Below are 143,632 nucleotides of genomic sequence, written 5' to 3' on the forward strand. Positions count from 1 at the left end.
GGGCGGAGGTTCACCTTCCAGCAGAGCAATGACCCTAAACATAAAGCCAGGGCAACAATGGAATGGTTTAAAACGAAACATATTCATGTGTTAGAATGGCCCAGTCAAAGTCCAGATCTAAATCCAATCGAGAATCTGTGGCAAAATCTGAAAACTGCTGTTCACAAACGCTGTCCATCTAATCTGACTGAGCTGGAGCTGTTTTGCAAAGAAGAATGGGCAAGGATTTCAGTCTCTAGATGTGCAAAGCTGGTAGAGACATACCCTAAAACAGTGTTTCTCAACATTTTATTGGTATGTACCCTTTTTAAAACCCTGTACTTACCAAGTACCCTCTATTATAGTAAACATTATCACAAGTACCCCTTGACAAATATATATTAAATCATAGTACATGATATTGGGTTCTAAACAATTTCCAAGCATTTGCTATTGCTTTTAATTAGCTAAAACACTAATTTGGTCTTGTTTAAATAAGATTTATAATTTTCTAAAACTCTAAATTTGTTATTCTTGGTTAAGTAATATCAAGCCCGAGTACCCCCTGGAACCATCAGAAGTACCCCCTGGGGTACGCATACCACATGTTGAGAACCTAGGCCCTAAAAGACTGGCAGCTGTAATTGCAGCAAAAGGTGGTTCTACAAAGTATTGACTCAGGGGGCTGAATAATTACGCACACCCCACTTTGCAGTTATTGATTTGTAAAAAATGTTTGGAATCATGTATGATTTTCGTTCCACTTCTCACATGTGCACCACTTTGTATTGGTCTTTCACGTGGAATTCCAATAAAATTGATTCATGTTTGTGGCAGTAATGTGACAAAATGTGGAAAACTTCAAGGGGGCCGAATACTTTTGCAAACCACTGTAAGTGCGGCGTAGGATTTGCCATCAGCGGTCCCCAAAAGATTAAAGGAGTTATGTAGGGGGTAATGAGTTGAACTTACCCGGGGCTTCTAATGGTCCCCCGCAGACGTCCTGTGTCAGTGCAGCTACCGGTGCTCCGGCCCCGCCTCCGGTTCACTTCCAGAATTTTCAGGCACAGTACACTTCCGGTGATGTCAGTGGGAGCGAGTGCGCAGCCGCGCAGGCGCAGTGGTTTTCAGACTTTAAAGTTGCAAATTCCAGCAGTGAACTGGAGGCGGGGCCGGAGCATCGGTGATTGGCTGCGCCAAGACAGGATGTCTGCGGGGGACCATTAGAAGCCATGGGCAAGTTCGACTCTTTTTCCGCCGAACCCCCTACAGTACTCCTTTAAGTTTAGCATACACTATAAAGATGTGGTAATGTTCAATATCTGCCTTAAAACTGACCAGTGACCATGTTGACATAGTGAACCATTCGATCTTGGATGGGATATGCTTCACTCTTATGCTTCTCTTGCCTGTGGTGTGTCTCACTCTCTCAATGCTTCTTTTAAGGAAAAGAGGGGTTAAGTGTTTGGCACCACAAAAGCTTGGAACGTGGATGTATCAGGCGTCCCTGCTGCGTCTGCACGTTTGCCCATTGTAAAATCTTTCCTCTCCCTGATTTACATTCTGAAATGTATCTTTACTTCTGCCAGATGATCTGTGCGGAATGTTTTGTTATGGAGAGCTCTATGCACAGAGGGAGATACTGTTTGATTGGCAGTTGGAAAAAGCAGTTATCTCCCACAAGGCAACAAGGTTCACAGACCGGAAACTGTCAGGACCATGGTCATGACATCACACTATGGGAGGGGTTTCACCACAATATCAGCCACACAGAACTCCCTGATGATCTATTTGAGAAAAGGAATAGATTTCTAATGGGAAAGGGGGTATCGCTACTGATTGGGATGAAGTTCAATTCTTGGTTAAAGTGAACCTCCGGACTAAAAATCGACTCCGCAGCACTGAAAAGGCTTGGTGTTTCCTTTAACAGTTTCACAGCATCAGAACTTTGTTTCTCTTATCCAAGCCTCATTTTTAGCTGCATTTTTATCTAAGCTCCACCCATCAAAGAAAAAAAGCTCGGGCTGTTTTTCCCTGATGCTGTGCAGAGCGTGATGGGATTTCCTATGTTATTCACGTTGCCTAGCAACTGGGAGAGGTGCTCAGGACACAGGACAGTTGGAACTGTGTCTCATGCTCCCTGTCACCTCCTTTCAACCAAAAAGTTGGCTGCCATCATGAAATCAAACATTTGCCTGTTCTTTTAAAACAGGGTGGGTAAGAGATTATATTACCTATCTATTTTAATTAACATAACTAATGTAACTTAATGACAGTATGTTTGTTTAGGCTGGAGTTCCTCTTTAATGAAATGACATTAGAATATGTTGTGTAGAGAGAGAAAGAGAGGAGGGAAGTTGTCCCTCTGCAGCAGTGTATTCTGCAGGTGGGATTCTGTACAACCTCCAATGCGACTGCACCTGCAGCGTAATCACTGCTACAAAGGGAAGGCTTTGATACTCACATTCCCCATTGTATAGGTATGGGGTTCGTGTATATGCCTGAGTCATTGTTGGACTGTTTTCTGGACATGTAGATTGGGACACTTGGGGATCTATATTTGAAACTAATAGAAAATGCTGCCAGGCTATCTAAAGCTACGCTGGGCACAAAGCTGCTGGTGTATCATACCATTACTGCAGGAGAACACCACAAGCCAATCAACTGCATTTGTAGGTGTTTGCTCAGCATTCCAATGCAATCCTATTACAGCGGTTCAGCAGCTGATCAGTTCAGTCTATCAATGCTGAAATGATCACAACAGAATCTAAGATCAGATTTAGGCTCCCCTCTGTGCATAGAACTCTCAGTAACGAACATTCAGTACAGATCACCTGGCAGGACTAAAGAGGTCACCACCAGTGATACATTTCAGAATGTAAATCAGGGAGAGGAAAGATTTTACAATGGGAAAACACTGACTAAATACAGTAATCTATAAATGGATATTGTAAAAAAAAAAAAAAATTCACTACAGTCCCTCTTTAAAGCTGAAATATTGCAAATACTGTACCTTTTGTTTTAAGAAGGGAAAATTATATTTAGCTCTTGAAGTAGGAGGTCTTTTAGCCCCTTACACTTTCCTAGAGGTTCTGGGTCACCATGAGCTTATCTGGGTACTCGTATTTGTGGTCATATTAAGAGTTATGTTCAGGAAAAGCTTCCGGTTATGAGGACAGTCATTGTTTGAGGAGTTAATTGTAAAACTATTTATAGTGGGTGACTCAGTCAGGGCGTTGTGGGGTTATTTATACTTACCTGGGGCTTCCTCCAGCCCCATTAGGTGTGTGGGGGTTTCCACGCCATCCTCTCCATTCTCTAGTAAATCCCCCGGTAGTCCAGCTGCGTGCACACCCGCCATGCTCCCGTGCCTGGGAGAGTCCTGCGCAGTATTACTGTTCAGGTGCAGAACGCTCCGAGGCAGGGGGGCCGTGTGGGACGGACTCCCGGGGAATTTACTAGAGAACGGAGAGGATGGTGAGGAACCCCGCACACCTAATGGGGCTGGAGGAAGCCCAAGGTAAGTATAAATAACCCCTCAACGCCCATCTCAGGTGCACTTTAAAGGGATGTTTGACTAAGGACTGGTTCACACTGCAAGAGCTTTTTCTAAGCGCATGTGATTTTGACATTACCAGGAGTGTATAGCACAAGCCCAGTATGGTCTGTGCATGCCCAGTACGCTCATGGTGACGCCAGCGAGGACATGGCAATGCAGGCGCAGTGGTTTTCCGACTTTAAAGTCTGAAATTCCAGAGGTGAACCAGAGGCAGGACCAGAGCATCGGTGAGCGGCTGCGCGGACACAGGATGTCTGCGGGGGACCGTTAGAAGCCCCGGCTAAGTTCAACTCATTTTCCCTGACACCCCCCTCCCCCCCTACAGTATTCCTTTAACCACTTCGCATCCAGACCTTGTTTTCCCCTTATTGACCAGAGCAGTTTTGACGCTTTAGCGGTGTCCCTTTTTAATCAGCCATAACTTTATCCCTACTCACGACACCTAAATGATCTAGGTATCGTTTTTTTCAGGACAAACTAGACTTTCATTGGCGGGTATTTTGTCCCGATAATTTTTTTTTCTGCGCATTTTAGCGGGAAAAAAAGAGGGGAAAACGTTAATATTGTATTTTTTACTAGAATTGAAGAAAACCTGAGAAATAATGCAAAGTGCTACAGTAGGTAAAAGACATGCCATCAGTATTAAGTCCCCCAAGGATAGATAGCCAGATGTGTGCCCAGTATCAAACCCCCCCAGTATAGCCAGATGTGCCTCCAATATCAGCCCCCCAGTATAGCCAGATATGCCCCTGCATTTGCGACCCCCCCACATATATTTATACAGCTGCGTATCACAAATAAGCACCCCTCATTATAGCCAGATGTGTCCCCAGGATCAGTGTTCCCCATTATAGCCAGATGTGCCCCCAGGATTAGCGCCCCACCCCATTATTGCATATGTGCCCCCCAGCATTAAGTTAAGTCTCTCAGGACCATCAGATGTGCCCCCCATTATAAAATCCCAGACCCCATTACCCTGATGGGCCCCAATAATAATTTCAAACCCCCCCCCCCTTCAGATTTTAAACCCCCACCCTCTGTTATGGGCAGCCTGATGTGCCCCCCCCCCCTTATCACGATGCCCCCCCCCCCAGATTGTAAAAAAACGCCCCTGCAAGATGAATATCTCACCTTACCTGGTTCCTGTGATCATCCTGCAGCTCCAGCCTCCATTCTCCGCTCTTCACTCAGCCCTGTGACGCTGAATATCCGGGTCCCGGCTTGATGACGTCATCAAGCCAGGACCCGGATATTCAGCGTCACAGGGCTGAGTGCACCGCGGAGAATGGAGGCTGGAGCTGCAGGATGATCGCAGGAACCAGTTCAGGTAAGATATTCATCTTGCAGGGGTGTTTTTTTTACGATCTGGCCACGGAGGGGGAAAGATGAATGATCACGCTGTTTGCTACAGCAGTGATCATTCATCCACGGGGGGGGGGGGGGGGTCACTAATTGGCTACAAGGGAACATGTTCCCTTTTGCCAATTAGTAAGGCAGCTGACAGTGCCGGGGGGTGTGCTCTGAAGCGCACCTGTCCCTGCACAACAGCGCTGCAAGCAGGTCAGTATATCTACGTCGCTGTGGCTTGGAGGGTGCCACAGCTGACGTAGCTATATTGTAGTGGAGGGGAAAGTGGTTAATAAAGTTAGTGCCAGGGAACTGGTATTGTTTAAAAGTAAATAAATATGGCAGCCTTCATATCCCTCTTACTTAAACTGTCCTTTGAAACTAGAAGAGAGATCAAGAAATGATTGAGATTCGCCATGTACTATGTTCATATTGTTTGATCCACAATCTGCCTGCAGGTCATCATCAGCTCCAACTGCCACTATCTCTAACCACGCCCCCTAACAATGCGATAGCCAGTGATCTGCAAAATTGGCTCTCCAGCTGTTGAGGAACTACAAGTCCCACAATGCATTGCTGGAGTATGACAGCCACAGTCATGATTCATGAAGGCAAATGCATTGGAGCTAAGTTTGCAGATCACTGCGATAGGCTGTTTTTTTTAATGGATGTACCTATGCACAGAGGGTTACTGCTTGCTTGGCAGTTGAAAACAGCTGTTATTTCCCACAATGCAACAAGGTTCACAGACAGGAAACTGTCAGGACCAGTGTCATGACATCACACTGGGAGGGGTCTCGCCATAATATCAGCCACACAGACCCCACTGATGATCTAGTCAAGAAAAGGAATAGATTTCTCATGGGAAAGGGGGTATCAGTTACTGATTGGGATGAAGTTCAATTCTTGGTTAAAGGTCCTCTTTAAGTAGTGCAGAATCAGAACCACCAGGTTTTGGGTTTTTTTTTAGTGAAGGGCTTAGAGGAACTCAAGTGGCCCCTCTGTGAATACAGAAGCACATATCACCTTTATATAAATCTCTTATAAGTGCGCTGGTGCCCGTTGTTGGTTGATCCTCGCTATGTGCAGTATGTTATTCCTGGACTCTAGTTCCACCTTGAGCTGTTTACCTGTCCCAATCACAGCTGATGCCGTCATACTTTCTACAAGCTGCTCTTTGTGAGCTGCCGCCTTTTCCTGCAGATGTGACCGCACTGCGGATTCTCAACATGTCCTCAGACTAACCCTATGAGCTGACCCTCCAGATCGCCAGCAGCTCCGTGTGTTCCCTATGGGCTATCTATGGGCTGCCTCATGTACAGCTAACGCTTGTGCCATGCCAGTGATTGGCTCGCCAGTGGGGTGCAGGGACTGCCGTCAGAGACGCTCACATCCTGGTATCTGGCATGGCTGGTGTTTTTCTGGGTGCTGCACTCACAGATGAGTTCCAGACTCTCCACAAACATCTCATAATATGACTATAGACCGTCTTTCTTCTGCAGGGGTAAACATGTTTATTTACCAGACCTGGGAGAGGAAATGGAATACGAGATGTTCCAGTAATTGGCTCTGGCCGTTAACACTTTCCTGCAGTGCAGAATCTGCCTATATTCACATCTCATCTGGGGGAATGGTTAGATTTTCAGGACAGTTTAGAGCATGGATGGAAATGTAAGTCCTAAAAGTTTTGTAATATCAAATGAAAAGCAATAGAAAAATGAAGGTGGACATAAGAGAAGTTGCATGCTGGACAGGAGTAGGTAAGTATACCGAGCATGCTGCACAGGAGTAGGCAAGTATACCGAGCATGCTGCACAGGAGTAGGCAAGTATACCGAGCATGCTGCACAGGAGTAGGCAAGTATACCGAGCATGCTGCACAGGAGTAGGCAAGTATACCGAGCATGCTGCACAGGAGTAGGCAAGTATACCGAGCATGCTGCACAGGAGTAGGCAAGTATACCGAGCATGCTGCACAGGAGTAGGCAAGTATACCGAGCATGCTGCACAGGAGTAGGTAAGGAGTTCGCTGGACAGGAGTAGGTAAGAATACAGAGCAAGCTGGACAGGAGTAGGTAAAGAGCATGCAGGACAGGTGTAGGTAAGAATACAGAGCAAGCTGGACAGGAGTAGATAAAGAGCATGCAGGACAGGTGTAGGTAAGTATATGGAGCACACTGGACAGGAGTAGGTAAGTATTCCCAGTTCTCAAACTTTTTTCCAACCTCTGCACTGCTTGGTGAAGCCGCACTTGCTATACAGGCGAGTATAATGTGGTTCTGTATCAGGCCTGGTTCACACCTCAAAACGCAATTGCTACTTCGATTTTTGCAAACAAATTCGTTCATTGAATGGACCACAGGTTTGGGGAGGCTGTGATAAGTCCTGCGCGACTGATGAAAAACCGATGCCTTTTAAATACCTCATCCGTTTCATGGTCCTTTTTCATTCTCCTACCAGTGCGTCGCAAAACTCAAATTCTAAATTATTGCTGTTTGAATCTGGGTCTCCTATTTCGGAAATCCGGATTACATCGCACTACAGACTTCAGGTAGCAGAGAGAGAGTCAGGGGGCGGTCCATGCTGCGCTTCTCGGGTCTCCGATGCTTCCTCCTTCCAGGCAGTCGCCGTGTACCACAAGCATGTCACCTGCCCCTCTCCACTACCTGAGGTTCTGAAGTCTGCAGTGCGAAATATTCCAGCTTTCCGAAGTAGGAAACCCAGATTTCAAACCGCAACACTACTTATTACAATTCAATTTAAAGCAGGATTGTCAGACATGAAATTCAATTCCATTTACCCACTGCTCTGTTTATGATGTAGTCTACATCCTGGCCCTGCATTGCAAGCCTTCCAATATAATCATAAATGTGCCTGCTATCATGAATCTTATCTCAATCAGCCTGGCTGTATTCTGGTACATTGCCGGGGAGAGGGACGTTTATCTCCCCTCCCACATTTCTGCTCCTCACTGAATGGCTGAGGGCCGTTCAGTGTGACAGGAGGCTGAGAAGGGAAATACACCTCACCTCTCAGCAGAAGCTGCTGAAGTACGATCTATGCTGTGCTCACATGTGTTTATAAAGCAAGCTAGATATGACAGTGCAGTTCCTACAGAGATCAGTGGGTAGGAGGGATGGCAATGAATACACCATTTCAGGCAGGAGAAAACAAAGAGTAAGGTAGGAAAATACATCAGGATTGCATTTAATCAGAGGCAGTAAAGATGGAAAATGCCTGGAACAGGTTTCTCTTTATTTACTATACTGCATAAAAGTCACTGAAATCAAAAACGTGGCCAGTACAATACATATGTAAGTAGAACAAGTAGGTACCTATTTATATACGTGTTTTTTTTCGTGGTATAAAATGGCTGCCCCGTTGATTTAAAGGGCACCTGAAGTGAGAAGAATACAGAGGCTGCCATCTTCATTCCCTTATAACCCATGCAAGTTGCCTGGCTTCTGTGCAGAGCTTCGGGCTTTAGTTGTTTTCGAGCCACACACCTGCAACAAGCATTGCAGCCAGCGGAGTCACAGCGTCTGATCTGCACGCTCATTCTGGGCCAGTCACTTGTAGTATTTAGGGATGATCAATGAGATGCAAATACTTCCAAAAATTGTATGCAAATATCTGCAGCTTGAAAAAAGGACCAATCAATTTAAACCTGGGTTTAAATTGATTGGTCCATTTTCAGACGGCATACATTTGCATAAAAATTAGTATCAACTCGGAACGCAAGATGTGAGACCTGCCCTTATATCTTGAGCACAAGCCAAATACAAATACCAAACTCACAGATATATCATCAAATATCAGACCAAATTTTCCTGTGAATCATCCAATGTTGTATACATGATACGTTGCATGAAATGCCCCTCAAGAGGAATCTATATAGGAGAAACAGGACAAAAACTGCACACAAGAATGAACCATCACCGCTTTAAAATTAATGAGGGTAAAATGGACACACCAGTGGCCCAACACTTCTGTGAACCAGGACACAGCATGCAAGATCTAAAAGTACTTATTCTTAAAGAGAACCTGAACTGAAAACAACAAGTCAAAATAACCATACACAGGTCATACTTACCTCCTGTGTAGTCTACTCCTCCATCTCTTTCTCCTCTCCTGCGTTCCATTTGTTCACTGTGATCATTGAAATTCTCCGTCCTCCATTTTGAAAATGGCCATACTCCATAACAGCTTCTGGGTCAGCACTGTTAAACTGTAATATCGGCCACATGAGCCACAGGGAAACATGGACATTACCTTGCACATTCAGTTGTAACTGACAGCTGCTGATATAGAACTGACAGCAACTGGTATACATCAGTTCTGACAAAATATTGCCAGAACTGGAAGGGATCACTGTAAGAAGAAAATGGTGAGCTTCTGAGAGGAACTGAAGGTGAGGTTAGTATGTAATATTCATTTGCAGCTACATCATGTGTTTATTTTAAATAATTGTACTCGCTTCAGGTTCCCTTTAAAGAGAACCTGTACTGAGTAAAAATATTTAAAATAAACACATGAGGTAACTTCAAGTGAACATTACAGAGTTGCCTTGCCATCAATTCCTCTCAAAAGCTCACCATTTTCTTCTGACAATAATCCCATCCAGTTCTGACAATATTTTGTCAGATCTGAAATATATCAGTTGCTGTCAGTAAAATATCAGTTGCTGTCAGTTATAGCTGAGAGGAAAACGGATGTACCAGGTAATGTTCATGTTTCCCTATGGCTCAAGTGGGCGATGTTACAGTTTAACTGTGTGCTGACCAGAAAGCGGTTATGGGGTAATGGCTATTTTCAAAATGGAGGATGGAAAATTCCCTTGATCATAGTGAACAAATAGGACGCGGGAGAGGAGAAAGACACTGAGGAGTAGACTATATGGAAGGTAAGTATGACTTATGTATGCTTATTTTGACTTTTATTTTCAGTTCAGGTTTTCTTTAAGGGTAACTTCAAAAATGAACAAGCAAGAAAGATTTCTGAGTACAATTTTATGAAGATGTTCAAGACATTAACAGAAGGTTTAAATTGTGGAATGGGATTCATGACTCCTTATGTAACATGATTGACTTGGCTTCACTATCTTCAGAAACAGCTATATTTCATGTTTGCTTGCATAAGCTCACTGGCTCCAGCCTGCTGATCACCTGACATCTAACTGCTAAACAGCAACCAACATAACTGCTAAACAGCAACCAGCACAACTGCCATCTTCATGTTTGCTATTTACCTGCATCAGTGTTTTACTACAGCTTACATCTGGAAATATGCCTGAAGAAGGGGACTAGATCCCAGAAAGCTTGCAGTATTTAATGTTATCAGTTAGCCAATAAAAGGTATTATTTTTTACAAGACTTTGTTTTTTTCTACCTACATGAACTCGGAAGAATTTGCATATCTGTGATCTTCCCTAGTAGTATTACACCACAGCAGTCAGGTAACTGGCATTGTTTATTAGAGAATGAAGATAGTCTACCTATCCCTGTCACTTCAGGCACGCTAACATGGCATATCTTGGTATTTGGAGAACACAAGAAAACAGAAGATGTGTAATAAAGTTTGTAATATATTCTGGTTTTCACAAAGCTGTAGTTACACACAAAGCCTCTACTTTTGTTGAGAAATAAGCAATGTCTTCAATTCAGCCTAGGAAAGACGGCAAACATGACTTCAATGTGCTTACCTTGCTTCTAAGCATATAAGCACACAGTCACGCCATAGTGATCCTAACACAGACTGGGGTGAAAGCTGCTGCTGCCAGTCATTCATTTAATGCAGGTGAGAAAAAGAAGGGAACAGCTGTTCCTGCATTGTGCGGCTAATTAGACATGCATGAACGTTGGTGTACACACCGCTCTACCCACCAATCGCTGTACTGTGCAGGATCAGGTCAGCAAAGCCCACAGTATACGTCAAAGGAAGAGGTCCGCACCAGTTCAGGATTCTAGGTGTGTATCTTTATTCAGGACGTATCCAATATAAAATAGACACATGCATCAGATGCTGACATGTTTCGAGCTATCTCAGCTCTTAATCATAGCTGGTTTAAAAAATGGCAACACCCCCTATAAATAGGAGGAAGTCATATATCCACCTTCCAAAGCCCCTCCCCCAAAAGGAAGTGGGAGGAAAGGCAATCTTTCACAATAATAAACAGATACTAAATCCATACCATCTACCACAAAACAGGATGCTGTGTACAGGAAGATAAAATATTGTTTACATATGAAAATACAAAATATAAAAATTGAAGATTAAAATATGACTGGAGCAGCGTGTGAGTCAACTATATATGATTATACCCGGGTATCACCAGCCAGCAATAGGGCTTAAGGGAAGAAGGGAAGGGGGGGGAAGAAAAGGAGAGGAAAAGGAAAAAAAGAGTCACTGAGTGATAAAGGCCAGGTCCCACCTGGCATTAAGACCATGGGGCGACCTAGTCCCCAAACGGTATATCCACATAGCCTCTCTTTTGAGAAGGATCTTATATAGGTCACCCCCTCTTCTTGATGACATGACCTTCTCTACCCCCTGAAACCGGAAACCCGTCATGTCACCCCCATGCACTTCCCTAAAGTGCCTAGCCACGTTCGAAATGTGAGTGGAGGACCACCCTGCCCCTAAATAATGTTCGGCAATTCTCTGTCTCATAGGCCTGGTGGAACACCCAACATATTGGAGGGAACAAAGAGTGCAGTCAAGATTGCCTTTCCTCCCACTTCCTTTTGGGGGAGGGGCTTTGGAAGGCGGATATATGACTTCCTCCTATTTATAGGGGGTGTTGCCATTTTTTAAACCAGCTATGATTAAGAGCTGAGATAGCTCGAAACATGTCAGCATCTGATGCATGTGTCTATCTTTATTCAGGACGTATCCAATATAAAATACACACCTAGAATCCTGAACTGGTGCGGACCTCCTCCTTTGACGTAATAAGACATGCAGGAGGAGCAAAATATCTGAATATCGTCTATGAAGCAAGCAGAATGCAGATTCCAGGCTTGAAAAGAAGAGCGGTTTATGTTTACAATCTGATTGCTGGTAGACCGACAGCAAGAGCAGCAATAATAAATAACAGCAACAAATTGTGCAGCAGTCATATACTGGTTTTTAGCAATAGTGAAACCTCACTATTTAAGTAAATCTGAGAGGTGTATATATGAGAGCTGCCATGGCTACATTTTTCTTTAAAAAGGCCATTGAAGTGAGAGGGATATGGGGGGCTGCCATATTTATTTTCTTTTAAACAATACCAGTTGCCTGGCTGTCTAGCTCATTCTTAAACTCATGCTTATTATGCTTGTAGCCATAGACCCTGAACAAGCATGCAGATCAGATGTTTCTCGCTGAAATCTGACTGGAAAAGCTGCATACTTGTTTCAGGTGTGTGATTCAGACACTACTGCTGGCAGATATCAGCAGGGCTGCTGGGCAACTGGTATTGTTTATAACAGGAGTGTCAAATTCAGATACAAAGTGGGCCGAAATTGAACACTGGGACTAAAGGTCTGATATTTCTGGATGACTAGTCGTTCAAACCGGTCGTTTGAACAATACTTTAGTGTGTGTACGAACGGTCATTAGACTGATCGCAGCAGTTTTGACTGATCCGCTAGGCAGATCCGTGGACTAACTGTCGTTCAAATGACAGTTAGGTCTGTACAAATGACTTGTTTGAAAGTCTATTAAGGGGCCCATACACCTAACTATTTTCCCGCCGATATACAGCAGATTCGATCACTGTGATAGCATTTGCGTGACGATTTCACAGCAGATTCAGACAACACGATCGATTTCCGTCCAAAATCAATCATTCCTGTCGATCCATCGAAGATTTTTCGTCGGGTCGGGAGTGCGTCGATAGCGGCGTTTGAATGCCCAACGACCGATGCAATACAGCGGAGATACATTACCTGTTCCGGCTGGCGCAACTCCCCTGGTCTCCACTGTCTTCTTCTCCGCTCAAGGGCTGCAGCTTCACTGAACTTCCTGTCCCGGCAGGAAGTTTAAACAGTAGAGCGCCCTCTACAGTTTAAAATTTCCCTGGACAGGAAGTTCAGTGAAGCCAAGCCAAGTTCATTGACCAGTCAAACGACAGGCAAATTAGCTGTAATTAGCATTTCAAACATTTTGTTGTCTGTGTACAAGGAGTCTGAATGACTTTTTGTTTGTATGACAAATCGTTCAACTGTCCGGATTGAACGAGAATCGGGCATAATATCAGACATGCGTACGCACCTTAAGTCATGGGCCAACCTCAATGTCTAGTGGCTAACTCCCCTCCGTTATAAAGTTTCCTGGTGTCTAGTACCCCCCTCCCTCCCCTATACAGCTCCCTGGTGTCTAGTGGCCCCCTCCCTCCCCTATTCAGTTCCCTGGTGTCTAGTGGCCCCCTCCCTCCCCAATACAGTTCCCTGATGTCTAGTGCTCCCCCTCCCTCCCCGATACAGTTCCCTGGTGTCTAGCCCTTTCTTCCTCCCTCTCCCATAGAGTGGGCCAAACATAATGCAGAGTGTGGAAATCGCTTGAGGGCCAAATTTGATGGCTCTGGGGGCCAGAGTCTGACATGTATGGTTTATAAGGAAATAAATATGGCAGCCTTCAGGCATCAAGCTCTGAAGCAGTCACTGTGACTCCAGCTAAACATCAGCATGCAGCAAGCAAACGCTGAACTCCTGCACTACTAAACGCTCCCACTTGCCGCTGTGCTTCTACTGGCTGCCGTCAGCCCTGGTACAGCATTGTTTATAAAGCGGCAGTGTGCAGATTAGCCCTCCTCACTCCAGCACCTAGAATGGATACTGAGACACAAACAGTGTGACGCTGAAGATGTGCCGCCCCAGCAGGCCTTGCGACGAGGTTTCTGTCATCTCCACATCCACCTGTATCTCTGCCGGGCCGCTCAGTGCTTTGGTCAGCATCAGCTCGGCCTGCTGCTTGCTCACTTGCCGCACCTCCAGGCCACGCTGGCCTTTGCCCCTGACGATGGAGAAGCGATGGGAGTCTCCAGGAGAACGTGGTGCTGACATGGTGAACAGGACCCTCGGGACCGGAAGCTGAGACTGGAGGGGGATGTAGTAGAAGGAGATGGAGTGAGGGGCTTCCAGGCAGGCGGTGCTGCCCTCTTGGCACGGTGTCCGCTCACACTGACTGCACAGAGACAAAACTGGGTCAGAATGCTGAGCAATACAGTGACTGAGAGATTTATCAGCATGTGTGGCTATCAGATCCTGCCAATGCTACAGTGCATAAGTGTGCAGGGTCGGTTCTAGACTTTCTCCTGCCTGAGGCAAACTTGTGAGGATGTCCCCCCCCCCCCCCCCCCCGACCATTTACAATTCACTCTGCTTCATTTAATGTTCTTACATGACATGCTGCAGCACAACACAATAGCACAACTGGAGAGAACATGAAAGGTCTGGCACTATAGTGTTTAGTTTCATCGAGTGGAAACAATGCAGCGAGCAGCAATGTGCATGAATATCTTGCAATGAACTGACATACAAAGTAGTGGTACCTCAGAAGAAGCCCGGCACTTTGCCCCGCGAAACGGTTGTTAGGCCGTGCACCTTTTGGCGCCCACACCTGCTACCTCCCTACACCCAGGTATAGCCTTTCAGCACTTGCTATTTTTACTTGCATTACCACTACTTTGTATGTCTGTTCATTGCAAGATATTCATGCACATTGCTGCTTGCTGCATTGTTTCCACTTGATGAAAATAAACACTATAGTGCCAGACCTTTCATGTTCTCTCCAGTTGTTTTGCATAGGCTTTGTCTTTCAGTCTTGAGCACATAGTGTACCTGGGTGTTCGTCCATTTTGCTTGCTACATACAGCATAACCCGAGTGCCTGCCAGCTCTCCCATCAACTTTGCTTCAACACAATAGCACACTGGCTGGCTGTGAGTCTGTGACAAACACACTGCTCACCCTCAGCCACTCCATTCATCCCCGTCTGTGTGGGTTTCCTCTGGGAACTCCGGTCTCCTCCCCCATCCCAAAAGCATACAGATAAGTTAATTGGCTTCCCACTAAATTGGCCCCAGACTACGATACATACACTACATGATACATACATAGACATAGGACTGTGGTAGTGATTAGATTGTGAGCCCCTCTGAGGACAGTTAAGGGACAACATACTCTGTACAGCGCTGCGGAAGATGTTGGCGCTTTTTAAATACTAAATAATACTAATAAAGGTCACATGGCCCAGAGTTGGCTGTACTCACTGTGCAGAGGTCTTTATGTAGGTCACATTGTGTTTGGGTTTTGGGCACTCTGGTCGGACACAAGTGACGCCTCCGTACTGATTCACACAGATCTGCCCGCCGGTGCAGGAATTCTGCTCGGCCATGCATTCGTCTACATCTGAGAAGAGAGCTATTCATTAGTGACTGTGGTCATGTGACTTCAGTTTGGTTGCATGCACCCTATGGGAGGCCTTACCTTGACAGATGTTCTGTGCAGCATCGAGTGTGTACCCCGGAGGACAGGCACACTGGTATGCTCCAGGAGTGTTGATGCATTCATGCATGCAGATCTTGGCCCCAGCTTTTCCCTGGAACAAACCACATTCATCGATGTCTGTAGGGGGAGGAGAGTCATTCTAGGACTGTCTAATCAAAGGGAGGAATCTCATGGGAATTGCAGCTACAGATAAGCTTTCAGAACACTCACTATATAAAGTCCATCCCTAGAAGGCCATGCTAGATCTGAAGACCATGTAACTTTGCATGATGGATCATGGACCTTCCCAAGAGCAGCAGGTCCTCTGCTCCCTGGCTTATCTTGGCTTCTAGCACTAGTTAATGAAGCTATAGTGTCTTAACTGCTCGCTCCACTAAGAACTCTGCTAACAATATGCAAACCAGATTTGGATGCCGGGTCATTCCAGGACGCCGGGTCATTGCCCCCCCCCCCCAAGTGTTTTACATCCGCCATAGCGAATATAACCTATGGCGAATATAACCGGGTATGTGTTACTGGTTATTAAACTCCCCAATTTGGATAATAGCAATGTACCGAATTCCATTGATAAAGCATATTTTCCACCATGTCCAATAGGCCGAGGCCTACAGAGACTGAGTGGAATATGCCAGAGCTGCTTCAGCAGGGGCCGGCAGTGGAGAAAAGGGAAGCCGAGGAGAGGAAAGAGTTGCAAAGAAACCAAGAAGAATAAAGAGAGAAAAAGGAAGAAGGGTAAAGGAAGGTATACACCCCCGAGGTTAAGGAAGGTATACACCCCCGAGGTTAAGGAAGGTATACACCCCCGAGGTTTACAGAAAATATAACTTCTATCAGCACTATCACAGCGGGCCAATGTACAATTGCCAAGGGTCCCATATTTTATGAAATCTCGCAACCTTATCTTCTCGCCATTTGTTCCAGCACCATAAAGGCCGCGACCCTGCGCTTCACTTTGGATTTCCTTTTTTTCTTACTGCTCAGGATCCCTTTAAAGAGACTCTGAGATGAAATAAGTGCAAGATTTGATACCCACCCGGGGCTTCCTCCAGCCCCATAAGCAAGGATGCGTCCCTCGCCGTCCTCCCGCGGTTTACCGTTTAGCCGCGATCAGCTCCGGTAACTGGCTCAGTTGGGTCCAGTCTGGGTCTTCTGCGCATGCGCGGACCTCCCATGCATGCGCAGAAGACTTGGACTGATGCGACTGAGCCAGTTACCAGGCCTGATTGCTGCTAAAGGTACTCACACATACTTATGGGGCTGGAGGAAGCCCTAGGTAAGTAAAACAAATCCAGAGGGGCGCTCAGGTGGCCACATTCAGGTATTGCACCTGACGTTTTTAGAATGCTCATCAGGGACTGTTCGGTATCTAAAAAAAATTTTAAGGTTACAGGTGTTCTTTACAGTTCCTCTTAAAGAGAAACCGTGACCAAGAATTGAATTTCATCCCAATCAGTAGCTGATACCCCCTTTTTAGAATCAGATCATCGGGGGACTCTATATGGCTGATATTGTGGTGAAACCCCTCCCACAGTGTGATGTCAGGACCATGGTCCTGGCAGTTTCCTGTCTGTGAATCTCATTGCATCGTGGGAAATAACAACTGCCAAAAAAGCAAGCTGCAGCTACTTCCACTGACATCACCTGCCAGCAGTAAAAATGTCACCATGTGATAAATGTCAGAATGTAAATCAGGGAGAGGAAAGATTTTACAATGGGCAAACACTGACCAAATCATTTATACATAATTGTAAAAATGAAGCACTTTTTTGATAACATTATTTTCACTGGAGTTACTTGGAATAATTTAGGTAAGTGCACCTTGATTGGACTTACCCTGACATACGCCCCCAGGCTGGATCATGTACCCCGGGTCACAGGTACAGTGCTGAGCTCCGGGGAAGGATGAACATTTGGCCGGTCGGAGGAAGGAGGAGTTTGTGGCAGACACAGATTCTGTGGACAGAGGAAGGCACAGTGACATGGGGCAGAGTGACATGATTCAGGTACAGCAATCAATAACAAGCACTGACAACATTGATGGTGCTGAGCTGACCCCTTCCTTCCCCCAGGGTTACTGTACAATGCACGATGCGGACATCCCTAAGACCACAAGACTTTATACAGACTCCCTACAATGCTGACACTACAGAACAGAGGTGGCAATTTCCCATCTTTGTGCCACATCCATGCCAGTGTTTAGGACGTCATGTGACATGCATCAGGCGCTGCAGTGAGATTGACTGCATGGGATGTGTCGCACTGCTGAAATACGGTAATGTATGACCCTCCGCTGCCACACTCTGCACCTAACCAGGAGCGGGCCCCCTAATCCTCCTGCCCCCCCCCCCCCCCCCCACGATCGCTTGCTAGAGTCGCGGGAGCTATTGTTACACCCCTGCCCCCTTTGTTGCCCCCAGTGCCAGCTGATGTGCCCCCACAGAGAAGAGATATCGGAGGATGAAGACGGACACAAGAGGGAAGTTAGCGGCCTACGCTAAGAGTACTCTACAAGGGTCCTTGGGGGAGCAGTATAAATTGGGGGGAGACATAGAGGGACATCACCAGCTCTGGGCCCTGGGCAATAACAGACCACCACGCTTTACAGCAAGATCTTCTGCCTGAACTAACTGATCATTTTGACTGATTTCAATGAAATTGTAGATCATCGGGGGCTCTGTATGGCTGATATTGTGGTGAAACCCCGCCCACAGAATGATGTTAGCACCTTAGGGAGCCTTGTTGCATTGTGGGAAATGAACAGCTGTTTCCAGCTGCCCTACAACCAGTATTTACCTCTATCCATATCTATAAAAAAGAAAAAAAAACAACCTTTTAGCCTATCACACTGTTAGGGGGTGTGGTCATAGATAATTACAGTTGGTGCTCTCTGATTTTTTTCATGTCTGCCAGTAGTAAAGATGATTAGTAGTCAATTTGGGAGAAGCCAAAAAACAAAATAAATCCCTGTAGGTGCACTACAGACACCACAACAAGATCTAGATAATAATCGGGGATATACTGAAGACACAGGAAACCAAACATTTGCAAAAATACTTTTTCTTTTTAAAAATATTCTTGCAAATTTTTGGTTTCCTGTGTCTTTAGTATATCCCTGATTATTATCTAGTAGTAAAGATGATGACCTGCAGGCTGATTGTGGATCAAACAATATCAACAAATTACATGGTGAATATCAATAATATCTTGAGCTCTCTTCAATTTTTGGTATGCTGAGTTTGAAAAAAAGAAAAAAAAAATGTTTAACTTCTCACTTTGCAATGTATTGACTTATGTTTTTTTCCCCTTTTCGCTACAGTTCCGCTTTAAAAGTAAATCTACTAGCATGGCAATATAGTGAAACAATATATATTATTTGCACAGGGCTTTGGAATCGGTACAAAAATCATCCGACTCCTCAGTTTATGAAACCACCGACTCCGACTCCAGGTACCCAAAATTGCTCCGACTCCACAGCCCTGCATTTGCCTGTAAAATAGGGAAAAACTCCAGCCAATACCTTTACAGCTGGCTGCTTGTCCGCTCCAGGTTTGGTTGTTCAGGCAGGTTCTGGTTTCAGTGCCAAGTAGATGGTACCCGAGGTCACACAGGTAATGAATCTCATGTCCGGTTTTCAGCTTTGTACCCAATATCCGACCATGACGAGGGGGCTTCAGTGGTGGGCAGCTGTCTGGGGTAAAAGAAACCAAGGCTAAGTAGAGGAACTGAACATGGATCACCCTATGTGAGAAAGGGGAGGAGAGAGTAGCGGTGGGAAGTGACCATTGATCATGTGACATCATGTGACAATGGCACAATCCAGCAAATGATAAATCACTGCCTGAGTGTTTTGGGAGTAGCCATAGTTTACCAGCGTGCACCACTTGATTTTGGTCAAGCTTCAACAGAAATCTAACCAAGAATCGACTGTATACTGTTCATCCTAACTATGTACTGCTCAGTGCAGTACAATGCTATGCAGGACCTGAGGAAAAAAGTGAGAGGAGAGCAAAGTGAAGAGGTCACCATTGGGGAAAAGCAGCTTATTGTGCTTTGTGAGGAGTCTGACAGTGAGTGAGGAAGAGGGAGGCAGGAGAGCATCATTGTGTCAAGGCACTTTGCTGATTGCCGGTGACCACCTTAAAGAGAATCTGTATTGTTAAAATCGCACAAAAGTAAACATACCAGTGCGTTAGGGGACATCTCCTATTACCCTCTGTCACAATTTCGCCGCTCCCCGCCGCATTAAAAGTGGTTAAAAACAGTTTTAAAAAGTTTGTTTATAAACAAACAAAATGGCCACCAAAACAGGAAGTAAGTTGATGTACAGCATGTCCACACATAGAAAATACATCCATACACAAGCAGGCTGTATACAGCCTTCCTTTTGAATCTCAAGAGATCATTTGTGTGTTTCTTTCCCCCTTCTGCTCTCATGCACTGAAGTTTTAGGCTGCTCTTTTCTTCCTGCAAACAGCTTTGCCCTTGTCTGTAATTCCTCAGTATGTGAAAGCCCAGCCAGCTCAGAGGATGATTTATCCAGCTTGTAAAAGATAAGAGAGAAGAGAGAAGCTGCTCTAATCTAAATAACACACAGGCAGTGTGCAGAGAGGGGCCTGGAAGGGTGAGTTCATAGCAGAACCACAACACTGAAGAACTTGGCAGCCTTCCAGACACAGGCTGACAAGTCTGACAGGGGAAAGATACATTGATTTATTACAGAGACTGTGATAGCAGAAAGTGCTGCAGTAAGCCAGAACACATTAGAATAGCTTTTGGAACTTGTAGGATGATAAAAAACAGGATGCAATTTTTGTTACGGAGTCTCTTTAAGTATAGGGGGCTCACCAGGGGAGGGTAGTGAGGGGGGCCCAGTAGGGTTTCCCCAGTATGGGGCCCAGAAACTTCTGAAGGCAGCCCTGGGTAAGAGGAAGTGGAGTGTGTGTGTGTGTGTGTGTGTGTGTGTGTGTGTGTGTGTGTGTGTACGTGTGTGTACGTGTGTGTACGTGTGTGTACGTGTGTGTACGTGTGTGTACGTGTGTGTACGTGTGTGTACGTGTGTGTACGTGTGTGTACGTGTGTGTACGTGTGTGTACGTGTGTGTACGTGTGTGTACGTGTGTGTACGTGTGTGTGTACGTGTGTGTGTACGTGTGTGTGTGTGTGTGTACGTGTGTGTGTGTGTGTGTACGTGTGTGTGTGTACGTGTGTGTGTGTACGTGTGTGTGTGTACGTGTGTGTGTGTACGTGTGTGTGTACGTGTGTGTGTGTACGTGTGTGTGTGTACGTGTGTGTGTGTACGTGTGTGTGTGTACGTGTGTGTGTGTACGTGTGTGTACGTGTGTGTGTGTACGTGTGTGTGTGTACGTGTGTGTGTGTACGTGTGTGTGTGTACGTGTGTGTGTGTACGTGTGTGTGTGTTAATAGAATAGACTTTTTCACCTTCTGTTTAAAATAACTTTTCAGCACCCTGTAACTGAAAAAGTACCAAAAAGTAGGTGAAAAAGTACTGCCAAAAGTATTTTCTTATTTGCTGGTGGCTTAAAAGCTGTTTTATTGACATGAAGTGAATTGGACCAGGGCCACAGAGAGTTGTCATGGGTGAGGAGGGTGGATGATGAGAGACAGAGTGACAGCCGCACATCCAGTGAATGATGATGTCTGGCACACGCACCTTTCCCCTCTCCTTTCTGCAGCTGGTTCCTCAGCTGGCTGAGCCTCCTGCTCAGGGTCTTCATTCCTCGCAGGTAGGAAGCCTCATGGTCGGTGAGCAGCTTCTGGACCTGGCGCAGAACTCTGAGAGCCTCTCGCTGATCCGAACAGTTCTGAGAATACAAAACTCAATCATCATTTAAATCCCAACCTGGCCAAAATACCACGTGCTGTACGCCTTTTATGGTTTTTCCCGAGTTTCCCCCTTAGCAGGTTCAAAGTAAAAGAAACACCGCTGCACTCACTCTCCTCACGTCCAGGTGCAAGATTCAGACAGCAATGCCAGAGGAAAAAGCAATATCCGCACTCTGACGGGTGGCATCCAAACGATTTTATTGAGCAACCACGAGACAGACGTAAAAGGCTGACATGTTTCGGACAGCAATGTCCTTACTCATAGCCCAAATATACAAACATTTGCTCACACCTTCATAGCTAGAGACACACCCACAACAGGTGTGCCCCTCACAGACCTTACATCGTTTTAAAGAGACTTATCGAAATTGTATCAAAGTTAGTACAAAAAAGTGAATAGATCCTGAGCATTGAAACTAAATTTATTACACATCAATTATTAAAAGGAATTCAATGTGCAGTACTAAAAAAGTCAATAGATCAAATTTAAATCCTACCTAGCATTTAATCCATCTAGTATGCGGGTTTCTAGCTGCATAATCCAGTATGCTTCCCTGAGTAGTAATCTATAGTAAATATTGCCCCATCTGTGTGGGCGTGCAACTTGTTCAATACCCTGATAGGCAAAACTGCGCATGTCACCGCCGTGCACACTGCGAAAGTTTTTCGCAACACTCGTTGGTCCGGAGAGCCTTTGTCTGAGATGCCGAGTGGTACAACCGACATATTGTATAGTACAGAGTGTACAGGTGATCACGTTGCACATGTTTCTCCTAGCAGATAATGTTTCAATTTTTGTTTGAAAATAACTTCAATTGAATAAGTACCTACAAGTAGGTGAAAAGGTATTGCCACAATTATTCCGAGTGTTTTCTTGCTTCCTGGTGACTAAAAAGGCATTTTATTCAGAAGGTGGGAAAATAGAAAAAAAATGGACCTCACTCAACCTTTATTATAAACCAAATATAAACAAGAGGTTTTGAATCAGGAGGATACCATTTATTGGGTAACTTAAAGGATACCCGAGGTGACATGATGAGATAGACATGTGTATGTACAGTGCCAAGCACACAAATAACTATGCTGTGTTCCTTTTTTTCTTTCTCTGCCTGAAAAAGTTAGCATAACCCTCACTGATAAGTAATTACAGCCATAAAACACTTTCCTATAAGTAAATTGCTTCTGAGAGCAGGAAAGAGATAAAAAGGATCAATAATTCATAGATTTGAGCTCTGGCATACTTCAATAAAGGTGTCATTGAGCAGAGACAGTGCAACAGTAAAAAAACTTAAAACTAGATTTAAATACTGTGGGATATCTAAAAAAGTCATTTTTAGGAGAAGGAGGATGGATACATTTTTTTTCTCATCAGTTTATTTTCACTTCGGATGTCCTTTAAAAGTTAGCCAATAAATGGTATCATCCGGATTCAAAACTTCTTGCTTGTACTGAAGGCTAGCACTGTACAATACTCCACTGCTAAGCCTAATATAAAATTCAGAGCCTCTGCTGGGCTTCCTACCCTCCTCCACACAGGGGGTGTAATCTCCCCCCCCCCCTCCCCCAGCAAACACAAGAATTATAGGGCCCCTACATCTCTTCCCTCCACCCCCAGTGCCAATCATGCTCTTCTGACCGCCTCCCACCCATGTTTAATGGTCAGTTATAATCCCCCCAATTCCCTGCCTGGCAGAGTAAGTGCTGCAGAGCTGTTTATTGATATGTACCTGCCCCCGCGCCATGTCTCCTCTTCCTACCGGCAGCCACTCGCTCAGTGCTGTGTGCCCGGCTCATGATGCATGTCATGTGACCTGGAGCCAGAAGAGGGCAGCATAGAGTGTGCGGGTGTCGGGAGGAGGCGGAGACTCAGCACAATGGGAGCGGGTAAGTATTTATACAGCTCCACTGCACTTATTCTGAGAGGGGTGAAATAGAGGGAGTGCGCCTCCACAGCCCTCCACTCTGTGATTTTAGTTTGGGGGGCATTTTAGGAGCAAAACAAATCTTGGTTTATACTTGAGGATACTTTTTATAGGCGACAATTCGTTAAATGGATAGTATTGGTTCTCAAAAATCTGCAGGAATTTGACCAAGCTTGCAACCGGTTGCAATAATTTATATTTATAGCTATCAGAAAAATGCAACCTAACCATTAGTTTCAAAGTATTTTTTTCAGAAAATGCAACCCGACCAAACCCTATTCTCACATAGAACCCTCCTCTACTGGGCAACTAATAACCCCTCCTGGAGGGAGTAAAGAACCCCCCTGGTGGGCAAATAATAACCCCCCCCCCCCCCCTAGAGGCAAGTAATACCCTTCCCCCCACCTTGGTGGGCAACTAATAACCCCCCCCCCCCCCTGGAGGAAAGTAATACCTCCCCCCAAACTTTGGTGAGCAACTAATAGCCCCCCCCCCTCCCCTGGAGGGAACTAAACCCCGGCAGTTGCAAATAATGACAGCCAGGTGTGAAAGAAGGCGGGGCATAGCAGTGATGCGCAGGCCATTGAAGTTGCAAAATATTATAGGTTTTAATATTTTTCATAACACCGGTAACTAAACCATGTAAAGACAATGAAAAGAAACCACTGACTTACCTGTCCACAGCAGCCACACACAAGATAGAGGGAGACAGCGAGCAGCAGAACAGCCTTCAGCATGGTGAGCCGCTACAAAGACAGCAGTAGAGATAGATGGTTTAGTGTGATCTGTAAGCTTGTAAAATATACACAAGATCACAATTCACCTCCCTGGTGTTTAGCCTGTAATGGTGACGGGCAGGAAAAAGATCAAAGCGGTATGCCAGTCACCATTACGGGAATGTTGCCCAGGAGGGTTTCTGACCTATGGATGTCCCCCAGTATAGGTTAGCAAGGTATAAGTACCTCTGTAGTAGTTAGCCAGCAACAGGTACCTTAGTATATGTGTCCCCCACCTCCTGCTCCCCCCCCCCTTCCCACCATCCTATGTTCCCCTGCACACAGAAGCTGTCCTCTGCCAGGAGAGGAACTGTCACTTGCATGCCTTTTTAACCACTTCACCACTGAGGGGTTTTACCCCCTGACCACCAGAGCAATTTTCACCTTTCAGCGCTCCTTCCATTCATTCGTCCATAACTTTATTATTACTTATCCCAATGAAATGAACTATATCTTGTTTTTTTCGCCACCAATTAGGCTTTCTTTAGGTGGGACATTATGCCAAGAATTATTTTATTCTAAATGTGTTTTAATGGGGAAATAGGAAAAAATTATTATTTTTCAGTTTTCGGCCATTATAGTTTTTAAATAAAGCATGCTACTGTAATTAAAACCCATGAAATGTATTAACCCATTTGCCCCGGTTATAAAACCATTTAAATTATGTCCCTATCACAATGTTTGGCGACAATATTTTATTTGGAAATAAAGGTGCATTTTTTTCAGTTTTGCATCCATCCCTAATTACAAGCCCATAGTTTATAAAGTAACAGTGTTGTACCCTCCTGATATAAATATGTAAAAAGTTCAGTCCCTAAGGTAACTATTTATGTTTGTTTTTTTTATTGTATTTTTTTTTTTTTTAATTACAAAAAAAAAATAAAAATTGGGGAGTGTGGGAGGTAATGAGTTAATTTATTGTGTAAATGTAATGTTTGTATATGTAAAATGCTTTTAGGGTGTAGTTTACTATTTGGCCACAGACGCGCGTGGGGCAGGGCTGCGGCGGTTAGCCCTGCCCCAATGCGGAAGCGCTCCCCCGCATTACGGAGGGGATTTGGGGGGGACAGGGACCCTCGTGCAGCCGCGGGATAGCGGCGTTTTAGCAGGGGCACAAATGCCCCTGCTATTTAGGAGGTCTGAAGCGAGATTTATTCTCGCTTCAGACTCTCTTTAAGGGGCCCATACACCTAACAATTTTCCTGCCGATATACAGCCGTTTCGATCACAGTGATCGAATTGGCTGTGAAATCGCCGCGCACACCGCTGGCAGAACGATCGATTTCCGTCCGAAATCGATCGTTCCCGTCGATTCGTCCGTGCGGGAGATTTTTCGCGATCGCCGCCGGGTCGGGAGTGTGTCGATAGCGGCGTTCGAAGCCTGATGACCGACGCAATACAGCGGGTATACATTACCTGCTCTGGCCGGCGCGAGTCCCTGCTGTCACTGCTGTCTTCTCCGCTCTGGTCTGGTCTCCGGCATGCTTCACTTCTTCCTGCCTGCTCTAGGGCGCTCTACTGTTTAAACTTCCTGCCGGGCAGGAAGAAGTAAAGCATGCTGGACCTGGAGACCAGAGCGGAGACGGAGCAGCGGTGACCTGGGGACTGGAGTCACGCCGGCGGAGCAGGTAATGTATGCGGGCAGGGGGGAGCGGCAGCAGCACCACCACAGATTGTGAACGGTTTCATGCTGAAATCGGTTCACAATCTGTTTGCAGTAAAGGTAGCCATACGGTCCCTCTCTGATCAGATTCAATCAGAGAGGGATCTATCTGTTGGTCGAATCTGATGGCAAATCGACCAGTGTATGGCCACCTTTACAAGGACTTGCAATTCCCATTATGGGCTGTGGGTGGTTCAGGAGCACTTGTTGCAGAAGCACACTACCAGTTGCTTCCTGTCACTAATTACTTGGACTAAAGGAAACATCAGGGAAAACTAACAAAATGAGCTTTACTTACCTGGATCTTCCTCCAGCCCCTGGCAGCCGTTATGTCCGTCGCCGCAGGCACAGAACTACTGCCTCTGTCTTTGGACATCCCGGTTCTTTTTTCCTTGTCCTGAAACCTGCCTTTGTCTCCCTGTTGCCAAACTCTGTTTATCCTGTCAGAGACCTTGCTTTTTGCCTAATCCTTGGTACCGTGCTTATCCGATTTCCTGCTACCGACCCTGCTCACCTGTTGAGTCTGATACTGTCCTGCTCCTTTGCTACTGCGTATGATTGTATGTACTGTACTTGCATGTTATTTGTATACAGTATATCCTCTGTAAATAGTGTTGTGCACTTAGCTAGATTAGTCAGGGAGTTATTTACAGTATATATTTGTGTGTTCAGTGTTTGCCTGTCTGTATATAGCGTGCTGTGCATATGGTTGCATTAAAGTTGCATTATCAGTTTGTATGCACGATTTGGTTATAATAAACTATTATTGCACTTTATACTGAGCTACAGTGTCTGTATCGCTGCACACTGTGGTCATTTACTGTTACAAACCTCAACGGAGGAACAGGAGAACACACATGGACCCCCAACACCCTACCACCACCCCCTACCCCTGCCCCCAACATCTCTCCCCTTCCCCACAGTCCCCGTTCACACTTTCCCAGTATGGTGAAAATTGTTATTCTGCTCCAACACTATGGAACTCCCTACCTCCCCCCATTACAGTTCCCCCCCCCCTCATTTAACATCTTCAAGAAGGCCCTCAAAACTCACCTTTTCACTCTGGCCTACTACCCCTCACTGGAGCTCTAAACCCACAGCTGAACTCTGGTCCCCTACCTCTCGTGTCCCTAACTTTCCCTCTAGATTGTAAGCCTTTGGGCAGGGGCCTCCTCCTTTTGTGTCCTACCTGATCATGCACCTCCATTACTGTGCACCCATGCTATGCATCTGAGTGAATCTAACTTGCCTAATCTCCATGCTCCCATCCAGTGACTGACTAAGCATTACCTTGTACTCATACTGTGCTGTGTGATCTCCATGCTCCATCCAGTGACTAAGCATTACATTGTACTCATACTGTGCTGTGTGATCTCCATGCTCCATCCAGTGACTAAGCATTACCTTGTACTCATACTGTGCTGTGTGATCTGGTTTTCTTTTATTCCTGTATTGTCATTTTGCTGCATGTCACCTCTAAATATTGTCTGTAACCTAAACTAATGTCCAGCGCTGCGTAATGTTGGCACCTTATCAATACAATAAATAAAATTAATGCTTCTGCTTTGCAAAGGTTCCTTTTTCTTGCTAACATGTTGACCCCCCCCCCCCCCCCCCCCGTATTGGGAATATGTGCTCGATGTGTGACATTGTATTCTCGGTTTAATATTTCTTAACCTCCTGAGCGGTATGGACGAGCTCAGCTCGTCCATCACCGCCGGAGGCTGCCGCTCAGGCCCTGCTGGGCCGATTTTCATGAAATAAAAAGCAGCACACGCAGCCGGCACTTTGCCAGCCGCGTGTGCTGCCTGATCGCCGCCGCTAGCAGCGGCGAAAGAGGGTCCCCCCAGCCGCCTGAGCCCAGCGTAGCCGGAACAAAAAGTTCCGGCCAGCGCTAAGGGCTGGATCGGAGGCGGCTGACGTCAGGACGTCGGCTGACGTCCATGACGTCACTCCGCTCGTCGCTATGGCGACGATCTAAGCAAAACAAGGAAGGCCGCTCATTGCGGCCTTCCTTGTTTATTCTGGGCGCCGGAGGCGATCGGAAGAACGCCTCCGGAGCGCCCTCTAGTGGGCTTTCATGCAGCCAACTTTCAGTTGGCTGCATGAAATAGTTTTTTTTTAATTAAAAAAAAACCCTCCCGCAGCCTCCCTGGCGATCTCAATAGAACGCCGGGGAGGTTAATAAACACCCTTGAAACTAAATTTTATTCTCCTGTTTTTGTAAGTGAACCTCAGAGTTAATCAAATAATATGTGTAAATATATTCAAAGTCAATAGAATGATTTTGCAAATTAATTTTTCAGCCAAGAACTGTACAAAGCACAAGTTGTACAGGGAGGGCAGATGACACTCTGTGGAATGCCCAACACAGAATGAGGTACTGACAGGAAAATGAAAACGTGAATATAGATCCGGGCTGAAAGGGTTTCCTTAATACTTAAAGTGAACCTCCGGACTAAAAATCGACTCAGCAGCACTGAAAAGATTTTGTGTTTCTTTAACAGTTTCACAGCATCAGAACTTTGCTTCTCTTATACAAGCCTCATTTTTAACTGCACAGAAGAAAACTGCCCGGGCTTTTTTCCCCTGATGCTGTGCAAAGCATGATGGGATTTCTGATTTTGTTGTTCTCGTTCTGCTGTTTTGGTGCAATTTTTTTTTTTTACATTTTGAATTTGACATTTGAAGCCTAGCGTGTGCAGCTGGGAGGGGTAATCAGGACACAGGACAGTTGGAACTGTGTCTCCTGCTCCTTGTCACCTCCTTTCAACCAAAAAGATGGCTGCCCCCATGACAAAGATGGCAGCCCCCATGAATCACAAACATTTGCCTGTTCTTTTAAAACGGGGTGGGTAAGAGATTATATTACCTATCTATTCTAATTAACATAACTAATGTAACTTGATGACAGTATGTTTGTTTAGGCTGAAGTTCCCCTTTAAGGCCCGTTCAGATCACAAATGCGGATGGCCACGCGTGCGGACCGCGAAGCGTACGAACGCACGCCATCCGCGTTTGTGTGCGTTGCGTGGCTGATCCCATCACTGAAAAGTGAATGGGACAGCCGCGCGTTTTGACAAAACTGCGTGCAGCATGCGTTCCCGGACCTCACAGGACCTGTCCGGAACGCATGCAGTGTGAACATCAGACAGTGCACTCTAGGTTTCCAAAACGCGGCTGGAAACGCGTGCAGTCTGAACGGGCCCTAAGCAGATCCCACAGCTGCCACCAACAATATGGAATATTCTCCTCCAGAACCGATCGGATGGGTTTGGTGAAGTCAAGAGTAACCAAGCAGCTCAAGGTGACCCAAACCACTAGTCAAGAAGGATTCTAAGGTGTCCACAGGAAACATGTTAAATTGTACCTGAATTTCAAATATCTTTTATTTTATTAACCACCAGCCTTCAGGGTTGTGGTCACTTTATGATAACAAGCAATTTTCACATTTAAAAGACATCTGAGGTGAAAATAAACCCATGAGAAAAACAATTGTATCTATCCTCAGTCTCTTAAAAATGACTTTTTTTTAGATATCCCGCAGATTTATATTATACCTACATCTAGTTTTTAAGTTTTTACTGTTTCATTGTCTCTGCTCAATGACTGCTTCATTGAAATATACCAGAGCACAAATCTATGAATTATTGTTCCTTTTTATCTCTTTCCTGCTCTCAGAAGCCATTTACTGACAGGAAAGTGTTTTATGGTTGTAATTACTTATCAGTGAGGGTTATGCTATAGTCTGACTCAATCTGACCCCGTCCCGACCTCGACCGAAACTGTCACTTCCATACCTGATGTTTACATTTTTTCAGGCAGATAAAGAACACAGCACAGATATTTGTGTGCTAGGCGCTGTACATACACATGTCTATCTCATGTCACATTTCCGCTCTGTTGTTCTTTAAGCGCTCATCCCATTCATTCACCAATAACTTTATCACTACTCATCACATCTAAATGATCTATACCTAGTTATTTTGTTTTCTATGCATTTTAAAAGGGAAAAAAAGAGAGAAAAATTAAAATACACACTATTTTCGTTTCTATCCACCATAGTTTTAAAATAAAACAATAATACCATAGATAAGACCCACTCATTTTATTGGCCTATTTATCCTGGTAGTCCCAACATTTAAATTATGTCCCAAGTGCAATGTATGGGGATAATATATTATTTTGAAATAAAATGTGTAGTTTTCTATACTGTGTTTTTGCAGGGCTGTGGAGCAATTTTGGGTACCTGGAGTCTGAGTTGTAAATAAAAAAAAAAGAAGAAAAAAAAAAGGATAAGTTTAATCTGTAATTAAAAAAAGATATTGTTTTCAAACTCCCTTTGCTCATCAAATCAATTTAATATGCTATTAAATTTGGGGTCTGTTACTACAAACTAAAGTGACACTAAAGCGCTAAAAAAACCCTTATGATATAATCAATTGTATGTGTAGTACGGATAATTCATAGAACATGTAAGGAAAAGAGTATATTATTTTTATTTTCAGTTATATAGCTTTTTTTATTTATAACATTGCATCATTCTCTAATATTTGCAGTTTAAAAACTATACTCTGCATGTTAAACTATGAAACAGAGCAAAGCTAATGACCCTTTGAACTTTCCTGCAGGAAAATAACCTTCAACAAACAAGAAACAGATTGAGATAAGTGCTTCAGTAAACAGAACGGTAGCTGACCAAGCTTGGTCTGAGAGCCCGGATAAGCTCCTTTGCATAGATAACAACTGAAGTTTCTGTAAGGTAGCCATACATTAAGGCGAATACACACGCCATAATTCTGCAAACGACGGGTCCGCCAGACTCTCCCGCTGGGCGGGCGTTCTGCCGACAGTAGCACGCGTGTATGAGCCCTTAGGCAACTTGCCGGCCAATAGACCATACGATCGGATGAAATTCGGTGCAGCCAAGTGCATACCCGACCGACAATGTGACCAATTTCAGGAAAAAATTGGTCACATAAGTTGATCGTGCATGCTGCAAGATTTTGGACCGACTTGCTCAATTGGGTGAGCGGCAGTAACGGCGTGCAATTTCTAGACGATTGATCGATTGATCGATCAACGAACATGATGAAACCCCCAGAGCTGCCCCCCCCTAATGTTGAGTGTCCCCCCGGTTCCCAGTGCATGTTATACATTACCTGCCGCTGCCTCCGCTTGTCCCCGCACACGCACCCCACGTGGTTGCCTAGAAAGGAGCGCGCGTATGATGTCAGGTATCATACACGTGGCCACGTTACTAGGCAACCACATGGTGCACGTGTATGCAGAACAGAGTGCACCTGGAGCCTGTGGGGACAAGCGGAGGCCACAGACAAGTGATATATAACATGCACTGGGCAATGGGGGGTGGACACTTAACATTAGAGGGAATGCTATGCGGCGGCGAGGCGGTCGGACGCGGCGTCACAAGGTGGATTCCGGATCGGTTTTAGCATGAAATCGATCGAGAATCGGCCTTCTGTGAATGGGCAGAAGACAGATCTCTCTCTAATCAGATTAGATCAGAGAGAGATTTGTCTCTTGGTCGAATCTGCCCATTATCGCTAGATGTATGGCTAGCTTAACTCTTCCTGTACTGGAACACAAAATGAGACTCTTTCCTTCACTCTTACATGTACTCAGTTACATTGCCTAGGGCCTGATCCATGCTCAGATAGTGCATGAAGAATGTGTAATAGAGGAAGACTCTCCTTATTCCCCTGCAGAGTACCTGCACATCACTCTTACATGTACTCACAGTTACATTGCCTAGGGCCTGATCCATGTTCAGATTGTGCATGAAGAATGTGTAATAGAGGAAGAATCCCCTCATTCCCCTGCAGGGTACCTGCACATCATTCTTACATGTACCCACAGTTACATTGCCTAGGGCCTGATCCATGTTCAGATTGTGCATGAAGAATGTGTAATAGAGGAAGAATCTCCTCATTCCCCTGCAGAGTACCTGCACATCACTCTTACATGTACTCACAGTTACATTGCCTAGGGCCTGATCCATATTCAGATTGTGCATGAAGAATGTGTAATAGAGGAAGACTCTCCTTATTCCCCTGCAGAGTACCTGCACATCACTCTTACATGTACTCACAGTTACATTGCCTAGGGCCTGATCCATGTTCAGATTGTGCATGAAGAATGTGTAATAGAGGAAGAATCTCCTCATTCCCCTGCAGAGTACCTGCACATCACTCTTACATGTACCCACAGTTACATTGCCTAGGGCCTGATCCATGTTCAGATTGTGCATGAAGAATGTGTAATAGAGGAAGAATCTCCTCATTCCCCTGCAGAGTACCTGCACATCACTCTTACATGTACCCACAGTTACATTGCCTAGGGCCTGATCCATGTTCAGATTGTGCATGAAGAATGTGTAATAGAGGAAGAATTCCCTCATTATCCTGCAGAGTACCTGCACACCACTCTTACATGTACCCACAGTTACATTGCCTAGGGCCTGATAGATGTTCTTTGTTCCTGGCTGCAACCACTTCAAGTACTCTTACCAAGAACTAGTTTTAATTTTTTTTCAACAGCTACCCCACAGCTATATCCTAAGTTTAGTTACAATGTATCTCTGGTGTACATAAAAAACAAAAACAACAACAAAACAAAAAACACACACAGAGGTACACAAAGGCTTAAAAGTTAAAATGTCCCAACACGTTGTCTGTTTAATAAGAGTCACTGGAATCCCCGTATCAGCTGGGTTTCGGTGCGTAGATTTGCCTCCTTGCAGAAAATGGCCCTAGCCACCATATCATATATCATATCACTTATAGAAAAGAATAAACAGGAAAATGTATTTAAAAAAATATAAACAAATATTTATAAAAAATAAATAAACATTGAGGGAGAGATCATTGCCCACCAACAGAGAGCTCTGTTGGTGGGCAGAAAAGGGGGGGGGGGAATCCCTTGTGTGCTGACATGTGCGACCCTGCAGCGAGGCCTTAAAGCTTTAAGGTTTAACAGAGCGGTCCTTAACCACTTTATCCTCATTGACTTATAAAAAAGTCAAGGAGGACATGCGCGCTCCCGCGGCCGATCGCGCGCGTGCACGCGCACTCCCGGCCACGGATTCGGTAGCCCAGGCATCAATGAATCGGGCTATGGTGCCCGTTCACCGATTCCTCTCCCCCGCAGAAAAAGCGACAGCTTCTCTCGGAAGCTTCGCTTTTTCTGAGTCCATGTCCCTCTAAGCGTACATTGTACGCTTAGAGTGACGTCATGTAAACAAACTCAAGGTTGCCATCTTGTGGCCAAAGAGTAAAACTACACATAAAAGTAAAAAAAAATTACATTACACAAATTTTTCCCTAAATAAAACACTATTTACTTCCCACCCTCCCAAAAATACCCACATAAAATGTTTAATAAAAAAAAACAAAAACATTACAAAAAAACAAACAAACAAAAAAAAACACAAATATTTACCTAAGGGTCTACTCTAAACTATTTAAATATCTATGAAATATTTCTATATTAATTTTTTTTATAAGCTTGTAAATAGTGATGGATGCAAAACAGGAAAAATGCTCTTTTATTTCCAAATAAAATATTGTCGCCATACATTGTGATAAGGACATAATTTAAACTGTGAAATAACTGGGACAAATAGGCAAACACAATACGTGGGTTTTAATTATGGAGGCATGTATTTTAAAACTATAATGGCCGAAAACTGAGAAATAATGAATTTTTTCCGTTTTTTTCTTATTCTTCCTGTTAAAATGCATTTACAGTAAAGTGGCTCTTAGCAAAATGTACCACCCAAAGAAAGCCTAATTGGTGGCGGAAAAAACAAGATATAGATCAGTTCATTGTGATAAGTAGTGATAAAGTTATAGGCGAATGAATGGGAGGTGAACATTGCTCGGATGCATAAAGTGAAACCGTCGTCTGAGAGCTTAAGTGGTTAAAAGGAAATAAATATGTCTTCATATTCTTCTCACTTTAGTTATCCTTTAAACCCGTGAGAAAAAAAAATGCATAAGTTACATACTTACCTCAGTAGAGCAAAGTCTCAGTCCAGTAAAAATAAGTAGAAAGTGCCGGCTGCTTACCTGGTAGCAGTGTTCCGGCGAGTCCTCCAGGACGGCCCCTCCTGAGATTGTGTAAGTCCCCCCTCCCAAATCGGAAACACCTTAAGAGAATTAAAATAATTAATTGATGCAGTATAAATCCCACCTCCTCACAATCTCCCACAGTTTATGCAAAGAGAAGAATAACGAACCACACTCCCCTTATAAATAAAAGGTAAAAGTCAGGGTTGGGAACTAGGCGGCCGTCCTGGAGGACTCGCCGGAACACTGCTACCAGGTAAGCAGCCGGCACTTCCTCCCTTCGTCCTCCAGGACGGCCCCTCCTGAGATTTAGCGAGAAATTTACCCTAGGGTGGGATGACTGCTTGCAGAACTTTACAACCAAAAGATTGGTCTTGAATGGAGAGGAGTTTAACTCCGTAATGCTTAACGAATGTCAAATGCCTGGACCATGTCGCAGCCAGACAATCTGTTCCAAAGAGACTCCCGACCTTTCTGCCCATGATGTCGATAAAGATCTGGTCGAGTGTGCTGTAATATGAGCAGGTGCTATTACCTGAGCTTCTGAGTAAGCAAGAGTAATAACCTCCCTAATCCATCTAGACACCGTAGCTATAGAAACCTGAACTCCTGTTCTAGAACCTCCGAAAGCTATCAGAAGGTTAGCTGAATTTCTTCAGTCCTTGGTTCTTCCCAATGGGACATGAAGTCTAAGATGCAATATAAGTACCACCTCATTCTACCTATCCTGAGTGCATTGAATATTACCTTGAATCAGTAGGAGATTTAGCAATGGATTTAGGTGGGTATATCCATTTGTTGTAGAGGCTACGTGGAAAACTAATTACCGGTAACCATACTTTTTGGCTTCTGCTTGCCTCCACCATAGGTGACCAATGAGAGTTAGAATATAACCTCTTCTCAGGATAGGACCACTCCAAGGATTGATTTCTTGGTAGATCCAAAACGATAGAGCTTTATGAATGTGACAAAAGAGGCCCATGCGGTAGCTTCACCCTCATATCCAGTGAGCTTAATTTACCTCTTTTTTAATTGAGAAATTAGCACATAAAGATAAAGATTCCCTGATCCTTGTGGAAATCAGACCTAAGTTTCGTAGAAATAAGAGCGGTAACCTGAAATCAATTCTATTTTTCAGGACAGACATGGATGGTGGTTAAATGTATAGGGCCTGTATTTCTCCAATACACCTAGCCACCGCTGTCACCACCAACAAACATCTAAGTCTGTATAGTGATAGTCTTACTAATTCAGACGAATGGCAGCCTCACTTTAAGATGAGCAGACTGTTGGAATGTAAGTATACTTGAATTCTCGTCTCAGGTACTGAAGTCTAGTAAAGACTTGAGATACAGGGTCTCTTTAAGCAGAGTTTCTCGGAGAGAAATGATACAGTCATGTACCAGGAACAGGTCCCTCTTGGAAGGCCACATAATGGGTTATCAGGTCTAACTGCCCCCGACAGTTAGACGACGGACACCGTAAACAAAGCCGATATTTACAAAACATTGCATTCTTTGTAACTAGGTTATAAAGCAATGGCTTATTAATTAATGAGGTGGGTCACATGCCCATGCCAACACAAGAATGCTTAATAAAGCCCTTTGAAAGGTGAAGAAGGCTGTCTCCGCTCTATCCCCTGTATGCTGATGAGTTTCTGGTGCCGGAGCAAAAGGTGTGTGGTGCTGTTGCCAATGGCAACCAGCATATAAAATTCTTACACAGACCATGCCTTCAGATATCGAGAGGCCACTATAAAATGGCCTGACCCTGCTTCACAAAGATCATCCAAGATCTGCAAGAACAATAGCACCTTTACCAAAGGTAGGGCTACAGCAGATGCCAAACCTGTTTTGGTCAGTCTGACGCAAAAAGAATACCTGTGGTCTGATCCTACATCCCTTTTCGAAGTACCCTTTAAGGGGGAAAAAACGTATGCTCCCCCCTGTGCCGCAAAAAAAAAAGTGTTCACACTCTCTGGAGAAAAAACGAACAACATTGTTCCAAGCAGAAACCAGGTAGCTGCAAATTGTCAAACATATTTGTTTGGACACCAGTTCTGAGATGGTTGTTTGCAACTCAACCTACATGCTAGAATAATATCCCTTCCTTTGAGATAAGCTGATCTCAAGGAAGCACCTTGTTCACTGCCCAGCAGAATGTCTGAGCATAGGAAGTTTAAGATTATGGGTGGACTATAAGTCCCACTTGTTAGTTTAAATTGAGTCACAAGTGTAATTCCCAGTGTGAAGATTCACGAATCTGTTTTCCAACCGATTCTCTCATTTCTGGAGAGTACTCCAGACTGCCAGTAGATTAAAGAGAATATTTTCTCCAGTGAAGCACACCTGTCATGCATTTAATTGAGATTCCGATGCCCTGTACAACTCCATAGTCTTGCATCTGTCGTAATAACGAATGGATTTTATAATCCATTCGATTGCAGATTTGGTTGAGAAGTCCATTTTTAGGGAGAGTGTCACTGGATCTGACATCCAGATCGATTTCTCTATCCAACCACTGACATAGAATTGCTGTTTGAAATATTTTGTAGACAGCTTGTGCATAAGCAACAACTGGAATACAGGCAAAATGAAAGACATAGCTTGTCTGTGACCGCCTTTGCTCTGAAAAACTATCAGAGTGTTTTTGATCCAATCCTTTCTGCAGATCCATCCTAAATACTCTACAGTTGTAAAACAACCTGCATATTATCTTAGTTCTTCCTTCATTTTCACAGCTAGGTAAAGCTAGAAAATATCTTCTGTATACTCAGATTGCTGCTATTAAAATCATGTTCTTTCATAAAGATCCTGGGAACACTTGTAACCCATCAAGGAAGTACTCAGGACTGCAATGAAAAAGACTTGGGATTGAATCCTGAATTGCTGCCTCAGCATTTATGTTGCGCTTCTGTCCCGACGGACGGAAGGCGTCTGAGCTGCAGCCATTAAGGTACGCTCAGTAGGCAGTAGCATTTTCAAAGAGCCTCGCCCAAGGACTCCTTACCGAACAGGTGTAGGCTTTCTGAACAGGGAGAGCTAAGGTACTAATCCCAGTCCCCAGTGTCAGAGGTTTTTTTTTTTTTTTGTTTTTTTTTTTTCAAACAAACTTGCCATCAGAATAACTTATGCATCAACCTTGCATCTATTTATATGCAAAAAACAGTGTTGCAATTCAAATGTCTATGTGCAGAATCCCTGCACATAAGTAAAAACACATCTGCTAATAGCTTGACTCCTGTGCATATTCCCTGCACAAAATTATCTTCTGAAAGCACACCTGCTACCAGCATCATTATCTGAAAAGAGCACTTGCTATTGCAAACAGAATGTCTGTGTATAAATATTACACACCATTGTTATCTGAAAATTAGCTTTGCAAACTGAAGGTTTCTGTGCATATTTTTTGCATGTAATTCTGCATTGCATTCAGAACATGTGCCAATCCCTGAACATAACTCCTATCTGAAATGCACCATTGCATTCAGAATATCCATGTGCTAAACCCTGCACATAATTCTTATCTGATAAGTAGCATTGCATTCAGGATCTGTAAAGCACACCTGCTGGCAGATAAACTAAGCATGCATATAATTGTCTGAAAATGTATGCACACAAATCATTAACAGAAAATCCAAACTTGTTATAACATTTGTGCACAAATCATTACATGAAAGTATAACTGCTTTCAGAATAATATGGCCAACCAAAATATGTATGCATGTATTTGCATAATCCGCACCACAGCCATTCATTGTAATCAGCCATGCTTCAATTAAAATGCACAATCCCTGATTGTGGAAAAATCTACTTTGAGACCCAGATTTAAATGATTCCAACAATCAAGCAATTGATTATGTATATGGCTGCTCCCCTGTGGTATGAACGCTTGAATTTGAGGGAATTGCCAGAACAAAAAGGTGTAGCCTGCATAGGGCAAGAGGGTAAAGCTGCCCCGAAAGCTGAGAAAGTTGTAGCCATTTCCTGTTTCATGGGTTTCATCAGGTCAAATAAAGCTACTGTGGTACTTTCAGGTCTAGGAGCATAAGACTTAGACTTGATATAACAGACCAAACAAAGTCTTAGAGGTTCCTTCAGGCAACTTGCAACCACATTTAGTACATCAGCTAGACTTTGAAGTGCTTTTGAGTTTCTGTAGTACAAAACAACTCAAACACCAAGAGTCTTACTAACATGTACCCATTAACAATATGACAGGAGTCTGCAATAAACACTGAAATGTGTTTGCTTACCGGTGGATGTGACCTGACTGCTCAGTCTCACCAGTTGCAGCACTCTCCTGAGCTTCTGTGGTGGGCCCACTTGACTGCACCATGACCCCCTCAGAGCTGTAGCGTCTGCGTGTATAGCATGGCCATGGCGGTTTACAAAACTCGCACTTTCAGCCGCCTAACACGATCAGTACGCATGACGTTTTATGCATGACGCAGTACGCACCACGCGCTCACGCGTATCCAATGATGCATACATGCGACCTATCATGCAAACTTGCGTCATATTCGGGCATGCGGAAAATCCGGCATCTCTGCTTACCGCCGCCATGCCCGCAGAAAGTATAATGAAGAGAGGGAACCTCTCCAGTCCCCTTCATTCAAAATAGGAAAAAAAAAACAGGTAACCTCCTGCTTAGCTTCCAATTCTAGGCCGCACACCAGTAACAAGCCTAAATTATACTTTACAAAAAAAATAAAAAAAAACAAAGAAAAAACAATAAAAATGGTGCAGCAGGTGCCAACAGGCTCCCCTACTGAAAGGAACAACCTTCCCTGGTGCTTCCGTGGTGAGGTCTGGGAAACAAACAAAAAACTGTGGGAGATTGTGAGGAGGTGGGATTTATACTGCATCAATTAATTATTTTAATTCTCTTAAGGTGTTTCCGATTTGGGAGGGGGGACTTACACAATCTCAGGAGGGGCCGTCCTGGAGGACGAAGGGAGGAACAAAAAAGTACACTGGATAAAACACAAAAGTTCTTTCAACCCTCGCAACATATAAGATGCATCGCTCCAGTCTGTCAGTAGCAGGTTCTCAATGCTGGGAAAGGAGTGATCAGACACTGGAGATGATGCCTAGGCAAAATACTGCAATTATAAAACAACTGGATAACTGTCTTTCAAGCTGGTCACTCCAAAGAGAATTCACAAGCACTAATAAATATAAATGAATGGCTATGTGGCTACAGGCTCATACACACGTCAGACCATAGTCTTTGGAAAATGAAAGATCACAGACCAATCTTACCACCCTTCCTGTAGTATAAGAGCCATACTCTACACAGTCTATTCTATGGAGCTGAACTCCCTATCAGACAGAGATCTTACCCCCTTCCATGTAGTATGAGAGCCACACCTACACAGTCTATTCTATGGAGCTGCACTCCCCATCAGACAGAAATCTTACCCCCTTCCATGTAGTATAAGAGCCATACTCTACACAGTCTATTCTATGGAGCTGCACTCCCCATCAGACAGAAATCTTACCCCTTCCATGTAGTATGAGAGCCACACCTACACAGTCTATTCTATGGAGCTGCACTCCCCATCAGACAGAAATCTTATCCCCTTCCATGTAGTATGAGAGCCACACCTACACAGTCTATTCTATGGAGCTGCACTCCCCATCAGACAGAAATCTTATCCCCTTCCATGTAGTATGAGAGCCACACCTACACAGTCTATTCTATGGAGCTGCACTCCCCATCAGATAGAAATCTTACCCCCTTCCATGTAGTATGAGAGCCATACCTACACAGTCTATTCTATGGAGCTGCACTCCCCATCAGACAGAAATCTTACCCCCTTCCATGTAGTATAAGAGCCATACTCTACACAGTCTATTCTATGGAGCTGCACTCCCCATCAGACAGAGATCTTACCCCCTTCCATGTAGTATAAGAGCCATACTCTACACAGTCTATTCTATGGAGCTGCACTCCCCATCAGACAGAGATCTTACCCCCTTCCATGTAGTATGAGAGCCACACCTACACAGTCTATTCTATGGAGCTGCACTCCCCATCAGACAGAAATCTTACCCCCTTCCATGTAGTATGAGAGCCACACCTACACAGTCTATTCTATGGAGCTGCACTCCCCATCAGATAGAAATCTTACCCCCTTCCATGTAGTATGAGAGCCATACCTACACAGTCTATTCTATGGAGCTGCACTCCCCATCAGACAGAAATCTTACCCCCTTCCATGTAGTATAAGAGCCATACTCTACACAGTCTATTCTATGGAGCTGCACTCCCCATCAGACAGAGATCTTACCCCCTTCCATGTAGTATAAGAGCCATACTCTACACAGTCTATTCTATGGAGCTGCACTCCCCATCAGACAGAGATCTTACCCCCTTCCATGTAGTATGAGAGCCACACCTACACAGTCTATTCTATGGAGCTGCACTCCCCATCAGACAGAAATCTTACCCCCTTCCATGTAGTATGAGAGCCATACTCTACACAGTCTATTCTATGGAGCTGCACTCCCCATCAGACAGAAATCTTACACCCTTCCATGTAGTATGTGAGCCACACCTACACAGTCTATTCTATGGAGCTGCACTCCCCATCAGACAGAAATCTTACCCCCTTCCATGTAGTATGAGAGCCATACCTACACAGTCTATTCTATGGAGCTGCACTCCCCATCAGACAGAAATCTTACCCCCTTCCATGTAGTATGAGAGCCACACCTACACAGTCTATTCTATGGAGCTGCACTCCCCATCAGACAGAAATCTTACCCCCTTCCATGTAGTATGAGAGCCACACCTACACACTCTATTCTATGGAGCTGCACTCCCCATCAGACAGAAATCTTACCCCCTTCCATGTAGTATGAGAGCCACACCTACACAGTCTATTCTATGGAGCTGCACTCCCCATCAGACAGAAATCTTACCCCCTTCCATGTAGTATGAGAGCCACACCTACACAGTCTATTCTATGGAGCTGCACTCCCCATCAGACAGAAATCTTACCCCCTTCCATGTAGTATGAGAGCCACACCTACACAGTCTATTCTATGGAGCTGCACTCCCCATCAGAGAGAAATCTTACCCCCTTCCATGTAGTATAAGAGCAACACCTACACAGTCTATTCTATGGAGCTGCGCTCCCCATCAGACAGAAATCTTACCCCCTTCCATGTAGTATGAGAGCCACACCTACACAGTCTATTCTATGGAGCTGCACTCCACATCAGAGAGAAATCTTACCCCCTTCCATGTAGTATGAGAGCCACACCTACACAGTCTATTCTATGGAGCTGCACTCCCCATCAGACAGAAATCTTACCCCCTTCCATGTAGTATGAGAGCCACACCTACACAGTCTATTCTATGGAGCTGAACTCCCCATCAGACAGAAATCTTTGCAAGATGCTGCACACAAAGATGCTGTACACATGCAACAGATCAGTATCTGCAACAGATCAGTTCCTGCAAAATGCATTCATAGTCTGAGATCTGCAGATCCACATACACACCTTGTTTAACAGACATTCATCTGCAGATCAGATTCACCAGGATGGATTTTCAGATCTGCAGATGAATGTCAGTTAAACAAGGTGTGTATGATGATCTCATAGTCGACTATGAATGCAATTTGCAGGAACAGATCTTTTGCAGATACTGATCTTTTGTGTCTGTACAGCATCTGTGTGTGCAGCATCTTGCAAAGATTTCTGTCTGATGGGGAGTTCAGCTCCATAGAATAGACTGTGTAGGTATGGCTCTCATACTACATGGAAGGGGGTAAGATTTCTGTCTGATGGGGAGTGCAGCTCCATAGAATAGACTGTGTAGGTGTGGCTCTCATACTACATGGAAGGGGGTAAGATTTCTGTCTGATGGGGAGTGCAGCTCCATAGAATAGACTGTGTAGGTATGGCTCTCATACTACATGGAAGGGGGTAAGATCTCTATCTGATGGGGAGTGCAGCTCCATAGAATAGACTGTGTAGGTGTGGCTCTCATACTACATGGGAGGGGGTAAGATTTCTGTCTGATGGGGAGTGCAGCTCCATAGAATAGACTGTGTAGAGTATGGCTCTCATACTACATGGAAGGGGGTAAGATCTCTGTCTGATGGGGAGTGCAGCTCCATAGAATAGACTGTGTAGGTGTGGCTCTCATACTACATGGAAGGGGGTAAGATTTCTGTCTGATGGGGAGTGCAGCTCCATAGAATAGACTGTGTAGGTGTGGCTCTCATACTACATGGAAGGGGGTAAGATTTCTGTCTGATGGGGAGTGCAGCTCCATAGAATAGACTGTGTAGAGTATGGCTCTCATACTACATGGAAGGGGGTAAGATCTCTGTCTGATGGGGAGTGCAGCTCCATAGAATAGACTGTGTAGGTGTGGCTCTCATACTACATGGAGGGGGGTAAGATTTCTGTCTGATGGGGAGTTCAGCTCCATAGAATAGACTGTGTAGGTGTGGCTCTCATACTACATGGAAGGGGGTAAGATTTCTGCCTGATGGGGAGTGCAGCTCCATAGAATAGACTGTGTAGAGTATGGCTCTCATACTACATGGAAGGGGGTAAGATTTCTGTCTGATGGGGAGTGCAGCTCCATAGAATAGACTGTGTAGGTGTGGCTCTCATACTACATGGAAGGGGGTAAGATTTCTGTCTGATGGGGAGTGCAGCTCCATAGAATAGACTGTGTAGAGTATGGCTCTCATACTACATGGAAGGGGGTAAGATCTCTGTCTGATGGGGAGTGCAGCTCCATAGAATAGACTGTGTAGGTGTGGCTCTCATACTACATGGAGGGGGGTAAGATTTCTGTCTGATGGGGAGTTCAGCTCCATAGAATAGACTGTGTAGGTGTGGCTCTCATACTACATGGAAGGGGGTAAGATTTCTGCCTGATGGGGAGTGCAGCTCCATAGAATAGACTGTGTAGAGTATGGCTCTCATACTACATGGAAGGGGGTAAGATTTCTGTCTGATGGGGAGTGCAGCTCCATACAATAGACTGTGTAGGTGTGGCTCTCATACTACATGGAAGGGGGTAAGATTTCTGTCTGATGGGGAGTGCAGCTCCATAGAATAGACTGTGTAGAGTATGGCTCTCATACTACATGGAAGGGGGTAAGATCTCTGTCTGATGGGGAGTGCAGCTCCATAGAATAGACTGTGTAGGTGTGGCTCTCATACTACATGGAGGGGGGTAAGATTTCTGTCTGATGGGGAGTTCAGCTCCATAGAATAGACTGTGTAGGTGTGGCTCTCATACTACATGGAAGGGGGTAAGATTTCTGCCTGATGGGGAGTGCAGCTCCATAGAATAGACTGTGTAGAGTATGGCTCTCATACTACATGGAAGGGGGTAAGATTTCTGTCTGATGGGGAGTGCAGCTCCATAGAATAGACTGTGTAGGTGTGGCTCTCATACTACATGGAAGGGGGTAAGATTTCTGTCTGATGGGGAGTGCAGCTCCATAGAATAGACTGTGTAGGTATGGCTCTCATATTATTATTATTATTATTATTATTATTTTTTAGTATTTATATAGCGCCGACATTACGCAGCGCTGTACAGTATATATATATATATATATATATATATATATATATATATATATATATATATATCTTGTCACTAACTGTCCCTCAAAGGAGCTCACAATCTAATCCCTACCATTGCCATATGTGTATATAATGTAGTGTAAGTACTGTAGTCTAGGGCCAATTTTTTAGAGGGAGCCAATTAACTTATCAGTATGTTTTTGGAATGTGGGAGGAAACCAGAGTGCCCGGAGGAAACCCATACAGACACGAAGAGAACATACAAACTCTTTGCAGATAGTGCCCTGGCTGGGATTTGAACCAGGGACCCAGCGCTGCAAGGCGAGAGAGCTAACCACTACGCCACCATGCTGTCCATACTACATGGAAGGGGGTAAGATTGGTCTGTGATCTTTCATTTTCCAAAAACTATAGTCTGATGTGTGTATGCACCTTAAGGCAGAGGATCAGGACAGCCAGGCAACTAGTATTGCTTAAAAGGAAATCAATACGGCAGCCAACATATCCCTCTCTTCAAGCGTCTTTTATATGCAACTTCATAAAATATGACACATAAAGATGCCTATGCATTACTTGATTTCCTATCTAGAGACTAGCTAGCTAGCTATAGACTATGTGAGATCGGAAACCGTGTGGTCCGTCCAAAGTGGATCAACTCCCACACACTGCAATCGAGATCCAGGCGATTCTCCTCGACTAATCGATCTGAAAGATGTTGTGCCTCCACGCTCTGAACCCAAAAATCCACGGTCTAAATCATGTGAACATTAGCCGATTCCATAACGATCAACCAACATTTTCAATCCTGCTCGATCGAGTACGTTGGTCTATTAGAGCAGATATTGGCAAATTTCCATCAATTGAGCAGAATGGAACATAATCGATTCAGTGCCGATCCGATAAAATAATTGAATGGAACGGTTGGTTGTAAAGGAAAATCAAATAATGTATGGCCACTTTAAGAGATGGCTAAGTTGATGAAGGTCTAAAGGTGCGTACACACATGCGACTATAGTCGTTTGAAACGATCGTTCCAAACGACGATCGTTTAAAAAAAGCAACCAACGATGATTAAGTCTAACGACGGACGAGCTAGATCGTTAAAACCGAACGATCTAGCTTGGCGGATTTTTTCCAACGACGATCGTTTGCAAAAGTAGTACATCGCTGGAAACGGTCGTTCGTACTAGGCTTGACATGCGCATTTCGCTATTTCTCTGTGAAACTTCTCATTTTTATGCGCCAGCGCAATAGTTGCTTTACGTGATGTAACGTTCGTTCTAACGATCAGATCGTTACACACATTTAAAAACTAACTTTACTCAGGTCGTTCTTTCATCAATTAAAAGTTCGTTCGTCGTTCACAACGAACGATCGTTGTCGCATGTGTGTACGTAGCTTTAGTCTATCTGGCCGTGCAGATATAAGTGGATCTATCAGTTAATAAAAGGTTGATTTCCTCATATAACAGAAGACACCTGTGGAGATCACAGTTTTGCCTCTACACTATAAGCACACTGACCTGATCTCTGTCCCAGTATGTGCAGCAGCTTCTGCTGTGCCCCCAACACTCACCATGTGGATGTTGTCCCTCTGCTGTGCCTGCTGTGTGATGGGAAGGATGAGGAGAGCTCAGAGTGTACAGCAGAGCTTATTACCCTCCACATTCCTCTCTGGCCAGAGAAGCTGCCAGTCACCTCCCTGTACAGCAGCAGCAACAACAACAAGTCCTGTTTGTGAAAGATCCAGAGCTGCACCTGCAGAGCATTACACCACCCCGCAGAGCATCACAGCTGAAAAACACACCGCCACAGCGCCCCCCCCCCCCCCCCCCCCCCATGCTGAACCCAACACACCCCACTGGCTCACATCCCAATAACACCAGCCAATGTAACAGCAAGTTTCCCAATAACACCAGCCAATGTAACAGCAAGCTCCCGGGTCTGGCTACCGGTGGGATGGATGCATGCAGAATACTTTACAGGCATGGATGATTTTGTGACACAACTAAGCAAGAAACTTTGGCCCTGATGCACAAAACTTCTCTAATGGACTACGCCCCCCCATGGAAACAGAAATATTGTTAACATCCTGTGCTTTCAAATGGGCTTATCTGCCATCTCTGCCACAGGCAGTCATGTGACACAGGGGAGATCAAATTACATCTAGTGATTAGACACAAATGAGGGGGAATTAAACAGGCTAAACTCTTTAAATACATACAGGGCGCATTTCTGTTATGTTTTCCTTGTGTCATGTGCAAGAGTTCAGGTCCACTTTAAAGTGGTATTAGGACAACTATCGCTAAAAATTGGACTTTTAAACTACATACATATAAAATGTCCAATTCTCTGAGAGTAAAATGCACTATAAAGGACTTGCTCCCTATGTTGCTGTCACTTACAGTAGGTAATGTGAAAAGCTGACAGATCTGAAAGGATCTATACAAAGATGTCAGTCAGCCTTCCCTACTCCTTTGTACACTATTTTGGCATTTTGGACTTAACAACTGCTGTTCAATAAGTGCTTCTGAATATAAAGAAATACCCTTGAATCCCTTGTGACAGACAAACGCAGGGGGGGATTACAGCTGCCCAGAATCCCCCCCTCAGACCAGGGCCGGTGCAGTGTCTGGGGACAGGCACAAGTTGAGACACCAGAATATCTGCAGGCGTCCTGCAGCTCACAGCACCGCCCCCTTTCTTTCCCTACTACAGTTGACTTTAAATGCAGCAGCAGCGCGTGTACAGAGCATGGAGCAGCAGCGTGTGTACAGAGCATGGAGCAGCAGCGTGTGTACAGAGCATGGAGCAGCAGCGTGTGTACAGAGCATGGAGCAGCAGCGTGTGTACAGAGCACGGAGCAGCAGCGCGTGTGCAGAGCACGGAGCAGCAGCGCGTGTGCAGAGCACGGAGCAGCAGCGTGTGTACAGAGCATGGAGCAGCAGTGCGTGTACAGAGCATGGAGCAGCAGCGTGTGTACAGAGCATGGAGCAGAAGTGTGTGTACAGAGCATGGAGCAGAAGTGCGTGTACAGAGCATGGAGCAGAAGTGCGTGTACAGAGCATGGAGCAGCAGTGTTTGTACAGAGCATGGAGCAGCAGCATGTGTAGTGTACAGAGCACAGAGCAGCAGCGTGTGTACAGAGCATGAAGGAGCAGCGTGTGGTACAGAGCATGGAGCAGCAGTGTGTGGTACAGAGCATAGAGCAGCAGTGTGTGTACAGAGCATAGAGCAGCAGGTTGTGTACAGAGCATAGAGCAGCAGGTTGTGTACAGAGCATAGAGCAGCAGGTTGTGTACAGAGCATAGAGCAGCAGGTTGTGTACAGAGCATAGAGCAGCAGCGTGTGTACAGAGCATGGAGCAGAAGCGTGTGTACAGAGCATGGAGCAGAAGCGTGTGTACAGAGCATAGAGCAGCAGGTTGTGTACAGAACATGGAGCAGCAGTGTGTACAGAACTTGGAGCAGCAGTGTGTACAGAACATGGAGCAGCAGTGTGTACAGAGCATGGAGCAGAAGCGTGTGTACAGAGCATGGAGCAGCAGTGTGTGTACAGAGCATAGAGCAGCAGGTTGTGTACAGAGCATGGAGCAGGCGTGTGTACAGAGCATGGAGCAGAAGCGTGTGTACAGAGCATGGAGCAGCAGCGTGTGTACAGAGCATGGAGCAGCAGCGTGTGTACAGAGCATGGAGCAGCAGCGTGTGTACAGAGCATGGAGCAGCAGCGTGTGTACAGAGCATGGAGCAGCAGTGTGTGTACAGAGCATGGAGCAGCTGTGTGTGTACAGAGCATGGAGCAGCTGTGTGTGTACAGAGCATGGAGCAGCTGTGTGTGTACAGAGCATGGAGCAGCAGTGTGTGTACAGAGCATGGAGCAGCAGTGTGAGTACAGAGCATGGAGCAGCAGCGTGGGTACAGAGCATGGAGCAGCTCTGGGGAACTTAGAGCCAGGAAAAAGCACAGCCCTGTGCCCTGCTGTGTGAATGCTTCTCTTTCCCCTTCATTACCAATGTCGCCTGTCCTCATTATTATCTGTATTCAAACTGCTCCTGATCGATCCCGTTGTCGGTCGGGAAATTGGGGGTGGAGCTGCAGGGACAGACAGATACTTCTGTGGCAGCAGCAATAAGATGGGGTGGAGCTGCAGAGACTGACTGCTAGGTCTGTGGCAGCAGCAATAGGAAGGGATGGAGCTGCAGGGACGCTGTAATGTAGGTTTACAATAACATGGATTAGAAATATTTTTTTTTTTTTCAAATTCTTTATTTATTCACAGTGAAAAAAAGATTCATGTACAAAAAATTCCCATACATTCTAAAATGAGCAATATAAATCCATCAATCATCTCTTAAGCTCAGTCAATACACATAATCAATCCTCCTAACAGTATACCTTCATTATACAATATACAATATACATATCTACTCTCATCTCTAAATTCCATCAACTAATCTAAATTCCAATAAAACAAAGCGTTTCCATCCCATAGATATAGATTCTCTAATTTACAGAGAGACAAAAGAGAAAAAGCAGACTACCACACCTACCCTATCATTCACATCACACTTCCATCTCCATTCCCATTTATTCCCTCACACTTCACGACCCGGGTCCAGTTCCCCTTTTTCTCAACATGCTGTTATATTTCTACATTTGTATCCCTCCCTCTTGCCTGTGGTCACAGGGCCCCCATTATCCATTTGTATTCATCTAGTTTAATAAATTCTTCCCATTTATCCCATATAGCTTTAAACTGTTGTTCTTTACCTCTCAACATATAAGTCAATCCTTCCATGCGTTGTATATGGAGAATCTCTTGGAACCATTCAGTTAAAGAGGGTGCTAGATGTGACTTCCAGTTTCTCCCAATCAATATTCTTGCTGCATTAATCATATGACAGTTTAAAGTTTTCCTATATTTATTCACACTGTACTCGTTATGATGTATTAAAAAAGTGGCTGGTTCGTCTATTATTGTTGTGTCTGTTATCTTAATTATATACTCTTTAACAGCCTTCCAGAAGCCTCTTATCCTTGAACAGTCCCAAAAGATATGGAAGAAAGTACCCTCCTCCTCCCCACACCTCCAACAAATCCTATCCACATCCCCATATATCTTATTCAGTTTAGTTGGTGTCATATACCATCTAGAGAGTACCTTATAACCGGATTCCTGTATCCTTGCTGAGATTGAAGTTCTATATGATAATTCTATTATTTTCCTCCACTGCTCATCTGAAAAAGAGCAATTCAGGTCTGTTTGCCATTTTTGTCTCAATTGGATCGTCTGATCTTCTTTATCCAATAATTCTCTATAAATTTTTGTCATCACCTTTTTAACTCTCTGCGTTGATCCACACATCTGTTCCATTTTTGTTAGATTTCTGGAGAACTCACCCTTCTTCCCCTTTGACACCACAAAATGGTGGAACTGCATCAATTTCCACCAGCTTAAATTAAGGGATGGGAATTCCTCCCCCACCTCTGTTAATGTTTTCCAATCCTCTCCTTTCAGTAATGCTCCCGCTCTAATTCCAAGTCTATCCCCCCCTTCTATTCCCCCTGTCTTATCACATCCTAACTTAAAGTCCGGGTTATCTATAATTGGCATAAGTGGGGAAGGGGTGGGGGCTAAAAGATTTTTATCTCTAAACTTGTTGAATGTTTTTATTGTATGGTTCACCAGTAAACTCGCCGGATGCTGACTCTCATATGAAGAGGTGTACCATAATATATTATATAGTGGGAATTCTACCATATTTTGTTCAATATCTATCCATCTCCTCTCCTCAGGGTTCCCATGCCAATCAACTGCTCTTGCCAAGACCGCTGCATTGTAGTATAGATATGGATCTGGGACCGCCAGGCCTCCCTTGTTCTTAGGTTGAGTTATTCTAGTGAATTTTTGTCTTGGTGGTTTATCCATCCAAATAAATCTTGTAAATTCCCTTCTCATATCTGCAAAATACTTCATGGGTATAGGGATGGGTAGTGTTTGAAACACATATAGGAGTCTTGGCATAACGTTCATCTTTAATATATTAATTCTTCCAAGCATTGATAGTTTAATCTTTCTCCATCTTAACAGATCTTTTCTTATATCGGTCAGCAAAGAGCAGTAGTTTAGCTGGTATATTTTTTGGATCTCACCCGAAATTTTTACTCCTAGATATGTAAATGCCTCCCCCACCCATTTAAATGGAAAATTTACTTTTATATTATCAATTTCTGTCATTAGTAAATTGATCCCCATAGCCTGGCATTTTTCCCAATTTATTCTAAAGTTTGAGATCTCCCCATATCTCCCAAACTCTAACATTAGATTTGGAAGCGAGATGTGTGGATTTCGTAAATAAAATAATAAATCATCCGCATAAGCCGCCACCTGATGTTCTTTTTCTCCCACCTTTACCCCCATTATATCCCTATTGTTCCTAATTGAATTCAAAAATGGCTCCAAGACAATTGCGAAAATCATTGGTGACAGTGGGCATCCCTGGCGTGTCCCATTATGGATCGTTAAGGGTTCCGAGAGGACCCCATTAACCCTCACCCTAGCTGACAGTCCCCCATACAGGGCAAGGATCCAAGTCCTCATGCTCTCCCCCAGGCCAATATGTATCAATGTCGCTTTCAGAAACTCCCAGCTGACCCTGTCAAATGCCTTTTCTGCATCTGTTGACAACAACATGACAGGGTCAGCTGAGGTCCCAACCCACTGCACAAGATCCAACGTTCTAATGGTATTGTCACGCGCCTCTCTATTTGGCACAAACCCTACCTGGTCCGCATGTATAATCCCTTGCAGCCAGGGAGACATTCTATTTGCCAGTATCTTAGCATATATCTTTAAGTCCACGTTTAGCAAAGATATTGGCCTGAAGCTAGAACACGAGGAGGGATCCTTACCCTGCTTATGTATCACCGCTATATGCGATTCCAGCGAATCTCTACCCCACTTACTCTGTCTCCCTCCCTGCTCAACCAGTGAGTTTAAAGCTCTTAACCAGTGAGGTTCTAATTCCTTGCCAAACTGTTTATAGTATTCCAAGCAAAAACCATCTGGCCCAGGAGCTTTACCATTCGCCATACTCTGTATGGCCATTCTTAATTCCCTAGCCGTAATGGGCGCCTCCATTTTATCTATCTCACTTTGATCTATTTTTTTCAAGCCTGAGCTTTCTAAATACCGCGTTATTTCTTCCTCACTAGGTTTCTTTGTTTTTAAATTGTATAATTTTTCATAGAATCGCCTGAATACTTCAGCCTGGGCTTCACTACTGTGATGTTTTATTCCCTTAGGATCACATATATATGGGACATAGCTTGCTGTCTGTTGATCTTTTAAGGCTCTAGCCAACATCTTACCCGCTTTATCTCCATGTTCATAAAAGTGTCTTCTACATCTCTGCGCTGCATAGCGTGCTCTTACGAACATCATTGATCTCAGTTTCTCTCTTTCCGCCGTCAGATTGCCCAGAGTCTCAGGAGTCTGCATATTTTTATGCTCACCCTCTAGAATAGTTATTTTATGTATACTTTCCAACATATCTCTCTCCCGTTCCCTCTTTACTCTACTACCCTCTTGAATTAATATCCCACGAATCACACACTTATGTGCCTCCCATATTACTGTGGGGGAGGAATCTTCCACATTATTAAAACCAAAATACTCCTCTATTTCTCTTGTTATTTTTTTAGCTGTTTCCTCCCTTCCCAGCAAGGATACATTAAGTCTCCAGCTACTGCCTCTTTTTTTCCCACCTGTGTTTCCCATTTCAAGAAACACCGGGGCATGGTCCGCCAAGGTAGTTACTCCTATTGCCGAGTCTATTCTTTCAGAGAGCAAATTATGTGAGACCAAGAAATAGTCCAATCGTGAGTAAGTACCATGTGGGTTCGAGTAGAAGGTGTAGTCTCTCTCTTTTGGGTGCTGAACACGCCAAATATCTATCAGCTGGGATTTAATCAGTCTCTGCCTTCCCCTGCGCACAGCCGCCAAAGAGAGACTAGACCTTCCAGTGGACGTATCAACCCCAGGGTCGAGAGTAAAGTTAAGATCCCCTGCTATAATCTTAGAGCCCTCTGCAAACCCATCCAATGCTTCCAGAGCTCTGTCCATGAATGATATTTGAGCCATATTTGGGGCATAGATATTCCCCAATGTTAATTTCTGGGAGTTAAAACTTCCCTTAATATATAATATTCTGCCCTCCCCATCCACATAGCTTTCAATGTTTTCAATTCTTACTGATTTAGCAATCAAAATTGCTACTCCCTTCGTCTTAGAGTCCTGGGAGTTACTATAATAGATGTATGGGTATCTTTTATCAGTCAATCTAGGGTGCACCTGGCCCCTTAAATGTGTCTCCTGAATAAATGCAATATGTATGTGGGCTTTATGGAGATATTGCATCAGCATCGTTCTCTTTTCGGGAACGTTTAGGCCACAGACATTTAGGGATACCATCTTAAGTTGGCTCATTTATCGCACCATGGATCATCAGAGATAATGCAAGCATGGGGGGCTGGATCCCATTAGTCGTATACACATACCAAAACATAACCCCACCCCATTCACCCCACTTCGCATTCATTTCAAGTATTGGCAAAAGCCAAACAACCATTCCAAGTGGATCACATCCACTCTGTCCCCTATGGGGACACTCGAGACCATATCTCTCCATAGGAGGACCTCCATATCCTCCCACAAGACCCATTTTCATGGTTTCTGAGGGTAGAAGTGTACCCATGATTCGGCCACCCGCTCACCCTACCAGACCCGCTCCTCCAACTCACCCCCCGCTATTTCTCATCTCCCCCCCCCCGCCCCCAGCGCCAGGGGGCGGCAGCAGACCCCCGGCGGCGTGCGCCCGACCCGCGCCGGGACAATTCTCCCGCGCGCGCGTCGCCCGCAAGGCCCCCCGGGGGGCCGCCCCGCCGCCCCCCGGCGCCAGGGGAGGGGGGGGGGAGGCCCAACAGGCCCCCCCCCCCACCATCCCCCAGGGGAGAGGGACCACGGGAAGCGGGGGGGGGGGGGGCCGCCCGATATTCAGGCGGCCCCCGGGGGGGCCCCAGGGGAAGCCCACCCCCCCCACCGGAGATCATCATCTCACATATCCCTCCAAATTATAAATATACTATTGTCCATTAACCATACATGTGGAAGAGAGAGAAGAAAAAAAAAAAAAAAAAAAAATTCTTATTAACACTTAACATATACGTGCATATATTATCGCGTCTAGTTAAAAATGGCGCCAGACATCGTTTTTATATAAATGGCGCCTCATAGGAAATCATTGCAGAATGCTTTTTATCGTTTTTGACTATTAAAAAATGGCGCCGATGTCCTAAACGATATTTTTCGTTTTTGTGTCTCTGTTTTGTACCTTTCTAAACGATATTTTTCCCTTTCCCTTTATTTTATATTTATTTTATATTTCATAAAAACGTTAATTTTCGATCATTAATTCTTTTAACCTTGTTTCTTTCAGTGAATACTTTGATTTTATGTTTAATTCAGCACTCATGTGTATGTGAAAAATTTTTTTTAAAATAATTAGGGAATATAATTATAAATATATAGATCCATGAAAAAAACTTTTTTTATCTTGAAAATATTATTTTATTTGTTTAAAATAAAAGATATATTTTTCACTTCCAATGAGACTCGAACCTGCAAATGTAAAAGTGTTAGAACATAAGCCATCTGACTTACCCACTGCTCTACGTCTTTTTTTTTTTTTTAAACTTTTCATTTCCAGTACTTGTCTTCATAGTTATTATCCCAGAAATAGCACCATCTAGTGTTCAAATGAAATATCGTCCTAAATAGCATTGTATTGTTCCAAATAAATGTAGTATTCCCTGAATCCCTAACAGTGTCAACTAAAATGTCTAATGAAATTTATTTATGTATTTTTATTTTATTAATATGATAAAAAAATCCATCTTCTACAGTAACAAGAGGGATCATTAATCATGTTATCATTTATCATTATTTTTTAAATATGGGTCAGTACTTATGCATATGTTTCATTAATTATTTTATATCTGTTCTGATAATAAATTTGTAATCTATCAATATACATGAAGTAAGTGTACTATATGTGTAAAGTATCAATTGTCGTTCTAAAATTAAAAGGTATAATTTTTACTACCACTTAGATTTGAACTGGAAAATGTAAGAGTCTTTTCACATCAGCCCTCTGACCTAACCACTATACTACAGCCTTTTTGTCTATTATACCAGTTCATGTCTAATACTTGTTTTCATATTTTCTTCCCCTATAAATAGCACCCTCTACACTTTAAATTAAATACTGACCTAAATTGTATTATTTATTTCCACATGAATTGAGTATTGGACCAAAAATTGTAATAAAAATGTGTAATGAACACCTATTTTTATTTATTAGATAAATTAATATGTTCAGAAATTTCAAAAAATTGTAATGTTGCCAATAGGGCTAATGATCATAACTTACTAATATAGCAATATAATTGATGCTTCCTGACCTGCTGTTCCAACTGATTGATGTCCCACCAGGTCCGGCTGCACCCACCGTAGTCTTCAACAAGCACAGTGATCTGCTCCCCTCCATCCCTCTTATCGCCCACAGCACCCCTCAGACCTGTTTGCACCCAATTACCCATCAATCACTCATCAATCACTCCCTGTCACTAGCTGTCCATGCTATTCTTTAGATTAGTCCCATAACTGCCCCCTGGTGGCTCCTTATCACCCCCACACACCGTCACATCCTCCCTAGACCACCCCCCAACACAAACACCCCCCTCCCCCCACCCTGTGTACTGTACACATCTATCCTTCCCTATAATCACCTGTCAATAACTTATCAATCACCCGTCAATCAACTATCAATCTACCCCTGTCACCACCTGTCATGGCTATCCATCTGATCATACCCTAACCTGCCCCCTGCTGGCGTCTGATCAACCATGCACACCCTCAGATATCCCGCAGACCCGCTGTCAGATCCCCGCACAAGTACATTGTTTACCTCTGTTCTCTCCTCTACACACCCAGTAATCACCCATCAATTACTCATCATCAATGACACCTTCACCACCTGTAACTGCTACTCATCAGATCAGACCCTAATCTGCCCCTTCAGTGCACTCACTCACCCGCCACACCCTCAAATAGTCCCCCAGACCCCCTTATCAACTTGCCAGTGCACTGCTTGCATATATTCTCAATTCTAATCACCTATTGATCACCTATAAATCACCCCGCTCCCCCTGTTACCACATGTCACTACTACCCTTTGGATTGTACAATAATCTGCCCTTTGTGGGTACTAAATCAGCCGCCACACCCTGCTCACTCGGCCACACCCTCACATCCCCCCCTAGATCCCCTTCCGATAACCTCCCTAGTATATTGATTGTATCTATTCTCCCCTCTAATCACCTACTAAGACATCCTTGAAGAGGGCCGTTTCTTGGGCAGTGCGGGCATGGTGACCACCCTGGCCGGAGACCGGTAAGTTTAAGAAAGGGTGCGCAGGCAGAAGTAGAAAACTGCTATGGAGTTGTTGAAGGTCGGTGCAGCAAAATGCAAGAATATTACAAGCTCAATCACCTACCTTCACTCTTCCTAGTCTGCCTGTGTTCAACGTCAAGTCATCATCACTTCACCACCGTGTGATGATACCTTATTTCCTGTAGCGGTACTGCAGGCAGTCAGTGCTTGGCGCCCATGGAGGAGTCTGTTTTTCTGTGCTCTCTTCATCATTGTGTTTTCCTGCTCCCTGCTTGCTCCTGTATGAGCGGCTGGTCACTAGTAAGTAGGCAGATGTACTTGTGACTTGTACCTGTGTGACTATCCATAAAGAGTAAGGGTTCTCAAGTCCACGGGGGATGGGGGGGGATGGTTGAAGTGCATAAATTTTACGGCCTCGTCCTGGGTGCTATTTGGGATAGCAGCTGTCCGGCCCATCAATCACCTCCTGTCACCACCTGTCACCCCCTATCACTCCTTTTCATTCAGATCATGCTCTAATCTTCCCCCCTGCGGGCTTGTGTTTACCTGTCTATCACCTGTCTAAACCCTCACCCTCCCCATTGTTGTGAGTTAATTTATTTTTATGATCACTGCCAGTACTTACTTAATTGTTGTGAGATCCACCGTTATACCACTCAGTACGTAACCGCCAATCCAATAACCTACTATTACTAGTACCCTTTCGGTTGTAAGCCAGTCCAAGATTCACAAAGTAACATTTGTTGTTGCCTTCTCCTTAACATGGGTCTATTGAAAAATAATTTATTGCGGTATTATTGGTAGAGATGGGCCGAACAGTTCGCCGGCGAACGGTTCCCCGCGAACTTCAGCGGTTCGCGTTCGCGAACTTTTGCGGAAGGTCGGTTCGCCCCATAATGCACCCTGAGGTGTCAACTTTGACCCTCTACATCACAGTCAGCAGGCCCAGTGTAGCCAATTAGGCTACACTAGCCCCTGGAGCCACTCCCCCCCTAATAAAAGGCAGGCAGCGGCCATTACGCTCACTCGTGTGCCTGCGTTAGTGAGAGTAGGGCGAGCTGCTGCAGACTGTCTCTCATAGGGAAAGATTAGTTAGGCTTAGCTTGTTCCTGGCTGCATACCTGTTCTGTGAACCCACCACTGCATACCTGTTCTGTGAACCCACCACTGCATACCTGTTCAGTGAACCCACCACTGCATACCTGTTCAGTGAACCCACCACTGCATACCTGTACTGTGAATCCACCACTGCATACCTGTTCTGTGAACCCACCACTGCATACCTGTACTGTTCAGTGAACCCGCCACTGCATACCTGTTCTGTTCAGTGAACCCGCCACTGCATACCTGTTCTGTTCAGTGAACCCGCCACTGCATACCTGTTCTGTGAAGAGATGTATGTGAGGAGTGATCAGCAGTCTGTGGAGGAAGGTGACATGAGGACAAGTAAAGAGGAAGAAGAGGAGACATATGTGAGGAGGAGTGATCAGCAGTCTGTGGAGGAGGGTGACATGATGAGGACAAATAAAGAGGAGGAAACTGTTACAGAGAGCAAAACAGGGTGGAGTCCCGGCATCAGGAACCTCTCAGAGACTCGTCTCTCTGTATCCACAGACTGTACAACGGATGATGATGTCATTGGACAAGAGTCTCCTGCAGATATCCTGGTTACCCCAAATATTCTCCCAGACTCCCCTCACCTGTCTAACCCTGAAGGGCCCCATACCCAGCACAGCTCTCCCCCTGCTGGAGGGTCTCATTCCTGTTCCACATGTGGGAAATGTTTTGTATGGAAATCACATCTTGTCAGGCATGAGAGATCTCACACTGGTGAAAAGCCATTTTCGTGTGCTGAGTGTGGGAAATGTTTTGGAGAGAAAGGAAACCTTATCAGACATGAGAGATCTCACACTGGTGAGAACTGAAGCCATATTCATGTGCTGAGTGTGGGAAATGTTTTGGAGAGAAAGGAAACCTTATCAGACATGAGAGATCTCACACTGGTGAGAAGCCGTATGCATGTGCTGAGTGTGGGAAATGTTTTGGAGAGAAAGGAAACCTTATCAGACATGAGAGATCTCACACTGGTGAGAAGCCGTATTCATGTGCTGAGTGTGGGAAATGTTTTGGAGAGAAAGGAAACCTTATCAGACATGAGAGATCTCACACTGGTGAGAAGCCGTATTCATGTGCTGAGTGTGGGAAATGTTTTGAACAGTGGCGGGTTCACTGAACAGAACAGGTATGCAGTGGCGGGTTCACTGAACAGTACACGTATTCAGTGGCAGGTTCACTGAACAGGTATGCAGTGGTGGGTTCACTGAACAGGTACGCAGTGGTGGGTTCACAGAACAGGTACGCAGTGGTGGGTTCACAGAACAGGTACGCAGTGGTGGGTTCACAGAACAGGTACGCAGTGGTGGGTTCACAGAACAGGTACGCAGTGGTGGGTTCACAGAACAGGTATGCAGTGGCGGGTTCACTGAACAGGTATGCAGTGGTGGGTTCACAGTACAGGTATGCAGTGGTGGGTTCACAGAACAGGTATGCAGCCAGGAACAAGCTAAGCCTAACTAATCTTTCCCTATGAGAGACAGTCTGCAGCAGCTCGCCCTACTCTCACTAACACAGGCACACGAGTGAGCGTAATGGCCGCTGCCTGCCTTTTATTAGGGGGGGGAGTGGCTCCAGGGGCTAGTGTAGCCTAATTGGCTACACTGGGCCTGCTGACTGTGATGTAGAGGGTCAAAGTTGACACCTCAGGGTGCATTATGGGGCGAACCAAACTTCCGCAAAAGTTCGCGAAAGTTCGCGAATGCGAACCGCTGAAGTTTGCGGGGAACCGTTCGCTGGCGAACTGTTCGGCCCATCTCTACCTATTAGGTTCGCGGATTGGAGTTTGCGTATTTGAAGGCATAACGGTTGGTCTCGGCACAAGTAAGTCGTTACGGCACTGAGCAGGAATAAAAAAAAAATGAGGTTGGGAAGGTGATGGTTTGGACAGGTGGTCAACACGCAGGGGGGGGGGGGGGGGACAGGGCCTGATCTGATGGATATGAGGGCTAAGGTGTGACAGGAGGTGATGGGATGGGTGTGCCAGTGGGTGATTAGAGGGGATAATAAATGTAATCAATGCACTGGGAAATTGATTGAAAGGAGGATCTCAGGATTTTGCTGAGTGAACAGTAGTACACACGGGGCAAATTATGGACTGATTTGATGGTTAAGTGTGCTAGGGGGTGAAAGGAGGTGATTGATGGTTCTGTCAGGGTGTTAGTAAAGGTGTCAATAGATGAAATAAATGCACTGGTAATATAATCGCAGGCTATGTGAGGGTGTGGGCAGGTGATTGTGTGGCCGCATGGGGCAGATTAGTGTGTAATGTGAGGGGTAGTAGTGACGGGTAGTGACAGGGGTGATTGATAGGTGATCAATAGGGGATTAGAAGGTACAATATGTGCAAACATGGGACTAGTGAGTTGATCAGAGGGGGTCTGGGGGGTCTTTGAGGTTGTGGCGGCTGATTGGGTGACCGCAAGGGGCAGATTAGAGTCTGCTCTGATGGGTACCACTTACAAGTGGTGACAGGGGTAGATTGATGGCTGATTGACGGGTAATTGACAGGTGATTATATGGAAGGATAGATGTATACGGTACACGGGGGGGGGGGGGGGGCTGTGAAGAATCAGAGGGTGTGGGGGGTGATCAGGAGCCACCAGGGGGCCGTTAAGGGCCTAATGTAAAGAATAGCTTTGACAGATAGTGATAGGGAGTGATTAATGGGTGATTAGGGAGTGATTGGGTGAAAACAGGGGTCTGAAGGGGTGGGCAGGGGGGGGGGGGGGGGGTTGAGGGGTGCTTTGGGCGATCTGAGGGAAGGGGGTGGCAGGATCAGTTTGTTTGGTGCAGACTAGGGTGGCTGCAGCCTGCCCAGGTGGTCCCTCGATCACTGGGACCACCAGGGCAGGTGGCAACCTGTATGATACACGTATTATACATTAGAAGGCGTATTATACGCATTACATGCCGCGATCCAAGGTTTAACAACCCGCCGGCGCTTAAAAACAGCCAGCGGGTTGACGTTGCGGATGGGCGGAAGCTATTGCCGGCGGATGCGCGCAAATCACACCGCACAAACAACGGCAAAACCGTGTCCCAGGACCCAACGCTACTTGGCGTAACGTGGTCCTGAGGCTGACACTTTTGCGCCGCCAATGTACAGTAGGCGGTAGGCGAGTGGATCAACACATTTGTTTATGACAACATGCACTTTTAATTAAAAAAAAAATTATTGTTGACATACACTGTGATAGGGACATAAATTCATAGTGTTAGACAATTAGCTAGTTAGCATGGTACTGATTTAAAGAAGGAGTATTGGAGTTTGCAAGAGAAAAATATATGGTTGGTAATGTAACTGTTAAGTGTGGTGGAGACTTAGTACTAAGGTGAAAATTTTGAAATAGGCTTAGTTGCCGGTTCGAATCCAGTAAATGCTCTTTTTTTATATAGGGATTTATTTATAGATGCACTGATATGTATACATTACAAAAACAGAAATTTAATAAGACATTTTTTAATGAGGTTTAATTTTTTAATTTTTTATATCCCAGCTGCATAACGAATATAACAATGTACGTGTAAAAGAAAGTGGGATGACAGAATAAACATGAGAGACAAGCTATTACTGGCTAAAAAAATGAAGAAAAATAGCTGTAGTGAAAAGTAAAAAACATTGTAATTCATGAAGAAATTATTTTTGAAATAATCTATAATTGATGAAAAAATAGTTAATTAATGTAAAAATAGAAGCAGTATCTATATATATATTCAGGTAAAATAAATTATGAGGTTCAGAAGATTCGAACCTGTAAAATGTTGAACAAAGACCAGCACTTTACCACTGTGCTACAGCTGCTTTGCTCAAAATTGAAGAACATTATTTTAATAACCTTATGCGTAACAACAGTATGTTACACAGCGCCATCTACTGTTCGAATATTTTAAAGCAAACCACGCCACCGAAGGCACTGAGGCATCATGATTCTCAATCGTGCCGTCTAATAAATGCAGGCAGCAGAAGAGAATAGAAGAGAGCTTCACACTACGGATTATTCAAAACGCGGTCAATTAAAGCAAGTGACAGTAATTGAATTTGAAAACCCTATTTCACCTTATTTAAATGTAACGCTCATTACATATAAACGAAAAATACCATAAAAAAATGTTAAAAGAATAAGCATAAAACGAAAAAAAAATATAACAATATAAAAACGAAAAAAAAAAACCAAAACGATATTTTTCGTTTATATGACGTTATCGATCGCTATCTGGCGCCATTATTTGGCCGGCGCCATTTTTCACGGACCCCTATATTATCATATCATCTTCCCCCTCGCCTCTTTCCCAACCTATCCCTCCATCTTCCCCTCCCCTCCCCCCCCCCCATCTAAGTGCACTTATTTTATACCTATATGATATTTTTATCTGTGTTCATTTATTAATAATTGCAATTCACCCTGCAGTATTCTTCTCTTCATACCTTATTTTCATCCTAATTCTGTGTATATAATATATTCGATTTAACTCCCATTAATGACCATATCATACACCAAGTGCACCCCTATTCATCTACAACCTATTCATCTACAACCTATTCATCTTAGTGCACTTATTTTATATCTCTACATCATTTCTATCCATATTCACTTAGTAAAATTATGCTATCAATTCACCATACAGTGTTCCTCTCTTAATACCACATATTCATCATATTTCCGTGCACATAGTGACTGTACATTACATACAAAAATAAAAGAAAGAAAGAGGGATAAAGGAAAAGAAAAGGAGAGAAACCCCCTTAAGAATCTCCGGGTGTCCCCCCCCCCTCCTATCTAAGAATATATCCTCCGGGTTCCAATCGGGCAGTTCTATTGCTGGCAACTCCATTGTCCTAATCATCTCTGGCAAATCAGATGGACGTTTTAAAGTAAAAGTCACCGGTCCCTTACGTGTTATCAATGAAAAGGGAAACCCCCACCTATATGTCACTTCAGCTTTTTGCAGTGCCTGTAAAAGCGGGCGCAATGCCCTTCTCTGCCTCAGCGTGATTGGGGACAAGTCCTGGAACAGAAGTAATGCTTTACCATTATACAGGAACTGTATCTGTTTGCGTGATGCAGCCATAATGCTTTCCTTATCTGAGTAATAGTGCAGGCGGCATATCACATCTCTCGGTTGGTCAGCGTTCCTAGATGGCGGTTTTAATGCTCTGTGTACTCTGTCCATCAAAACTTGCTGCTCAGGTCCCCTTCCTAGGGCACTATTAATTACTTTCTGTAGCGTGTCAGCCAATAAGTCGGGTCCCACCGACTCAGTTAGTCCCCTGACTCTAATATTATTTCTTCGGGATCTGTTTTGTAAGTCCTCCACCTGCGTGCACAATGTCCCTGTTAGCATTTGTTGCTTCACTCTTTCCCTCCGGATATCCGCAACCTCTTCCTGCATCTTTTTAAAGTCCTTTTCCATTTGTGTCGCCTTGGTCTTAATCTCCTCCACCTCTACTCTGATAGCCTGGACCTCCTGCGTGGTAGCCACGAGTATCCTGTCCATTTGTTCTGTTAGGTCCTGCTTTGTGGGAAGATTTTTTAGATACATCCACACCTCTTCTAAGCTGTGCCCCTCTCTGTCTGCCGCTGCAATTCTTGGAGAGCCCCCCGCCTGCTGGGTCTTTTTCTCTGACATTTTGGCTGGATTGACTGCTGGGCCTGGGGAGAAGAACTCAGCTGCTGAGCGCTGCGTACCTTTTGCTGTATTCGCTGTGCTCGCCGTCTGCTGAGGTGAGGCCGGTGCAGTGTTCTCCACGCCCTTCTTCCTGTTCTTTCCTGCCATCAGTCTCTCGATTCCTCCTCCGGAAACGAGGGCATCGGCAGCACCAGCGGCTAGTCGCCCAGGGAGTCCACCTCACAAACACCGGATCCAGGGGGCACAAGCAGCGGATGCAGAGGATGCAGAGAACAGAGGCATCGGCAGTGCAGGCCGTAGGCCGTCCAGGGATCCACCTCACGCCAGCATTACCACGCTACATCGGAGGGGTCGGAGGACGCGGGTCAGCGGGTACGTGCACGAGCGCGCCTACGTCATGACGCACCTCCCTCCTAGTTCACTCCGGATTAGAAATATTTATCCACAATGTTGATTTTTAGTGTATTGGAAAATAATTGATCATAATATTGAACAAAATCAAAAATATATAAGTGAAAAATTGAATAGCGTATGGCCAGCTTGGTATACAAAAAATATTGGATCAGGGAACCAGCAACCAATCCATAAAACAATCTCGTGACTGATCAGGAGCAGAACAGATATGATGGAAAATATTGATCGAAATACTGGCAATCATTCCGTGTTTATGTCCCTCCAAATTTATTTTCGTTCGCTATCCAACTGGATAAATTATCGGAAATTTAATTTTTATTTTTTTTTAATCTCATACCCATGTACGATGTCAGATCTGAATAGCGATCTGATCACGCGCTCAAATAGGATCGCAAGAGGAATTGCATGATGCATACCAGGCTTGTTGGGCTCCTACACACTACAAACACATGCACGAATGCAATTTTGTGCATACGTTCCCTGTACACGACATGTGCATTGCGTTACAGCGTGGATGTGGGCGGCTGCAGCAAACACATGCATCGCCCCATAAAAATTTCCCAGCCGCATTACGTTGAAACGCACAGCAGCAGTGTGAATGATAACACAGTCTATGGACTTTCATGTTACCATGGAGATCGCACAGTATGCGCAGAGCACCATGTTACCATGGAGATCGCACAGTATGCGCAGAGCACCTTGTTACCATGGAGATCGCACAGTATGCGCAGAGCACCTTGTTACCATGGAGATCGCACAGTATGCGCAGAGCATCATGACAGACCGCACCGCACAGTGTGAAAGGGCCCATAGTTCCATCGTATACAAGGTGAAAGGACAGGATGATAATTATGGTTTTCACACATCAGAATACAAATGCTAGTAAGTTGCTGAGCTGGATCATCCACAAGGCAATTCTAAGCAGTTGCCTAGGGCCTGGAGAGAGTCTAGGGGCCCAGTGGATTCTAGACCCCACCAAATCTTTCCAAAAAGAAGAAAAAAACAGCTGTCTTGCCTAGGGTTTCAGTTCACCTTAAAGGATACCCGAAGTGATGTGACATGATGAGATAGACATGTGTATGTACAGTGCCTAGCACACAAATAACTATGCTGTGTTCCTTTTTTTCTTTCTCTGCCTGAAAGAGTTAAAGATCAGGTACAGTGGCTTGCAAAAGTATTCGGCCCCCTTGAAGTTTTCCACATTTTGGCACATTACTGCCACAAACATGAATCAATTTTATTGGAATTCCACGTGAAAGACCAATACAAAGTGGTTTACATGTGAGAAGTGGAACGAAAATTATGCATGATTCCAAACATTTTTACAAATAAATAACTGCAAAGTGGGGTGTGCGTAAATATTCAGCCCCCTTTGGTCTGAGTGAAGTCAGTTGCCCATAGACATTGCCTGATGAGTGCTAATGACTAAATAGAGTGCACCTGTGTTTAATCTAATGTCAGTACAAATACAGCTGCTCTGTGAGGGCCTCAGAGGTTGTCTAAGAGAATATTGGGAGCAACAACACCGTGAAGTCCAAAGAACACACCAGACAGGTCAGGGATCAAGTTATTGAGCCACAAGCAAACGTTTTTTTACACTTGCGCTCAACAGTATAGTGTTGGCCCTTTAAATGTACCCTCGGTGCAGCTCTCTTGTGCTGGATGGGGCCAGTCACTGGTAAAAACAGAAGGGTAAGGGGAGACAGAGAGCGCTCCGATGGTGCATTACCACAAATATATGTATTAAGCACGCAACAATATATGCACTTACAATATGTAAAATAATACTGCGCCTTGTATAGCCCGTCAGTCGGTCGCCTCAGTACATTCCAGCCTGGCCAGGGCTGGAGGTGTGGATGGAATCACACAGGAGCGTCCTTCTGCGGGGAACCAGGTTCCCCGCAGAAGGACGCTCCTGTGTGATTCCATCCACACCTCCAGCCCTGGCCAGGCTGGAATGTACTGAGGCGACCGACTGACGGGCTATACATGGCGCAGTATTATTTTACATATTGTAAGTGCATATATTGTTGCGTGCCTAATACATATATTTGTGGTAATGCACCATCGGAGCGCTCTCTGTCTCCCCTTACCCATCAAGTTATTGAGAAATGTAAAGCAGGCTTAAGCTACAAAAAGATTTCCAAAGCTTTGAACATCCCACGGAGCACTGTTCAATCGATCATTCAGAAATGGAAGGAGTATGGCACAACCGTACAACTACCAAGACAAGGCCATCCACCTAAACTCACAGGCCGAACAGGGAGAGCGTTGATCAGAAATGCAGTCAAGAGGCCCATGGTGACTCTGGACCAGCTGCAGAGATCTACAGCTCAGGTGGGGGTATCTGTCCATAGGATAACTATTAGTCATGCACTGTACAAAGTTGGCCTTTATGGAAGAGTGGCAAGAAGAAAGCCATTGTTAACAGAAAAGCATAAGAAGTCCCATTTGCAGTTTGCCACAAGCCACGTGGGGGACACAGCAAACATGTGGAAGAAGGTGCTGTGGTCGGATGAGACCAAACGAACTTTTTGGCCAAAATGCAAAACGCTATGTGTGGAGGAAAACTAACACTGCACATCACTCTGAACACACCATCCCCACTGTCAAAAATGGTGGTGGCAGCATCATGCTCGGGGGGTGCTTCTCTTCAGCAGGGACAGGGAAGCTGGTCAGAGTTGATGGGAAGATGGATGGAGCCAAATACAGGGCAATCTTGGAAGAAAACCTCTTGGAGTCTGCAAAAGACTTGAGACTGGGGCGGAGGTTCACCTTCCAGCAGGACAACAACCCTTAACATAAAGCCAGGGCAACAATGGAATGGTTTAAAACAAAACATATCCATGTGTTAGAATGGCCCAGTCAAAGTCCAGATCTAAATCCAATCGAGAATCTGTGGCAAGATCTGAAAACTGCTGTTCACAAACGCTGTCCCTCTTATCTGACTGAGCTGGAGCTGTTTTGCAAAGAAGAATGGGCAAGGATTTCAGTCTCTAGATGTGAAAAGCTGGTAGAGACATACCCTAAACGACTGGCAGCTGTAATTGCAGCAAAAGGTGGTTCTACAAAGTATTGACTCAGGGGGCTGAATAATTACGCACACCCCACTTTGCAGTTATTGATTTGTAAAAAATGCTTGGAATCATGTATGATTTCCGTTCCACTTCTCACGTGTACACCACTTTGTATTGGTCTTTCACGTGGCATTCCAATAAAATTGATTCATGTTTGTGGCAGTAATGTGACAAAATGTGGAAAACTTCAAGGGGGCCAAATACTTTTGCAAGCCACTGCATGTAAGTGGCTGACTCAGTCCTGACTCACACAGGAAGTGACTACAGTGTGACCCTCGCTGATAAGAAATTCCAACTATAAAACACTTACCTAGCAGAAAATGGCTTCTGAGAGCAAGAAAGAGGTAAAAAAAAAGGGGAATTTCTTATCAGTGAGGGTCACACTGTAGTCACTTCCTGTCTGAGACAGGACTGAGTCAGCCACTTACATACCTGATATTTAATTATTTCAGGCAGAGAAAGAAAAAAAGGAACACAGCCTAGTTATTTGTGTGCTAGGCACTGTACGTACACATGTCTATCTCATCATGTCACCTTGGGTATCCTTTAAAGAGAACCCGAGGTGGGTTTCTAACATGAATATTAGGACAGAGAGGCTGGTTCTGCATACAATCACCAGCCTCTGTGTCCGTATAGTGCGCCCCCCCCCCCCCCCCGGTGCTCTGTTGTCCCCCAAAATAAAAACCGCCACACTAGCGACATGCAGCTTGTCGCTAGCTGGCTGTTTACCTTTGTGCTGTCACTTACCTCCGCTCCCCTGCCTCCTGCAAATCGCCGATTTCCGCCTCTGTCCCTTCCCGCTTCCGTAAGCTTCCTCCAATTGGCTTACAAAGGCCTCTGTGTCCTAATATTCATGTCAGAAACCCACCTCGGGTTCTCTTTAAAGTGGAACCTGAGACGAGGGGAAACAAAAGTTTTACACCTGGGGCTTCCTCCAGCCCCCTCAGTGCAGATCGCTCCCTCGCCGTGGCCTAAAGCCTCCTAGATACTTCCGTAGCCGCCCCGTTCTCCGCAGCCAGTCGGGGCAGTGTAGCCAATCGTGCTCACCCGTCTCGCTCCCATGGCTGAGAGTGTTCTGCGCAGTAGTACTGTGCAAGCGTAGAACACTCCCGACAATGGGAGCACGGCAGGGCCGCGCATGCGCAGTACGCCCAATTGGCTGCTATGGGAGGATCTATAAACTAAGACCGTGCGGAGGGAGTGTTCTGCGCGGAGGGGGCAGGAGCAGGGCCGGGCCGAGGCATAGGCTGGAGAGGCTCCAGCCTCAGGGCGCAGTGTAGGAGGGGGCGCACAATTCATTCAGCTGTCATTCCTAATTGTGTATTAAGCAGAAAAAAATAAAAAAAAGGGGATACATGGCAGAGACTGCAAGCCAGATATCTAGATATTAAGGTGTTGGGGAGGTTGTGGGCCCTGTGGCACCTCTTAGTCTAATAGTAATCAGTGTGTGATGGCCGGGGTGGGAGGGATGGAGGGGCGCACTTTGGTGTCTCAGCCTTGGGTGCTGGAGGACCTTGTCCCGGCTCTGGGCAGGAGGAAGCCCCAGGTACAGTGGCGTAGCTACAGCTCATGCGGCCCCATAGCCAAACTTTCATGTAGGCACTTTTAAGCAATGTGACCTGCCCCTACCCCAGGATATGTGTTTACTGGGCAATTTACATTCTCATGCAGTCAACACTGTATATAGTTTGTGGGCACTGAGACAATGTTTGAGGGTGAAGGAACACAAGAAAGTTGGTGAATGCATTAACCCTTTGGGGACCAGCTGCCTAACGCCCCGTAAGGACCAGGTGATTTTGCATGTGGGGGGGGGGGGGGGGGGGGGAGGTCAGACAGTCAGATCCCCAGTGTGGCTGGGTAGGTATGTGGTCCCCTGTGTAGCCAGGTGTCCCCCCTGTAGGCAGCAGCTTTAACTCACCTCTCAGGCTCCAGTGATGAGCAACTGTGGACCCCTCCGCTCTGGCTGGCATCCCCGCTCGTACTGCCGCTCAGTTCAGGGTCGTGGCTTGATGACGTCATCAAGCCGGGACCCGGCACTGACATCAGAGAGCGGGGATGCCGGCCAGAGCGCCGGGGAGCCGATCGCTGTGGGAACAGCAGGAAGGAGAGTGGATCCTCTTCTCCCCCCCCCCCCCCCCACATCACTAAACAGTAATCAATACGATACGCCGGCGATAATAGTGATCACGTAATTAGAAAGTCATACGCGATGGCTTCTGATCACTGAGAGGAGATGTCAGCTGTCATATGACAGCTTAACTACTTAAAGAGAACCTGAACTGAAAATAAAAAGTCAAAATAACCATACACAGGTCATACTTACCTACTGTGTGGTCTACTTCTCAATCTTTCTCCTCTCCTGCGTCCCATTTGTCCTCTATGATCAATAGAATTCTCTGTCCTCCATCTTAAAAATGGCCATTACCCCCTAACAGCTTCCTGGTCAGCACACTGTTAAACTGCAATATCACCCACTTGAGCCATAGGGAAACATGGACATTACCTTGCACATTCAGTTGTAACTGACAGCTGCTGATATATAACTGACAGCAACTGATATATTTCAATTCTGACAAAATATTGTCAGAACTGGAAGGGATCACTGTAAGAAGAAAATGGTGAGCTTCTGAGAGGAACTGACGGTGAGGTTAGTATGTAATATTCATTTGCAGCTACGTCATGTGTTTATTTTAAATAATTTTACTCGCTTCAGGTTCCCTTTAAGGACCGCGGTGATTAAAATCTACGCCTTGTTTTGGTGGGCTCCGGGCTGGCAGGGCGTAGATTTCAATCACCGCATCCGCTGTTTCCGTCGCTCCCCGCCGATGACACTGCTTAAATTCCACGTCTCTCACCGCAGCTCACTAGCTCTGCCTGTGCATATATTTGAAATCGCCGTCGGGAGACTTGGGCGCAGGATACAGCCGGTATATGGCTGATCCTGCTGCTGCACAAGTCCGGGCCGTGTTAATTACTATTCCCCCTCCAGGCCGCCATGCATAGTGGGGGAATGATGTAATTTTGCTTCCAGCGATTGCTGGAGGCCGAATTATGGTTTTTAAGCTGTCTTCTGACAGCGCTGACGCTACTCACTGAGCGCCACTATAAATGTGATTCCTATTATAGTCTATGGTGGCGCCGGCTGCGCCCAAATCCAGCAGCGCTGAAAAGCACTGCTCCACTGCCCGTCTCTATGACGACAGAGCCATGTGAGCCGGTCAGGAGCTGTTTCCTTTGGCTTACGTTGATAGACACGCTCAGGAGCCAATGAAAGCGGCTCCTGACCGGCTCACATGACTGTCGTTATAGAGACGGCAGAGTGGCTGTCAGCAGTATCCCGGCATGCGGTGGTGACGGCGATTGCAGCAGGTATGTGCGGCGATTTGTCAGGATTCCGTTGGTATTGTACGAGAGGTCTCTGGTCCTTAACCACCCTGGCGTTCTGATTAAATCGCCAGGGTGGCTGCGGGAGGGTTTTTTTTAAATAAAAAAAAAAACTATTTCATGCAGCCAACTGAAAGTTGGCTGCATGAAAGCCCACTAGAGGGCGCTCCGGAGGCGATCTTCCGATCGCCTCCGGCGCCCAGAATAAACAAGGAAGGCCGCAATGAGCGGCCTTCCTTGTTTTGCTTATATCGTCGCCATAGCGACGAGCGGAGTGACGTCATCGACGTCAGCCGACGTCCTGACGTCAGCCGCCTCCGATCCAGCCCTTAGTGCTGGCCGGAACTTTTTGTTCCGGCTGCGCAGGGCTCAGGCGGCTAGGGGGGCCCTCTTTCGCCGCTGCTCGCGGCGAATCGCCGCAGAGCGGCGGCGATCAGGCAGCACACGCGGCTGGCAAAGTGCCGGCTGCGTGTGCTGCACTTTATTTGATAAAAATCGGCCCAGCAGGGCCTGAGCGGCAGCCTCCGGCGGTGATGGACGAGCTGAGCTCGTCCAGACCGCTTAGGAGGTTAAGGGAGCAGAGACCGCTGGTACTTAACCACTTTACCCCCGGCGGTACGAATTTCTCCGTCCCTTTTTCCATCCTTTAACCCCCAGGGACGGAGAAATCCGTACCTTCCGCGCTACCGCCGCTGTCCGCGCTCCCGCCGCTCGTGCGCGTGCACCCGCCGCTCGTGCATGCCGCCGCCCGCCCGGGGATCAATGAACGGGAAAATCCATTCCCGTTTGTTGATCTAAGCCTCCGCAATGATCCGCTGCTTCTATTAGAAACAGCGCGATCATTGTGATTCTCCCAGCCTCCTACTGAAGGACGCTTACAGGTCGCATGTAAACAGACTCACTGTGGCCATCTTGTGGCCATATAGTAAACTACACCCTAAAGTATTTTACACATACAAATAAATTAACTCATTACCTCCCACACTCCCCAATTTTTTTTTTTTTTTTTTTTTTTTTGTAATTTAAAAAAAAAAAAAAAAAATACAATAAAAAAAAAAAAAATACATAAATAGTTACCTTAGGGACTGAACTTTTAAAATATTTATGTCAAGAGGGTATAACACTGTTACTTTATAAACTATGAGCTTGTAATTAGGGATGGATGCAAAACTGAAAAAATGCACCTTTATTTCCAAATAAAATATTGGCGCCAAACATTGTGATAGGGACATAATTTAAACGGTTTTATAACCGGACCGGGACAAAAGGGCAAATACATTTCATGGGTTTTAATTACAGTAGCATGCATTATTTAAAAACTATAATGGCCGAAAACTGAAAAATAATATTTTTTTCCCACATTTTTTCCTATTTTCCGATTAAAACACATTTAGAATAAAATAATTCTTGGCATAATGTCCCACCTAAAGAAAGCCTAATTGGTGGCGAAAAAAACAAGATATTGTCCATTTCATTGTGGTTACCACCCTTCACCCACATGGCCCAGTTTACGGGCCAAAGGGCCTGTACACACTGAAAAACGCAAGCAAAATCGCAAAAAACACCTGATCTGCTGCAAGGCATGCATGCTCTGGGTCTATGGCTAAAAGCATTATCAGCAGAGACACCCAGGCAACTGGTTTAGAAAAATAAATAAATATGGCAGCCATAATATACCACTTGCTTCAGGTTCCCTTTAAGAGTTCACACACTTATCCAATCGCTCCAAAAGTTGCGGAAGCTCACTGGAATTCTTCACAACACATTTTTAGCTAATTTAAAAGCGGAGGCCTGGGGCCCCGACGCAGCGGACCGCGGGTCCGGTCCTGCAAGGGGCCCCGACGCAGCGGAGTTCTGTTCTGTTCTGTTCTGTTCTGTTCTGTTCTGTTCTGTTCTGTTCTGTTCTGTTCTGTTCTGTTCTGTTCTGTTCTGTTCTGTTCTGTTCTGTTCTGTTCTGTTCTGTTCTGTTCTGTTCTGTTCTGTTCTGTTCTGTTCTGTTCTGTTCTGTTCTGTTCTGTTCTGTTCTGTTCTGTTCTGTTCTGTTCTGTTCTGTTCTGTTCTGTTCTGTTCTGTTCTGTTCTGTTCTGTTCTGTTCTGTTCTGTTCTGTTCTGTTCTGTTCTGTTCTGTTCTGTTCTGTTCTGTTCTGTTCTGTTCTGTTCTGTTCTGTTCTGTTCTGTTCTGTTCTGTTCTGTTCTGTTCTGTTCTGTTCTGTTCTGTTCTGTTCTGTTCTGTTCTGTTCTGTTCTGTTCTGTTCTGTTCTGTTCTGTTCTGTTCTGTTCTGTTCTGTTCTGTTCTGTTCTGTTCTGTTCTGTTCTGTTCTGTTCTGTTCTGTTCTGTTCTGTTCTGTTCTGTTCTGTTCTGTTCTGTTCTGTTCTGTTCTGTTCTGTTCTGTTCTGTTCTGTTCTGTTCTGTTCTGTTCTGTTCTGTTCTGTTCTGTTCTGTTCTGTTCTGTTCTGTTCTGTTCTGTTCTGTTCTGTTCAAAATTTATGCTAACATTTTTATAAATCCAAGTAGCATTTTTGTTTCATCATTTAAAATAATGCAAACAGACGAGAAATCTTCAAGGATTTTATGGGTGAACACCCTTCGCCTTCAAAACAGCAATTATTTTAGGTACACTTGCAGTTTTTGAAGGATCTCACCTGGTAGGTTGTTCCAATCATCAATGGAGAATTAACCTTCAGATCTTCTGTAGATGTGAAGATGTAGGCTTCCTCACAACCTTCTGTCTCCATGTAATCCCAGACACACTCCATGTGGAGATCAGGTCTCTGTGGGGGCCAAACCATCACTTCCAAACACTTCTTTATGCTAAACATGGTTCCTAATCACTTTGGCTGTATTTGTGGGCTTATTTTCCTGCTGCAGAATAAATGTTGGGCCAATCATACGCCTCTCTAATGAATAACAACAACAGCATACAGTATACCCACATATATGCTTTTCACCTTCGTTTCATAAATATCACACATGGAAAAAAAAAAAAAAAAAGTTAATTTGGCATCTTGTTAAACGGGTGGTCGAAGTGACAGCCAGTAACTAGTGATATCACGAACCTCCAATTTTCGGTTCGCAACCTTCCGCGGAAGGTTTGAATCGCATAAAAGTTCGCGAACCGCAATAGACTTCAATGGGGAGGCGGACTTTGAAAAATAGAAAAAAAAAATTATGGTGCCTACTAAAGTGATGGCAAACATGTTTCAAGGGGTCTAACACCTGGAGGGGGGCATGGCGGAGTGGGATACACGCCAAAAGTCCCGGGGAAAATCTGGCTTTGACGCAAAGCAGCGTTTTAAGGGCAGAAATCACATTGAATGCGAAATTGCAGGCCTAAAGTGCGTTCAAACATCTTGCATGTGTATACATCAATCAGGTAGTGTAATTAGAGTACTGCTTCACACTGACACACCAAACTCACCGTGTAACGCACCGCAAACAGCTGTTTGTGTAGTGACGGCCGTGCTGGACTGGTGCGCACCATGGCCAGAGTGCAGGCCGTGGCGGGTTTCCAGGCCATATTGTCGTCGGGCTGTGGCTAGCTAATCAAATTTGGTCTGACTACAATGAAGCTATGACATTATTATCTTTGGTGTGCCACCCCCACCCGAGACACTCATATATCGCCGGCGGTCATTGCTTCATTGTGATACGCAAGCCCATTCACCGCAGCAAGGTAATGTTGCAGCCGCCCGCAGTGCAGTCAGAAAAATTAGGCAGGCATGTACACACACCATAAAAATTATTATAGCAGCGGCCTTAAAAATTCAGGAATCCGCCTAGAGTCCTCGACCCTGGTGGTGGTGGCGGTGAAGGCAAGCAGCCTGTAGGCAGAGATGTTGTGTGTGGGGACTGACTTAGTCTTCGGTCGTGCAGTAGCCCTCCAGGATCCATGCCTCATTCATTTTGATAAATGTCAGGTACTGAACACGGTCGTGACTTAGGCGACTTCTCTTCTCAGTGACAATGCCTCCAGCTGCCCTGAAGGTCCTTTCTGACAAGATGCTTGCGGCAGGGCAAGAGAGAAGTTGGATGGCAAATTGGGACAGCTCTGGCCACAGGTCAAGCCTGTGCAACCAGTAGTTCAAGGGTTCATCGTCGCTGCTCGCAGTGTCTACATCCACACTCAAGGCCAGGTAGTCGGCTACCTGCCGGTCCAGGTGTTGGTGGAGGGTGGATCCGGAAGGGCTATGGCGAGGCGTTGGACTAAAGAATGTCTGCATTTCCGACATCACCCTGAGATTGCTGGAGTGTTCTGTCCTTGCCTGCGTGGACTTGGGAGGAGGAGGATTACTACCAGTGGTACCTTGATTGCGTTGTGCGGTCACATCACCCTTAAAACGCATTGTAAAGCATAATTGACAGCTTGTTCTGCAAGTGCTGCATCCTTTCCGCCTTCTGTTGAGTTGTTAACAGGTCTGCCACTTTGTGCCTGTACCGAGGGTCTAGTAGCGTGGCCACCCAGTACACGCCACTCCCCTTGAGTTTTTTGATACGGGGATCCCTCAACAGGCTGGACAACATGAAAGAGGCAATCTGCACAAAGCTGGATGCAGACGTACTCTCCATCTCCTCTTGCTCTTCCTGAGTGACATCACGCAAGTCCTCTTCCTCCCCCCAGGCCCAGCCACGAACAATACCACGGGAACATGGAGCAGCAGAAGCCCCCTGTGACGGCTGCTGCGGTTGTTCTTCTGTCGCCGCCTCTTCCTCCTCCACAGAAACACCATCATCATCATCATCATCACTCCTCTCCTTCCCCACACGACTCCTCTTCTTCCTCCTCCTCCCCCCTCTGTGCTGCCGCAGGTGTTGAGGAAACATCTGGTTCGGATGAAAATTGATCCCACGACTCCTCCTGCCATAACTGTTCTCGTTGACGCTCCTCCACAGCTTTATCCACCCCTCTACGCATGGCACGCTCCAGGAAGTAAGCGTAGGAGGATCAAGTCGCTGATGGTGCCCTCATCGCGACTCACCAGTTTGGTCACCTCCTCAGAGGGCTCCATGACCCTGCATGCATTTCGCATCAGTGTCCAGTTGTTGGGCCACAACATCCCCATCCTCCCAGATTGTGTCCTTGTACTGTAATTGTACAGGTAGTGGGTGACGGCTTTCTCCTGGTCTAGCAGGCGAGAGAACATGAGCAGGGTAGAATTTCAGCGAGTTGGGCTATCGCATATCAAGCGGCTCTCCAGCAAGTTGCGTCTCCGCTGAATTTCCGCAAAGCGTGCCATGGCCGTGTAAGACCGCCTGAAATGCCCACACAACTTCCTGGCCTGCTTCAGGACGTCCTTTAAGCCTGGGTACTTGGACACAAATCTTTGCACGACCAGATTCAGCACATGTGCTATGCAGGGTACATGTATCAGCTTTCCCAAATTCAACGCGGAAATGAGATTGCTGCCGTTGTCACACACCACGTTGCCGGTGTCCAGCTGGTGCATGGTCAGCCATTGCTCCACCTGTTTGTTAAGAGCAGCCAGGAGAGCTGCTCCAGTGTGACTCTCCGCTTTGAGGCAAGACATGTCTAAGATGGCGTGACACTGTCGCACCTGGCATGCAGCATAGGCCCTGGGGTGCGGGGGCTGTGTAGCTGAAGAGGAGATCGCGGCACCAGCCGAGGAGGAGGAGGACGACGACGACGACAGCGAAGAGTATGTAGCAGGCCGAGAGGAGGTGGCAGGAGGCCTGCCTGCAAGCCGTGGAGGTGTCACAAGTTGATCCGCTGCGAAGCCACGTACTCCCTGCTTGCTGCCATTGGTCACCAGGTTGACCCAATGGGCTGTGCACGTAATGCAGCGGCCCTGCCCGTGCTTGGCAGACCAGGCATCCGTGGTCAGGTGGACCCTTGACCCAACGCAATAGATGACACCACTTGCCTCTCAACTGCACGGTAAAATTTGGGTATGGCCTTTTTTGAAAAATAATTTCAGCCTGGTATCTTCCACTGCGGTGTCCCAATGGCCACAAATTTACGGAAAGCCTCTGACTCCACCAGCTTGTATAGTAATAGCTGGCGAGCTAATAGTTCCGCCACGCCAGCTGTCAGACGCCGGGCAAGAGGGTGACTGGCAGAAATTTGCTTCTTATGCTCAAATACTTCCTTCACGGACACCTGGCTACTGCTGTGGGCAGAGGAGAAGGAACCGCTCAAGGGCAGAGGCGGTGTGGAGGAGGGTGGCTGTGAAGGTGCAAGGGAGAAAGCAGCTGAAGAAGATGATGCACCTGAAGGAGGAAGAGGAGAAGGAGGGTGGCTTGTCTTTTGGGTGCTGTTTTTCCTCAGGTGTTCTTGCCATAGCTGTTTGTGCCTTTTCTCCATGCGCCTTCGTAAGGCACTTGTCCCTGCGTGAGAGTTGGCCTTTCCACGGCTCAATTTTTGCTGGCAGAGACAACAGATGGCTTTGCTCCGATCTGAGACACACGTTAAAAAAATTTCCAAACCACTGAGCCCCCCTGGGGTGATGGCGCTACGGTGGCATCAGCAGCTGAAGTTGAAGGGCATATTGGCTGGCTGACCATAGCTGGCGATACATGGCGCTAGACACTGCCCCCAGCTGTTTCTGAGGACGAGCTCCCTCTGCCTCTTTCATGGACTCGTCTCCTCCTACTCCTCTCTGACTCCCCCTCTGAACTGTCCCCCTGGTCATCTCCTCTATTGGGAGCACACTTTGCATCCGTATAATCGTCATCATAATCCTCCTGCCCAGCTTCGCTTTCCTCAGACACCTCCACAACGGCACCAACATCAGGTGGTTCATCATCCCCCTCCTCACACGTTACGTCCATACTATCCCCACCTAACTCAGACATATGAGGTGGTGTACCTGCGCCTTCATCTTTGTTGTTGCAGTAGTGGATGTGAATCAGTGATTTCCACACCAAATAACTCCTGCAAAATGTCAAATGCAGCGGATGTGGTGCTGGTGGCTGCGGGAGATGGTGTTCTGTGTTAAATACTCAACCACGTCCTCACAATTTTTGGAAGTGATGGCACGTGCCTTCTTCTGAGCACTTTACTTTGGGCCAGGTTCGCACGAAATCACAGCAACACCACCTCACACAAACCTGCCGGTGCCAGGTGGCCTTCCTCTGGGTGTGCCTCTACCTCTTCCTCTACCTGCTTTGTCCATCTCGGGGGGATGCTAGTTAGATGCACTGCAGTGAGGTGGGTTCACTCAACACAAAGCTAGGTATATGCAGTGATGAGGTGGGTTAATTAAACACAACAGGTACTGGGTATATGCAGTACTGGGTAGTACAATGTGCAGCTCCCTGTCACACACAGGTAGTCACTAAATGTGCTGGGCTGCTGGCAGTGGCACACACAGTATGAATTAGCAAGGCAGTGTATGCAACAAAAGTGTCAGTTTGACACACAGAAAAAAAAATAAATTCAAAGAACAGGATTAGCTCTGAAAAGAGCTGTTGAGGGGTGCTATTAAAGAAATAATAATCAGCCAGGAGCAAGCTAGGAAGCCAAGAGCCTAACTAATCTGTCCCTAGGAGAACAATTCTTCTGCAGCTCGCCCTAGTCTGTCTAATAGCAGGCAGACGAGTGAGTGCAATGGCCGCCAGAGCCTGCCTTATATAAGGGGGGATTGGGGCTCCAGGGCTGAGTGTAGCCTGATTGGCTACAATGTGCCTGCTGACTGTGATGCAGAGGGTCAAAGTTGACCCTCAGTGCATTATGGGGCGCATCGAACTTCTGCAAAAGTTCGCCAAAACCACCCAAAGTTCGCCTGGAATCGTTCGCTACATCTCTACCAGTAACCGTGCCAAATTTTGCCAGGAAGAGTGAAGTGGGCGTCGTGTTGAACAAACCCAAAAGCCAATGAAAAGAGATCCCACCACAGGCAAATATACACAGCAGTGGAGAGAGGGATTAGTCAGTACATCTTGTGTTCTACAGTGGGAGGCCAAAGTTTGGGCAACCTTGTTAATAGTCATGATTTTCCTGTATAAATTGTTGGTTGTAACGATAAAAAAAAAAAAAAAGTCAGTTCAATATATCATATAGGACACACGCACACACACACGTTTAAAATTAGGCAGGTGCACACATGTGGGCATACATTTAAAAGTTGTTTTGAGACCCCCATGTTTCTATTCTTCGGAGAAAGAATTTTTTATTTTTTTTATTTTAAAGAGGGAAACTTACAATTACCCCCTAAATTCTCTTTCTCATAATTGGATTCACCTGTGTATGTAGATCAGGGGTCACTGAGCTTACCAAGCCAATTTGAGTTCCAATAATTAGATCTAAACGTTTGCCCAAACAGTGCCCAAATGTATGCACCTGCCTAATTTTAAACGTGTGTGCGTGTGTCCTAGATGATATATTTAACTGACTTTTTTTATCGTAACAACCAACGATTTATACAGGAAAATCATGACGATTAACAAGATTGCCCAAATTTTCGCATCCCACTGTATGCGAGTGGAGGTAGACAGAGCCAGTCAGAGAACTGTATTGTGTCAGGGAGAGATTACAACATAGTAAAGGTGCCCATACATTACACGACTTGGCAACTATCGACCATCCAGTTCCATAATTATCAAATCAGAAAAACATTTTAAAAAAAATTCCCGCCAACTGCATGCCCAATTGAACATGCTGCAAGATGCCAGGCTGAAATGGTCAATCGGGTGCACGGCCGTAACAGCGAGTGATATTGAGATAAGCAACGAACAACAAAACCAACGGCGCTATTCCCCAATGTACATTTATACATGATCTGTGCTGTGTCGCCCACCGCATAGTGCCAGTCATCAGAATACACGGCTTTTCCATTCATGCCAACACACACCACATGCCATGCACCGGTGGCATGTAGGGAAGAGCAGCACATCCCGAAGATGGAAGGGCACCTGACATGTATAAATGCACACACAGGGGGTACATTTATACACTGGGAACGGCAGCGGACAATTCCAGAGAGATTTTATGCTGAAATGGATTGGGAATCCGCCTGCGATGTGTGGGCAGCCAACAGATCTCTCTCTAAGATTCAATCAGAGATTTGTTTCTTGGTGGAATCTGCTCATCACTAAATGTCTGGCTACAGTGTTCTGACCACAGATCTGCCCAGCATAATTATCTGTGTGCAAGGCACTGTACATACCCTTTTCTATCTCATCATCTCACATGTCACTTCGGGTATCCTTTAAAGGGCAACTGAAATATGAAGGATATGGGGGCTGCCATATGCATTTCCTTTTATACAATACCAGTTGCCTGGCTGTCCTGCTGACCCTCTGACTCTAATACTTTTAACCATAGACTCTGAACAAGCATGCAGCAGATTAGAGGTTTCAGACATTGTCAGATCTGACAAGATTAACGGCATGCTTGTTCCTGGTGTTATTCAGACACCACTGCAGCCAAATAGATCAGTAAGGCTACCAAGAAACTGGCATTGGCCTCCATATCCTTCTTACTTCAGTTGCCCTTTAAGACTCGCATTGTGTATCCGGTTAAAACCAGGGCTGTGGAGTTGGAGTATTTTTGGGTGTCTGGAGGCGGAGTCAGGAAGATGCACCGACTCCTAATGAATTTAAACTGTAATTAAAATAGAAAATATGATAAATATTCTATCAGATAATAGTCCTCTTAAATAATTTATATATACTGAAATAGCTGTGTTCAGGGGCGTAACTAGAAATCACTGGGCCCCCCTGCGAATATTTGGATGCCCCCCCCCCCCCCATAGGTGCCAAATAATCGTAATGGGGCAGCGTTTCACTGTAAAGTAATTGTAAAGTGGGCAGCATTTTACCAGACAATCGTAATGTGGGCCAGAAAATCGTAATGTGGGCAGAGTTCACCAGAAAATCGTAATGTGGGCCTTTAGAAAATCATAATGTGGGCAGAGTTCACCAGAAAATCGTAATGTGGGCAGCGTTCACCAGAAAATCATAATGTGGGCAGAGTTCACCAGAAAATCGTAATGTGGGCACCAGTCACCAGAAAATCGTAACGTGAGCAGCAGTCACCAGAAAATTGTAACGTGGACAGCATTCACCAGACAATCGTAACGTGGGCAGCGTTCACCAGACAATCGTAATGTGGGCAGAATTCACCAGAAAATCGCAATGTGGGCAGCAGTCACCAGAAAATCGCCATGTGGGCAGCAGTCACCAGAAAATCGCCATGTGGGCAGCAGTCACCAGAAAATCGCCATGTGGGCAGCAGTCACCAGAAAATCGCCATGTGGGCAGCAGTCACCAGAAAATCCTAATGTGGGCAGCAGTCACCAGAATATCGTAATGTGGGCAGCAGTCACCAGAATATCGTAATGTGGGCAGCAGTCACCAGAATATCGTAATGTGGGCAGCAGTCAGTCACCAGAATATCATAATGTGGGCAGCACACACCAGAAAATACTAATGTGGGCAGCAGTCACCAGAAAATTGCAATGTGGGCAGCAGTCACCAGAAAATCGCAATGTGGGCAGCAGACACCAGAAAATCGCAATGTGGGCAGCAGTCACCAGAAAATCGCAATGTGGGCAACAGTCACCAGAAAATCGCAATGTGGGCAACAGTCACCAGAAAATCCTAATGTGGGCAGCAGACACCAGAAAATCGTAATGTGGGCAGCAGACACCAGAAAATCGTAATGTGGGCAGCAGACACCTGAAAATCGTAATGTGGGCAGCAGTCACCAGAAAATCGCAATGTGGGCAGCAGACACCAGAAAATGGTAATGTGGGCAGCAGGCACCTGAAAATCGTAATGTGGGCAGCAGACACCTGAAAATCACAATGTGGGCAGCAGTGACCAGAAAATCGTAATGTGGGCAGCAGGCACCTGAAAATCGTAATGTGGGCGGCAGGCACCTGAAAATACCCCTGCAGAATTTCAGAGCGCCCCCCCCCCGGGGCCCGCTCGTGGCCGTTTTTGGGGGGCTGGAGGGGTGGCAGCATGAGGGGAAAGCCTTGCCCACAGTCGGCGGGGAGAGGGGAAGTTCCCCCCTCTCCCTCACCTCGGGGCTCTCCCCTCTGCGCCCCCCTCCAGCTAGTGAATGTGTGTGGGCAGCAGCGGCGGCGGCGGGGGATACATACCTTCTTCCTTGCGTTCCATCGCCGCCTTCTCGCTCTAGCGGCTGACGTCACTTCCGCTTCCGGTATATATGATGTGTACACAGGAATCTTATATATACTAAATAACATCTATGCTGTAAGAATAAAGCCTGATGTGTAGCTGTGTCACTAATAGAGATGGTCAATGAGATGGAAATAATTCTGCGCCAATGCCGATTTATGAAAATGTACGCATTCCTTTTGCTCATGAAATCAAATATTTTGATGTTAAAATTTGGTTTGGGGACTACGAATTAAATGGTACCTGAGAAGGATGAAAAGAAAAGTTTTACACATACCTGGGGCTTTCTCCAGCCCCCTTCAGGCCAATCAGTCCCTCGCTGTCCTCCACCACCTGGATCTTCTGCTATGAGTCCTGGTAATTCAGCCAGTCAGTGCAGTCTGGCCACGTGCCGCTCCCACAGCCAGGAACATTCTGCACCTGCACAATAGTGCTGCACAGGTGTAATATGCTCCTGGCGGCGGAGTGTGTGCATGCGCACTACGCCCGACTGGCTCAAGTACCTGGACTCATAGCAGAAGATCCGGGTGGCAGAGGAGGACAGTGAGGGACTGATTAGCCTGAAGGGGGCTGGAGGAAGCCCCAGGTATGTATAAAACTTTATTTTCATCTGTCTCAGGTTTACTTTGTTACACAGTAGTACTATACTCTACATATGCACTACCCACAAAGCTGCAGGGAATCCACTGAGAATGTTGTGCACATTGAACACAGAGGTGTTGTCTATCACCCATAAACCTGGTTCAGATAGTGCATGAAGAATGTGTAATAGAGGAAGAATCTCCTCATTCCCCTGCAGAGTACCTGCACATCATTCTTACATGTACCCACACTTACATTGCCTAGGGCCTGATAGATGTTCTTTGTTCTGGTCTGTACCTTTTACAAGTACTAGTTTTAGTCTATGACTAAAGGGAATACATATAGCAGTCTACATATCCTTCAAACTTCAGCTGTCTTTTAAAATTCCAAAGTGTTGGTAGTTAATGGACTAATTTCATGTTACATACTTTCAATCAGCAAGATTGTAATATGCAAATTAGAGGAGTCGGAGTCGAGGAGTCAGAAGAATCCTAAACTGAGGAGTCGGAGTATTTTTGTACCGACTTCACAGTCCTGGTTAAAACATACCACCAATTGAGGGAAAGCTCCATTGCACATTACATGCGGTGTGACATTCAATTTGATGCAGTTAAAAGTATGCTTCAGTGCATCTGTAAGGGCAGGTTCACATTGGAGCGCATCCACTCCGGCGCTGCCGTTCCGTTAGCGGAGCGGGAACGCAAGGTCCCAACATGTCAGGAACGTCCGCTCCGATGAGCGGAACGCAGGGAACGGAACAGGAGCGGACTGGAGCAATGTGAACTTTCCCATTGGGAAAGTATTGCTGCCGCTGCTGCTCATCGGAGCGGAATGTAACTGAATGTGAACCGAGCCTAAATGTATGTCACAATGCCTTAGTGTGAGTAGCCTTGAGGCAGGGGACACAACTGTTTTCAAGCAGGTTTTCTGAATGAGTTCTGAGGAACTTGTTAATCAATGGCTAGTACACAATGCGATTTTCGCGCGCAAAAAAAAAAAAAAAAAAAAAAAAAAAAAAAAAAAATCTGCAGGATGATTCTGCTGTTTTCTTTAACAGTTACATTAGCGGCTGTAGGGAGGAGAAAGAAAACCAAAACAAAAAAAAAAAAAAAACTTTTTCCTGCATACAAACACACATGGAATGCAGAAAAACATGATCAGAAAACTAAAAGACAAGTGTGTCCCTTTCCTTAAAGTGTACCAGAGACTAACAAATAGAACAAATCTATACTTACCCTGGGCTTCCCCCAGCCCCATAAACACATCTGAGTCTCTCGCCGTCCTCCTGCAGTCTGCCATTCAGCCCCGGTAACTGGCTCAGTCAGGTCCAGTCTGGGTCTTCCACACATGTGCAATAGATCCGGACTGACGACTGATTGCGGCTGAACAGCAGACTGCGGGGAGGACAGCAAGGGACTCACATGTGCTTAAGGGGTTGGAGGAAGTCCCGGGCAAGTATCAATTCCCTCTATTTGTTAGTCTTTGGTTTACTTTAAGGACCAATGTCAATAACAAATGTGTGCCAAGTAGTGATGTTTACTGCTGATGAAGGTTCAGTGCAAGTCACCAGGATTTATTTATTTTTAAACTTGTGGTGTAGAAAATAACCTTCATGAAATCAATCCTGTGCCTGTTCTGGCGTTGGGATGCACTACTGCTGAGTAGGGGGAGCATAGCCAGCCTCTCACCCAGCTGACTCACTTAGGAGTCTCCAAGCACAGCGCTTGGTTAAAGGGGAACTGAAGTAAGAGGTATACAGAGGCTGCCATATTTATTTCCTTTTAATCAATACCAGTTGCCTGGCAGCCCTGCTGGTCTATTTCTCTGCAGTAGTATCTGAATAACACCAGAAACAAGCATGCAGCTAGTCTTGTCAGATCTGACTTTAAGGCCCCGTTCACATCACAAACGCGGATGGCCATGCGTGCGGAACGCACGCCATCCGCGTTTGTATGCGTTGCGTGGCTGATCCCATCACTGAAAAGTGAATGGGACAGCCACGTGTTTTTGCAAAAAATGCGTGCAGCATGCTTTCCCGGACCGCACAGGTCTGGAACGCATGCAGTGTGAACATCAGACAGTGCACTCTATGCAATGTCTGATGTCGTGCATGTCGGCCACCTGCACGCGTTTCCAAAACGCGGCTGGAAACGCGTGCAGTGTGAATGGGGCCTAAAGTCTGAAACACCTGCATGCTTGTTCAGGGGCTATGGCTAAAAGTATTAGAGGCAGAGGATCAGCAGGGCTGCCAGGCAACTGGTATTGCTTAAAAGGAAATAAACATGGCAGCCTCCATATACTGCTCTTTTCAGTTCCCCTTTAAGAACGGTCTATGTAGGCTGGGGGAGCATACATGAGTCAGCTGGGTAATTATGCTACCCTACACAGCAGTAGTGCACCCCAACACCAGTACAGGCACAGGATTGATTTCAGGAAGTTTATACATTTTCTGTCCACAAATGAAAAATTCCTGGTGAATTGCGCTCTTGTACTTCACTGCTTGACAGTATTGTTTGTGACGCTGGGCCTTTAAAGTTACATTGAATCTACACATTCACTACTACATAGAATCAGATTAAGATGTACCACCTTGCCTAGGGCCCCATTACATTTAGCACCCCCTTGTGGCCTTTATGATAAGCTGTAGTGGAGAGAGAGAGGGGGGAGTGAGGTGGTGGCAGGTGGACTCCTTAACACACATACTGTATAAATTAAGCCAGCAGGTAATTTGGGTGCAGGGTAAAGAAACTGCTCAACCGCCTACTGCAAACATTCTGGCGCATTATCATTCCCCCTCCAGGTCGCCGTGGACACTGGGGAAATACGCAACCCGGCTGCAAGCTACTGCTGACAGCCACATTTTATTACACGGTTATCTAAGTCATTTGGCCTGCGTCTTGACAGCACCCAAATTACTGTCTGAGTACCGCTTTATCTGTAATTCCTGTTACGGCCTATGGCAACGCCAAAACCTCAGGCACCATTTGTACTTGCCTTACCCCTTAAAGGACAACCAAGGTGACATGTCACATGATGAGATGAACATGTGTATGTACAGTGCCAAGTACACAAATAACTAGGCTGTGTTCCTTTTTTTCCTCCTCTGCCTGAAAGAGTTAAACATCAGGTATGCAAGTGACACTTTCTGTCCAGGTCGGGACCGGGTCAGACTGGCTCAGACTATAGCATAACCCACACTGATAGGAAAGTGTTTTATGGCTGTAATTTCTTGTCAGTAAATGGCTTCCCGGAGCAGGAAAGAGTTAAAAAAAAAAAAGTCAATAATTCATAGATTTGAGCTGTAGCATACTTCAATGAAGGTGCCATTGAGCAGAGACAATGAAACGTAAAAACCTAAAAACTAGATTTAAAATATAAAATAAAAAACTGTGGGATAACAAAAAAACAAACAGCAAAAAAAACAAAAACACTTTTAGTAGAAGGGGGATAGATACAATTGTTTTTCTCATCAGTTTATTTTTACCTTGGATGTCCTTTAACCACTTGCCCACCGCCCACGGCCGATGGGCGGTGGCAAGGGCTGGGCCCAAACGACCACAATACGCCCATGGGCGGCGGACGTGGTTATGCGGCGATCGCGTCATGCGTGGCGCGATCATCCGCCGGCGACAGGCTCCGCCCCCCTTGCGCAGTAACCCGCCGGCTGTTCGGAAGCTCCAGCGGGTTACTAGCTGCCCGAGGGAGGGACCACCAGGGCAGGATGCAGCCACCAAGGTAAGCACCCAAGCACACTGGTATGCCCCCCCCCCTCTGATCACCCACAGCACCCCTCAGACCCCTCCCCCCCTGCCCACCCCTCAGACCCCTGTTTGCACCCAATCAGCCCCCTAATCACCCATCAATCACTCCCTGTCACTATCTGTCAACACTATTTTTATGATTAGGTCCTAAACTGCCCTCTGGGGGCTCCTGATCACCCCCCACACTCAGAATCTTCCCCAGACCCCCCCAGTGTACTGTATACATCTATCCTCCCCTATAATCACCCGTCAATCACCACCTGTCACTGCCACCTATCAGATCAGACCCTAACCTGCCTCTTACGGGAATCTGGTCACCCACCCACACCATCAGATCGCCCGCAGACCCACCCTCAGATCACCTTCAAAGTGCATTGTTTACATCTGTTCTGCCATCTAGTCACCCACTGATCACCCATCAATCACCCCCTGTCACTGCTACCCATCAGATCAGACCCTAATCTGCCCCTTGGGCACCCAATCACTCGCCCACACCCACAGTACGCCCTCAGACCCCAGCCCTGATCACCTTGGCAGTGCATTGCTTGCATCTATTCCCCCCTCTAATCACACCTTGAGACACCCATCAATCAACTCCTGTCACCCTCTAGCACACCTACCCATCACATCAGGCCCTAATTTGCCCCATGTGGGCTCCTGATCACTCGGCCAAACCCTCAGATCCCCCTCAGACCCCCTTCCGATCACCTCCCCAGTGCATTGATTGCATCTATTTTCCCCTCTAATCACCCCCTGAGACACCCATCAATCACATGCCCATGTTCTCTGCTGCCATGTCCAGGTCACGATTTGAGAACATCCTGCGCTTCCTGCACTTCAGTGCCAATACAACCTGTCATCTAAGAGGCCACCCTGCTTATGACCGGTTCCTCAAAATTCGCCCCCTCATAGACCACCTGTCATCAAAGTTTGCAGATGCTTATACCCCTAAACAGTCATTTTGAGGCATTTGGTTTCCAGACTACTCCTCATGGTTTTGGGCCCCTAAAATGCCAGGGCAGTATATAGTATATAACCCCACAAGTGACCCCATTTTAGAAAAAAAAAAAAAAAAAAAGGATACCCCAAGGTATTTCGTTAGGTGTATGATGAGTTCATAGAAGATTTTATTTTTTGTCAAAAGTTAGTGGAAATTGATTTGAATTGTTTTTTTCACAAAGTGTCATTTTCCACTAACTTGTGACAAAAAATAAAATCTTCTATGAACTCACCATACTCCTAACGGAATACCTTGGGGTGTTGTCTTTGTAAAATGGGGTCACTTGTGGGGTTCCTATACTGCCCTGGCATTTTAGGGGCCCTAAACCGTGAGGAGTAGTCTTGAAACCAAATGTCTCAAAATGACCTGTGAAATCCTAAAGGTACTCATTGGACTTTGGGCCCCTTAGCGCAGTTAGGGTGTAAAAAAGTGCCACACGTGGTATCGCTGTACTCAGGAGAAGTAGTATAATGTGTTTTGGGGTGTATTTTTTACACATACCCATGCTGGGTGGGAGAAATCTCTGTAAAATGGACAATTGTGTGTGTAAAAAAAAAAAAAAAAAAAAAAAATTCAAAACATTGTCATTTACAGAGATATTTCCCCCACCCAGCATGGGTATGTGTAAAAAATACACCCCAAAACACATTATACTACTTATCCTGAGTACGGCGATACCACATGTGTGGCACTTTTTTGCAGCCTAACTGCGCTAAGGGGCCCAAAGTCCAATGAGCACCTTTAGGCTTTACAGGGGTGCTTACAATTTAGCACCCCCCCCAAAATGCCAGGACAGTAAACACACCCCACAAATGACCCCATTTTGAAAAGTAGACACTTCAAGGTGTTCAGAGAGGGGCATGGTGAGTCCGTGGCAGATTTCATTTTTTGTCACAAGTTAGCAGAAATGGAATTTTTTTTTTTGTCTCAAAGTGTCAATTCTGCGAACTTGTGACAAAAAATAAAATCTTCTATGAACTCACCATGCCTCTCAGTGAATACTTTTAGATGTCTTCTTTCCAAAATGGGGTAATTTGGATAGTATTTATACTATCCTGGAATTTTAGCCCCTCATGAAACCTGACAGGTGCTCAGAAAAGTCAGAGATGCTTCAAAATGGGAAAATTCACTTTTGGCACCATCGTTTGTAAACGCTATAACTTTTACCCAAACCAATAACTATACACTGAATGTTTTTTTTTGTTTTTTTTTTTAGTATCAAAAACATGTAGCACAATAAATTTGGACAAAAATGTATACAGAAATTTTACTTTATTTGACAAATTTTATCACAGAAAAAAAAAAAATCTTTTTGACAAAATTCATGTCTTTTTTGATGAATATAATAAAAACAAAAACTCACAGCAGCAATCAAATAGCACCAAAAGAAAGCTGTATTAGTGACAAGAAAAGGCGGTAAAATTCATTTAGATAATAGGTTGTATGACCGAGCAATAAACCGTTAAAGCTGCAGTGGTCTGAATGGAAAAAAAAAAAAAAAGGGCTTTGGTCCTTAAGGGCTGGAACCCACAGGAGCGCTTTTGGCAGCGTTTTGGCAGCACTGCGATACGCTAGCAGTTTTCCAAAACGCTGGGCTAATGTTAATGGATGGGGCAACTTCCACAGGAGCGTTTGCGTTTCCCAGAAACGCAAACGCAGGACCTGCAGCATTTTGGGAGCGTTAGCGCTTCAATGTAAAGTATTGAAACGCTAGCAGAAACGCTCAGCAAAACCTAAACTGAGCGGTTTTGCTAGCGTTTTGCGGTTAAGCACACTGTAACAAAATGAAAAATAATTCACAGGACCAATCAGGATAAAAACGCAAAACGCTAGGCACCCGCTGGGGAAAAAAATACAATGTTGCAAAACACGACCAAAAACGCGCATGAATCCGCTTGCAAACCGCTCAGACAAAACGCTAGCGGTTGCGTTTTGCGTTTTTCAGTGGGTTCCAGGCCTTAGGCTGGTTTCACAGTGGGACTTTCAAGTCCCACGTTACAGCAGCCAGTAACGCAGCCTAACTCACAGCACTGTAAAATCAATGTGCTGTTCACAGTGGCGTAGCTAGGGCATTTGACACCCGGTGCTAGGTATTGAAAGACACCTCCCACCCACGGTACACCGCGCCGCGGCAAAAAAATGGTCGTGGCTATGACCGGATGGGGCAGAGCTAATTTAAAAGTGCACCCAAGTTTTAGTCAACCTTTCTCCAGAAAATTCACATCATTGCGCAGCTTTTCTCCAGAAAATACACAAAATGTCAGAAGCTTTCAACATAAAATACACGTAATGCCCAGAAAGGTCAACTTATACTTGGAGGAGACTTCAATGCCCCAATTTCTCCCGCCTTAGATTCCTCATATAAAAGGTCCCCGTAAGATTTTCTCGTTACAAAACTGGCTACACTCGGAAGGACTCTACGATCCTTGGCGTGCACTACATAGTAATGAAAAAGACTACACCTTCTACTCACAGGTGCACAAGTCCTACAGTAGAATTGACTACTTTTTGGTCCCGGACAGAACTCTGCAATTAGTATCAGAAGCCAAGATAGGTTCTAGATTGTGGTCCGACCACGCCCCGGTCAGCATCTCCATCGAAGTTCCGCTGTCTTGTCCAACTTCTAAAGCATGGAGGTTGAATAACAACATTCTATCTTCACCTAAAGACGTTCAATGGTTAAAAGACCAACTAAGGGAATTTTTCAAATTCAATGAAACCCCAGATATTGGAGTTTCCACACTTTGGAACACCCACAAAGCATTCGTAAGAGGTCTGCTTATCAAACTTGGAGCCAGAATTAAAAGAAAAAAGGCAATCCAAAATTACTGACGTATTAGCACAAATCAAAGCCCTGGAGCAAAAAGCAACAGTCACCCCCTCTCCAAAACTAGAACATGAGCTATTTTATCTTAGGCAAGATTTTCGCTCCCTTATACTTCAAAAATATGATTGGATGGTTCACAACTCCAAGGCCCTCTTCTTTTCTCAAAATAATAAAGCAGGCAAATTCTTAGCTTTAAAACTTAAAAAGAAAAGAGCAAAAGCCACCATACAAAAAATTATCCACCCCTTCACTCAAAAACACTACACAAACCCTCAAGATACCGCTGACGCGTTCAGCGATTATTATCAATCACTCTATAATCTCTCCCAAGATGCCAATACCCCCCAGCCCACCTCTAAGACCATAGAAGACTTTCTAGCACCGCTAAACCTCCCCACAATCTCTAAGACTCATCTAGAGCAATTAAACGCAAAAATATCCAACCAAGAAGTCCTAATGGTCATAAAACATCTTAAAACTAATAAGGCCCCAGGACCGGATGGATACACAAACGAATATTACAAGTCCTTTGACTGCATTCTGGCTCCAAGATTGACCAGTTTATACAATACTATTATGTCTAACGGCAAAACCCCGGATAATTTTTTAACCGCTAATATCTCGGTTATACACAAGACGGGTAAAAATCCTTCTAGTACTTCTAATTATAGACCTATCTCTCTTCTGAATGGAGATACTAAAATTTACGCCAAAATTCTGGCCAATAGGCTAGTTAACATCTTACCACTGATCATACATCTTGACCAAGTAGGCTTCACTAAAGGCCGCCAAGCCTCGGACGGTACTAGAAGGATGATTAACCTTATGAAATACGCTGAGCTCACCAAGACGCCTTCTCTGTATCTTACTCTAGATGCAGAGAAGGCGTTTGATAGAGTGCATTGGGGATTTCTAGAACAAACGTTATCGAAATTTGGAATTATAGGGCCTTATGCCCGTGCAATAATGGCCCTCTACTCTAACCCCTCAGCTACAGTATCTCATGCAGGATTCTCCTCCAAACCCTTTCAAATAACGAATGGTACCCGCCAGGGCTGCCCCCTTTCTCCTCTTATTTTTGTGCTTATAATGGAGGCCCTGGCTGAGACCATTCGAACAAACCCCTCTATTTCGGGACTGCAAGTAGGCGAGCATCACCACAAATTAGCACTATTTGCTGATGACGTCATCTTAATCATCACCAACCCACTAACCTCACTAAAACATATCCAAACAGTCCTTAACAATTTCTCCAAAGCGTCTTATTATAAAGTGAATGAAAGCAAATCCCTCATCATGAGTAAAAATATAAACAGTACCTTAACCCAACAAATCGCACTCAACTACCCATTCCCTTGGACACAGACCGCCTTAACTTACCTAGGCATCCAATTACCCAAACACACCTCTGACCTCTACAACGCTAACTACCTCCCACTACTCAAACTAGTCTCAACAGGCATAGCCAACATACAAAAGGTAGAACTTTCCCCCACAGGAAAATCAGCAGCGTTTAAAATGCAAATATTACCCAAAATCCTATACACGTTCCGCACTATCCAGATACCAGTTCCCCACAAATTTTTTACAGAATTAAATAAGCTAACCTCTAAATTTTTCTGGGCGGGGAAAGCCCATAGAGTCTCCCACAAAACTATTACAATCCCAAAGTCTAAAGGTGGATTTGGCTTCCCATGTTTAAGCACATATTACCATGCCTGTATCCTTGACTCGGCAAAACTCTGGTGGACCCCAGTGGATAGAAAATTGTGGCTAGACATAGAAAAGGAAATCACAGGCATAGACCTTAAAATCCTACTATCCACTAGCATTCTACAAATACCTAGCATAACTCCCAAGCTACTCTCAGTACAAGCCACTCTAAACTCTTGGAAACTCTTCATCAAAAACAACACACTAACCAAAGAAGGCACACCTCTAAAAATCCCAATCCAAGTATTAAAACACCTTACACCAGACCTTCAACTAACTCCGTGGATTCAAAAAGGTATAGTAAATATCAATGACCTATTAACTAATAATTCCATGAAACCCTTCAACCTGCTAAAATCTCAATACAAGCTTTCAACATCAGAAATATTTACTCACTTGAGAATATCCCACATTATTAAAAGCCTAAATATGAAAATCCCACTCCTCCCAAACTCCCTCAACGCCTTCCTAAACGCCACATTTACTATGAAGAAGGGCATCTCAATGTGGTATGACTCCCTAGCCTCCAATAAAACTCCTAATTTAAACAACTACATAGACAAATGGTTTAGAGATCTTAACATTAAGTTTTCCCCCTCACAAATAGCCCAAGCATCGAACTCTATATCCAAATTATCATCATGCTCAACACACTGGGAAACCCACCAGAAAATTCTACTAAGATGGTATCTGACCCCACAGAAACTAGCTCTCTTTTCCCCCGAAAACAACCCTGCCTGTTGGAGATGCAAATCGGCCCAAGGCTCATTACTACATATATTTTGGGAATGTAAACAAGTCCAAAAACTCTGGTGCTCGACCTCAACAACAATATCTACAATTTTAGGCACCCCATTTAATGTATCACCAGAACTGGCATTACTCCATATTGGAATCGATTCTTGTCCAGTCCAACAAAGAAAACTAATAACCCACCTTATATGCTCCACGAGACAAGCCATAGTTCAAAACTGGGGCCAAGACTCACTACCTACCTTTTTTCGAATTCTAGCTACCACTTTTAGCAACTTAAAATTAGAAAAACACTTCAACAAATCACAATCTATATACCAAGCACTCCAAACACTCACTAATATAACGCAAACCAAATACGGAATCAACCTCCTCCCTTAAAGTCTCTTAAAGTCTTTCTAGACCACCACCTCCATCCAGACCTCCCCTCCAAAAACCTACCCTTGGCCCCCCCTTGGGCCCCACAGTCAGGTTCATAGAAGGGACCCACTCCATACTGCCACTACCACAAGGATCTCCCTCTCCCCAAGCCCTTTAAGGCCGACTAATAAAACCACTGACCCCTATCTACAACACACAAAAAGGAGTACTAGTTACCTGGGAAATACCTGGCCCTATTTATAATTTATAACCTATCTATAAACGTTCTAACCTAGCGACTAGAAGGCACAATAGTCCTAGGCTTCTTATTCATTACCTCCCCATCTCGCTTCCTCACCCTCTTGTTGGCTCCAGAGGTTTCTTTGTTCCTCTTAATATTACAATTCTAAGCTAAGTAAACCACTTCTTGATACACTCAGACTGAAAGGCTAGCTATTGCTAGTTAAAAAGTATACTAAGACCAAGGTGTTGGAACCAAACAATGAAAGACCACCCCTCCTTAACATACCACCTCAACCTACACCACAGCCCAGACCAATATTATTTATATTATGGTGTTCCTCAGGTTATACTACTCTCAGCACAAGCACTTGTCAGGTAGTTGGCTTAGCCCCTGTAAAAGTGCCCACAAACCACACAAACCAGAATAACCCAGGTTCACCCAATCAAGCTCCCCCTCCCCCCCCCCCCCCCCCCCCGTCCTCCGGGACCTCGCCGGAGGCCAGGGTTTGAAACGCAAATACAAATACCAGCTAAGAGGACGTAGAGGACCTCAGCCCAAACAAATCTCTCTATTATCACAAGAAAAGTAACTTCAGGGTATTTCTACCAACACCATCCAAAAATTAATGTACTATAGAACAAAAACAACCCCTAACCACAGCTTGGCCTTTGTTTATGGGTTAAATAAGAGGGTTCATGCTCTATACTTACGGGGAAGGTAAATGTTTTGACTCAATGTTAATGTATTGACTTAATGTTTTGACTCAATCTTGTTCATTGATCAAGTTAGCAGTTAATGTTTGAAGTTGACGCTGTTGATTTTGGTTCATTATCTATGTCAAACTGTTGAAGAAAATTTCAATAAAAAATTTATTGGGAAAAAAAAAAAAAATACACGTAATGCGAGAACATTTCACCAGACATTACACGTTATGTGAGCAGATTTCACAAGAAAATACATTCAATCATGTCGGCAGATTTGACCAGAAAAAAATCATTCAATCTTGCGGCACATTTGACCAGAACATACACAATGTCAGCACCGGATTTCACCACAAAATACACAATGTCGGCAGTTAAACTGACCACAAAATACACAATGTCGGTAGCAGATCTGACCACAAAATACACAATGTCGGTAGCAGATCTGACCACAAAATACACAATGTCGGTAGCAGATTTGAGTGTTGGCAAGCTGATAGCCTGGTGGGTAGGTGGTGAAGGGTGAGCAGCCTGATTGCCTAGTGGGTAGGTGGGCAGCCTGCTGGGTAGGGGGGCAGCAGTGGTGGGTAGGTGGGCAGCCTGGTGGGTAGGTGGGCAGCAGTGGTGGGTAGGTGGGCAGCCTGCTGGGTAGCCTGGTGGGTAGGTGGGCAGCCTGGTGGGTAGGTGGGCAGCAGTGGTGGGTAGGTGGGCAGCAGTGGTGGGTAGCCTGGTGGGTAGGTGGGCAGCCTGCTGGGTAGGTGGGCAGCAGTGGTGGGTAGGTGGGCAGCAGTGGTGGGTAGCCTGGTGGGTAGGGGGGCAGCAGAGGTGGGTAGGTGGCCAACCTGCTGGGTGGCCTGGTGGGTAGCCTGCTGGGTAGCAGTGGTGGGTAGGTGGGCAGCAGTGGTGGGTAGATGGGCAGCCTGCTGGGTAGGTGGGCAGCAGTGGTGGGTAGGTGGGCAGCCTGCTGGGTAGCCTGGTGGGTAGGTGGGAAGCCTGCTGGGTAGCAGTGGTGGGTAGCCTGGTGGGTAGGTGGGCAGCAGTGGTGGGTAGCCTGCTGGGTAGGTGGGCAGCAGTGGTGGGTAGGTGGGCAGCAGTGGTGGGTAGCCTGGTGGGTAGGGGGGCAGCAGTGGTGGGTAGGTGGCCAGCCTGGTGGGTAGGTGGGAAGCCTGCTGGGTAGCAGTGGTGGGTAGCCTGGTGGGTAGGTGGGCAGCAGTGGTGGGTAGCCTGCTGGGTAGGTGGGCAGCAGTGGTGGGTAGGTGGGCAGCAGTGGTGGGTAGCCTGGTGGGTAGGGGGGCAGCAGTGATGGGTAGGTGTCCAGCCTGCTGGGTAGCCTGGTGGGCAGCCTGCTGGGTAGCAGTGGTGGGTAGGTGGGCAGCAGTGGTGGGTAGGTGGGCAACCTGCTGGGTAGCCTGGTGGGTAGGTGGGCAGCCTGCTAGGTAGCCTGGTGGGCAGCAGTGGTGGGTAGGTGGGCAGCCTTCTGGGTAGCCTGGTGGGTAGGTGGGCAGCCTGCTGGGTAGCCTGGTGGGTAGGTGGGCAGCCTGCTGGGTAGCCTGGTGGGTAGGTGGGCAGCAGTGGTGCGTAGGTGAGCAGCAGTGATGCGTAGCCTGCTGGGTAGGTGGGCAGCAGTGGTGGGTAGGTGGGCAGCCTGCTGGGTAGCCTGGTGGGTAGGTGGGCAGCAGTGGTGGGTGGCCGGTGCACCTGTAAAAGAAAAAAAAAAAAAAACATTCACTTACCTGCAGATGAAACCTCTCTTCCGAATCCCAGGCAGCCTCTCTCTCTCTCCGCAGCTCCTTTTGAATGTCCCGTGCCGTCTCCCGCTGCGTCATCAGTGCAGGGCTACGGGAAGATGGCCGCCGAAGCCCGCACTGGAGACAAAAATAGACGTCAAGATGGCGTCGGCGGAGCGGAGCGCTCCTGGCCGCCCCATGGTAGCGACGCCACTGGCTGTTCACAGTGCACACATTGCGTTACATAGTAACGCAGCACATTTAAACAAAGTGCTGCATGCTGTACGTTATACTGGGCTAAGCCACGTTAGACTGTTTGCACATGCTCAGTAATGTTGGAGGAGGAGGTCTCCCCTCCTCCTCCGCAGCCAGCCACATGGCTAATATTCACTGCAATGTGAAGACTGTGGTGGGATTGTAGTGTTGTCCGGATCATGAAGGAATCGTTCATTTGATCCGGATCACCACAATGAAAAATTCGGTTCACAGTGGATGTCTGTCTGGAAGAAACAGGAACATACAGAATGTACAGTGCAGGGAAAGTCCTGTCCTGCTAGTCATTTCACCCAGTCTGCTTCCCTAGTAAAATGATTCGGTTCAAAGATCCGGATCTTTTCAATGGTCCGATTCAAATGATCCGAATCCTTAAAAAGATCCGGACTTCCTATCACTAACCTGGAGCGCAGCTCAATCTGTCCAACTTCAACACCACCATGCGTTGCGTTAGAGGCACGTTATGCGACCATAACGTCCCCTAAAACACAACGTCTTGTGGGAAAGTAGCCTAAGGGGCGAAAAGACTGTGGTCCTTAAGTGGTTAAAGGGAATCTAAACTGAGAAGGATATGGATTTTTCCTTTTAATATAATACCAGTTGCCTCACTCAAGCTGATCCTGTGTCTCTAATACTTTTAGCCACAGCCCCTCAACAAGCATGCAGACCAGATGCTCTGACTGAAGTCAGACTGGATTAGCTGCATGCTTGTTTCAGGTGTGTGATTCAGTCACTACTGCAGGCAAAGAGATCAGCATGACTGACAAGCAACTGGTATTGTTTAAAGAGACACTGAAGCGAACTAATTTCACCTTATAATTCGCTTCAGTGCTCTAATGCCAAGTAATCCGCCGTGTCCCCGCCGCTAAACGAGCGCTGCAGAGCCCCAAATCCCTGGGGGGGCAATCTGTCCGGCATTTCCTGGACGCGGATCGTGTGGCGATTGACATCAGGAGGGGCAGAGCTACAGCTGGAAGCTCTGCCCCTCAGCACAGCAAAATCCACCACCAAGTTGGTTGTGGATATTTGCTGAGGGATTTGGGGGCTCTGCAGCCCTCGTTTAGCGGCGGGGACATGGCAGATTACTTGGCATTAGAGCACTGAAGCGAATTATAAGGTAAAATAGGCAAAATTAGTTCACTTCAGTGTCTCTTTAAAAGGAAACATCCATATCCCTTCTCAGGAGAGAACAGAGGCACCAAAAAGGATAAAAAGGTTTTTAAAGGAGCTTAAAAGCCAAAAATGTCAGTAATTAGAAGAGGCAGTGGTGGACTTACCTCCTCCAAGCAGACACAACACGACTGTACATTCAGTCTATTTATTAACAAACTCCAGATAAAACAAAGCAACTTGTTTCACGGGTCAGCGCCCGCTTCCTCAGGCAATAGAAAAAGGAGTTACAGCTGCAAATGACAGAGATCAGAGGCTATATTGTTTCTGCTATAATACATCCTACATTTAAAGCTTCAATCAATGAGTGACAAACATGTGCAACATAACATGGTACATTGGCAGTAAGGTCCAGTATTTTGTATTATAGAATTATTATGTTGGTGGGTTGTGTTGGAGGGGAGGGGGAGAGGCCAAGGGCAAGGTGTATATCAGGAGGAGGGGGGGGGGGAGGAGGGGGTTTATCAATTGTGGCCATGGGACGTGCAAATTACAGAGCAAGTAGCAAAAGATCAAAGGTAGTAAAAGAGTGTGAATGGCAGCAAAACAAACAAAACAGTGGCAGCAATACATACCCCAGTATGGGGTTAAAAAATACGGATGGTGGCAGTAAAGACAAGATGTAAGTGGGTGAACCCACCAGGACTTACCATCTAGCAAAACAAACAACACTCGGTGCCTCTGTAATGGCAGAGAGTGTCTGAGCATGCTAAGTAGTGTGCAGGATGTGACATCAACTGGGGAGAGGAAGTGCATCATCAGTGGGCGGAGCCTACAAGGACTTACCCTTTTAGAGAGGAGTCAGGCCGCCATCTTGGAAGAGGCATGCCTGGTCCTCAGTACTGATGGGCCGCCATGTTGGAGGTGGCCCAGATACACGGCACTAACTTCAACATTTGCCAAAAAAGATATATACAAAAAGGGCCTAATAAATAGCAGAGATTAGTCAGGTCTTGATAAAAAGCATATACATGAATATACATACAACATATAGCTTATAATATTAGGAGTACAAAGTAAAAGATCTATGTCACATTTGTATTAACCCTCTGGGCGATACAATTATATCGCCCAGGAGGTGGCGCAGCACTATTTTTTAAATTTTTTTATTTTTTAAATCATGTAGCGAGCCCAGGGCTCGCTACATGATAGCCGCAGCGCAGCGGCATCCCCCCACCCACTCCGATCGCCTTCGGCGATCAGAGTAAGCAGGAAATCCCGTTCAGAACGGGATTTCCTGCTGGGCTTCCCCGGTCGCCATGGCGACGGGGCGGGATGACGTCACCGACGTCGTGACGTCAGAGGGAGTCCCGATCCACCCCTCAGCGCTGCCTGGCACTGATTGGCCAGGCTGCGCAAGGGGTCGGTAGGGGGGGGGCTGCACGGCGAGCGGCGGCGGATCGGCGGCGAGCGGCGGCGATCGGAAGTTACACGCAGCTAGCAAAGTGCTAGCTGCGTGTAACAAAAAAAAAATTATGCAAATCGGCCCACCAGGGCCTGAGAAATCCTCCTGCGCGATATACCCCGAGCTCAGCTCGGGATTATCGCTCAGGAGGTTAAAAGAAAAGTGGTCTGATATTGGTTGAAAAATTCACTATTAAACTTATGGTAGATCCATGGTGGGGGGGAGTTTTTTCTGTTTTCAACAAAGATTAACATAGTCTTAATTTAATAGGTACAACAGTCAAAGCAGCATATAGCCAACAATATTAAAAAGTGTGGAATAAAACGTTTATGAAAAAATAGGTCTGACGTTTGGTTAAAAAGAAACACTATTGTACTTATGGTAGATCAACGGTAAGTTGAAGTGTCGTTAAAGTTGCCAGATATAATTTTCGGGGGGGGGGGGGGGGGGGGAGGAAGGAAGGGGGAGGGTTTGAGGTTGGGGGGAGTTTTACTTGTTTTCAACATAAATTAGAAAGTGTGGAATAAGATTTTATGAAAAATAGGTCTGACATTTGGTTAAAAAAACACACTATTGTACTTATGGTAGATCAACGGTGAGCTGAAGTATCATTAAAACTGCCGGATATGATTTTCGGGGGGGGGGGAGGGGGGAGGGGTTATGAAAAAGGGGTTAGTGGGTGTATTTGACCAAAAATGTTTTTCAGACAAAATTTAAGAAATAACATTAACATAAACATAAAACTGGTACGGCATAAAATTCTTATCATCAATCTGCATCATCAATAATGATAATAAGAATTTTATGCCGTACCAGTTTTATGTTTATGTTAATGTTATTTCTTAAATTTTGTCTGAAAAACATTTTTGGTCAAATACACCCACTAACCCCTTTTTCATAAACCCCCCCTCCCCCCGGAAATCATATCTGCCAATTTGAATGATGCTTCAGCTTACCGTTGATCTACCATAAGTACAATAGTGTGTTTTTTAACCAAATGTCAGACCTATTTTTCATAAACATCTTATTCCACACTTTCTAATTTATGTTGAAAACAAGTAAAACTCCCCCCAACCTCAAACCCTCCCCCTTCCTTCCTCCCCCCCCCCCCCCGACAATCATATCTGGCAACTTTAATGACACTTCAGCATACCGTTGATCTACCATAAGTACAATAGTGTTTCTTTTTAACCAAACGTCAGACCTATTTTTCCTAAACGTTTTATTCCACACTTTTTAATATTGTTGGCTATATGCTGCTTTGACTGTTGTACCTATTCAATTAAGACTATGTTAATCTTTGTTGAAAACAGAAAAAACTCCCCCCCACCATGGATCTACCATAAGTTTAATAGTGAATTTTTCAACCAATATCAGACCACTTTTCTTTTAATACAAATGTGGCATAGATCTTTTACTTTGTACTCCTAATATTATAAGCTATATGTTGTATGTATATTCATGTATATGCTTTTTATCAAGACCTGGCTAATCTCTGCTATTTATTATGCCCTTTTTGTATATATCTTTTTTGGCAAATGTTGAAGTTACAGCCGTGTATCTGGGCCACCTCCAACATGGCGGCCCATCAGTACTGAGGACCAGGCATGCCTCTTCCAAGATGGCGGCCTGACTCCTCTCTAAAAGGGTAAGTCCTTGTAGGCTCCGCCCACTGATGATGCACTTCCTCTCCCCAGTTGATGTCACATCCTGCACACTACTTAGCATGCTCAGACACTCTCTGCCATTACAGAGGCACCGAGTGTTGTTTGTTTTGCTAGATGGTAAGTCCTGGTGGGTTCACCCACTTACATCTTGTCTTTACTGCCGCCATCTGTATTTTTTAACCCCATACTGGGGTATGTTTTGCTGCCACTGTTTTGTTTGTTTTGCTGCCATTCACACTCTTTTACTACCTTTGATCTACAGTCACCTCTTTTGCTACTTGCTTTGTAATTTGCATGTCCCATGGCCACAATTAATAAACCCCTCCCCCCCCCCCCACTCGCTACCCCTGATACACACCTTGCCCTTTGTGACGCCGGGCGACGCCCAGTCGGCCAAAACGCGATTGCGGTCGCTTTGCGACACAAATCGTTAAACCAAGATCTGATGTGTAGTATCCCTCTGCTTAAAAACAGCTGGGGAATCTGTCTTAGCTGAAGTGACAGCCTGGGGGGAAGGTGTTAATTAGCTTGGACATATTCCCTGTGGAAGGCACAATTTCCCTTTTGGCTCTGGGAACCAGGTGACACCTAGATGTTAATTAGTCAGCAGAGAACTCACTCTGCCATTTGGGGAAGACAGGATGAGCTCCCAGCAGGGGGCTATTCAAAAAATCTGCTCTGCTCAGACCGGCCGGAGCCATATTAGAAAGCATGGAGTTTAGTATTTTGAGCATGTTTAAGCAATACCGTTCAGGTGAGAAATGTGAAAGTTATATCATTCTGCTGGTCCGGATCTTGTGAGTGTTTTGATATTAAATTTGGGCCACTGTCCTAAACAGAACTCTGGGAATTCCACCGTTTTTTAACCAGGCATGCAAACATGCCCAAGTTTGATATCATATTAATCGGTAGGTTCTGGGGATCGAGAATATGTACATATTATTTGTGGGCCGGCCGCGCAGGTCTGCCTAGGGAACATGTCAGGATTATGAGGTTGCTAAAGCCCCTGCCCACATGTGATTACCATAGTCCGGCCTGGAGGGCCGACTCTGGGAGCCCGCCTCTGAGCTCAGCTCCATAAAAAGTGAATGAGCTGCCTGGGAAGGAGTTTCCTCCCTTTACCATCTTCATGACAATCTGCTGCCAGCCAGAGGACATAGGGCTGGTGGCCATTTTGCTGACCCATCTGAACAAAGAACTCTAAGAACTTGAAACCGTTTGCTTGAACTTGATTGGAAACCAGAACTCTGATTTTTCCCACAAACAGGACATCTTTCCAGGAACTAAGTATTTTTCTCCCTTCTTTTATTTTTCATACTGGCTATTACTGTTTTAATAATTGTTGATTTTCATAATTGTCTGTATATATTAATTATTTATATTGCGTGAATAAACGACTTTCCCCAAGTCATTCACTGTTTCGCTACCCAGCTTATCAGCACACACAGAAATGATCCCGGGTCTCTGAAGATACGCTACTGTTTGTTTGTTGTTGGCTAGACAGAATATCGTGTGTTTAACCGTTTTATTCGCAGGATTAGTCAGTCAGTTAGTGGGCCCCACGGTCCCATAGTAACCGCGGTGGTGGCAGTTTACTCTGAACCAGTAGGTGACGTTGTAATTACCCGTGTCTCACAGGCTCCCTTCTGAGTTGTCTGCGGCTAATTCTTAACGGTTCCTGCGCATTGACTGCGACCAGAGTTCGCACGATCTGTGCGCTGGCACCGTTTAGAAGGCTAAGTGCGGTCAGCCACTAGGGCTCCTGTGACACCCTTGGACTCTCCCCCTCCCCTCCAACACAACCCACCAACATAATTCTATAATACAAAATACTGGACCTTACTGCCAATGTACCATATTATGTTGCACTTGTTTGTCACTCATTGATTGAAGCTTTAAATGTAGGATGTATCATAGCCGAAACAATATACCCTCTGATCTCTGTCATTTGCAGCTGTAACCAGTGCTGGTCGTAATGAAAGAATCTACGCAGTTACGCTTAAGGATACCGTAATTCAATTGCTTACGTTACGATATTACGCTTGGTGCCGTAACATCCACGCGTATGTTTTGACGCATGCGAAGCATATGTACGCAATAGCTGTCACTCACAAAGCGCCGCCTACTACTTACATATCAGCTTGCGTCAAAACGTACAACGCGTACGTTTTGACGCATGCAAGGCTGATATGTACGCAGTAGGCGGCGCCTTGTGAGTGACAGCTATTGCGTACATATGCTCCGCATGCGTCCAAAACGTACGCGTGTGCACGCATTCCGGGTACGCTCAGCCTCAAAGCCTGTGATTGGCTAATGCGTACAGAACAACAGGAAGTTCAAAAAACCAGGCCAGACGCGTGGAAGAGACCTGGAGAGAGACACAGACTTGATCTGCAGGCCAGGGCACCATTCCATATTCCACAGCCAGCCAGAATGCCTCCCAAGAACTCGCCCAGCTTGAAAAGGATGGTGATTGAGGTAAGTGATCTATTGAACAAAATGCATATATGTTTGGTACTGTTTCTGTGCATTTATTTATATTTGACATTAAAAAGTGTATCAGGTGTTTGTGAGTTTTTTATTTTATTTGGCACTGTAACTTTGCTTGTACCACTACTGTTAAAGGGACTCCAAGCTATGCGTCATGACGGCGGTCGGCGTGACAGTCCTGCGCATATGCGGGTTTACTGCGCATGCGCAGGACTGTCACGCCGGCCGCCGTAATGACGCGTATTGGCCGGCATAATGACGTGCCTCTTCCTATACCAGCAAGTGTCGGGGCTGTGTGCTCGAAGTCCCTTTAATAGTAGAGACACATTCACACTGTATTTTGCTAAATGGTAGCTATTTTTTTTTTTTAGCAGTTTGCAAGCGGTTGTTTAGCCGTTTGCGTTTACCGTTTTTTGCGCGGTTTGCGTTTTTTGTATGGGAGTTCCTAGCGTCTACAGCATTTTGCGATTAGTGATTAGTGTTCTGATTGGGTGGTGGTTTTTTTTTCTGGACCAAAAATGCAATAGCAGCATAGGGGGCGATATTGTGGCTGGGAACGCGAAGAATCACTTGCGTTCCCAGCCTGACGGACGGTGACGGCGAAACCGGAAGTAAACGCCGGCGGGGACGGGTGGATCAGAGGGACACGGCGAGGGCACCGATCAGCTGTAGGGGGCTGAGGGAAGCCCCAGGTTAGTAAAACTTTTTTTTTTCTGGCTTAACCCCTTGAGGACCACAGTCTTTCTACCCCTTAAAGAGACACTGTAACATCAAAAAGATCCCCTGGGGGGTACTCACCTCGGGTGGGGGAAGCCTCCGGGTCCTAATGAGGCTTCCCACGCCGTCCTCTGTCCCACGGGGGTCTCGCCGCAGCCCTCCGAACAGCCGGCGACTGTGCCGACTGTCAGTTCAATATTTACCTTTGCTGGCTCCAGCGGGGGCGCTGTGGCGACTTTCGGCACGGAAATAGACGGAAATACCCGATCTCCGTTGGGTCCGCTCTACTGCGCAGGCGCCGGAAACTTGCGCCTGCGCAGTAGAGCAGACCCGACGGAGATCGGGTATTTCCGCCTACTTCGGCGCCGACAGCCGTCAGAGCGCCTGCGCAGGAGCCAGGAAGGTAAATATTACGTCACCGCTGCACGGAGGGCTACAGCGAGACCCCTGACGGATGGAGGACGGCGTGGGAAGCCTCATTAGGATCCGGAAGCTTCCCCCCCACCCGAGGTGAGTACCCCCGAGGGGCCGTTTTGTCGTTACAGTTCCTCTTTAAGGACCAGACCCTTTTTTTCCATTCAGACCACTGCAGCTTTCATGGTTTATTGCTCGGTCATACAACCTACCATCTAAATGAATTTTACCTCCTTTTCCCAAATAAACATGGCGGCATACTAATGGGTATGGGCCACGCCCCCTGACCCCGATAGGACAACGTACTCTTAAAAGAATTCCGCCCCCATCCGTCCCGTCATTCTCTTTTTCTGTCCTCGATGGACAGGTACTCTGTTTAGGACCTTATCTTTTTTTTTTTTTTTACCTGGGTCCATTTTTTGGTTTTTCTTTTTCCTCTTTCTTTCCCCCTTACACGGGTTCAGCCTCTCCCGTGTCTCGGCGGCATAGTTGTCCCAAGTAGGACTTCAGCCGTCTGCTTGCATGCGGAGGTCCTTTCCCCTAAAGCCCTCTTCAAACATGGCTGCCACCCAATAGAAAAGTTGCTGCCAAATCTCGCGAGACTTCAACCAGGCATCTGATTGGCTGCATCACGCATGACGTCCTATATCCAGGAAGCAGAGGGGAAGAGGACGCCGAACACTACAGGAGGCGTGGGAGCTGGCTGTTTGGCTAAACTGCTGAACGCTGCTTCCCCTCTAGAAGTAAGGCTGGATGACGGACGCTCTTGTGACCTACACCTCATCGGATTCAGGTCTGAAAGAGCATATTTGTTATGATTGTGCATATTTATGTGGCAGCAGTACAGGAGGCTTATGAGGTTAAATACTTCTTTTAAAGGGGAAATGGATGACTCTGCGCAGGGGGCCTCCGCTGGAAAATCCAGGTAAAGGATGCTAAATGCATCCTATCACTCTGGTGGTTCACAGGGTGTATTGTTTTATAAGGGGGTGCACCGGTGCTGGTATTTTAAAAAGAGTGCTCTTTTCTCTTACTTTGTCTTTTATATGCTGATCCTTTTTTAGTGAAAACACTATATTTTCTTTGTGTTTTCACAGTCCGCATGAGAGAGAAGATGGACTTCTGGTTACTAAGAGCAACCGGTCGGGGTCAACAAAAGATGCACCACAGTCCCGTGAGGATTTCCGCAGATCAAGTAGATCTGTCTCCGCAAGGAGGAAATCTCCGCAAAGACTATATGTGGACAGACCTGATGTTTCATGGAGGCCTTATGATCAGAGGAGACGGTCTCCAGATTATACAGCATCAATGCCTTATTATGAATCTTACAGATATAGGTCTCCTAGGAGGCGTAATGATTATGATTATCAATATAGACGTTCATCAAGAAGAGCTTCTCCTGGGGACAGATATGACTGGGATCGATTCTCTCCTCAGAGATACTATGCAAATAGGTCTCCGAAAAGACAATATAGATCCAGGTCTCATTCTTCAGATTGTGAATTGTTGACAAGTCACAAGGAACCTGCTCTGAATATATGTTGGTCTTGCACTCAGCCGTCTCTGCCGGATAAAAAATTGTGTCAAACTTGTCTTTCTGAGGCTGCTAGAGACAAAGATACTGAAAATCAGGAAGTTTTGTCTTATATTCAGCAGGCCGTGCAAGAGACTTTTCAAAAGCTGTCTGCCTCTCAGTCAATTCCACCCTCTGCCGCTCAACCGCAAATGGAGGAATCTGGTACGCAGGGGGACTTACCTCCTCTTGGCTTTGATTTCGCCTTGGTGCCAGCCTTCCTATCTGCAATTAAATCTGCGATTGATTGGCAGGACGAGGGTGATTCAACTGAGCAACCAGATAAATATTATCCACATTTGCAGTCACAACAAAAGGCTTTTCCCTTTATGAAAGTCATCAAAGACATTATACTGAAAGAATGGGCCAAGGTTGACCATAAGCCAGCTTTAACAAATAGATTTTCTAAGTTATATCCTCTAAAAGAAGAGGATGCGAAACTATTGGATGTGGCGCCTATAATAGATGCATCTATTACAAGGCTAGCGAAGCATGTCACTTTACCAATGGAAAATGCCATATTGTTTAAAGATCCTCTAGATAGAAAAATTGATATTGACATAAGGAAAGCCTTTTTGGCAGCGGGGAGTGCATGTAGACCAGCAGTCGCCCTTACTTCTTTGGCCAAGGCCATTAAGGTCTGGGTGGAAAACGTGGAAACCGCTCTGAATAATGACACGGATAGGCAAGAAATTATAAAAGCCCTTGATGAACTTAAGCTGGCGGGAGATTTTGTTGGAGAAGCAGCAATAGATACCATACGCTCCTCAGCAAGATCTATGCTACACTGTGTGACGGCAAAGAGGGCGCTGTGGCTGAAGCCTTGGTCTGCCGACCCAGCGTCACGGAACAATTGGTGTAAAATTCCTTATGATGGCACTCATTTGTTCGGTCCAGTAATGGACAAAGCAATTACTATGGTGACAGGGGGCAAAACAGGTCTCATCCCACAGGACAGAAAACAAAAGGAGTTTAAGCAACAAAATTCTAAACGTTTCTTCCAAAATAGATTTCAGCAAGCTAGGTCCTACAGGCCTGGAAAACAGTTCAATAGAAACTGGAGGGGCACCCAATCCTCGTTTCTGAAGAACAAGGGAAAGACCACCTCCACCTCACAACAAGGCCAGAAGTCCTTTTGAGATGACGTCCATCCAGGATTCTCCAGTGGGGGCCAGACTAAGTCTCTTTACAGAGTCCTGGGTGGAGAAAATACAAGAGTCGTGGGTGCTAAATACAGTAAAGAACGGACACAAATGGAGATTTCTGTCAACTCTTCCAAAAGCTCGTTATATCTCCACAAAAATCCCGCAAAGCAAACTAAAGCGTCAAACCCTATTGGACTATGTGGAGACACTTCTAAAAGCAAAGGCAATCACCGAGGTTCCGGTAAATCAGCGCTTCGCAGGAATCTATTCACAGCTATTCTTAGTACCAAAGGCAAGCGGAAGCTGGAGGCCAGTCCTAGACCTGAAGTTCTTAAACCGTCATATAAAAACGAGCCATTTCAAAATGGAGTCACTCCAGTCCATTATACCAATGATAAGGGAGTACGATTGGATGACTTCTGTGGACTTGGCAGATGCATATCTGCATGTACCCATTCACAAAGACTATCAAAAGTTCCTACGTTTCTCCGTTCAGGGCAATCACTTTCAGTTTCGAGCACTGCCTTTTGGAATATCAACAGCGCCAAGGACTTTCACAAAAATATTACTGCCTGTGATAGCATTATTGAGGACTGCAGGTATTCGAACCTTCCATTACCTGGACGATATACTAATTCTGCATCAAAACAAAGACCAGTTGTTGCAACATCAAGATCAGCTCCTATCTACATTGAAAAACCTCGGCTGGTTAATAAACCACAACAAGAGTCAGCTCAAGCCATCCCAAGATATGATCTTTCTGGGAGCCAGGTTTGTAACAAATTTGAACAAAGTCTGTCTTCCAGAGCAAAAAGTAGTGATGATTCAGAGGAAAGTAGCAACACTCCTCCAGTGTCGACAAATATCAGCAAGAAGTTGCATGAGTTTGCTAGGTTCCATGTCGGCAGTGATCCCTATGGTAAAGTGGGCCCACTGGCATCTTCGGCCACTGCAGTTCATTTTTCTGAAAAAATGGAACAAATGGAACTTGAACCAAGTAATTTCCTTGCCACAGGATGTGAGGTAATCCCTAGCCTGGTGGCTATGCAGGAAGAATCTGATGAACTGTCATCAAATACAGGCTTCAATTCCCATCGTGATAACCTCGGATGCGAGCATAATTGGGTGGGGAGCCCACTGCAATGGGATGTGCATGCAGGGGAAATGGAGTTTTCGCCAGATCGGTGTGCCCTCAAACATATTGGAACTAAAGGCAGCGTTTATGGCGTTGAAAGCGTTCCGTTTCCTAATCCGGAACGAATCTGTTCTTTTGAAGATAGACAACATCACAGCGGTAACATATATAAAGAGGCAGGGGGGCACAAGGAGTATCTCTCTTCTCCACGAAACCCAGCGAATAATGGAGTGGGCACAGGAAAATCTGACGAACCTATCAGCGACTTACCTACCAGGAATCAGGAATGTATTGGCAGATCGCCTGAGCAGATCATTCATGGACCCCCACGAGTGGCAGCTGAATCAAGAGTCGTACAACAGCCTAGTCCGGAAGTGGGGACTTCCACAGGTGGATTTATGGGCGTCTCCTCAGAATGCCAAGGTGCGGAAATTTTTTACTCGTTTCCCGCATCCGTCGTCAGCAGGAACAGATTGTCTAGCACAGAAGTGGAACTTCGACCTAGGTTACGCCTTTCCCCCATTTCCTATGATTCCCAAGTTTTTGCAGAGACTAGCAAGAGAGCGCTGCTCGATCATAACTATTCTGCCCTTTTGGCCAAGGAGGCCTTGGTTTGCCCTAGCAATGGATCTAAGTGTCGAGGAGCCAATAAAATTGCCCGATCATCACAATCTTTTGTTCCAAGGGAATCTCCTATATCCAAATGTGAAGGCATTACATTTGACGGCCTGGAACTTGAGAGGCAAAATTACTTAGACCAAGGTTGTTCAGAAAATGTAGCCGAAACATTGCTCAAGGCCAGGAAGCCCTCAACTAATGTAACCTATAGAAGAATATGGGAGAAATTTATTGCCTTTGCAAAAGTACATAACTTTGATGGTCTAACCCCTTCTGTATCAAATATATTAGACTTCCTACAATCGGGGGTAGAAAAAAATCTGAGTTTAGCAGCGATCAAGGTACAGATATCTGCATTATCAGCGTTAACCAATGTAAGGTGGGCCCAGAAGCCTTTAGTAATGCAATTTGTGAAAGCGGTGCTAAAGATCCGTCCGCCAAGGAAACCTTTTTTTCCCAAATGGGACTTGTGTCTAGTACTAGATGCCCTTTCATCACCTCCCTTCCACCCGGTGGAGTCGGCCTCAATTCAGGACGTCACTTTAAAAACGGTTTTCCTGATAGCGATAACGTCAGGGAAACGAGTTTCTGACATACAGTCTTTAGGGTGCACAGACAACCTACTGGAATTCTACCCTGATCGGGTGGTAATAAGACCAGTCCTAGACTATGTGCCTAAGGTTGCTTCCAGTTTTCATGTGAATCAGGAATTGACTCTACCTACCTTTCCGTTTAATGAGGGCACACATCCATTAGATGTAGGTAGAAGTATCAAAGCTTACCTAGACAAAACCTCCTCTTTCAGACAGTCTGACCACTTATTGGTAAACTCCCAGGGCTGCAACAAGGGGAAAAAGGTCTCATCAAGGACCTTGTCTGCTTGGCTTGTAAAGGCTATCCAGAGCTGTTACCGAATTAAAGGCTTACCAATACCCGAGGAAGTGAAAGCCCACTCAACTAGAGGCATGGCCGCCTCATGGGCCTCCTTCTCAAAAGTATCTCTAGAGACAGTATGCAAGGCAGCATCTTGGTCCTCTGTAAATACATTTATGTCTCATTATAGAGTTGATCCTGCTTCATTATCTACACTAAGTTTTGGCAAAGCGATAATGTCTGCTAAACTGTAAATAAATTGTGTGATGTGTTCAGCATTATACCCTCCCTCGTTGGTGATTTGTTACATCCCAATAGTATGACGCCATGTTTATTTGGGAAAGCTGAAAATTGAATACTTACCTTCAGTAATTTTCCTTTCCCGAATAAACAATGGCGGCATACGTCTCCCTCCCTCCTGTCCATTCGAGGACTAATTTTTACCGAGAATGACGGGACGGATGGGGGCGGAATTCTTTTAAGAGTACGTTGTCCTATCGGGGTCAGGGGGCGTGGCCCATACCCATTAGTATGCCGCCATTGTTTATTCGGGAAAGGAAAATTACTGAAGGTAAGTATTCAATTTTCAGCTTTCTTGTCACTAATACAGCTTTCTTTTGGTGCAATTTGATTTCTGCTGTGATTTTTAGTTTTTATTATATTCATCAAAAAAGACATGAATTTTGTCAAAAGAATGATTTTTTTAACTTTCAGTGCTGACATTTTTCAAATAAAATAAAATTTCAATATACATTTTTGTCCAAATTTATTCTGCTACATGTCTTTGATAAAAAAAAAAACCAACAATAAGTGTATATTTACTGGTTTGGGTAATAGTTATAGCGTTTACAAAGTATGGTGCCAAAAGTGAATTTTCCCATTTTGAAGCATCGCTGACTTTTCGGAGCACCTGTCAGGTTTTATGAGGTGCCAAAATTCCATGATAAAATACCCCCCAAATGACCCCATTGTGGAAAGAAGACTTCCCAAAGTATTCAGTGAGAGGCATGGTGAGTTCATAGAAGATTTTTTTTTTTTGTCACAAGTTAGCGGAAAATGACACTTTGAAATAAAAATAAAACAAAAAAAAAAGTTTCCATTTCTGCTAACTTGTTAAAAAAAAAAAAAAAATCTGCCACGGACTCACCATGCCCCTCTCTGAATACCTTGGGGTGTCTACTTTCCAAAATGGGGTCATTTGTGGGGTGTGTTTACTGTCCTGGCATTTTGGGGGGTGCTAAATTGTAAGCACCCCTGTAAAGCCTAAAGGTGCTCATACGACGTTGGGCCCCTTAGCGCACCTAGGCTGCAAAAAGGGGTCACACATGTGGTATTGCCGTACTCAGGAGAAGTAGTATAATGTGTTTTGGGTTGTATTTTTACACATGCCCATGCTGGGTGGGATAAATATCTTTCTAAATGAGATTTTTTTTTTGTTTACACATAATTGTCCATTTACAGAGAGATTTCTCCCACCCAGCATGGGCATGTGTAAAAATACAACCCAAAACTAGAGTTGGGCCGAACGGTTCCATGCGAACTTCCGTGGTTCGCGTTCGCGTGCCGCAGGCGAACCTTTGCGGAAGTTCGGTTCGCCCCATAATGCACCATGGAGGGTCAACTTTGACCCTCTACATCACAGTCAGCAGGCCCAGTGTAGCCAATTAGGCTACACTAGCCCCTGGAGCCACTCCCCCCTACTAAAAGGCAGGCAGCGGCGGCCATTACGGTCACTCGTGTGCCTGCATTAGTGAGAGTAGGGCGAGCTGCTGCACACTCTCTCTCATAGGGAAAGATTAGTTAGGCTTAGCTTGTCCCTGGCTGCATACCTGTTCAGTGAACCCACCACTGCATACCTGTTCTGTGAACCCACCACTGCATACCACCACTGCATACCTGTTCTGTGAACCCACCACTGCATACCACCACTGCATACCTGTTCTGTGAACCCACCACTGCATACCTGTTCTGTGAACCCACCACTGCATACCTGTTCTGTGAACCCACCACTGCATACCTGTTCTGTGAACCCACCACTGCATACCTGTTCTGTGAACCCACCACTGCATACCTGTACAGTGAACCCACCACTGCATACCTGTGCAGTGAACCCGCCACTGCATACCTGTACTGTTCAGTGAACCCGCCACTGCATACCTGTACTGTTCAGTGAACCCGCCACTGCATACCTGTACTGTTCAGTGAACCCGCCACTGCATACCTGTTCTGTTCAGTGAACCCGACACTGCATACCTGTTCTGTTCAGTGAACCCGACACTGCATACCTGTTCTGTTCAGTGAACCCGACACTGCATACCTGTTCTGTTCAGTGAACCCGACACTGCATACCTGTTCTGTTCAGTGAACCCGACACTGCATACCTGTTCTGTTCAGTGAACCCGACACTGCATACCTGTTCTGTTCAGTGAACAGTTTGGTGTGTCAGTGTGAAGCAGTACCTTAATTACACTACCTGATTGATGTATACACATGCAAGATGTTTTAAAGCACTTTAGGCCTGTCATTTAGCATTCAATATGATTTCTGCCCTTAAAACGCTGCTTTGCGTCAAATCCAGATTTTTCCCGGGGACTTTTGGCGTGTATCCCACTCCGCCATGCCCCCCTCCAGTTGTTAGACCCCTTGAAACATCTTTTCCATCACTTTTGTGGCCAGCATAATTTTTTTTTTTTTCAAAGTTCGCATCCCCATTGAAGTCTATGCGGTTCGCGAACTTTAACGCGAACCGAACCTTCCGCGGAAGTTCGCGAACCCGGTTCGCGAACCTAAAATCGGAGGTTCGGCCCAACTCTACCCAAAACACATTATACTACTTCTCCTGAGTACGGCGATACCACATGTGTAACACTTGTTTTCTAGTCTAGGTGCACTAAGGGGCCCAACGTTCTTTGAGTACCTTTAGGATTTCACAGATCATTTTCAGGAATTTAGTTTCTAGACTACTCCTCATGCTTTAGGGCCCCTAAAATGCCAGGGCAGTATAGAAACCCCACAAATGACCCCATTTTAGAAAGAAGACACCCCAAGGTATTCTGTTAGGAGTATGGTGAGTTCATAGATTTTATTTTTTGTTACAAGTTAGCGGAAATATATATATATATATATATATATATATATTTTTTTCCCCCACAGTGTCATTTTCCGCTAACGTGACAAAAAATAAAATCTTCTATGAGCTCACCATACTCCTAACAGAAAACCTTGGGGTGTCTACTTTCTAAAATGGGGTAATTTGTGGGGTTCCTATACTGCCCTGGCATTTTAGGGGCCCTAAAGCGTGAGTCCGTGGGTGATCTGATGGTGGGGGATGATCCGATGCTCGCAAGAGGCAGGTTAGGGTTGGATGGGTGGCAGTGAAAGGTGGTGCCAGGGGATGATTGACGGGTGATTGACAGGTGATTTACAGGGGAGACTAGGTGTATACAAGGGGGGTGGGGCTGAGGGTGTGGGCGGGTAATTGGCTGCCCAAGGGGCACATTAGGATCTGATCTGATAGGTAGCAGTGACAGGTGGTGACAGGGGGTGATTGATGGGTGATCAGTGGGTGATTTAGAGGGGAGAACAGATGTAAACAATGCACTTTGGTGGTGATCTGACGGTGGGTCTGAGGGCAATCTGAGGGTGTAGGCGGGTGTTTGGGTGCCCGCAGGGGCCAGTTTAGGTTCTGATCTGATGGGTGGCTGTGAGAGGTGTTGACAGGGGGTTATTGATGGGTGATTGACAGGTGACCATTGGGTGATTATAGGGGAGGATAGATTTGGGGAGCAGATGGTTTTCATAGGCAGTCATATGTTGATTCCAGTGTCTCAAAATATCAGTCAGAAGTATTCATAGCTGGCTAACAATATCTGTGATAGTCATCATAGGTGACTCCCAATATCTGGCACTAGCCATAGTTGGGCCACAACATCTTTCACTTTATGTAATTATAGATGGCAAGCAATATCTGTCAGAAGTTATAGGTGGCCACTTATATCTTCTTGTAGTCATCATTATTCCATAAGTATCTGCCTGCAGTCATAGTTGGTTGAACTTGGTTCCAAAAAAATTTTGACACTGTCATATAATTTTTATAATGTTGAAACATGATTAAAGTAAAGTTAATCCTAATTAATAAATAATTAATCCATACAATGGTCATGAATACTGTAAAAAATTTTTTGCAGGAATTTACAAAAGGCCGCTATGACCTGTCGGTGGGTGAGGCAAAGAAGCGGGTGGTCCGGAGGGTCCAGTTCCTGTTGAGGAAAGACTTCAACAGGAACTTGAAGGTGGAGCGACCTGAAGAGGAGGGACAAAGAGCTCGTCAAGAGCATTCAGGAAGCCCTGTCATGTAAGTCAGCAAACTACTAGTTTATGTATGTGTATCTTGGGGTCTTTATACTGTATCTAATTATCCTATAAAAATACCATGTGCAGTGAATATTATAATAGAGTTGTGTAGTATATACAGTAAAAGTATCCGTTCAATATTCACAGCTCCATCACTTTTCCCACTTTTTTTTTTTTTTACGGATTTATTCCAAAATGGGTTACCTAAACTATTTTTTGTGCTCCTGTGTGGGCATAGTGATGATATTTGTGCAGTATATGCTGAGTGTTAGTTTTTGATAACCACTGATGATCACCGGGTACTCTCCATGCCCTTGGCAACTGCCAAGGTTTGCCTTGTGGATGATCCAGCTCTGGTGCACAGCCATTTTAAGATCTCTCCAGAGTTATTAAATTTGATTGATGCCTATGTTCATGCTTGGCCTCTCAAGGGCATACGCAGACTTGTCTCAAAGCCACTCCTTTGATATATTTGCTGTGTGTGGAGGGTCTTATTCCTAATAAAGATGAACCATTGCCCCAGGGCCCAGTCTACGTTCAAGAGCGCTCTTTATAGCCTATCCTATTTATATTTTACTATATTTGAGTCATATTCTTTCATGTCCAATAAAGAAATAAAAGGTATTAGAATATAACTTTAAAGAAAAAAAAAATTAAAAAAATTACTTTCAGTAAAAACGTAATACTTTTTACGAATTTCATGACATATTTTGTTCTCATTATATTATTTATTATTGTTTTATTACAGCTGGATCTGCTTCTTGTCCACCACCTGCACAGCAAGGCCCAGCCCACCGACAGGACAGGAGGACCCTCCCCCCCCCCCCCCCCCCGTCTGTGCGCAGCCGCAGGACCTGCAGGAAGGAGATGCCCCTGGACCCAGCACCTCCCGGTCTTCCTCCCCAGGCCCCTCCTATCGCAGCCAGTGAGTGGCCAGGCGATTTGCCGGATGCCTCCAGACAGGTAAAAATCTTGCAGTCTATAATTAAGAGGTTTTGGATCAGGATCAGGGGTCGAGTCCTGCGTGAACGCGGGTGGACGACGTCCACTTACTTTTATTGGAGACTGGACGTCGTCCATCCTTGCACCCTGGAGGGGAGCTGCGCAGTGGAGAGGAGCATTAGGCAGAGCAGTGGGGAAGGGCAGACGTTCCCCCCCCCCCCCCCCCCTTCCCTCACCTTGGCTGTTAGTGGCAGCGGGCCTCAGTGGGCGGGATTTACCTCCTCCTGTTCCGGAGAGTTGACGTTGTGCGTGCAGCTAGTCTGGTCTAGTCAAGACCAGAGAAGCGGCACAGCTTCAACTCGCCGGAATGAGGATGCCCGCTGCCACGACCAGCCTCCACCGCAATCGTTCTGGAGGGGAGAGCCAGAAAGAGTAGCCCAAGGTGAGGGAAAGGGGGGGGGAAACGTCCGCCCTTCCCCGCTGCTCTGCCCAATGCTCCTCTCCATTGCGCTGCTCCCCTCCAGCTGTGGGGACACCTGGCTACATATACTGGGGCCACTATACACCTGGCTACATATACTGGGGCCACTATACACCTGGCTACATATACTGGGGCCACTATACACCTGGCTACATATACTGGGGCCACTATACACCTGGCTACATATGCTGGGGCCCCATACACCTGGCTACATATGCTGGGGCCCCATACACCTGGCTACATATGCTGGGGCCCCTATACACCTGGCTACATATGCTGGGGCCCCTATACACCTGGCTACATATGCTGGGGCCACTATACACCTGGCTACATATGCTGGGGCCCCTATACACCTGGATACATATGCTGGGGCCCCTATACACCTGGCTACATATGCTGGGGCCACTATACACCTGGCTACATATGCTGGGGCCCCTATACACCTGGCTACATATGCTGGGGCCCCTATACACCTGGCTACATATGCTGGGGCCACTATACACCTGGCTACATATGCTGGGGCCACTATACACCTGGCTACATATGCTGGGGCCACTATACACCTGGCTACATATGCTGGGGCCACTATACACCTGGCTACATATGCTGGGGCCACTATACACCTGGCTACATATGCTGGGGCCCCTATACACCTGGCTACATATGCTGGGGCCCCTATACACCTGGCTACATATGCTGGGGCCCCTATACACCTGGCTACATATGCTGGGGCCCCTATACACCTGGCTACATATGCTGGGGCCCCTATACACCTGGCTACATATGCTGGGGCCCCTATACACCTGGCTACATATGCTGGGGCCCCTATACACCTGGCTACATATGCTGGGGCCCCTATACACCTGGCCACATATGCTGGGGCCACTATACACCTGTCCACCTATTCTGGGGACATCTATACACCTGTCCACCTATTCTGGGGACATCTATACACCTGTCCACCTATTCTGAGGTTCTGAGGACATCTATACACCTGTCCACCTATTCTGAGGACATCTATACACCTGTCCACCTATTCTGAGGACATCTATACACCTGTCCACCTATTCTGAGGACATCTATACACCTGTCCACCTATTCTGAGGACATCTATACACCTGTCCACCTATTCTGAGGACATCTATACACCTGTCCACCTATTCTGAGGACATCTATACACCTGTCCACCTATTCTGAGGACATCTATACACCTGTCCACCTATTCTGAGGACATCTATACACCTGTCCACCTATTCTGAGGACATCTATACACCTGTCCACCTATTCTGAGGACATCTATACACCTGTCCACCTATTCTGAGGACATCTATACACCTGTCCACCTATTCTGAGGACATCTATACACCTGTCCACCTATTCTGAGGACATCTATACACCTGGCCACCTATTCTGGGGACAACTATACACATGACTACTTATACTGGGGACACCTATTTTGGGAGAACTGCTGTCAGATCTGTATTTATGGGGAACCGATGATGCCAGATTACGTGTATTTTGGGGAACCTCTGCCAGATTTTGTATGTTCGTGAACCACTGCTGACAGATTACATGTATTTTGGGTGTTACGTGTATTTTGAGTGATCCACTGACAGGTTTTGCGTATTTTGGTGAACTGCTTCCAGATTATGTGTATGTTGGGGGAACTGCTGCTGCCAGATTGTCTATTTTGGGGTAACCACTTCCATATTATCTGTATTTTGGAGGAACCTCTGCCAGATTATGTGTATTTTTGGTGAAATGCTGTCAGACTACATCTACTTTTTGGGGATACACTACGACAGAGCTCAAACTTCCCCTGGCAGACCATTTATACTAAGGACATGTATATTTGGCCCCACCCATGACCATGCCCACGCTATGCTTAAACAAACCCATTTTTTGGCACACCGCACTATGCGCGGCGCGGAGATTTTTAGGGTGAGTCCACTCCCCTCTTTTTCAAGGACTACACCCCTGATCAGGATGATACCATTTATTGGCTAACTTAAATGAATAGAAGCATGCAAGCTTTACACTGTAGAAACTTCGTCGGGGTACATTTCCATTACATGCGGTACGATGCGGCACACCACGGGTGTCCTGAAACCATTGCACGGCAGTGGTATAGTTTGTATTGCGTTCAGGTTATGCGGAGCGGTGTAGACTGATCCAAGAATCTGCAGCATGCTGCAGATTCTCGCAGTGCTGCATCTGCATCCCATCTCCTCTAATCACTTCTGCATTGGGAGATGCGGAAGTGATGCGGCGAGGTGGCACTTCTATGGTGGACCAGGGCCCTAAATGTTATTGTATAAGCTTTACATTACATTTTTTTTTTTCCTTGATACAATGATTATACATTTTACAATCAGGGTAACCTATGTTCCCTATTCTTTCCACAGTTCCACTGTCTACTCATTTAAAATTGAGGAGGGACCATAGGAGGCTGAAGGCAAGTGTGAGGCGGCATCAGAGAGGAGTGCCGGTCCGGGAGTTCAACATTCTAAAGCAGCAGGTCCTGGAGCTGCGCCAAAAAACGGCCCAGCAGGACGAGCTCATTGCAAAATTAATGGGCACCGGGGGCCGGCGTGATGCTTAACTTTTTTTTTTGTGTGTGTTTTATTTTTTTTGGAGGGGGGGGGAGGGATAGTTTTGTTGGACCATTGTAGCCCCTGACACACTCCAATGAGTTGTGGTTCACCATGAGCTTGCTGGTTAGTTTCAACCTCTCGGTCAGCCCCGTTTGTATGGGCGTGCGATACGTGCAATCGCCCGGGGCGCTGGATTGCAGGAGGGGGAAACAGAGGTGGTGGGAGTGAGTACAATAGTAATAACTCACCTTCGTTCAGTAGAGTAGCCGATCCCACGCTGCTTCAATGTACTTCCTTTCCCTGCATCTGTCTCTCAGTAACAGCGCCTCCCTGTGATGATGTTCCGCATGTCAACACAGGGGGGCGCTGTTACTGAGACAGATGCCGTGAAAGGAAGAACATTGAAGCAGTGTGGGATCGGCTACTCTGCTGAACGAAGGTGAGTTATTACTATTATGCCCGCTCTTACCAAGCTGCAGCGCCTACCTATCTAAACTATACTGCAGCGCCTACCTATCTAACCTATACTGCAGCACCTACCTATCTAACCTATACTGCAGCACCTACCTACCTAACCTATACTGCAGCACCTACCTACCTAATCTATACTGCACCTACCTACCTAATCTATACTGCAGCGCCTACCTACCTACCTAATCTATACTGCAGCACCTACCTACCTAATCTATACTGCAGCACCTACCTACGGTAGCTGTACTGCAGCACCTACCTACCTGCCTAATCTATACTGCAGCACCTACCTACCTACCTAATCTGTACTGCAGCACCTACCTAATCTATACTGCAGCACCTACCTACGGTAGCTGTACTGCAGCACCTACCTACCTACCTAATCTATACTGCAGTGCCTACCTACCTACCTAATCTAAACTGCAGAACCTACCTACTCTATACTGCTGCACCTATCTACATAATCTATACTGCAGCACCTACCTACGGTAGCTGTACTGCAGCACCTACCTACCTACCTAATCTATACTGCAGCACCTACCTACGGTAGCTGTACTGCAGCACCTACCTACCTGCCTAATCTATACTGCAGTGCCTACCTAATCTATACTGCAGCACCTACCTGCCTAATCTATACTGCAACACCTACCTACCTACCTAATCTATACTCCAGCACCTACCTACGGTAGCTGTACTGCAGCACCTACCTACCTACCTACCTAATCTATACTGCGGTGCCTACCTACCTACCTAATCTATACTGCAGCACCTACCTACCTAATCTAAACTGCAGAACCTACCTACTCTATACTGCAGCACCTACCTACGGTAGCTGTACTGCAGCACCTACCTACCTACCTAATCTAAACTGCAGAACCTACCTACCTGCCTAATCTATACTGCAGCACCTACCTACCTACGGTAACTATACTGCAGCACCTACCTACTTAATCTAAACTGCAGCACCTACCTACCTAATCTAAACTGCAGAACCTACCTACTCTATACTGCAGTGCCTACCTACCTAATCTATACTGCAACACCTACCTACGGTAGCTTTACTGCAGCACCTATCTACCTACCTAATCTATACTGCAGCACCTACCTACGGTAGCTGTACTGCAGCACCTACCTACCTACCTAATCTATACTGCAGTGCCTACCTACCTACCTAATCTATACTGCAGCACCTACCTACGGTAGCTATACTGCAGCACCTACCTACCTACCTAATCTATACTGCAGCACCTACCTACGGTAGCTGTACTGCAGCACCTACCTACCTACCTAATCTATACTGCAGTGCCTACCTACCTAATCTATACTGCAGCACCTACCTACGTTAGCTATACTGCAGCACCTACCTACCTGCCTAATCTATACTGCAGCACCTACCTACCTACCTAATCTATACTGCAGCACCTACCTACGTTAGCTGTACTGCAGCACCTACCTACCTACCTGCCTAATCTATACTGCAGCACCTACCTACCTACCTAATCTATACTGCAGCACCTACCTACGTTAGCTGTACTGCAGCACCTACCTACCTACCTGCCTAATATATACTGCAGCACCTACCTACCTACCTAATCTATACTGCAGCACCTACCTACGGTAGCTGTACTGCAGCACCTACCTACCTGCCTAATCTATACTGCAGCACCTACCTACCTACCTAATCCATACTGCAGCACCTACCTACCTAATCTATACTGCAGCACCTACCTACCTACCTGCCTAATCTATACTGCAGCACCTACCTACCTAATCTATACTGCAGCACATACCTACCTACCTACTCTATACTGCTGCACCTACCTACGGTAGCTGTACTGCAGCACCTACCTACCTACCTAATCTATACTGCAGCACCTACCTACGGTAGCTGTACTGCAGCACCTACCTACCTACCTAATCTATACTGCAGCACCTACCTACGGTAGCTGTACTGCAGCACCTACCTACCTACCTACCTGCCTAATCTATACTGCAGCACCTACCTACCTAATCTATACTGCAGCACATACCTACCTACCTACTCTATACTGCTGCACCTACCTACGGTAGCTGTACTGCAGCACCTACCTAATCTATACTGCAGCACCTACCTACGGTAGCTGTACTGCAGCACCTACCTACCTACCTAATGTATACTGCTGCACCTACCTACCTAATCTATACTGCAGCACCTACCTACGGTAGCTGTACTGCAGCACCTACCTACCTACCTGCCTAATCTATACTGCAGCACCTACCTACGGTAGCTGTACTGCAGCACCTACCTACGGTAGCTGTACTGCAGCACCTACCTAATGTATACTGCTGCACCTACCTACCTAATCTATACTGCAGCTCCTACCTACCATACTCTACTCCATAGAGCCAAATTAATCCATGCCATGCACTGATGAGGATCAAACAATCCAAAACAGTCTGTATGCATGTTGGATTATTGTGGCTCTGTACAAATTAACATGCTGACACATCATTGCATTCCAGCGGTTCTAGAGGTGTGTTTATCTTCTAAGGGTGACAATGGTTCATTTGCATATATTCAGCAGTGATGCACTGGGAGACATCTCAAGCTCACTCCAACCTGAATTATCGCAAATTCTTTCTGTTTTAAGAAAGCAAACTTTTGTTTTTATTTTAAATTTGTTATATAATGTTTATATGGTTTACACAGCACATGTAGCTGCAAACAGCTATTTATCTTAAAAAATGTTTTTTTATTTTTTGAGAAATTTTTTTTTTTGCACGTTGCAAAACAAAAAAATAAATATTTTTTTTAGTTTAAAAAAGTATACGTTTCTGTTTTTTGGTTATATTATCTCTCATACTGACACATTGCGTTGGAGTGGACTAAATAATTGCAACAGAAATGCAGTGACGTTGTTAGAACAATGCATTTCTGAAACATATTTTATCGCTTACTTAGGGCCCGTTCAGACTGCACGCGTTTCCAGCCGCGTTTTGGAAACGCGTGCGGGAGGCCGACACGCACGACATCAGACAGTGCATAGAGTTCACTGTCTGATGTTCACACTGCATGCGTTCCGGACCTGTGCGGTCCGGGAACGCATGCTGCATGCAGATTTTGTAAAAACGCGCGGCTGTCCCATTTGCTTTTCAGTGATGGGATCAGCCACGCAATGCACACAAACGCGTATGGCGTGCGTTCGTACGCGTTGCGTTCCGCACGCATGGCCATCCGCATTTGTGATCTGAACGGGCCCTTAGTTGTAGGTGTTACATTGCTTGTGATGCAATCCCAACATTTTTTTAAATCCTCAATGTCCGAGACAAAGCACTAGTGTAAAAAAAAATAAAAATGTATGAACAATATATGTAGCAATAATTCATTGCTCCCCCCCAGTAGTTCATAGGTAGCTAGACCTCTCCCCTTCCCCCCAGTAATTCATAGGTAACCAGACCTGAACCCCTTCCACCCTCCCCCCAGAAATTCATAGGTAACCAGACCTGAAGCCCTTCCACCCTCCCCCCAGAAATCCATAGGCAACCAGACCTGAACCCCTTCCACCCTCCCCCCAGAAATCCATAGGTAACCAGACCTGAACCCCTTCCACCCTCCCCCCAGAAATTCATAGGTAACCAGACCTGAAGCCCTTCCACCCTCCCCCCAGAAATCCATAGGTAACCAGACCTGAAGCCCTTCCACCCTCCCCCCAGAAATCCATAGGTAACCAGACCTGAACCCCTTCCACCCTCCCCCCTGTAAATTCATAGGTAACCAGACCTGAAGCCCTTCCATCCTCCTCCCAGAAATTCATAGGTAACCAGACCTGAAGCCCTTCCACCCTCCTCCCAGAAATCCATAGATAACCAGACCTGAATCCCTTCCACCCTCCCCCCCAGGAATCCATAGGTAACCACACCTGAACCCCTTCCACCCTCCCCCCAGGAATCCATAGGTAACCAGACCTGAACCCCTTCCACCCTCACCCCAGAAATCCATAGGTAACCAGAACTGAAGCCCTTCCACCCTCCCCCCAGAAATCCATAGATAACCAGACCTGAACCCCTTCCACCCTCACCCCAGAAATCTATAGGTAACCAGACCTGAACCCCTTCCACCCTCCCCCCAGAAATTCTGTTTCAGTTAATTTTTTGGGGGGGAGTGCTCCCTGACAGTGGGAACACTGCTATCTATAATCAAAAGAAGGTGGTAAATTATAATAATAAGTGTGGAGCACCCTAACGGTGGGGACACCAAGAAACTGAACAAGAAAAGGTGATTTTTTTTTTTTTTTAAGTCAGCAGAAGCCATTTTGGTGGCAGGTAGTAGGCAAAGTCCTAGCTTGTGGCCCTGAGAAGAGCAGCGGCTCAGTCATACAGAAAGCTGACCATCACCCTCAGTCAGCACAAGCCATTTTAGTGGCAGGTAGTAGGCAAAGTCCTAGCTTGTGGCCCTGAGAGGAGCAGCGGCTCAGTCATACAGAAAGTTGACCATCACCCTCAGTCAGCCCAATCCATTTTAGTGGCAGGTAGTAGGCAAAGTCCTAGCTTGTGACCCTAAGAGGAGCAGCGGCTCAGTCATACAGAAAGTTGACCATCACCCTCAGTCAGCCCAAGCCATTTTGGTGGCAGGCAGGTAGTAGGCAAAGTCCTAGCTTCTGGCCCTGAGAGGAGCAGTGGCTCAGTCATACAGAAAGTTGACCATCACCCTCAGTCAGCCCAAGCCATTTTGGTGGCAGGTGGATAAAAGCTCTCACTGTGGTTCGCTGGAGTCCCAAAGCTTTAGAAATGGCTTTATAACTTTTACCAGCCTGACAGATCTCAATTACAGTACTTTTGATCTCATTTGTTCCTGAATTTCTTTGGATCTTGGCATGATGTCTAGCTTTTGAGGTGCTTTTGGTCTACTTCTCTGTGTCATATAGCTCATATTTAAGTGATTTCTTGATTCAAACAGGTGTGGCAGTAATCAGGCCTGGGGGGTGACTACAGAAATTGAACTCGGGTGTGATAAACCATAGTTAAGTTATTTTTTAACAAAGGGGGCAATCACTTTTTCACACAGGGCCATGTAGGTTTTGAGTTTTCTTTCTCACTAAATAATAAAAACCTTCATTTAAAACTGCATTTTGTGTTCAATTATGTTATCTTTGACTAATAGTTAACGGTTTTTGATGAGCAGAAACTTTTAAGTGTGACAAACATGCAAAAGAATAAGAAATCAGGAAGGGGGCAAATAGTTTTTCACACCACTGTATATAAAAATATTAATCATATCTTAAATTTATGCTACCTTACTGTGAATTGATCCTGTGATCCTGTAATGGTGTAAATTTTAAGATCTTGTTTATAGAGATTTCCCAAGGAACAGAACCTCTGGAGAATGGGGGCATCAACTAACCTCCCTACTGAGACCCCAGAGGATGCATCCCTGTTCTATCTCCATGGTTCACTTATGTTACACCATCACTATATAGATCCAAGACTCTAATTCAAAATAACCAATAATCAAGATATGATCCCATAATTATGAATGTCATATACATTACAAGATTCCAATATTCCTGTGATATATTCTTACTGAACTAATTTAAACTAAACTAACAAAATTAGACTAAATTAAACTAATTTAAACTAAATGCGCTGTTGTCTTGTGTTAAGTTCTTGGTTTTTATATATCAAGGATATGTATACTTCACTTTGAATTAATTGGCAAATGATCCTTAGAAAATTACTTCCAGGAGTTAAGAGTTTTTTGAGGTTTAGAGTCATCTTTAATAATACATGAGTTTCCAGCTAGTTATTGGAGTTCCATATATCTATATGTCTATGTGTCTATGTGAGGAGGCTCAATCAACCCAGGCATTAAACATCATGGAGCCTTGATTCTCTGAAAATATTAGGCCACAGATGTGCTTTTTTCCAGAAAGCATGAATATTTCCATTTTGTATTGCCCATGATGACCTTTCGGCCATTACATTTGCATCAACCTTTCTCAAGATGTCTTCCAAAGTTGGAACATAATGAGATTTCCAGTTGTCAGCTATATTCAATTTAGCCACAATACACAAATGATTGAAGACATATCTCTTACTTGGAGGAAGGTCAGATGTTTTTAGATGCAATAAAGCCATATCAGGAGTTATCGTAGTGAGAAATGCAGGTAATTTTTTTAAGAATGTTTCTATACTCTTCCAGAGATTTACAATTTTTGGACAATACCAGAAAATATGAACCAACATCGTTACAGTTCCTCCAGCACAAAGGTAAAGTTTTACTGTCAAATTTAGATATCTTTTCCGGAGTTAAATACCAATGCCATAGTAATTTTAAGAGAGTCTGAAGCGAGAATAAATCTCGCTTCAGACCTCATAGATAGCAGGGGCATGTGTGCCCCTGCTAAACCGCCGCTATCGCGCCGCTAAACGGGGGTCCCTTCACCCCCAAATCCCCCTCCGTGCAGCGCATCCCCTCTTCCTGGTTGGGGCAGGGCTAACCGCCGCAGCCCAGCCCCATGCGCGTCTGTCAGTGCGTATCTCCGCCTCTCCCCCGCCCCTCTCAGTCTTCCTTCACTGAGAGGGTCGGGGGAGAGGCGGCGATGCGCCGCTGATAGACGCGACTGGAGGCAGGGCTGCAGCCGTTAGCCCTGCCTCCAGGAACGACCAAGTCTACGACCAAGGTTTGCGGGGGTGGGTTTGGAGGTGAAGGGACCCCGGTTTAGCCGCGGGATAGTGGCGTTTTAGCAGGGGCACACATGCCCCTGCTATCTATAAGCTCTGAAGCGAGATTTATTCTCGCTTCAGAGTAGAGTTGGGCCGAACGGTTCGCCGGCGAACGTGGTTCGCGCGAACTCAGGTGGTTCGCGTGCGGGTACCGCACGCGAACTTTTTGCGGAAGAAGTTCGGTTCGCCCCATAATGCACCTGAGGGTCAACTTTGACCCTCTACATCACAGTCAGCAGGCCCAGTGTAGCCAATTAGGCTACACTAGCCCCTGGAGCCCCACCCCCCTTATATAAGGCAGGCAGCGGCGGCCATTACGGCCACTCGTGTGCCTGCATTAGTGAGAGTAGGGCGAGCTGCTGCAGTCTCTCATATAGGGAAAGATTAGTTAGGCTTAACTTCTTCCTGGCTGCATACCTGTTCTGTTCAGTGAGCCCTCAGCCCACTGCATACCTGTACTGTGATCCTGCCACTGCATACCTGTTCAGTGATCCTGCCACTGCATACCTGTTCTGTGAACCCACCCACCACCACTGCATACCTGTTCAGTGATCCTGCCACTGCATATCTGTTCTGTGAACCCACCCACCACTGCATACCTGTTCAGTGATCCTGCTGCCACTGCATACCTGTTCTGTGAACCCACCCACCACTGCATACCTGTTCAGTGATCCTGCCACTGCATACTTGTTCTGTGAACCCACCCACCACCACTGCATACCTGTTCAGTGATCCTGCCGCTGCATACCTGTTCTGTGAACCCACCCACCACTGCATACCTGTTCAGTGATCCTGCTGCCACTGCATACCTGTTCTGTGAACCCACCCACCACTGCATACCTGTTCAGTTATCCTGCTGCCACTGCATACCTGTTCTGTGAACCCACCCACCACTGCATACCTGTTCAGTGATCCTGCTGCCACTGCATACCTGTTCTGTGAACCCACCCACCACTGCATACCTGTTCAGTGATCCTGCCACTGCATACTTGTTCTGTGAACCCACCCACCACCACTGCATACCTGTTCAGTGATCCTGCCACTGCATACCTGTTCTGTGAACCCACCACTGCATACCTGTTCTGTGAACCCACCCACCACTGCATACCTGTTCAGTGATCCTGCCACTGCATACGTGTTCTGTGAACCCACCCACCACCACTGCATACCTGTTCAGTGATCCTGCCACTGCATACCTGTTCTGTGAACCCACCACTGCATACCTGTTCTGTGAACCCACCCACCACTGCATACCTGTTCAGTGATCCTGCTGCCACTGCATACCTGTTCTGTGAACCCACCACTGCATACCTGTTCTGTGAACCCACCACTGCATACCTGTTCTGTGAACCCACCACTGCATACCTGTTCAGTGAACCCGCCACTGCATACCTGTTCTGTTCAGTGGACCCGCCACTGTATACCTGTTTAGTGAACCCGCCACTGCATACCTGTTCTGTTCAGTGGAGTTTGGTGTGTCAGTGTGAAGCAGTACCTTAATTACACTACCTGATTGATGTATACACATGCAAGATGTTTTAAAGCACTTTAGGCCTGTCATTTAGCATTCAATGTGATTTCTGCCCTTAAAACGCTGCTTTTCGTCAAATCCAGATTTTTCCCGGGGACTTTTGGCGTGTATCCCACTCCGCCATGCCCCCCTCCAGGTGTTAGACCCCTTGAAACATCTTTTCCATCACTTTTGTGGCCAGCATAATTATTTTTTTTTTCAAAGTTCGCATCCCCATTGAAGTCTATTGCGGTTCGCGAACTTTAACGCGAACCGAACCTTCCGCGGAAGTTCGCGAACCCGGTTCGCGAACCTAAAATCGGAGGTTCGGCCCAACTCTACTTCAGAGTCTCTTTAAGAAAATTTTCATAGTGGTTAACACAATGAGTAGATTTTTTTAAGAGACCTGTAGGCCCCTTCCCAGTCCTCTTGGTCAATATCTATCTGAAAAAGCTCTTACCATTTAGCTAATTGCCATCTTGGGACGTCATCTTTTAATTTTAACAATGTTTTATAAAATATGGATATGCCCTTTTATTATTTTGGGGGTCTAGAAGTCTTTTAATTTGAGGTAGATGAAATATAGGATTAGGAATAGGTTTGTCTAGGAATTTACGAATTCTAAGAGGTTTCTGGTATATTAAACGTAGAGACTAATTCTTCAGTTTTAATTTATCTTCTAATAGGAGGTCTTTTACTTTTTTAATGCCTTTTTCTATCCAACTGCCCAATGATAGGTTCTTCAAAGCTATCGCAAAGTTGATTAATGGTACATCTGACTTTATTGCAAGAGGGTCTTTACTGCTAAGATTAATTAGTTCTTTCCAAATACTGACCATATTGGCTGTTATAGGATTGGGAGGACAGGTCATGTATAAATGCGCACACACAGGGGGTACATTTACATACCGGGGAACAGCTGCGGACGGATTCCTGAGAAACGTCATGCTGAAATCTGCCCATCATAGCTAAATGCATGGCAACTGTGTTATCACCACAGATGTGCGTTTCATGAGATCTCACTTGCTCCTCCCTTCCTCCTGAGACTCACCAGCGGAGTGGGTTTGGCATGGCTGTGATCTATTCTATGGTTTATTCTATGGTGTGTGAATTCTGGGAACGATTACCGTCATGAGATACAAATAATTTATTCTAACATTCAAATTTCATGAAAATTATACAGCTTGAACCTGTACAAAATAAAAAGTGACAGAATGTTATTCTGATTGGTCCAACTTCAAGCTGCATATAACATTTACAAGTCATTTAAAAGTTAAGAGAAATTTGCATCTCATTGATCATCCCTAGTTAGCTCCACCCCTCCCCAAATGTTAACTCCTCCCCCTCCATGCCATGGACAAGCCCAAGACTCACATTGTGTATCCTGTACAAATATACCAATGGAAGGGAAGCTCCATTGCACATTACCTATGAAGCAGTTTAGAAGCATTTAACAGTAATTTACAGTATGCTTCAGTGCAACTGTAAATGTATCTGCCTGCCCTAGTGTGACTAGCCTTGAAGTAGGGGACACAATTGACTGTTTTGTGTGCATTTTCTGCACATAAAAAACTGAGAACTCTAAGGCCTCTTTTCATCAGACAGTTGTACTGTGTGTTCAGCAAGCAGTGATCAGGCAGCAGTGAGCAGTTAGGCAGTAGCAAGCAGTTGTGAGAGTTTGTGTGGAATGTTACTGCCTATCAACTGACCATGGAAAAAAGGCCTTAGGGCCCGTTTCCAGTACACGCAGATTGGATGCAGAAAAACTGACTCCAATGAATGCCTATGAGAAAATCTGCATCAGAAAAATCGTGTTTAGTGGAAACAGGCCCATAGGCATTCATTGGAGTCCGTTTTTCTGTATCCTATCTGTGTGTAGTGGAAACAGGCCCCGAATAGCTACTTCATGATTTAAGAGACTCTGAAGTCTCTTAAAGCCAGTGGTTACCAATTAAAAAATAAAAAAGTCAGATACTCACCTAAGGAGAGGGAAGGCTCGGTCCTATTGAGCCTTCTCTCTCCTCTCCCGGTGCCCTCGGTGCTGCGCTGGCTCCCCCGTTCGCGTCCGCCGCCGCAGGGACTTCGGAGATCTTCGGGAGCACTCGGGCTTCCGAAGACGGGCCGCTCCATACTACGCACGCGCGAGAGCATCATAGAGGGCGATCACGCATGCGTAGTATGGAGCGGTCCGTCTTCGGGAGCCCGCGTGCTCCCGAAGGCTTCTGAAAGCTCTCTTCGGCTGCGGAAGTGGCAGTATTTGACCGAACTGGTCGAATACTGCCACGGGGGATCCTGCGCGGGACGGGGCACCGGGAGAGGAGAGGGAAGGCTCATTAGGACCGAGCCTTCCCTCTCCTTAGGTGAGTATCTGACTTTATTTTTTAATTGGTAAACATTCACTTTAATCATCTTTTTATTACAAAATCCTCTTTAGCATTACTGCCCTGACTAAAACGTCACATCCCTGCGGCTGTAATCTAACTAAATTTGCTTCCGTGAGAGGCAGAGTGGTCAGCTGCAGTTCTGCCTCTTCACGCTGTCAGTCAGTGCCAGATCGCTGCCTCCGCCCGCCCCTCTCAGTCTTTCACTGACTACATGGAAGGAGGTAAAATTGGTCTGTGATCTTTCATTTTCAAAAGACTATGGTCTGATGTGTGTATGTGGCATTAGACCAACCCGCAGCGTCTGCACTTACTGCCACTGGACGTGTGCTCCGCGAAACAACCAGAAAGAACAGTTCAATAAAGGCATCAAGGATATGTAAGATCTATCCACATGTTTGATTAATTGTATGATGCGCAGCACGCCAAGTGGGCAACACTGTCTTGCACTGTGATACTGTCATCACTGGAAGGAATAAATCTGATGGACGCTCTTGTGATCTTTTTGCTGATTCTATCATTTTATAAAATTGAGAAAGAATCGAGTGTGTTCCAAAATTCCCATTCACTGAAAAGTGGCTAATTTCATGTTGAATTGACTAGCTGGATGCAAGATATCGGTAAATCGCGCAGGAATCGGTTACTCTTCACATGTCATTCAAATGACAATCGAAATTTGCATTCAAAGCATGGAGACAACATCGGTCAAATCGAATGTAAAGCGCATTGGATGTAGTGTGGGTCACTAATCGATCAACTTACTATCAACCATACTGAGGTCGATTCCTTAATAAAGTTGATCGGCAGTGAAATGCCTCTCAAACTCTCACAGCTGCCCGGTAACTGCTTCCTGATAACTGCTCACTGCTGCCTGGTAACTGCTTCTTGATAACTGCTCACTGCTGCCTGGTAACTGCTTCCTGATAACTGCTCACTGCTGCCTGGTAACTGCTTCCTGATAACTGCTCACTGCTGCCTGGTAACTGCTTCCTGATAACTGCTCACTGCTGCCTGGTAACTGCTTCCTGATAACTGCTGCCTGGTAATACCTGTGCTGTGAAAAAAAAAAAGCACAGGTTTTTCTGCATACAAACACACATGGCGTGCAGAAAATGTATGCAGAAAACCAAACAAGAAGAGTGTCCCCTGCCTGGAGGACCAGTGTCACAAACAAATCTGTGTCAATCAGTGATGTTTACTGCTGACACATACAGAGTGCAAGTCACCAGGATTTATAATTTGTTGCGCAGGAAATAAACTTCTTGAAATCAATCCTGTGCCTGTACTGGTGTCCAGACGCAACTACTGCTGAGTAGGGGGAGCATAATCAGCCTCTCACCCAGCTGATTCATTTAGGAGTCTCCAAGTGCATCGCTCGTTAGAAATGGTCCACATCGGCAGTATGTCAGCTGGTGCGCCTCCTCCCCGCATAAAGGTCCTTCCTGTGCGCGCGACAATGCGACCCTATGTGCTGCTGACAAACCCGTCCTCGGCGTGCTAGACGCCCGAGGCACGGACAGCTCGCTAGGCAGGGAGATGGAGGCAGCTGCGGTGGTATCGCTGTTCACCGCAGCTGTCTCTTCCACGTTTGTTACAACGTCAATGATGTCATTGAGCCAATCAGAGGGTTCCCAGCAGAAGCCCCAGCAACCAATCACAGAGGGACAACTCTGGCCAGCCCCCCTGTATATAAAGAGGCAGCCATGTTGAGGGAACTCGTCCTTGCTTTGTGACTGCTCACTGAGAGACATCTCCAGTGCGATTTGACTAAAGCAAGTGCTTTCTACTGTGTTAAACCTAGCGTTTTTGCACATTAACACCTGTACTATAATACTCTGATAGTTGTTTAGTTAGCTAGCTTGTATTTTGTTTGTATTTAGTTAGCGTGTGTGACGGTCTCTGCTGCAGCAGCTCTGCTAGTCTGTGTCTGTGTCTGTGTATGCTGTTTGTGCACACAGGCCAGGCCTGTGCTATTAGCCTTAACTACAGTATAGTTTAGGGAATAGGATTACTGTATTTTTTGTAGTTATTTACATGAATCAGCTGGGTGAGAGGCTGATTATGCTCCCCCTACACAGCGGTAGTACATCCCAACGCCAGTACAGGCATGGGATTGATTTCCATTTCTGCTGTGCGTCTCCTCTACTAGGCAGACTGTATGACCAGTGGTGCTCATCCGGATTCCGGATAACCGAACTACCCAGATAATCCGAACTTTTTCAGCTATCCGACCTTGGATCCAGATTCCATCGCAAATCCGAATAGCACTACGCGGATATTTATCCGCAACCCGGATATCTGGTCGGATATCTGTTGGATATCCGAATCCGGGTACTGAAGCCATGGAGATGACGTCTGTAATGATAGGTGTCAGCAAGTAACAGAGTTCTGATTATTAGGTGATCTGCAGTATCACCTATAATACAAATATATATCTGATTATATGGTGCATACTCCCAACTTTTTGAGATGAGAAAAAGGGACACTTAAGCCACGCCCCTGCCACACCCCTGGTCACGCCCCCACCACATCCCTAGTCACGCATACCATAAAGATTTCATAAGAAAAATAAGTTTTATCATTCAAACCACACTGGTCCTTTCTGTCCTGGTAAAAAAAAAAAATGTCTTCATAGTAACATTTTAAAATTAGTAATATATCAATTTAAAGGATGTGAATATAGTTTAGAGTCAAACACACACATTTTTAGTATAGAAATATATATATTAATATAGAAAGAGGGACAAAGTCCTGAAAGAGGGACAAATGAGAGGGAAAAAGGGACAGAGGGACAGGGCTTCCAAAAAGGGACTGTCCCTCCGAAAAAGGGACAGTTGGGAGCTATGTATGGTAATCTGCAGAATCACCAATAATACAAGTATACCAGACAGCTAATGTGATAGCAAGTATAGTGCTTGGTGCAACAGTAGTACTGATAGGTTTAGCTATACCTCAGCAGAGGAGCTGGTGGGCACTAACAGTACAGAGCCCCTCACCAGAGACAAGGGCCCTCTGGTGAGAGTAGAGTGGACAGACTGATCAGGTTGGCAACAGACAGACAGATACAGTACAAAATCAGAAGGCAAAGGCAAGAAGGTTTTAACAGGCAGAGTTGGCAGCAAGATCAGATGGGCAGAGGTACAGAATCACTGAGCGGAAGAGTAGTCAGAACGAGCTAGAGTCATACACAGATAATAAACAGTATTTCAATTATAATTATAGCCATCAACAATTCCTATCTCTGTGTGAAATCCCCGGTTTCCTCCCGGATCAAAGCACACCGGATCTATCTAAGGTCTGAGCGCTAACACAAAGTATTCGCAACAGCAGACAAGTTGCGAGTGATTCGGCAAGGCTTAAGAAGCAGAGGAGACCCCTCCGGCACACCCACTCCCATCAACCAATGAGGAGCGGCGGACGTCTCCTCAGACGTCAGCCGACCGGCCGGTCAGCTGGTGCGCCTCCTCCCCGCATAAAGGTCCTTCCTGTGCGCGCGACAATGCGACCCTATGTGCTGCTGACAAACCCGTCCTCGGCGTGCTAGACGCCCGAGGCACGGACAGCTCGCTAGGCAGGGAGATGGAGGCAGCTGCGGTGGTATCGCTGTTCACCGCAGCTGTCTCTTCCACGTTTGTTACAACGTCCATGATGTCATTGAGCCTATCAGAGGGTTCCCAGCAGAAGCCCCAGCAACCAATCACAGAGGGACAACTCTGGCCAGCCCCCCTGTATATAAAGAGGCAGCCATGTTGAGGGAACTCGTCCTTGCTTTGTGACTGCTCACTGAGAGACATCTCCAGTGCGATTTGACTAAAGCAAGTGCTTTCTACCGTGTTAAACCTAGCGTTTTTGCACATTAACACCTGTACTATAATACTCTGATAGTTGTTTAGTTAGCTAGCTTGTATTTTGTTTGTATTTAGTTAGCGTGTGTGACGGTCTCTGCTGCAGCAGCTCTGCTAGTCTGTGTCTGTGTCTGTGTCTGTGTATGCTGTTTGTGCACACAGGCCAGGCCTGTGCTATTAGCCTTAACTACAGTATAGTTTAGGGAATAGGATTACTGTATTTTTTGTAGTTATTTAGTACACCACACTAGGCAGGCACCCTAGTGAGGGTAGACGTGTGCTAGGCTGATATGGCGCTGTAGTTCAGCAGCTCCCAAAGCATGAAGCGTAGAGATCAGCAGCACCACGAAGATGTATTTAAGCTCTTTATTGCATAAAAGATAAAGCCCAGGGACAGCGACAGACGCTGTTTCGGAGATGAACTCCTTCCTCAAGCTGTATAGGCTCACACAAGAGAAATAACCACAACAGCATATATATACATTCTCAATAAGGTCACATGGACCAATCACATAGCACCAGGATACATGTGAACACCAGTGTCCAATCATAGAACAAAGCATAATGAGAGGACCTGATGGAAGAGATATTTAAATGAGTAGCCGTTGCAACAGCACAAAAGTGTCAGACCCATATGGACCAATCAGCACTCACCAGCCTAGGAGCACCGGCGTACCTACCGGGGATGCGACCCCCCTCAGCCGCAGGGGGGCCCGGGGCTGCTCTGGGGCCCGCTCACTGTGCGCGGGGGGAGCGCTGCTCTGGACCCCCCAGCAAGGTGCTCAACTGGCCGCAGCGTCTGATAGACGCTGCGCCAGTTCATTCCCCGCAGCCCCGCTCCAGCAGCCTGCATAGTCTCCGGCAGGCAGAGCAGGGCTACGGCAAGATGGCTGCCGAAGAAGCCCTGCACTGGAGACTATTTGTGTCTCCAGTACAGGGCTTCGGGAGCCATCTTGCCGTAGCCCTGCACAGTGCCTGTCAGCGCGGGAGATGTGCTGCAGTGCACAGGAGGATCGTCGCTGGAGGAGCTGCGCACCAGAGGCCAGGACAGACTCCTGACAGGTAAGTGAATTGTTTTTTTACAGGGGCATTTTTTTTCTGGTGACTGCTGCCCACATTAGGATTTTCTGGTGACTGCTTCCCACATTACGATTTTCTGGTGTCTGCTGCCCACATTACGATTTTCTGGTGTCTGCTGCCCACATTGCGATTTTCTGGTGTCTGCTGCCCACATTGCGATTTTCTGGTGTCTGCTGCCCACATTGCGATTTTCTGGTGTCTGCTGCCCACATTATGATTTTTTGGTGTCTGCTGCCCACATTACGATATTCTGGTGACTGACTGCTGCCCACATTAGGATTTTCTGGTGAATTCTGCCCACATTGCGATTTTCTGGTGACTGCTGCCCACATTGCGATTTTCTGGTGACTGCTTCCCACATTGCGATTTTCTGGTGACTGCTGCCCACATTAGGATTTTCTGGTGTCTGCTGCCCACATTACGATATTCTGGTGACTGACTGCTGCCCACATCAGGATTTTCTGGTGACTGCTGCCCACATTAGGATTTTCTGGTGACTGCTGCCCACATTAGGATTTTCTGGTGACTGCTGCCCACATTGCGATTTTCTGGTGAACTCTGCCCACATTACGATTTTCTGGTGAACACTGCCCACGTTACGATTGTCTGGTGAATGCTGTCCACGTTACGATTTTCTGGCCCACATTACGATATTCTGGTGAACGCAGTGCCCACATTACGATTGTCTGGTGAATGCTGTCCACGTTACAATTTTCTGGTGACTGGTGCCCACGTTACAATTTTCTGGTAACTGCTGCCCACATTACGATTTTCTGGTGAACTCTGCCCACATTATGATTTTCTGGCCCACACATTACGATTTTCTGGTGAACTCTGCCCACATTACGATTTTCTGGCCCACATTACGATTGTCTGGTAAAATGCTGCCCACTTTACATTTAATTTACAGTGAAACGCTGCCCCATTACGATTATTTGGCACCTATGGGGGGGCCCCATCCAAATATTCGCAGGGGGGCCCAGTGATTTCTAGTTACGCCCCTGCCTAGGAGGACCTGATGGGGAACCACAGCTTGGTCGTATCGCTCCTCCCAATCTCCCAGAGGGCAATGGAAGATGCGAGCCGCCGGAAACCAGAAAAATGTACGCACAAATCAATGTGGGAAAAATGCACGTGGAAAACCGATATGGAACCGTACATCTGCTCTAAAGTATGAGAACAAAACGCATAAACACGCAAACAGACGCAACAACATCATAATAAAATAAGAATAAGATAAATGTAAGGTTAAGATGTGGGTTTTTTATAGTTGATTTGTTAATAAAGATATTTATTGGTTTTCATGCACCCAAGAGACAACTCTCTTTTTTGTGTTTTTTTTATTATTTATTGTTGGCAGGATGCATGAAAAGTTATTGTTATTTCATAATTAAAATTTCTTCTGTATCTCCCAATTAACTGTGATTCTCCTTATGAGTAATTTACACAGTATCATAATAAAATACTAATAAAGACAAAAACATTAAACAAAAACATAGAAAAAAGGCCGAAATGCTGTGGTATAGTAGAGCTGAGAGTCCATAATAGGTAAAAGACCTCTCAAAATAATTCAGCAGATGTACAAAGTACTATAGCAATAAAGAGAATCATACATCAGAAAACATCAGCTCCCAGTGTACTAATAGTGTAACCCAGTAGGGGAAACACACACACCTGGACCCAGCAGTCCACACTGTCACCGCACACATATAAGCAGAGGCACAATATATACAATTTAAATGCAAAAGGAGAAGTCATAATCACGGTTGAGTCCACCCCCTCCCAGGGTACCCAGTCTCCTGATCCAACCCGCCTTCCGCCTAAGTAATTCTCTTTCCCTATCACTCCTAAAATGAGCAGGAACCCCATCTATAACCAGTACCCGGAGCTGTGGTATAGAGTGGCGGAATTGAGTAAAGTGGGCCGAGACAGATTGAGTCATATTCCCGGCCCTGATAGATTTATGCGAGGAGATACGTTCACGCAAACGCTGGGTGGTCCGCTGGGTGATCTCTCCCACATATAACAGCCCACGTGGGCATTTTAATAGATAAACTACATATGAAGAATCACATGTATAAAGACCACGTATGCTGAACTCAGTACATTTAGACGGATGCCTGAACTTATCTCCCTTAAAGGGAACCTTAACTGAACGGGGGGTAAAGAGATTCACTTACCTGGGGCTATTACCAGCCCCCTGCAGCAGTCCTGTGCCCTCCGAGCCGCTCTGGAATCCCCCGGTCCCCTGCTGTCACTTAGTTTCGTTTTTGACAACTCACCAGTCGGCCGGCTGCCATGCGTATTATTGAACGCATTCCCTACTGCAATTAGCTCTGCTGCGAACCGCAACGCGTACAAAAATATGCGTTGCCGCATATCTACGCGTGCAGAATACGGCAACGTGTACTTTTGTACGCGTTGCGGTCTGCAACAGCGCTAATTGCAGTAGGGAATGCGTCCAATAATATGCATGGCGGCCGGCCGACTGGTGAGTCATCAAAAACGAAACTAAGTGACAGCGGGGGACCGGAGGATTCCAGAGCGGCTCCGAGGGCACAGGACTGCTGCAGGGGGCTGGTAATAGCCCCAGGTAAGTGAAACTCTTTACCCTCCCCCCCCCCCCTCCCCGTTCAGTTAAGGTTCCCTTTAAAAATAAGGCTGCACATATGACATCCTAGACAGCTTGCACGGGCCATGTCCTCCCATACTCCTTTGTGCAGGAGGGGAGCGACATGCGTGCGCTCCTTCAATGTGCATCGCCGGATTGGCCTATCCCCAGCCGGCACTACTTTCCCGCCTCACCATCCCAGCACTGCATCGCTTCACGATGGCCAATGTGGAACGTGGCCTAGACCATGCGTTGGGGTTGGGGACCATGCGGGTCCATGTGACCATGGACTCATGGTCAAGCCGGCTTGGGACAGGCCACTACCTGTCCTTTACCACTCATTGGGTCAGTTTGATGGAAGGGGGTGAGGAGGGGACAGCAGAATCATCAAGCCAGTGGGTTGTGCCACCCCGCAGCAGGGTCAGGGGAAGTGCAGCAGGTTCCTCTGATCCGGTTCCACCCTCCGGCAAACCTGCCGCCGCCAAACACCCCGCCTCAGCAGCAGTGTGCGACAATGGGGCCAAGCTTGTTGCTGCCATCCACCGGGGAGACCTCACCCACATCCCCTGTCTGGCCCACACCCTGAACCTGATGGTGCAGAAATTTTTGAGCATCTACCAGGGGACGGACCCCCTGTTGAAAGCGGCTAGGAAAACGGTGGGTCATTTCCGCCGCTCGGGTGGTGCCTCAGTATCCCTGGAAGCCAGCCATGCAGATGGAACTGAACCTGCCCCGGCACTGTCTCATCATAGACGTTCCAACACAGTGGAATTCCACCCTGGCCATGTTGGATCGTCTGGTTGAACAAAGGCAGGCTGTCAACCAATACCTGGCCAAAGCCACCACAGTGTTCAGGACCAGCACCACGCACCTCCCAAACATCATCCTCAGTGCTGAGTGGGGCAAAATGGTGTGGTGTGATTGGAGCTGGCACCCTTCCTGGAGGCCACCAACATGGTCAGCTGGGACCGTGCACCGCTGTGTGAGTGGGTGCCCCGGTGTGCATGCTGGACAAGGCCCTCTATGCTCTGCTGGAAGTGGGAGAGAAAGCCTTGATCCAACAGGAGCAGAAGCCACCTGCACAGTCCACCTCTGTGTGGCAGGAGGAGGAGGTTGAGGACTTGGAGGAGTTGGAGGTCCCTGAGGATTAGGAGGTACAGCCGTGGTGCGCGGGTGGAGAGAGCAGGGGGAGGTTCAGGAATCAGAGGAGGAGGACCGCACTGGGGGAGATGATTATGTGTCAGCAGAGATGACAGCCCTCTTCCCCATGGCAGCGCACATGCTGCAGTGCCTGCGCAGTGACCCAAGAGTCAAGCAGATGCATGGTCGGGAGGACATCTTGATCACCCTGATGCTGGACCCACAGCTGAAGGGGAAGCTGCATCAGTTCTTGCCTGTAGGAGGAGACTCTGTGCGTCGAATGAGGGACTTGCAGTGGTCCCTGGTTCAGCGCCTGGAGGAAGCCTTCCCCCATACTTCCAACCCCCCTCCCCCCCTGCTGTCACAGTCCAGCCAGCACAGCAGCAGGTGCATGCGTCCAGCAGCAGAAGCGCCCATCAAACCTGCTGTCTCTCACAAAAGCGCTGTACGCCACACCGGTAAAGCTGCCGACTGAGGAGGTGCCTGCAGCAGCATGTGGCTATCAAAGCCAGAACCAGCACCTGACCTGGATGGTGGCAGACTACATGGGGTCCTACAGCAGGCTTGACAGCAACACCCCTGTAGACCCCTTGGATTACTGGGTCAAGCACCTGGATATTTGGAGCGCGCTGGCGCAGTATTCCCTGGAAATCCTTGCTTCCCTTCCAGCGTGCTGCCCGAGAGGTGCTTCAGTACGGCCGGTGGCGTGGTCACCGAGAATCGCTCTTGTCTGTCCACCCAGTCTGTGGACAGACTTACATTTCTCAAAATAAATCAGGCTTGGGTGGTTGGTGAATTCCTGGCCCCTGTTGTTGGCAAGAGGGGGAAATGAAGTGGCTGGAAATCACTATGTCTGCCTTACCACCCTTTACCACCACAACCTCCAGGCTGCGTCTTTTTTTTACAGCTGTGGTACCAACACACTAGGTGCCATGGTCTATCTAAACACAATTGCTGTGTAATATTTTTTGGAGGAGGTGTCTGGGCTGATAACTGTGCTGTCCGAGTTGTGGGGAGGCCCCAACTGCGGCAGTACGACTGCTTCCTGGAACCTCTACTTTGTAATGTTTCAACTGTGCCATGGTACCAACACTAGGTGCCATGGTGGAATAACTATGCTACCTGCCACACGTTACACTTCTCCTCCTCCTGTCTTCTGCTGCCTGTGCTGCTCCTACCGCCAGGGTGCATCTACATGACTACCTACTTCTCCTCCTGCTGCTCCTGCCTGTGGTACCCACCACCACCAGGGTCCACACAAAACGATATCTTCTGCTGCCACTACCAGCTATTACGCCACTACGATAGCTAAATCTACCTACTCCTCCTCCTGCTGCTGTCTGTGGTACCCACCACCACCACCACCAGGGTCCACACCACCACCACCAGGGTCCACACAAAACTATATCTTCTGCTGTCACTACCAGCTATTACGCCACTACAATAGCTGCATCTACCTACTCCTCCTCCTGCTGCTGTCTGTGGTACCCACCACTACCACCAGGGTCCACACAAAACTATATCTTCTGCTGCCACTGCCACCAGCTATTACGCCACTACAATAGCCTGCCACCAGCTATTATGCCACTACAATAGCTGCATGTACCTACTCCTGCTGCTCCTGTCTGTGGTACCCACCACACCACCAGGGTCCACACAGAACTATATCTTCTGCTGCCACTGCCACCACAATAGCCTGCCACTGCCACCAGCTATTACGCCACTACAATAGCTTTAATTTTTTTGAGATGTCTGAGCTGAAAACTGATGTCCCAGTTGTGCAGTTGGACTTTGGACACAATTTGGGCTGCACGACCGCTCTCTGGAACGTAGTCCTGATGTTAATTTACCGCCATTTTTTTTTTATTTTAAGTCTCCACATAATTAGTGTTTCCCTTTAAAAAAAAAAATCATGATGTTCCATGCCTCATTTACCCTAAAAAACGTTTTGGAAGCAATTTAAAGGCCACTTCCAGTTTTCTATCCGGATATCCGAATCCGCCCGGATAATGCATTCGGATATCCATGTATACGCGGTTACGGCAAAGTTCGGATTCTGATATCCGGTCCGGATATCTGGGTATCCGGATTAATTTGGATTTTGATAAGGGGTATCCGAGCACCCCTGTGTATGACTGTCTACCCTTAGCCTTGTCTGTAACATAACTGCATGTTATTGTTCATATCACTGCAAGTGGAAAGAGATAAAAAGGGTCAATAGTTCATAGATTTCAGTTCTGGAATACTTCAATGAATGTGTCATTGAGCAAAAACAATAAAAACTTAAAAAGTAGATTTAAATATAAAATAAAACTGTGGAATATAAATAAAAAAATCATATTTAGGAGAAGGAGGATGAATACAATTGTTTATTTCATTAGTTTATTTTCACCTCGGGTGTCCTTTAAAAACTAGAACAGATGAAAAACATTTCCTGTAATTATAACACTAAAGGCCCACACACACGCTCAACAAAAGTCTTAAATGCACAATTATCAAACAACTTTTGCTGTTGAAACAAACCAAAAAGGTTGTTTGCTATTGTTCAAGCAACTGATAAGACCCAGCTCAAGTCACTGCAACAGTTGGATTGGCCTGAGCTGGGTCTTATCAGTTGCTTGAATAGCAAACAATTTGTTTTATAATTGTGCATTTAAAGGGGAACTGAAGAGAGAGGTATATGGAGGCTGTCATGTTTATTTCCTTTTAATCAATACCAGTTGCCTGGCAGCCCTGCTGGTCTATTTCTCTGCAGTAGTATCTGATTAAAACCAGAAACAAGCATGCAGCTAGTCTGGTCAGATCAGACTTATAAGTCTGAACCACTGAAACACCTGATCTGCTGCATGCTTGTTCAGGGGCTATGGCTAATAGTATTAGAGGCAGAGGATCAGCAGGGCTGCCAGGCAACTGGTATTGTCTAAAAGGAAATAAACATGACAGCCTCCATATACTTCTCTCTTCAGTTCCCCTTTAAAAGACTTTTGTTGAGCGTGTGTATGAGGTAAGCCTGTTTACAAATCAGGGCTGTGGAGTAAAAAAATCATCCAACTCAGACTCTTCAGTTTATAAAACTACCGACTCCAACTTCGACTCCAGGTACCCAAAATTGCTTCGACTCCTCCTCCAACTCCACAGCCCTGTCACAAACGTTAGAGTGAGAGGTCACCTGATCCCATCTTATCGCTGCCCAGGTAGGAGCTGTTACTGCGTACGCTGGTGTATGACAGGACCGAATCACCATTACTGCTACACTCACTGCAGAGAGGAGAGATCAGACACCATGTGACACCAGAGGAATACAGAGATTTATGTACTGACTATACACTAAACACAAAGATACATTGTAGTGTTAGGATAGAATTACGCCAGGCCCCGCCCCCACACAATATGAATACTATGGCTGCAGGCTGAATAAAGCGCTCAGGTGTGCTTCTCGAACTGTAGGGGACACAAAAAAAGTAAAGGTCATGCAGAAAGCAAATAGGTGGTCTATAATATCAGCAGAAACGAATCGATTCCTTCCACACACAGCACAGCGATTGTATCTCTCCTCCTAATTGAAAAGCAGCTGCCCCCCCCTTCTCCTCCAGCACAGGTAGCCGGTGGCTGTTACCTGCTTACCCTCCAGTACAAGTAGCTAGACGGTAATAATAAAGTTATAGACGAATGAATGGATGGAGCGCTGAAAGGTGAAAATTGCTCTGGTGTTCAAGGGGTAAAACCCCTCAGTGGTGAAGTGGTTAATCTCCCCCTCTCGGGTGCACACGATCGCGGAATGAGAAGGTGGCGTAAATCCTACGCCGCATCAGGCTTAGACAGCCACAAGTGCGGCGTAGGATCTACATTACGCTGTCAAGTACCTAACCCCCTATGCTCCAGGGCCTCATAGCAGCTGCAATGGATACTATGGCTAGTGCTACGCCCCTGCCCAGGTATGTATAAAATGTTGTTTCCCCCTCGTCTCAGGTTCCCTTTAATCCATTCCTGGTAAGATGTAGCCTCTTCATCTGACAGAACCTGCTGGGCAGAGCAGGATTATCCACCAGGCAACCTAGGCAGGTGCTTAGGGCCTAGAAGGTGTCAAGGGGCCCAATTACCACTTCCATTGAACTCTCGCCTCTTCAGATTCCCAAAAGAACCACAAGGGGCCTCCAAACCGACTTCATGCCTAGGGCCCAATTACATGAATTCATCTCTGCTGCTGAGCCCTGTATGTCCTCACACTGAGGGTGACAAATGCTGGGAGTAGTAGTTCTCCCCAGGCAGGGTGAAATACCTTCATGAGGGGTAATAGTTTGCCTACATGTAAGCTGGCATTACCAGGGCCGGTTTAAGCAACAATGGGGCCCCAGGGCAAAATAAACCTGGGGGGCCCCCCCAACATATACCCCGGAACAAAAATCGGCATTAGGGGACCTTTTTTGCAGCTGGTGTAGTCAGGGTGTGAAGTCCCAATCGGTCAGAGCTCCACATTCTGGCTATCCCAGCCTGCATGGGGGACAAGGGGTTAAAAAGTTTCAGGAGGGGGGACCCCACATAATTTTTTTTGTTTTAATTCCCACACTCTAAACATAAAAAAAAAATTGGAAACATAGGAAAAAATGCCATGGATCTTCATACAGCCATATTGCGGCTGTATAGCAATCCCTGACCAAAGCGCTGCGGCTGCGTATAGACACCCTGGAAACCCCGTCAGGAAATTTATTGCGCTTTCGTTTGATGCATGTAAAATTACTACTAATTAAAATTAAACTACTAGGTTTGCTACTAAAAGTGACATTTACCGCATTTAAAACTATACTTTTTTCCTTCTAAACTTTAAAATCGTTTTTCTCAAAAACTATAAGGTCTTTTTGAAAAATTGTTTTTTCCTCTTATTCCTAATGATCTCCTTAACATATCCTGCAAATTTAGGGTTTCTAGCATTTAAGGTGGATTTGCTATTAACCATTAAATTCGGCAGGTTTTTAAATGTGTTTTTTTTTTCCTTTGAAACTTTAAAATCGATTTTCTCAACACTTCAATATGTGGTTTTCCTCGACACACCACTAGATGGTGCTGCAAGACTACTTATCGTTTTAGAAATAATGTTTAATAGATTACCATAGGAATGATGGTGACGGCAGAGACTTCTCTCAAGTGCTGTTCCCACGATAATGAATAGAGCTGATGGCGTATTAATATTGCTCTCAGCTCTCTTCATTCAGATGAGGTTTTTGTCCTCAAACACCTGTATTATCTACCCATTACAATATGATGGGCCATGTTGGCCCAGGTTTATGTTTTGTTCTAAATGTTCAATGCAAGACTCTATAAAAACGCTCTCATGGATGTCCCCTTGGAGGAGGGAGGCACAGTGTCGCCCAGTGAACGACCTATCTATTCAACAGCCCATACTCCCACCATATTATGACGCAACTTAATATTATCTCACATAACACCAAGGGCCTCAATTCTCCCTTTAAACGCCGTAAAGCCTTTCTAGATTACCAGAAGTGTTCCCCAGACATCATATGTCTACAGGAGACGCACTTCACCAAAACCTCCTACCCTAAATATTTTCACACTCACTATCAGCGACACTTTGCCTCCTCCGCCAACTCTAAGCGTAGAGGGGTTCTTACACTCCTAAAAAATATATTAGACGATGAAGGTCGATTTATAATTCTAGCCGGCTCAATTCAGTCACAAAACACCTGCATAATAAATCTATATGCCCCTCCCGAAGCCTCAATGGCTCCCATAAAACTGATCCTAAAGCACCTAGAAAATTTTTCTAATTACAAAATTATATGGGCAGGTGACTTCAACATCGCCCCTAACGCAACTCTTGACAGATCACAGCAACCCCCATCATCTAGACAGCGCCAACTCTCCAACTCCCTCTTGAAAGCCCTAAATGAAGTCCACCTGGTGGACGCCTGGAGAGAACACAATCCTAATTCCCGTAACGACACCTTCTTTTCAGCAGCTCACCACACGTACTCTAGGATTGACGCAATTTTCCTATCTTCCACTTTAATACCAAACCTGATTTTCACTAGACATGTCATTAGTGCATGGTCCGATCATGACATTGTCTGGACCGCATGTTCATCCATAACAACCCCCATAGCACGCCCACCCTGGAGACTGAATGAAAGTCTGCTGTCTGATGGCGAAGTGGTTCTGGAGTTAGAAGAACACCTCACAAGCTATTTCCAACACAACGATATAGACCACGTTAAACCCGATATATTATGGCTGGCACACAAGCCTACAATTAGGGGCCAAATTATCAAAATAGCCACTCAAAAGAAAAAAGCAAAAACTATCAACCAACTCAATCTCGAACATAAGCTTTCACAACTACAGAGAGCCCACTCCACCTCCCCCTCTAGATACCTATTTAGACAGATCCAAGATATCCAAAGTCAGATAGATATACTCCTTTCAGCTAGGACAGAAAAAGCCATAAGATGGACCAAATCAAAAGTGTATCTGCAATATAATAAGCCTAATACTTGGCTTGCCAGGAAACTCAAGCAAGTGCACTCTAACAATAGGATTCTTCAAATAAAAACGAAATCAGGCACCATTACATCTGACCCACTAAAAATCCACAACGAATTTGCCGACTATTATAAAACATTATACAAAGCTAAAACTCAAGAAGAGACTAGCTCTAGCACGACCTCATTCTATCATAATCTACAAACACCAAAATTGCGCCCTGAAAAAGCCTCCACACTCAATACCCCAGTCACTGACTTAGAAATATTCTTAGCTATTAAAAAATTAAAAAACGGCAAGGCTCCTGGCCCAGATGGCTTCTCAGCTATCTATTACAAAAAATTTAAGAAAATATGAATTCCCTACCTTAAAAAGCTATACAACTCAATTCTAAATGGTAAAACCCCTGCTCCTGAATTTCTACAATCAATAATTGCTGTCATCCCAAACCCAAGCGCGACCCCTTAGACATAAAAAATTATAGACCTATATCTCTCCTAAACTTAGACGATAAATTACTCACGACTATACTAGTAGCTAGACTAAATAAACTAATAGGACCACTCACACACAGAGATCAAGTCGGGTTCATCCCACTTCGACAAGCCCCAGACAATGTTAGAAAAGTAATCAACCTCCTTCACATAATTAAAACACATAAAATCCCCACTGCCCTCTTATCCCTAGACATGGAAAAAGCATTCGACACTATTGACTGGACTTTCATGCACACTACCCTCCATAGAGCAGGAATATATGGCCCCTTTTTACAAGCTGTCAATTGTCTATACTCCAAACCAATGGCATACCTCAAATTACCCACAAATAACCCTATTCCTATTCCGATACAAAGGGGAACCAGACAAGGTTGCCCCCTCTCCCCCGCCATCTTTGCCCTAATAATAGAGCCCCTAGCCAACAAAATTCGCTCCTCCCTAGATATACAGGGTATTAAACTTAAAAGCTCAGAATATAAAGCAAACCTTTTCGCCGACGATTTATTGTTAACCCTCTCCTCACCACACACTTAGATCCCCAACTTGCTCCATCTAGTTAAAACATTTGGCAAACTATCAGGCTTAATACTAAATATCAACAAATCAGAGGTACTATTTACGAACCTTACTAAACAAAGTGCAGAGGCTTTGGCTAATAAATTGGGTCTTTCCCATCAAACTAAATACATCACCTATCTTGGCATCAAAATATCAGCCAACCCAAACGACCTCTTCGAACTAAACTATAAACCAATGCTTAACCAACTTAAACAAGATTTGATAAGGTGGAACTCTCCTACGGTATCCTGGACTGGCCGCATTCACTCTGTAAGAATGAACCTACTCCCTAGGCTGTTATACCTTTTCAGGACATTACCTATCCAAGTGACCAAAGCATCCCTCAAAGACCTACAAACCTCTATCTCTAAGTTTATCACAAATAACAAAAAAAGTCGAATTAACCAGCATATTATGTACCTTAACAGAACACGAGGTGGACTTGGTGTCCCAGACCTACATAGCTACTACAGAGCTTCCCAGATCGCCCAATTAGCCCAACTTCACTCAGAATACAACCACCCCCTATGGACGGACATTGAAAATGACCTTCTAGCTCCAGTAACACTAGCGGCCCTTCAATGGTCTAAGCTTTCACCACAAAACAAATATAAACACCAATCACCCATAACAGCACACTCTCTTAATATATGGACTAAAGTGAGATACCTCAAAAACTTTCAATCCCAAATTCCCCTTCAAATACCTATATTCAACAACCCGGACTTTGCACCAGGCTGGGATACACAGGCCTTCCACTGGTGGATAACCCAAGGTTTCACAACCTTATCTAAATTTATAGTAGCCGATAGGATGCCATCCTGGCCTCAATTTAGTACAATTACTTCTTTCCCACCGAAAGAACATTTTAGAGCAATTCAAATATACCACTATATCAAGTCAACAATAGGATCAAACACGGCGCCTCTCACGCATACTACATACGAAAATTGGTGCCTTCACAGACCTCTTGAAGGAGGCCTCATTTCATATTTATACTCGGTTATTTCACAACCCCTAGAGCATACTAAAACTAAGTCAATGACTCTCTGGGAGGAAGACTTGGGACAGACAATGTCCATCAAACAGTGGACCAACTGTTGTCTTACGCTTGCAAAGGGAAGTAGCTACTTTTCCCATATTGAGACCAATTATAAAATTCTCCACCGAACATACATTACCCCTAAGAAAATGCACGACATCTCCAAGGAGAACTCCCCTAATTGTTTTAGAGGATGTGGGCTAATAGGTGATGTTTCCCATGTTTGGTGGTTTTGCCCAATAGCCAAACAATTCTGGGCCCAAGTTGCCTCTGTTATAGGCACAGCTCTGGCGATCTCCGTTTCCCCAGA

At 45.8% G+C, this 143,632-nt stretch overlaps 1 protein-coding gene across 5 annotated transcripts; it reads right to left on the minus strand.

Annotated features, from left to right (window-relative positions):
• Positions 1–13,322: 13,322 nt before the first annotated feature.
• On the minus strand, positions 13,323–101,802 carry LOC137537636 (fibulin-7-like). Of its 5 annotated transcripts, none has more exons than XM_068259541.1 (8): positions 101,683–101,802; positions 23,816–23,887; positions 21,047–21,197; positions 18,894–19,064; positions 17,210–17,329; positions 15,356–15,493; positions 15,139–15,277; positions 13,323–14,052 (listed from the first exon to the last, which is right to left on the minus strand). In XM_068259541.1, exons 2-8 carry the CDS (start codon positions 23,876–23,878, stop codon positions 13,692–13,694), a joined length of 1,143 nt encoding a protein of 380 aa, XP_068115642.1. In that variant the 5' UTR covers positions 23,879–23,887; positions 101,683–101,802; the 3' UTR covers positions 13,323–13,691. The 5 variants fall into 5 exon arrangements, with proteins under 5 accessions (XP_068115642.1, XP_068115644.1, XP_068115640.1 ...); XM_068259543.1 differs by lacking the exon at positions 101,683–101,802 and adding an exon at positions 94,691–94,714; XM_068259539.1 differs by lacking the exon at positions 101,683–101,802 and adding an exon at positions 93,147–93,266.
• Positions 101,803–143,632: the final 41,830 nt, after the last annotated feature.

Source organism: Hyperolius riggenbachi, chromosome 11 (genome assembly GCF_040937935.1).
Source record: "Hyperolius riggenbachi isolate aHypRig1 chromosome 11, aHypRig1.pri, whole genome shotgun sequence".
Classification (NCBI taxonomy): domain Eukaryota; kingdom Metazoa; phylum Chordata; class Amphibia; order Anura; family Hyperoliidae; genus Hyperolius; species Hyperolius riggenbachi.

Coding starts and splice junctions, on each gene's coding strand:
- LOC137537636 (XM_068259539.1), bottom strand. CDS start 93,239: ATGACGCAGCGGGAGACGGCACGGGACATTCAAAAGGAGCTGCGGAGA. Junction 21,198..23,815: donor TGTGTGGCTGCTGTGGACAG/GTAAGTCAGTGG, acceptor TTGTATTCTCAG/AACTGTTCGGATCAGCGAGA. Junction 15,278..15,355: donor TGCACAGAACATCTGTCAAG/GTAAGGCCTCCC, acceptor CTCTCTTCTCAG/ATGTAGACGAATGCATGGCC.